Raw genomic sequence first — 144,179 nt, 5'->3', positions numbered from 1 at the left:
ATTGTTGTAAGCCTTTGTCCTCCCTACCTCAGTGTTTCAGATCATCCAGCATTCAGGACTGAACCATGTTCATTCTGAGAGTTGGCTTTGTTCCTCTCACTGTTAATAATGCTGTAACTGGGCTGGACTCATATATGTTGCTATCTGTTGAATGAAGGACACATACAATTTCCCCATGATATAAGATTAATTGATTTTTTAAAAAAAGAAAGATCACAAAGATAAATGGTATGCTAAAAAATAATTAAATCATCGTGTGGGTGGTGTTAGTGTTCTCCTGAGTTTGGGATCAAAAGAAGGAGCTTTAATTTACCTTTGATCCACACTATATTGCACCTGGGACTATGCAATTCCACCATTGAATATAAAACGTGAGGCAGAAGAAAGTTAAATTTTCCACTATTATTGTCTTTCACATTAATAAGCACAAGCAAATATTAAAAAATTACTAGATTAGTGCCCTGCTGGATGTTAATATTTAGTACAATTTCAATGATTTGCTTTCATTTCTCTGATCGACAATTTTCTGTTGCCTGTCGTTCTGAATTCATATAAATCGAATAAGTAATTGAATCACAAAATTGTTACAGTGCAGAAGGTGGCCATTTGCTGTCTGCATCAGTTCTTCAAATGAGCAAATCATTCTCCTACGTTCTCCCTATAACCCTGAATATTCTTCCTTTTCAGATAACCATCTAATTTCCTTTTTGAATGCTTCAATTGAACCTGCCTCAGGCAGCACATTCCTGACCACTCGCTGCTTGAAGGCATTTTCTCTTTATTTAAATTTTACTTCCTGTACTGGTTATTTTAAATCTGTTCCAGCTCGTTCTCAATTCTTTCATGGGTGGGGACAGTTTCTCCCTATCGACTCAAGTTTCTCATCCCTGGAACGATATTCGTGAATCTTTTCCACACCCTGTCTAATGCCTTCACATCTTTCCAACATGGATGCAGTAGTTTAGCTGAGGCCTAATTAATGACTTACATGAATTCAACATAACCTCCTTGCTGTTGTACTCTATGCCCTTATTGATAAAGTCCGGGATATTGGATGCTTTATTGTCAAAATTGTTATCTCAATCTGTCCTGCCACCTTTAACTTTTGCACATATACACCCAGATTTCTCTGCTCCTGTAACCATTTATTCTTGTAACTTTTATTTTACTTTGTCTCTCTATGTTCTTCCTACTTATCTTAATCACATCATATTTCTCTGCATTGAACTTCATCTACCACATGACTACCCATTCTACCAATTTACCTGCATTCTTTCAAAGTTCTCTATTATCCTCCACACAGATCATTATGCTTCCAAATTTCGTATCATCCACAAACATTCAACTTGTGCTCAGCCAATTCCGTATCCCTGTTGCTATTGCCCCTTTTTATTTCAAGAACTATAACTTCTCTCACAAGTCCTAATTACCCTGCTAATCCCGCTAACACTAAGAGGCAATCCAGCATAGCCAATCAACATAAGCTGCACATCTTTGGACTGTGGGAAGAAACCCAGACAGACACGGGGAGAATGTGCAAGCTCCACACAGGCAGTTATCCATGGCTGGAACGTAGGTCCCTGGCACTGTGAGGCAGCAGTGCTAAGCACCGTGCCACCGTGCCATCCAAAGATTAGCAAGATTATTCCCAGGGGCTAAACATGATCAGAAGTAAGAACATGCATTCCAAGAGTCACCTTATTTAGGAAAAAGCAGCAAGTGTGTTAGAATCAAACCAAAAGATGTTTCACAAAAAACTGGAATACTCTGGTTATGAACTTCACTTCTCTTCAAATAGTGCGAGGGAAGCTCTCAAATCCACCTCAAAAGGCAGCTTCAGCCTTAGTTTAATGTCCCACCTGAAAATTAGCACCTTCAACAGTGCAACACTCATTCAGTATTGCACCACAGTACCAATCTATAGCACCCACTCAAATCTCTGGAGTGAGACTTGAGTCCATAACCTTCTGACTCAGGGACAAGAGCGCTACCATTGAGCATTACCCTTTTGCAAGCCTTTCTATTGTTGTATGTATTTAGGATTTCTTTTAAGTTTCAATTTTAGAGTTGTGTGTTTATTCAACCAGAGCGTGTGAACATGCTGGGCTGAGCCAGCATTTATTGCTCATCTCTAGTTGCCCTTGAGAAGGTGGTAGTGAGCTGCCATCTTTAACCCCTGTAGCCAGTGTGGTTTAAGTACACCCATACTGCTGTTAGAAAGGCTGTCCCAGGATTTTGACCCAGTGACAGTGAAAGATCATCGATATATTTCCAAGTCAGGATGGTGACTGACTTGGGAGAGGAACCTCCAGGTGGAATGTTCCTATGTGTCTGCTACCCTTGTCTTTCTAGACGATAGTGATCATGGGTTTGGAAGGCGCTGTCTAAGGAGCCTTGGTGAGTTTCTGCACTGTGTCTTATAGATGGTACGCACTGCTGGCACTGTGCATCAGTGGTGGATTACCAATCTTTCAGTTATTACATCTAACTCCCCCATTTTATTCTCAATACTCAGTACACTGCTGTACAGGCGATTTAATTTGTCTTTGTTAGTCCCTCCTCTCACTTTATTTTTATACTTTTGTTCCATAACTGTTTTGCCCTGTGACCTTTTATGTTATCTTTATTCTTAACTTGTTCTGACCTTTACTCTCATCTCTCGTTTCTTTTCTACTTAGGCTTATGTCATTTCTACCAGTCCAGCTAACTGAAAGCAGATATACCTGCTGCAAGGATAGTTGTGACTACAAAGCAGCAGAATGCTGACATATAGCCATATAAATTAGAAGCAGGAGGAGGCCACTCAGCCCCTCAAATCTGCTCTGCCCTTCAGTAAGATCATGGCTGATCTGCTTGAAACTTCAACCTCAGATTTCTGCCAATCCCAGTCTCTGTTTAAATCACCCTCTTGTTAATTAAGAATCAATCCAGCTCTGACTTAAAAAACAGCCAAAGACTCTGCTGCCACTGCCTTTTGAGGAACAGAGTTCCGAGACTCAGCTCTCTGAGAGAAAAATAAATTCCTCATCTTTGTCTTAAATGAGCAATTCCTTATACTTAAACAGTGACCCCTAGTTCTAAATTCTCCAACAAGAGAAAATATCCTCCCCATGTCCATCGTCACTGCCCCTCAGGATCTTAAGGGTTTTGATCAAGACATATCTTATTCTTCTAACCTCCAGTAGATACAAAACTAACCTCTTCAATGTTTCTTTATAAGACAACCTGCTCATTCCTGGTATTTGTCTCATAAACCTTCTCTGAATTGCTTCCAATGCATTTACATCTTTCCTGAAGGAGACCAATACCGTACACAATACTCCAGATGTGGTCTCATAATGCCCTATATAACTGAAGCTTAACCTCCCTACTTCTGTAATCAATTCCCCTCACAATTAATGATAACATTCTATTAGCTTTCCTAATTACTTGCTGTACTTGGATACTAACCTCCTGTGATTCATGCTCTAGAACACTCAGTTCCCTGTGAACCTTAGGGCTCTGCAAACTCTCACCATTAAGATAATAAGCTTATTTTTCTTTCTTGCTGCCAAAGTAAACAAATTTGTCCACATTATACTCCATTTGCCAGATTTTTGCCATTCACTTAACCTATCTATTTTCTTATGTAGTCTCCTTGCATTCTTTTCACAATTTACTTTCCTATCCACCTTTGTGTCATCAGCAAATGTAGCAGCTGTACCTCCAGTCCCTTCATCCAAGTCATTTGTCTGAATTATGAAAACTTGAGGCCTCAGACCATTTTGGCACATCGCTCACCACGTCTTGCCAATCAGAAGAAGACCCATTTACGCCAATTCTGTTTCCTGTTAGCTAGTCAACCTTCAATGCATGCAAATATGTTACTCCCTGCACCATGAACTTTTATTTTCTGCAATATGTACCTTAACAAATGTTTTCTAGAAATCACCTGTAGGGACAGAAACAGTCAGTAATGCTGAGGCCCCATGTCATGATCTTGCAGCTCATTGAGCTGCAATAGAAGATTGGTTGCCAGAGAGTAAGCAAAGAATAGGGATCGATAGGATATGATCATGTTGGGAGGCTATAATTAGTGGAGTATCAGTGCTGAAGCCTTAGCTATTTATAGTCTATATTAATGATTTAAACAAAGAGACCAAGAAAAATATATCTGCATTTGCCGATGACAAAAAGTAAAGTAGGAATGTAAGCTGTGAGGAAGACACCAAGAGGCTATGAAGCAATATGGACAAGTTAAGTGAATGGGCAACAAGGTGGAGATCAGCATAGTGTGGAGAAATGAGAGGTTATTCACTTTGGTAGTCAGAGGCTTTCTTGTGTCTAGTTACACATAAGGTAGACTAAGCACATGCTAATATCTGTCTTGTCCTGGAGTGGGATTCAAACCCAGGGCTTCTAGTTCTGAGGCAGGAATGCTACCCACAGCATCATAAGATCTCCTCCTGATAAGAATACATAAGCAGAATATATGTTGAAAGGCATGATAGTTTATAAATAGTGATGTTCAGAGGGAATTGGGTCTAAGTATAGTTGGAACATAAAGTTAGCATTCAGGTACAGTAAGCAACTACAAAGCCAAATAGAATATTGGTCTTTTTTGCAAGGGGATTAGAGTAAAAGAATGAAAATTATTATAATTTTAGTTGCTTTGGTAAGACCACATCTGGAGAGCTATCTACAATTTTGTTTTCCTTATGAAGGGAGGAATATACTTAGAATAAAAACCCACAGTGAAGAAGGAGGCCATTCAGCCCATTGAGTCTACACCGGCAACAATCCCACCCAGGCTCTATACCCGCAACCTCACATATTTACCCTGCTAATCCCTCTAACATACACATCCTGTGACACTCAGGGGCAATTTAGCATGGCCAATCAACCCAACCTTCACATCTTTGGACTGTGGGAGGAAATTGGAGCACTGGAGGAAGCCCATGTAGACACGGAGAGAATGTACAAACTCCACACAGACAGTGACCCAAGCAAGGAATCAAACCCAGGTCCCTGGAGCTGTGAGGCAGCATTGCTAACCACTGTGCCACCATGCCGCCCCTTTGTAGGGTCGGTAGCCGTTCAGAGAAAGTTCACTCAGCTGATTGCTGGGATGAGGAAAGGTTAAGCAAGTTGTGCCTATGTGGAGTTTAGAAAACTGAGTGGAGTTTGAAAAGTGAAAAGTAGAGTTTAGAAAACTGAGAGGTGATCTTATTGAAACATTTAAGATTCTAAGCGGGGGGCTTGACAGAGTGGATGGTGGAGGATGTTGTCCCTCATGGGCGAATCTAGAACTTGGGGGGCACAGTTTCAAAATAAGGGGCCTTTCTCAAACGATCACTAACCTTAATATTTCTCCTCCCCAGAGAGTGGTGGGGGCTCAATCATTGAATATATTCAAGATTGTGAAAGACATGTTTTAAATTGACAAGAGAGTCAAGGTTCAACGAGAAACTGAACTTAAGTCAACATAATCAAATCAGCCATGATCTTATTGAATGGCAGAGGAGGTGTGAGGGGCCAAATGGTCTATTGGTGCTCCTGTATCTTATGATCTTCTGATTATGGCCTTCTCTATATCTGCTCATTCAAGATCCAGAAATACCTTCCAATGAAAAATTGGAAAGACTGAAAAGATTGCTTCCTAGCCATTGGCTCCATCACCCTTCCTGGTAACAGTCTTAGATTAAGCCAGTCTGTCCACACATTTGTGGGTGAATTTTACCATCCTACCCACTATGGGAATTGGAGTGGGCAAGGGATGGGCCGTGGAAAGGTCTGTTGACCTCTGGTGGGATTTTCCAGTTTCAGGGCGAGTGAGGCTGGAAAATCCTGTCCAGTGTGTCACATCTGAGCTGGGGAGGGGAGCTTGCAACACATATTATGTCATAACTAAGACCATCTATTTCCACATCTATAACTTTGCTTAACTTTAGCCCTGTCTCAACTCAACTTCTGCTGAAACTGTTATCTATGATCCTGTTTCCTCTAGGCTATTCTAATGCACTGCAATGGATTCCAAAGCAATCCAATGGATATTACAAAGGCTATGGGCCCTGGCTACATTCCTGGAGTGGTACTGAAGACATGCTCCAGAACTAACCGTGCCCTTAGCCAAGCTGCTCCAGTACAGCTATAACACTGGCATCTATCCAGCAATGTGAAAAATTGCCCAGGTATGTCTGTACACAAAAACAGACAAAACCTAGTCCCATCAGTCTATTCTATAATGAAATGTGTCATTGACAATTTCTCAATAATCTGCTCTCAAGCTCAGTTTGAATTCTGCCAAGGCCAAACCGTTCCTGACCTCATTGCAGCCTTGGTCTAAACACGGACAAAAGAGGTGAAGGGAGAGTCACTGCCCTTGATATCAAGCTAGCATTTGACTGAGTGTGGCAATTGTTGGAGTCATACCTGCCACAAAGGGTAGTGTCCCAGGCCCAACCATCTTCTGCTATTTCATCAATGATCTTCTTTCCATCACAAGGTCAGAAATAGGGACATTTGCTGATGACTGCACGATATTTAGTACTGTTCGTAACTCCTCAGATACTGAAGCAGTCCATGTCCATATGCTGCAAGGTCTGAACAAATTCAGGCTTGGGCTGATAAGTGGCAAGTAACATTTGCGCTCCAGAAGTCCCAGGCAATGACCATCTCCAAAAGTGACCATCTCCGTGTCCCCTTTGCATTCAATGGCATTACCATCACTGAATCCCCAACCATCAACATTCACAGCATAGCACTGATAAGAAAGTGAACTCCACTAGCCATATAAATATGGCTGGAAGAACAAGTCAGAGGAATTCAGTGGCTAATCTGTCCACCATCTACACGGCTTACTCAGGAGTATGATTTCCACTTACCTGGATGAGTGCAGTTCCAAAAACACTGAAGAATCTTGACACCATCCAGGTCAAAGTAGCCAATCAAAATCCCATTCACCATCATACACACTGGCAGCAGTGGATATCATATACAGAGTGCACAACATCAACTCACCAAGGCTCCTTGAACAGCATCTTCAAATGCACTAACTCTACCACCTTGAAGGACAAGGGGAACAGATGCATGTTCCCCTCCAAGTCACACAACCATCCTGACTTTGAACTATATCACCATTCCAGAGCAGCTGAAAGCATAGCTGCCAAGGATGCAGCAATTAAAATCAGGAATGCTCAAGAGGCCAGAATTGGAGGAGCATGTATATTCAAAAGAGTGGTAAGGCTGGAGGAGATTGCAGAGGTCAGGGGGGGGAAGAGGAGTGGTGGATTTAGAAATGAGATACAATTTTTTAAAGAGAGGCATTATTTAACAATGGACTAATAATGTCAGTTAGTGAGAGACAGTGAGCAAACAGGACTCGGTACGCTTTGGAGTGCAGACAGCAGAGTTTTGGGCGACCTAAGGTTAGATTGTGGGAGACTGAGTTCACGACTGTGCTGGAAAAAAAAGTTTATTAAGTTTATTTATTTGTGTCACAAGTTGGCTTACATTAACACTGCAATGAAGTTATTATGAAACTCCTCTTGTCGTCACACTCCAACACCTGCCCTACAAAACTTCAGCATTGGTTTCTGTGTGAAGCACACTCAGATGATTTTCTACATTAATTCCACAAACAAAATTGTAGTTGATTTGAAAAAAAAGCAAGTTTGACCCTGGCCTCTATTCCAACAGCCCCTGCTGAAAGGCAGCAGTGGTGAGAGACCCCACCTGTGGTTCTCCTGCGGCAACTCGATTGCCAACACTCGCTGGCAAGGATCACAGGATTGCTTTGGTAAGAAAGCAGAATGATGTCCCAAAGGAGAATGGAACAAAACATGTTGCAGAGGATTTTGAGCATCCACTTTTTATTGCACTCATTAGTTGTTTGTTACGCTTTTGGTCTCCCTTCGTAATCTCTCACTCTACACTGCATTTATGAAATGCTTTGTAACAATTCTTACGTTAATTATGCTAATACAGATAGACGCAGATAGTCAAAGTAATACAAGTTTATTAATATATGAGTGTTTTAACAGAATTTTAGGAACCTATTTAAGACAGACATAGATAGATTCTTGACTGACAAAGGGCTTAAAAATCATCGGGAGTGGCCAGAACGTGGAGGTGAGGTTACAATCAGATCAGCTATGATTTTACTGAATGGCAGAGCTGGTATGAGGAGTCGAGTGGCCTACTCCTGCTCCTGATTCATATGTTTGCAGTATCGTTGTTAATAGCAAAGCCTGTAGTTATAGGCTAGGATACATGTTATTTGTTTATTTTGCTCTTTGTGGTCAGATCAATCCTGAAGACCTTGCTGAATGTGACAAGTGTTTTTCTCCAGCATCAAAGGGCAGCTAAAGCTGGGATTTTGATTAAAATGACTGTCTTGAGTTTGCATTCCTTATGCTGCTATTACTAGATTGCCCTCTACTGATTGTTTGAGGAAAAGCCATTACAGCCTTTATATGTCCACTCCATCCTCAATTTGAAAGCCACATCACAGAAATATTAACTGTACAACATGGTTGACTTTTATCCTGCCCCTTAGAGGGCAATAAATGCTCGTCCCATGAACGAATAAAAAAAAATACTTCTTATTTTGAGTTAGATTACTAGATTTTACCAGCCTCCTGGAGATGGGCTAGGAACCAGGCAGCCTTGTAACATTGGTAGCTGTAGGCATTGGGAGAGGAGTTAGGCATCTTCCTGCCAACACAGGGGTGGGAACCTCAGCTGCTTGTCAACGGGAAAAGAATGGCCAGTTAAGCCAATTAATTAGCCAGTTAACTGCTGCTCCCTGCTGGCATTTCACTGGTGTCAGAATGGGGCAATGTCTCATGGTGAAACAGCCAGGTAAACCATGGCAGACATTCCACCAGCTTCCTAGGGTGTGGGGGGCTCTTCATTCTGGCCTCTCTATAGCCCTTATAGGTGACCTACCTCCCGACTCCCCAGTGGCTAATGTGGCTCCAATGCCATTACTGGAGGGTTCAATCCTCCCAGCAGTGTGGTCTGCTTGCCTGCTCCTGACTCAATACAATCGGGAACTGAACTGGCCTTTGAGAAACACCTCCTCTTCCCTGGAGGTGTGCTGGCAAAGGTTGCAAAGCCTGTGAAGGAACGTGCCTTTAAAACTGAGATGAAGAGGAATTTCTTCAGCCAGAGAGCGATGAAGCTGTGGAACTCATTGCCACAGAAGGCTGTGGAGGCCAGGTCATTGAGTGTCCTTAAGAGAGAGATAGATATGTTTTTCATCAATAAGGGGATCAAAGGTTGTGGGGAGAAGGAAGGGGAATGGGGAGAGATTCATATCAGTCACGTTTGAATGGCGGAGAAGACTCGATGGGCCAAATGGCTTAATTCGGTTCCTATATCTTATGATCTTATTGGTTCTCTGATTGGGCTGGCAGCTCTGTAAGGTGAGTTGCCACCTGTAATACGGTGGTCCCATTATTGGCCATTAATTGGCCCCTGCTGATAATATCCCGCCCAGCAGGATAACCATCTCTCAGAGAAAATTAAAGGAGAGTCTATCATGGGAGTTGAGCAGAGGCTGTGGGGAGGATCGGATGGGTGGTTTGAGCAGAGGCACAAGCGGTGGTTTGACAAGAGGCGGGGTGACGTTTGAACAGAGACAGGGGAGGTTTGTGCAGAGGTGGGGGGGGACATGGTTTGTGCAGAGGCGGGTGAGGTGGTTTGAGCAGAGGCGGGGGGGATGGTTTGAGCAGAGGCAGAGGCGAGGGTGGGTGGTTTGAGCAGAGGCAGAGGCGAGGGGGGATGGTTTGAGCAGAGGTAGAGGCGAGGGTGGGTAGTTTGAGCAGAGGCAGAGGCGAGGGTGGGTAGTTTGAGCAGAGGCAGAGGCGAGGGTGGGTAGTTTGAGCAGAGGCAGAGGCGAGGGTGGGTAGTTTGAGCAGAGGCAGAGGCGAGGGTGGGTAGTTTGAGCAGAGGCAGAGGCGAGGGTGGGTAGTTTGAGCAGAGGCAGAGGCGAGGGTGGGTAGTTTGAGCAGAGGCAGAGGCGAGGGTGGGTAGTTTGAGCAGAGGCAGGGGGTGGTTTGAGCAGAAGAGGAGAGGGTGGTTTGAGCAGAGGTGGGGGGAGAGTTTGAGCAGAGACAGAGGGTCTGAGGGTATTGAGCAGAGGCGAGGGGTGTGGTTTGAGCAGAGGCAAAGCATCTGGGGTGTTGAGCAGAGGGCAGTGGGTTTGAGCAGAGGTAGAGGGTCTGAGGGTGGAGACGGGGGGATGTTTCTGTCAGAACTGTGAGAGCAGGGGTGTTGCCAGTGCTGCTAAGGAGTGTAAACAAGGAGAGGATGGGTTTTAAGATTTAAAGTTTATTTATTAGTGTCACAGGTAGACTTACATTAACACTACAGTGAAGTTACTGTGAAAATCTGTAGTCGCCACTCTCCGGCAACTGTTTGGGTACACTGAGGGAGAATTTAGAATGGGCAATGCACCTAACCAGCATGCCTTTTGGACTGTGGGAAGAAACCGGAGCACTCAGAAGAAACCCACGTAGACATGGGGAGAATGTGCACGCAGACATGGGGAGAACGTGCAGACTCCACACTAGACAGTCACCCAAGCCGGGGTTGAACATGGGTCCCTGGCGCTGTGAAGCAGGGACCACTGTGCCACTCTGCGGCTTAGATGCAACATGTGTGACGCTTAAAGATCCAAATTACAGGACAAATATTATCCCAGCACCATGAAACCTGGGGCATGGGTCAGTGAACTCAGATACAGGACATTGACCACCCTGCAGCCTAAGATCCTGTCGTCACCCCACGTGGGTTCGGCAACCACTTTTGTTCCTGACAGCAGGACTTCCCTCTCCCTCATGGGGAAATTCCAGCCAGTGTCTTTGGATAACTCATTCCAGCTTTTACACAAGTAAATTCTTTTAAAACAAAAGATATTTTAACAGGAAGTAAGCTTTTGAAAGAATGGAAGAGATCAATAAATGTGAAGCAATAGCTTCTCAATTATTCACTCTGCAGTACTACCCAGTGCAGAACTCTGTTACGAAGGTCAGTCACCATTGAGCAATGTTTGCTGCAAAGTATTTGGACATGGTTTCATCATTTTAGTGTAGAGTATAAAATACCACATTCCTGCTTAAGGTACATACTGACCTTCCCCCATCGCACCAACATCCCCAATAATCAAAAAGACAGATTCAGGCCCAATCCCACCAGAATTTAAATTCTCAATTGATATTCAAGGTTCAAAGATGGCAGCTAGGGATAGTGGCCAGGCCACATGTAACTACATCCCAGCATAGCTTCCCTTTCCTGCAGCAAGTGGAAAAGGAAGGCACTAGGGTAGAGTTCCAAGTTGCCACCCAGGCTGACCCACTGTTATAGGAACTGCCCAATACTTGCCCTCCCTCCCTTGGAAAGACTTAGGAGATCAGTCACTGTGAAGAAACTTCAGCGAGGGAAGTGTGGGTGCGAGAAAAGTTGCGTGGACCACAAATACCAGGGATGGAGCTGTTGGGCCGAATGGCCTGTCTCCACACTGTGAAATGTGATGTCATTTTATGGATCGGCTGTCATAGATTCAGATCAGAAGTGCAAGGTCGATACTGTTGGTTTGTGCAGAGGGCAGGATCATGAGAGTTGGCTGGATGTCAGGATATATTTATTTGCTTAGTCATCCTCTGTGCTAAATAAGGGGTGTGTGAAGATTCAAGCAGCACATTGAAAATCGAACTGACTGAGTCACTGTTTAGCAATGAAAAAGGCAAAACAAAATGCTTTACAATCACCTCCAGTGCATTACAAAACCACCAACTGGCTTACATTGAGATGAAGCATTTGTCTGACCTGATCGTACCAGATGACCCATGGAGAGATAAGGATGATAGAAATATGATAAGCGTGTACCCTACACTGAGAGTGCCAACTACAAACTCATTGTTACCGCAGGTGGTGTAAGCGCAGGAGTACCAGGTACCCATTCAGTGTTGATGTGTGCCTGAACATGATGGCTTTTTGAACTAAATTCTGAAAAAAAAACAAGAGTCCAGCAATACCTTTAACAAGACCTGATTCGATGATTTATAGACCAATTATAGATCACACTGCCTCACTATTGTGCTTTATAAATGTTCTCATTGGCACTAAGTTAGCATAACCAAAACCAATTGTGATCAGTTGAACAATTGGACTTTATTTTATGAAAATTATGCCAAAAACACAATCACTTATTAAGCCATCCTCAGATGTAGGAAATGATGATGTTCTGTACTCACACAATCCTTTACAAAACCAGATAAAACAATAAATGTCATAGAGATAATTTAACGATTTGAAAGAACTGCACTGAATTCAGTAGCAATAAAACATCTGATATCATTAACTGCAGCAGAGTATAAATGTCACAAAGCAAAATACTGCGGATGCTGGAGATCTGAAACAAAAACACAAAAATGAAGGGAAACCTCCAGCAGGTCCGACAGCACCTGTGGAGACAGCAACAGAGCTAAGGCTTCAGCTCCAATATGGCTCTTCTTCGGAACTGAAGATTGGCGATAGCTTTTCTGCAGTTGAAAAAGTGAGAAGGGGCAGCTGGAGAAAAACAGGGAAGATCGGGGATAGTTTAGGGAGCAGGGGAGATTGAATTACAAAGATGTCACGGAGCAAAAAGCAAAGAGTATGGTAATGATAGTATTGAAGATACAAAGCATTGTCCAGAGTAGGTGTTAATGGCAGAGTATAAAATATTTCCTGACATTCAGAACATACATAAGGATTTTAAAAACTGCTATGCCCAATCCAACAACTGTCAGAATGAAGCGTACATTTTACTATCTGGTCTGGGGGAGTGGGATTCTGAAGGAGGATGAAGTTTGGGACAAACATTTGCTTTAGAGATGGGATAAGGATTAGTCCTGGCGTATTTATAGAGGTGGGGTGGGCATTGGGCTTTGAATATGTTAAAGAGAGAGATGGGACAGGGATCATACCTGGAGTATGTTAACTAATGGGTGCAAATTGAGGCTAGATTATTTATAGAGATGCAGTGAGCATTGGGCCTGGGGGTGATGTTAAAGAAGTAAAGGGGAAAAACAAAATCCTGGAGAAAATTGTCAACGGACAAGAATGCCAATAGCAATGCCCTGACAGTGGGGAATCTGAAAGGCCATGAAGATAGGAGGATGATAGATGAGTGGGCACATTATGGGATGTGTACTGGGCTACAAGAGGGAGCAAACTCCAAAAACTGCTGACAAGAGTTTCAGTAACATTGAGCCAGTCAGTCTAATAGTGTTATAATACAGATTGTGTAAGAAAGTGAGAGGAAGTTTTGGATTCTTGGTAATCTATAAAGTGCCCTACCATTAACTACCACACAAAGACTGGCCCTTTGAAAATAGAGTTCCAAGAAAGATAAAAGAGAATGATATTAAAATGCTGTGATGCTGAGATCTTGTTCTAGCTTTCTCCAGAGTCACTATATAGAAAGGTGGCTGCAAACTGGAGGTGGATCAGTAATTCTGCCAGCCTGAACCATTCCCCATATTTGAGTTGCATGTACAGTAAATGAGTCATGTGGGCAGTATTGCAACAGTGACTATATCTGCTGACCTTTTTAGTACACTTCCTAGTTTAAATGCTCAATGAGATTCCCTGGCCTCCTCTGTGTTTTTCTTGGTGGCTGGAGGCAGTGTGGCATTCACTGGTGGTGAGATGTTCTGATTCCACCGTTATCAATGGGAATTCTCATTGATTCCACCCCACGCCACTGAGAAATTCATGGCAGAGAATGCACCATCGGTGAGATCAGAGAATCCCGCCAGTGCGAATGGCTGGAAAATTCCAACTGGTGTATTCTGTATGAAATACTAAATCTATCTGTGCTGGCAGCTGTAAAAGATACCATGGCACTATTTGAAAGAAGAATAGGAGCGTTATCTGCAGTATCCTGATAAATGTTTATCCTTCAATGTCATTATCACATTGTGGATGCTTGCTGTGTGCAAATTGGCTGCCACATTTCCAACATTACAACAGTAAATACACTTGAAAAGTACTTTATTGTTTGTAAAGCATTTTGGGATGTTCCAGGATCTGGAAAGGTTTATAGATGCAAGTCCCCTTTTCTTCATGTGTGAACACATTTCTCATTCGTACCCATGTGTGTGCATTCCCAGGAAGCAGATTTGGATAGTAATCAGGAGTGGGGACCTATTTTCTCCTTCCTAACTAGAGACATTGGCAGGGGAGGGATTCTCCCATCCCACTGCGCTGATTATTTAGCGTAGCGGACCAGAAGATTTAGGCATCATTGGATCCACACTGGGAGTCCGGCCCTGAGCGCATTTTCCAGCACCACCAGAAATAGGTACAGAGCTGAATAATTTATGTAAGTGAAAATAGCTATCATTTAAATGCAATTAGCAGGCCTGAGCCCGCTAGTCTTTCCCCACCCTCCGACCAGGAGTATTTCACTCCAGCAGGGTTTACAGTAGCCCCCCATTTTCAGGGTCCTGGCAACCAGACCCCACTGGAGTGAAGGGGGGTCAATTGGGACCCCAGAGAGTTGGGCACTGGGGGGTGTCCCCTGGGCATAGGCACCTTGGCAATGCCAACCTGTGCCCCTGGCACTGCCCGAGGAGCAAAGTCCCAATGACCAGGAGCACCTTGACACTATCCATTCGGCATGGGGCAGTGCCAAATGGATTGTGCCTAATTGGGGTGGGGCCTCCATGGGTGATCTGTGGGGGTTGGGGGGGGTCCCATTGACACTTTGTACTTTGGAATGAGAGACAGAGGGAGAGAGGCCAGCAATGGGGCTGGCCATCAGGGTAGGGAGGTAGCTGGGGGGATTTGGGACTGCCTGTGGTGGGGGCTCGAGACTGAGCCTGGGCATGGCGTTTGAATTGGCCAGTGATCAAAAGGCTGGCAGACAGGGACCACTGCACATGTGCTAATCTGTCAGCGCCAGGCTCAGCACTATGCTGCCGGCCTCTTCAGTGGAAATAGGCCCCGCTCCCTAAATTTCAGCGTGATTCTTTCTGAGGCATTCTACAGTGTAGGAGATTCATTTTTAAACTCCCACTGAAAAAACCAGTGTGACCTATTCCAGTTTATGCGAATTCGACAGTTAGAATATTTTTGGGAGAATTATCTCAGTTGAAATCTGTGGTAGTCCTGTTAAAGTCCTGGACTAGGTTTTGTTTCGCCACTGTTTTCTGGGTAATTTTCCATTCACTCTCCTACTTGGTGTTAATTCCCTCCAGAGGCCGATTGTTTTTTTTCAGTCTAGTCATACAGTTACTGTGTGTCCGAACAAACAAGGTTTGGGTCCAGAAAACTACTTTGCATCCATTCATTTATTGCTACATCTGAGACAGCGCACTGTGCTGGATGGTGACCATCTGTACCAGACTCCGTCTGCACTGACATGTAGCTTTTTCAAACAAAGTACTGAGCATCACAAATAATACCTTTCCCAGAAAGAGCCAAAATTGTGTCACTAATTTAATTTAATTTCTCTCTATCTCGATCTCCTTCGACCCTACTCTATTTCTTCCTATCTCTCTTTCCCCGCACATTCTCTTGCTCTCCCTCTTTTTACCTCTCCCTCTCTTTTCCTCCCCCTCTCACTCTTATATAGTTGCTTTGTTTGACTGTTTACAGTTCTTTCTTTGTTTAGCTTTAGTTCCTATTCACCAGGGATGTGAAAAAAGGCTCTAGAACAGTGCGCAAACAGAGCTTTGACAAAACAAGCAGCATATTTCAAGCACCATTCAGTGAAACATTTCAGCTCCATTTATATTAAGTGCTATTACCATTAGTGACAGGGGGGGATAAATCAACTGGTGCAGATGCGAAGGGCTAAATGGCCTCTTTCTGCACTGTAATGTTTTACCAGCTCCAATTCCTGTTGCGGCATACTGAGCAGGTGGACATTCTTGCTCTCATTGTCCGAACCTGACCAAGCTAGTGATGACTAGCAGTATGATCCCTAATTCACAGCCTGTACAACCCTCCTTCTCTGTATAAGGGCTGCATTGTACAACGCTGAGAGTCAAGAAAAACAAAGCCGTTTCTAATTGAGATGCTATTGTTTTGAAATTCTTCAAAATGTTTACATAAACAGCTTTTCTATAAAGCTCTGTCACTACAATTGTGCTATAAAAACATTTAAGGAACAAACCACCATAATAGGACTCATAGAGACATGGACCCACTTATTGTCCTTTGCCTCCACCAACGTGACTTCTTCCTGAGGACATTATTTGAACTCTTTCACACTCTCTCCCATTTCTTTCTTTGGATCTCCCTGGGCTATGCCCCGTATATAGGTCTAACTGAATCTAATTCCAGGCCCCTTGTCAGTGCCCTCCTGTCAACAGCTGCCCACCTAGCCCATGGAGACCTGCCTGATGATTGCTCTAAACCTCTGTGATAGGAAATGCCAGTGTCTGCAGAATAGCGTAGCCCATCCCTCCCCGTCCACCACCCCCCATCCACAGCTGTTGTAAGTTGGCCAGCCACTCTCCAGTTGCATTTTTAGTCATTTTTCAAGGTTAAGATGAGGTAGTCAGGGCCAACAGTAACTTAACTATAGGATTATCCGATTCTGTCCTCACCCAACACCTGTCTATTCCAGTTGGTGCCATTGGGTCACAATTAGGAGCAGAAGCCAACTTGTGATTTGTTTCCATTCTTTTTTTTCAAATCATCATGGTGCAAGATATGAGGAACATTTCAGATCTGGGCAGCTGCAGAAGTAAACAGAAGGTAGCACAGACCCAGGTGTGGAGGCAAAGACATGCAAACATACACAAAGCTCAGGCATGCATCAAAATCCCTGGACGCAAATACACAAACTGGGTAAATGGACACAAAAGAAGAAATAACATCGGTGAAGGATTGATTTCTAGAAACTAGAAAAATGCTAAGCAAAGGCCTCAAAAAAAGCCAATTTGCCAATCCAGTTTGATCTGCTATTCAATAAGGCCATAGCTGATCTGTATTTTTAAGTCCATCAGCTGCCTTGGTTACTGGTCTTTTACTACTCCTGCACAACAAAAATCAATCCATCTCGGTTTTGTAAACTTTCAAATGACCCGAATCCCAGCAGTTTCTTAGGGGTTGGAGTCCCATGATTTCTACTCCCCTTTTTGTGAAGAAGTACTTCCTGACTCAGTGACATAACTTTATTTTGAATGTCGTGCCTCCGTGTTCTGGCCTCACCAACTAAAAGAAATAATTTCTCTCGACCCTATCAAATCCTCTATTCTTCATGAACAAGTCAATAGATAGAACAAAGAACAATACAGCATAGGAACAGACCTTCGGCCCACCAAGCCCGTGGCGACACATGACGTCTTTTGAAAGACCTTTTGTCTCTATGCGATCCATATCCTTCTATTCCTTGCCTATTCATGTATTTGTCAAGATGCTTCAAAAAGGTTGATATTGTATCTGTTTCTACCACCTCTATTGCAGCACATTACAAGCACCTTCTGTTTAAAAAATAAACTTGCCTCTCACATCTTCTTTAAACTTTCCCCCTTTTACCTTAAACTTATGTCCCCTAGTAATTGACATTTCTACCCTGGGGAAAAAACCCTGCGGAACTATCCATTCTATCCATGCCTCTCATAATTTTGTAAACTTCTATCAGGTCACTCCTCAGCCTCTAATGTTCAAGTGAAAACAAACCAGGTTTGTCCAATCTCTCCTTACAGTTAACCTTTTCATCTTCAGATTAACCTCTTAGGTCATCTCTTAGTCTTCAGCACTCAAGGGAATGCAAGCCTAGTCCTTGCAACCAGTCCTCATCATCTTTTTTAGACCAGCTCTATTCTGCTGAATCTGCTCTGCATCTTCTCCAAGGCCAATGTATCCTTCTTGAGATGCATTTTCCAGAACTAAGTGTAATTCTCTGAATTGGGTCTACCTAAAACTTTATATAACTGTAACATAACATTCATCCAATGTTATTCATCTAGATAAAGGTGAATATTCCATTTTTATTATCCTTTCTGTCTCTCCACTAGCTTTCAATGATTCTTGTATTTGGGGCTCGAATACCTCTGCTCATTCTTGAATACATTAGAAGCTACACTGATCTATCTTTCTTAGGCCCAACCTGAACATTCTCATACTTCCCACATTAAACTCCATCTGTCAAATATTTTTCCCCATTTACTTAATATCCTCTTGCAACTTTCTACTCCCAACTATGTTATTTACTTTGTTCCTAATATGGTGTTGGCTATGCAGATATATCCTGAATATTAAAGTCTACCAGGCATTACTTAACTTGTATTGAATGAAATCAATCTCAGTGATTTGATTCTCAGCTTCTCAAGTGCCAATTCCCACATCAAGGGGCACTCGGACCCAAAACTTTCCAAATAATTGATATATAGTTTGCAATGGCACACAGCCTTGAAGGCTCTCAGTCCCCAGACCATTAATCTGGGTCTCTAGACAACTAGTCTAGTGAAAATACTATTGTGTCACTGCCTACCAGAATGGCCTATCCTGCTCCCAAGTACTATGTTCTGATGTTAGGCAGATGGTGAATTTGAAGACTACAGTTCTCCACAAGATCATCATTGAAGGCTGCACTTGGAGACTCCGCCATCATCATGCACCAAGCTTGGTGCATGATGGTGGCTCCGGTTTTTATACAACATAACAGATGGCTCCGTATACACCAGAAGCACTCTCAACATCCACATAAAGCGGACTACACTGGAACACCTCTGACGGTCAGTCCTGAAAAGCTAACCATGTAGTACTGTTTTCTTATCAGATTTTTAGCTGATTTTTAGTCATCAATATTGTGGAAAAAAGGAAGTCAATGAAACTCAGTGGAGTCTTACTTCTGAAAGCTACATCATGTCTGTTATCCTGGTGTAATAACTAATAAGGTAGGAAAAATAAGAAGGCAGATTATTATTTGAATGGGTGTAAATTGAGAGAGGTGGGTACTCAGCAAGACCTTTGTGTCCTGAGTCGCTGAAAGTAAGCACACAGATACAGCAAGCACTAAACAGAGTAAATGGTATGTTGGCCTTCATAGCGAGAGGATTTGAGTTTACGAATAGGGAAGTTTTACTGCTATTGTACAGGGTGTTGGTGAGGCCACACGTAGAACATTATGTGAAGTTTTGATGTCCTTATCTGAGGAAAGATGGTCTTGCTCTAGAAGGAGTGCAACTAGGACCCCTAGACTGATTCCTGAGACGGCGGGACTGCCATATGAAGAGAGACTAAGTTAGTTAGGATTATATTTGTTGGAGTTTAAAAGTGTGAGAGGGGATCTCATCGAAACTTATAAATTCTAACAGGATTAGGACAGGGTGTATTCAGAAAGAATGTTCCCAATGGTCGGATGGTCCAGAACTAGGAGTCATAGTTTGAGGATGACGGGTAAACCTTTTCAGAACTGAGGTGAGGAGAAGTTTCTTCACCCAGAGAGTGGTGAATGTGTGGAATTCAGTGCCACAGAAAGTGGTTGAGGCCAAAACATTGTGTGATTTCAAGAAGGAATTATATATACCTCATGGGGCGAAAGGGATCCAGGGATTTGGGGAGAAAGGCAGGATCAGGGCATTGAATTTGATGGTCAGCCATGATCATAATGAATTGCGGCGCAGGCTTGGAAGGCTGAGTAGCCTACTCCTGCTTCTATTTCCTATGTATGTTCTATGAATATTCCTGTGGACTTAATTTCTGGAAGAGGAGAATGGAGGATCACAAGAAGCACAACAGGTCAATGGCTTTGTACCCCAGGGGATTAACAAAGACTTTATTGACCTGGCACTCATACCTGGACATGCAGACAGTCAATTGGAGTTAAGACTAGCTAATTATCTAATTGAATGGTGGAGCAGGTTTGATGGTTTTTGTTTAAATTAATTCATTATGACCAACATTTATTGTCCATCCCTGATTGCCCCTTTAGGTGTGAGCCACATTGCTGGGTCTGGAACCTCTTGTCGGCCAGACCAGGTAAGAATGGCAGATTTCCTTCCATAAAGGACATTAGTGAACTAGATTTTTTTTTATAACTATTAACAATGGTTTCATGACCATCATAGATTTTTAATTCCAGATTTTTATTGATTTCAAATTTTACCAATTGCTGTGGTGGAATTCAAACCCCAGTCCCTAGAGCATCACCATGGGTCTGTGGATTACTAGTCTAGTGAAAATACCACTGTGTCACTGGCTGCCTGTTGAATGACTTACTCCTACTCCCAAGTACTATGTTCTTGTGTTAGACAAATTGTGAATATAAAGTCTACAGTTCTCCAAAAAGGTCATCATTCAAATGTTGAAACCTACAAACTGGGGTGAACTGGATTGATAACGCTCACTGTGCTGCAACCTTGCAGACTAATGCAGCAAAGCTAGAGACAGCAAATAACTCACCCAGAGCTGTAGCGTGCATGTCAGAGATGCCAAGTTGACCTAACAGTCCATCAGCTTCCCTATCAGAATCCAATACACTGGAATCTTACATTTTTACCATGCAGCTGGATTGGCCAAAGTGCAGCACACAATTGTTACTGCACTTTTGGCCCCTGCCAATGCAAACCCTTTCATTAACAGAAAGTGCTTCAAATATTTTTTTTATTATTACTTCCTGGCAGGGCCATTGCCAATCCTTAATGCTGGTAAACTGAATGGCTTGCTGGGCAGTTAAGAGTCAACCAGATCTGGAGTCACATGTAGAGCAGACCTAAGTGACATTAGTGAACCAGATAGGTTTGTCCAGTGATCCGACAGTTTTATGAAACCAGTATTTATTTCAGGTTTATTAACATGCAAAAAATGTCACAGGCCATAACATTGCCCAACCTCAGAAGATGACTCTGATCAAGAGGAAGAAATCATGTTTACCAAAACCATCATCCAGTCAACCAAAATAATAAGGCAGACTCGCATAGAAGACGTTTTCACTTAACAACAAAAAGAGAAAATGCACAAATCTCTTTTTGACCTGAGCCTTAATTTCTATCAAATAAAGGTATGGCCCCGTTGCTGTTGATCCAACACCATTGCCTTTGCGTATAATAACATTTTTCATCAACCATGGAGTCAGGCCAGTTGATGCGGGAAAAGGTTTGGAGACTGTCACAGGGGCTGCTGACTGCTGAGGTCAGCTATTTAAAAAGCCAATCTCGGTTCAGTGGAACTGCATCTCAGTTAAAATAAATGCACAAAAGCCCTCACCCATCACACCCCTTTACCCGACATACTCTCCCCATCTAGCTCATGACATGGAGGCCTTGGTAGCTGGTGCATCAATTCCCATGGTTCTTGTCAGTATTGTGTCAGCATCTGACCTGACACAAAGAGGTTTAGGGTCACTGTATCTCTTGAGACAGCCATTATCATGCAACTTCACTTCTGCCTGTCTCTCATGAACAGTTTAGGTGAAGCACATAAAACAGAAGAGACACAAATCACATAAACCAGTGTCACGTCAGTAAGAAAACATTACACAACTGCATCACATATGGCCAAAGGGAGGGGGTTAGGTCTGAAAGGCAGAGCCTAAGGGGAGGCAGTCTGGCTGCACTGCACACTCTACAATTGGAAATTGGCTGGGGTGGTGATTGGCCAGATGAGGGGAGGGGATGCTGGTCAGGCCAGCAATGGGCCGAGGAGACCAGCAATTGGAGGGTGCGTGTGGGGGGGCAATATCTGTGGGGATGAGGGAGGTGGGAGTGTGATATCCAGGGGGAAGGAGGAAGTGACAGATCTCTCTCTCTGTTCTGTGTACACTTATTGGAGGAGAGCCATCAGGATCAGTGCTGAGGCCTCAAGTACTTATGATCAGTTTTAGTGACTGTGATAGAACATAGAACAGTAGCACAGTACAGGCCCTTCGGCCCTCGATGTTGTGCCGAGATATGTCCAAACCCAGTGATGATGAAGGCACCAAGAATATTGCAGCCAAATCTGTTCCGGTAACAAAGAAAGGTAGGATGCAAATTGTGAGGAGGACACCAAGAAAATGAATATGGAAGGACTAAGTGAGTGGACAAAAATTTGGCAGATGGAGTACGAGAGAACAAAGAACAATCCAGCACAGAAACAGGCCCTTCAGCCCTCCAAGCTTGCACCGATCATGTGTTCCTAACTAGACCACCCATTTGTATCCCTCTATTCCCAGTCTCTTCATGTGACTACCTGAAAAATCTTAAATGATCTTAGTGTGTCTGCCTCAACCACCTTGCTTGGTAGTGCATTCCAGGTCCCCACCACCTCTGTGTAAAAAACTGATCCACTTCAGATCAGCCATGATCTTATTGAATGGCGGGGCAGGCTCGAAGGGCTAGATGGCCTACTCCTGCTCCTATTTCTTATGTTCTTATGACTGGGTGATCGCTTTGCTGAGCACCTTTGGTCTGTATGCAACCAGGATCCTGATCTTCTTGTTGCTTGCCATTTTAACACACGATCCTGCTCCCATGCTCACACCAGTCCTCGGCCTGCTGCAATGTTCCAGTGAAGCTCAACGCAAACTGGAGGAACAGTATCTCATCTCCCGGCTAGGCTCTTTACAGCCTTTCAGTCTCAACATTGAATTTAACAACTTCAGATGATTTTATCTACCCCACCTCGACCCCTCTGTTTTCACTCTATTTTGTTTATTTTTTTAATGTTCTCTACCTTTTATTTCTTTAATGTCTTTCTTCATCTTTCTTCCCCCCACTCTTTCCCCCTATTTTAACCCCCTTCCTTTACCTTTTCTCCCTCATTGCTTCCCCTGTTCTAAATTTTACCTCAGTCCCTCTTTTCTCTCCTTACAGATGCTGCCAGACCTGCTGAGACTTTTCAGCATTTTCTCTTTTGGTTTCAATATATTCAGCTACCCAGCTACCACTGCTAGCTTGGCAAATGATCCTGAGAGAATAAATTCCTCCTCATTTCCATCTTAAATGGAAAGTCCCTTATTTTTAAATTGTTCCTTCACAAAGAGTAACATCCTCTCAGCATCTACCCTGTCAGGCTCCCTCATGTTTATGTTTCAGTCAGGTCACCTCTCATTCTTTCAAACTCCAATGAGCATAGGTCCAAATTGTTCAACCTTTCTTCATAAATCAACCCCTTCATCCTGGGAATCTGCCTGGTAAACCTTCTCAGAGTGGTTTCCAACTCTTCTTAAGTGATAGTAACAGGGAAAATGTGGGAGGATTATGCTTTGCCCGTAGAGGTTGGTGGGGTGAAATCTGAGAGCAAAGGGGGACTCTATCCTGGTTCTGGCACAGAATGGAGAGGTGAGGGTCGTGACATGGAAAATGGACTGCACGTTATTGAGGGCCCTGTCAACAACTGTAGAGGGGAATCCATGGTTGATGAAAAAGGAGCACATATTAGAAGCAACACTGAGGAAAGTGGCATCATCAGAGCAAATGTGACGGAGGTGAAGGAGCTGAGAGAAAGGGGTGGAGTCCTGACAGGATGTGGGGTGTAAAGAGCTGTAGCCCAGATGGCCATGCGAGTCAGTGGGCTTATAATGGATATTGGGAGATAGTCTATTGCCAGAAATGGAGACAGAAAGGTCTAGGGAGGGAAGGGAAGTGTCTGAGATGGACCAGGTGAAGACGATGGAGGGGTGGAAACTGGAAGCGAAGTTGAAGAATTTTTCGAGGTCTGGATGAGGGCATGAAGCGGCACCAAAATAATCATTGGTGTACTGGTAAAGAAGTTGTGGGAGGGAGCCTGGGTTGGCCTGGAACAAGGAATGTTCCACACACCCCATAAAAAGACAAGCATGGCTAGGACCCATGTGGGTACCCATTGCTACTCTTTTGATTTGGAGAAAGTGGGATGAGTTAATGGAGAAGTTGTTGAGAGAGAGAACGAGTTCAGTCAGGCGGAGGAGAGTGGTGGTGGATGGGAAGTGTTCAGGCCTCTTTTCAAGAAAGAAGTGAAGAGCTCTCAGGCCGTTCTGGTGTGGGATGCAGATGTAGAGAAATTACACATCCATGGTGAATAGGAGGCAGTCCCTAACCGGAACTGGAAGCTGTCATTATGACACAGGGCATCAGAGGAATCCCGGGTGTAGGTGGGGAGGGAATGGACCGGGGAGTGAGGGTGAAGCCAAGGTAAGAGGAAATAAGTTCAGTGGGGCAGGAACGTGCTGACAAAATGGGCCTGCCAGGACAGTCCTTTCTGTGGATTTTGGAAAGTAGATAGAAGTGGGCTGACCGGAGTTGGGAGACTGTGAGGTTGGAAGCTGTGGGGAGAAGGCATCTGTAGGAAATGAGGTCAGTGACAATGTTGGAGATAATGGCTTGATGTTCAGTGGTGTCATGGACCAGGAGGAGGTAGGAGGAAATATCCGAGAGTTGGCACTCAGCCTCTGCAAGGTGGAAGTCAGTAAGCCAGACGACAACAGCACCCCCTTTGTCAGCAGGTTTGATGACAATGTCAGGATTGGGCCTGAGGGAATGAAGGGCGGAAAATTCGGAATAGAGAGATTGGAATGGGTGAAGGGGGCAGAAGAACTGAGATGGCCAATGTCCCATCAACAGTTCCCAATGAAAATATCAAGGGCAGGTAATTGACCCGCTGGGGGTGTCCAACTGGGGGCAGAATGTTGGAGGCACATGAAAGGACCTGTGGAACGGGCGGAGGAGTCTTGCCCAAAGAAGTGAGCATGGAGACGAAGGCAACAGAAGAAGAGTTTAACATCATGTCACACCTGGAATTCATTAAGATATATTCCGTGGCCATTGAGATATATTCAAGGCTGGAGACAGATGCTTTGTGAAGGGAGTTGAGGGTAATGGCTGTAGGGTGGGGGAGGGGCAGGTAAGTGGACTCAAGTCTACAATCTGATCAGCCATGTTCTTATTGAATGGTAAAACAGACTTGAAGGGCTGAATGGCATGGTCCTGCTCCTCTTTCTGATGATCTAACCGCCGGCACTTATCACTCACGCCAATTCATTAAAGCAGATTTGGTCATTTATCTTATTGCTGTTTCTAATACATTTACAGTTGCTGTACTAATACAAGTCTTTCTTCTTCCTCAACCAGCTCGGCCACTGGGGAGTGGAATGCAACCTATAATTCAATGGTGCAGTGGATAATATGTTACTCCATCCAAAAACTGACCCTTTGGAACACTGAAGGAAGATCCCTCCCTTAGTCAATAAGTAAAATTAGTCAGGAGGAAAAGCCTGTTTGCAATGTTATCATGTATCCAACTCACTGTTGTTCCAACAAAGTAAAAAATAAGTTACATAGTTACACCCAAATATTGCTATAGCACTTTAAAACACCTCTGGTTAATGTTTCCAGTGAAACAATGTTATTTAATTTGCATTGTAGTGTGAGGTAGTATGACGAGAAAACTTTGAATCACAATGGTGATGTATTAAACAACAGCAATATCCATCTTATATCTACACAAGCTCAGCACGATGCACATCTAGTCCCACAAATTCCCGGGCTCTCATTGTGGGTTCCACCTACCCAGGCCTGGGCTCTAGCACTCAATAGGCTAAAGTTCACACGCTCTATTCCGATAGGTCCTGGGAAGGTCATGTGATCCACAAACCATTGCCCCTTAAAGAGGCCACACTATCACAACTTCTTTGCAACCCAAAAAACTTGAACAGCTTTTTGATTTCTTCACATTAAAGGTTGATATTGGCATCTTAGTTGTCCTGAATCTCCTTGGCCATAACAGTTTTCCCATCGCTATTTGCCTGAAAGTGGCACATGAGCTCCAACTTGTCAGTGCACATTGAGTGTTTGTTGAAGGGCTTCTGGAATCATTTGTGCCAAGTTGCCCTCTTTCATCTCATGGGCTCTGCCTTCATTTATATGTTGACACAAGTATGTTAATCGGATCGTACCTTTTCATGAGTACGTACATCTAATTCCTGTAAATGTGAGCAACCCCATTGTATAAGGAAGCTTTCATTCTCCTTAAGGAGACAATACAGGTTGTGCTGCAGCATAAATAATGTACATACCAGAGGCTTGCCAATATAATTATTTGTAATGAGAGATGTTGGATAATGCATTGTACTGTGAATTAACATTTCTGTGCGTTAGTTTCTTTAGTAAATAACATTTGTGGCACAGTGGACTCTTAAGAACTCAGTTCTGGTGTTAAGGCATTTATCTAAAGGCTATATATATCTCAGATTAATGTGAAAATCACATGTGGGCAAGATGTATGTGTACAAAACAGAATCACAGAATGGTTATAGTGCAGACAGAGGACATTGGGCCCATCGTGTCTTCACTGCTCTCTGAATAATGCTATTCTCATGCCCCCTCTCCATAACTGCACATTCTTCCTTTTTGCATAACAGTCTCATTTCATTTTGAATGCTTCAATTGAACCTGCCTCTACCACACTCTCAAGCATTGCATTGCAAACCCAAAAATCACTGCTTGGAAACATTTTTCCTCATGTCACTATTGCTTCTTTTACCAATTAGTACCCTTACGTTCTCAATTATTTCATTAGCGGGAAAAGTTTCTCCCTATCTACTGTGTCCAAGTCCCTCTCTTCTGTGTCTAAACCCCTCCAATGAAAACAATGATAACTTACCAATCCATCTTTATAAGTAATATTCTCCACCTGTGGAGCCATTCTCATTAATCTTTTCTGCACTCTCTCCAATACCTTCACATCTTTCTAAAGTGCGGTACCCAGGAATGGATGCCATACTCTGACTGTGGATGAACTAGTGTCCTATACAAGTTTCTCATAACCTCCTAGCTCTTGTATTGTGTGGCCCTATTAATAAAGCTTAGGATGCTGTATTCTTAATTAACCATGCTCTCAATCTGTCCTGCCATCTTCAATGAATCGTACACAAAAACACCCATGTTCCAATGCTCCAAAATCCCATTTAGAATTTTGTGCTTTATCTTGTCTCTCCATGTTCTTCCACTGAAACTAAGGACATCACACTTCTCCACATTAAACCTCAGCTGCCACTTGTACAATCATCCCACCAATTTGTCTATATACCTTTGAAGTTCCACACCATCCTTCTCACAATTCATGATAATTCCAAATTTTGTGTCATCCACAAATTTTGGAATTGTGCCCTAAACACCCTGGTCTAATCTCAGTCATTAATACATATCAGGAAAAGCATGGATCCCAACATTGAGTCCTAGGGAATTCCATTGCAAACCTCCCTCCAGTCCAAAATACGTCCATTAACCACTATATTCTGTCTCCTGTCATTTAGCTAATTCAATGTTCATGTTGTGACAGTCCCTTTTAATTCCAAGAGCTATAACTTTTCTCACATGTCAGTTGTGTGGCAATGCATTGAAGACTTTTTGGAAGTCCACATACACCGCATCAACAGCTTTGCCCTTATCAACCATCTCTGTTACTTCCAAAAGTCCTCCAGCAAGTTAGTTAAACATGATTTTTCCTTTCGAAATTTATGCTGGCTTTCTTTATTCAACCCACATTTGTGCATGCAAATATACATTCCCTGAAAACTGAGCTGCAAACAAATAAATGGAGGATCTTGGGGGCAGAGAGGAAGAACATTTTGTTTTGTTTGATTATTTGAGTGTATGATGGATTGGAAAGGATTACAGTGATGTCTTTGAATGCTTCAGATGGGAGATGGTGATGTAGTGCCAGTATTCCTGGGCTAATAATCCAAAAGCAAAAATACATGCGCTGGGGACAAGGGTTCAAATCCCACCACACAGCTGACGGAATTTAAATTCAGTATAAAATCTGAAATTATAAACTAGCTTGCATGAAACTATCATCGATTGTTGTGAAAAACTATTGGAAAGAAATCTGCTAATCTTGCCTGACCTACATGGAACTCCACACCCACAGCAATGTGGTTGACTCTCAAAAACACCCTCTGAAATGGCACTGGGAAGCAACTCAGTTCAAAGGAAATTAGGGATGAATAACAAATGCTGGCCTTGCCAGTGACACCTGTATCCTATGAAAGAATAAAGGAGAATATCACAAACAGCAACAGCTGAGAGAAGTAATCTTTAAAAAAAAGTCAAGTCCTTTCTTTTGAAAATCACTGAGGGAGAGCAACAACTTGTGCAATCTGTGCCCATGGTGCACAATTATATTCACACTGAGCCACAAAGAACATCATGTAATCAAGTTTATTGTGCAATCCACAGTCAATTACTTGCAATTAATTTATACAAACAAAACAATACAAGGCTCAAGCAATAGGTTTTCTTGATTTGATTTGATTTATTATTGTCACATGTATTAACATACAGTGAAAAGTATTGTTTCTTGTGCACTATACAGACAAAACATACTGTTCATAGAGAAGGAAACAAGAGTGTAGAATGTAGTGTTACAGTTATAGCTAGGGTGTAGAGAAAGATCAAGTTAATGCAAGGTAAGTCCATTCAAAAGTCTGACAGCAGCAGGGAAGAAGCTGTTCTTGAACCAGTTGGTACGTGATCTTAGACTTTTGTATCTTTTACCCAAAGGAAGAAGCTGGAAGAGAGAACGTCTGGGGTGCGTGGGGTCCTTAATTATGTCGCTGAGGCAGCGGAAGTGTAGACAGGGTCAATGGATGGGAGGCCAGTTCACGTGATAGATCGGGCTACATTCACAACCTTTTGTAGTTCCTTGTGGTTATAGGCAGAGCAGGAGCCATACCAAGTTGTGATACAACCAGAAAGAATGCTTTCTATGTGCATCTGTAAAAATTGGTGAGAGTTGTAGCTGACATGCCAAATTTCCTTAGTCTTTTGAGAAAGTAGAGGTTTGATGGGCTTTCTTAACTATAGTGTCAGCATGAAGGGACCCAAGACAGGTTGTTGCTGATCTGGACACCCAAAAACCTGAAGCTCTCAATCCTTTCTTATTTCATCCCCATTGATGTAGAAGGGGCATGTTCTCCTTTATGCTTCCTGAAGTCGATGACAATGTCCTTTGTTTTGTTGACATTGAAAGAAAGATTATTGTTGCCGCACCAGTTCACCAGATTCTCTATCTCATTCCTGTACTCTGTCTCATCATTGTTTGAGATCTGACCCACTACGGTGGTGTTAGCAGCAAGCTTGAAAATCAAATTGGAGGGGAATTTGGCCACACAGTCATAGGTGTATAAGGAGTATAGTAGGGGGTTGAGACACAGCCATGTGCGGCACCGGTGTTGAGGATGATCGTGGAGGAGGTGCTGTTGCCTACCCTTACTGATTGTGGTCTGTGAGTTGAGAAGATCAGGATCCAGTCACAGAGGAAAGTGCCAAGACCCGGGCCACAGAGTTTGGAGATGAGTTTCATGGGAATAATAGTGTTGAAGGCTGAGCTGTAGTCAATAGATAGGAGTCTGACATAGGTATCCTTGTTATCTAGGTGTGCTAGGGTTGAGTGCAGGGCCAGGGAAATGGCATCTACTGTGGACCTGTTGTGGCAGTAGGCAAACTGTAGTGGATCCAGGTAGTCCGGGAGGCTGGAATTGATTCATGCCATGACTAACCTTTTGAAGCATTCATAATGATGGGTGTCAGAACCACCGGCCGATAGTCATTAAGGCACGCTGCTTGATTTTTCTTAGATATCAGGATGATGGTTGTCTTCTTGAAGCAAATAGGCAATGAAAGAACGCTCAATTCATAGCAAGTGCTTCAACTAAAGAGCACTATTGCATGATAACATTTTAAAGTTTATTTATTAGTGTCATAAGCAGGCTCACACTAACACTGTAATGAAGTTACTGTGAAAATTCCCGACTCACCACACTACAGTGTCTGTTCGGGTACACTGGGAGAATTTAGCATGGCCAATGCACCTAACCATCACATTTTTCAGACTGTGGGAAGAAACCAGAGCACCTGGAGGAAACCCACGCAGATACAGTAAGAACGTGCAGATTCTGCACTGACAGTGACCCAAGCCAGGAACTGAACCCAGGTCCCTGGTGCTGTGAGGCAGCAGTGCCAACCAATGTAGTAAAACCTACAATGTTACAATATTCTCACTTCCACAAACTTTTGTATGTAATATTTATACAAAAATTACAAGTTGTACTTATTCCAAGGATATAACATAATGTCAATAAATATGAGTTTAATGTCACTCTTTTCATAAAGAAAACATCACTATTTAAATGACCCATATGAAAGGGGCATCATTGTCCCTCTTAAATAAAAACTTTCAAAGAAATGCATCAACTTAAATTGAAATGTCATTCTGGAGTTAACCTTGCACTCCAGCTTCCCTGTCACCCACCTCAAGCATACTGACAGACACTGCATGCCCCCTCTGCAATGGCATGGGTTTTATGCAATTCAAGTAATTCCAAATTACAAGTTGCGAATTTGTAGCCACCACCTAAAAATAAAGTGCTTGGCCACAATTCAAGCAGGAAATTTAAGCATGGCTTTATATGCCTTTAGGCACCCCACAAGAATCTCAAGCATTTAAACAAATGCTTATTGTTAGATTCATGAGTGACTCCTTACTGGTGATCAGTGGCATCTTAACTCCCAGTAATGAGCAACAAATTGCCTCATCCTGTGCTGTAATCTTCTATATTTCTTCAAGGTTGAGGATGGTTTTCCAATCTGTTGGACATTCCATAATGAATATCAAAGAACAATCAGCTGCCATTAAATAGCACCTGATTAGGCCAAAATTAAGAAGACAAAGGAGGTCTGGAAAAAGCTAATACTCCTAAATGGAAAAGAAAAGATAGAAAGAACTTGAATTCACATACAGCCTTTCATGTTCTGAAATCACTTTACAGACAATAATGTAGTGTAGAAAGCACAGCTGCTAATTTGTGCACAAGAGCCCACAAACAACAATGTGTTACTGACCTGTCTTCCTAATGTTGGCTGGGGAAAGAAACATTAGCCAGGGCACAGGAAGAACATATATATAGTATATTTAAGAGTACAAAATATCTCATAGCACTTAAATGGAGTGGAATCAATAAAAACATTGATTTTGTTTTGACCAGAAGTGTGATCAGACATAGATTTTTTTAAACAGCAATTTGCATTTAGATAGCACCTTTAATATAGTAAAATTTCCCAGATGCTTCACAGGAATATTATAAAAGACCTAGCCACAAAATGAGATAATAGGTCAGATGACCAAATGTTTGATTGCTGAGGTAGATTTTAAGGAATGCCTTAAAGGAGGAAAGCTTGTTATACAGGCAGAGGTGTGGGGAGGGAATTCCAAAGTTTAGACCCTAGGCAACTGAAAGCACAGCCAGAGGTCGAGTGATTAAAACTGGCAATTGAATCATTGAAGAGGCCGGTATTAGAGGAACACAGTTATTTTGGAGGGCTTTGGCACTGGAGGAGATTGCACAGAGGGGTTTGAAACAAATGGTAAATATTTTAAAATCAAGACATTGCTTGGCTGGGAGTATGTCATTTGGCCCTTAAGCCTGCTTCGCCATTCACTATTATCATGTATGATCCTCCATCCCAATGTCAAACTCCAGTGTCCTCCCCACACCCCTTGAGTCTTTAGAATCTAGAAATCTATTACCTTCTTAAATATATTCAATAACTTGGTCTTCATAGCCTTCTGTGGTAGAGAATTCCACAGGCTCACTACCCTCCTGAGTGAAGAAGTTTCTCCTCATCTCAGTTCTCAATGGCCTAACCTAAATCCTAAAACAGTGACCCCTTGTTCTAGACCCCCAGCCAGATGAAATATCATCCACGCATCCAGTCTGTTCAGCCTGTCAGAATTTTATACGTTTCAATTAGAACCCCTCTCATTCTTCTGAACTCTAGTGAATACAGGCCTAGTCAACCGAATCTCTCTTCATAACGACAATCCTGCCATCCAAGGAATCAGAATGGTGTATCTTTGTTGCACTCTTTATATGGCAACTACATCATTCCTTAGGTAAGACAACCAAAACTGCACACAATACTCCAAGTGTGGTCTCACCATGGCTCTGTACATTTGTAATAAGATGTCCTTGCTCTTATACTCACGTCCTCTTGCAATTAAGGCCAACATACCATTTGGCTTCCAAACTGCTTGCTGTATCAGCACGCTTTCTTTCAGTGACTGATGTATAAGGAAACCCAGGTCCCTATGTATGTTAACATTTCCAAATCTATCACCATTTATATAATATTCTGCCATTTGATTTCTCTGTCTGAAGTGGATAATCTCACATTTGTCCATCTGCGATATATTTCCCCAGCACTATTTTTTTGTAACACTAATTTCTTTTATTATCTCCTTCTCACATATGAAAACCAATGTTGTGCTTTCAAATGATGTCATCAAAGGACAGCATCTTTTGCATCTAGATGAGAAATAGGAGGAGGCTAAGTATAGATCCTTAGAAGACAGCAGACGTAACAGCACAGAAGCATTTTAAAAGCAGGTGAAGAAGTCGAGAATTGAAGAGATTTTGAGGGGAATTTATAGAGCTTAGGGGCAAGGCAGCTGAAAGCATGGTCACCAGTGGAGTGATTAAAAATCCAGTGCTCAAGAAACCAGAATTGGAGGAGTACAGATGCCTCAGAGATTTGTAGAGCTAGAAGAGATTACACAGGTAGGAAGGAGGCAAGACCATGTAGGAATTTGAAAACAAGGATGAAGATTTTAAAATTGAGGCATTGTCAGACAGGGAGCCAGTGACAGAGAGAAAGCACAGGGGTGATGGGTGAATGAGACATGGAATGAGTTGAAATATGGCCACAGAGTTTTGTAAGAGCACAAAGTTATGTGGCCAGTTAGGTATTGGAATAGTCAAAAATGGAAGTAACAAAAATATGGCTAAGCAGATGAGCTGAGGGAGGGTCGAAGTCGAATGATGTTACCGAGGTGGAAGTGAACAGCCTTGATGACTGTGGGCACAAGTGGTTGGAACACAATTTGGAGTCAAACACAGAAGTTGAGAATGGTCTTGCTCAGCTTAAAGTGGTTGCCAGGGATGGAAATGGTGAACAGGGGATAGATTTTTACTGGGAACAAAAGCAATGGTTTCAGTCTTCTCAATACTGAGTTGGAAGAAGTTTTTACTCATGTAATATTGGATGATGGACAGTCGGAATGACAAATCACAGGCAGTGTGCATTCCAAACTGTTGATGAGATCAAACTGAGCACTGTCAGTAAACTTGCCCAACCCGATATTGCATCTTTGAATGATATTGGCATGTAAATGAGAAATCAAAAGGAATTAGGAGTAAATCTTTGGGGAACTCCAGAGTTAACTTTGAGAGAGCAGGAAGAGAAGCCATTCTCTGGCAATGAATAAATTGAAAAGAATGGAGTACATTAGGGAACTCTTGCCGCAACTGTAAAACGTACAGGTGAGATCATTTCTGGAGTATTGTAGGATCAACCATGATCCTATTGAATGGTGCAGCAGGCTTGTGGGGCCAAATGACCCACTCGACCCTGTTCCTATTTCTTATGGCCTTATGGAACCAAGATAGGGCAGAGCCACCCAGCTGGACAACAGAGGAGAGGCACCTGCGGAGGATACTGTGATCAACTTTACCAAAAGCTCCAGGCTGGTCAAAAAGGGAAAGAAGGAATAGTTTATGATATTCACAATCACAAATAAGGTCATATGTGACTTTAACAAGGGTAATTTCAATTCTGCATCAGGCCTTGAAACCTGACTGTAGGCATATTCAAACATCAAATTGTGGGAATGAAGTGCACAGGTTTACTGAGCAACAACACGCTCAAGGACCTTGGGGAGGAAAGGAATAATGCCATAGGATCTTTTACACCCACTGAGAGGTAGATGCAGCCTTGGTTTAACATCTTACCTGAACAGAATTTCCAACAGTGCAGCAATCCGCCAGCACCAAGATCAGCCTGGATTATATGCTCAAACCTCAAGTGGGAATTGAAAGTCTAATTTAGAGGCAAAGAATAAAAGCTGACATTTATTAGTTTATTTATTAGTCACAGGCTTACATTAACACTGCAATGAAGTTACAGAGAAAATCCCCTAGTTGCCACACTCCGGCACCTGTTCTGGTACACTGAGGGAGAATTTAGCATGGCCAATGCACCTAACCAGCTCATCTTTCGGTCTGTGGGAGGAAACCGGAGCACCCGGAAGAAACCCATACAGACAAGGGGAGAACACGCAAACTCCACACAGACAGTGACCCAAGCCAGGAATCCAACCCGGGTCCCTGGCACTGAGGCAGCAGTGATAACCACTGTGCCACAGTACTGTCATAAATAGTACATGCATGATAGGTAGTACTGGATTTCATCTTCCTGTTTGCCTAAAGAGGAAATAGCTCGTCGCACAATTTCTTGTCACTTACTTACGTGGCAAAAAACTGCAGCAGGCGACGGTGCAGAGGGACCTCGGGGTCCTTGTGCATGAGTCACAAAAACCCAGCCTGCACGTGCAGCAGGTGGTCAGGAAGGCTAATGGGATGCTGGCCTTCATAGCGAGGGGGATTGAATATAAAAGTAGGGAGGTCTTGCTGCAGTTGTATAGGGCATTGGTGAGGCCGCAGCTGGAGTACTGTGTGCAGTTTTGGTCGCCGCACTTACGCAAGGATATTTTGGCCTTGGAGGGAGTGCAGAGGAGGTTTACTAGGCTGATACCGGAGTTGAGGGGGTTGAGCTATGAGGAGAGGCTGAATAAACTAGGCTTGTACTCGTTAGAGTTTAGAAGAATGAGGGGAGATCTCATTGAGACATATAAGATGATGAATGGGATGGATAGGATAGAGGTGGAGAGACTCTTCCTGCTCAGAAAGGACAGTAGGACTATGGGGCACAGCCTCAAGATAAAAGGGGGGCGGTTTAGAACGGAGTTGAGGAGGAACTTCTCCACTCAAAGGGTGGTGAATCTCTGGAATTCTCTGCCCGTTGAAGTGATGGAGACTGCCTCGCTAAATATTTTTAAGACGTGGGTTGATGGGTTTTTGATAAGCGAGGGGATTAAGGGTTATGGGGAGAGGGCGGGAATGTGGAACTGACAGATCAGCCATGATCGTATTGAATAGCGGGGCAGGCTCGAAGGGCTAGATGGCCTACTCCTGCTCCTATTTCTTACGTTCTTATGTTCTTACTCGTTGTAAAATGCCATACAAAATAAACAAGCTGCTTGTATGCTTTTATTTTGCTTATTTACATTGAATGAGATCAACACAGCCAAATCCAAATACATTTACAAAGCATAAAAAGAAACCAGAGAGAAAAAGGCTACAGAAACTTTCTGACAGTTGATGAGATTATAGGTTTGTAAGAATTATATGTTTGAATACTGAAAGGTCCACAGGTGAGGAACCTGGTTGGCTGAGGGCAAGTTCTACCATACTATAGAAGTGCATTAGGGCATTTCATTATTTTAAAAGGTGCTATATAAGGTTTATTTATTTGTGTCACAAATAGCCTTACATTAACACTGCAATGAAGTTATGGTGAAAATCCCCTGGTTGCCACACTCTAGCGCATGTTTAGGTACACCGAGGAAGAATTAAGCAGGACCAATGCACCTAATCTGTACATTTTTGGACTGTGGGAGGAAACCAGAGCACCCGGAGGAAACCCACGCAAATGAGAACATGCAAACTGCACACAGACAGTGGCCCAAGCCAGGGATCAAACCCACGTCCCTGGTGCTGTGAGGCAACAGTGCTAGTCACTGTGCCACTTACATATAAATGCAAGTTTATTGAAGAATAACTGATGTGGCATTTTAATCAACCTTGAAAGAGTAGAAAGGCTGAGGGGCAGTGGGGAGGAGGGGAATTCTAGAGCCATTCAAACGATCATTATCCCAGCAGTGATACAGTCAATGCCTCAGCGAATAACTTACTTACTAACTGAACAAGCTAAAAGTAGATGTGGAGGGGTGGTGAGCTGGGAGTGGGAGGCATCAGGAAGACACCATGAAATGCTACAAAAAGGCCACAGTAACCCGCTCAAAGTGCAGTAGCTCACTTTACACTGAGTGGGCCAGGTGGGTGGTAGACGGGGTGAATGAATGCAGGAATTCTCTCATTAATATTAATACTGGGCCACATTGTTGAGCAGGAGGGCGGGGTTGTGTCAGGTGTATGTTGGCGTCATGATTCATTATGTTAATGCTGGGCAGTGGAAGCTAGTCGCGAGTTGTACAGTAGTGGAATGTGAGTGTTGGGAGGTGAGGCGAGGCAAGGAGTAGTGAGAACAGAGACAGACAGACACACAGATAGGGAGAGATGGAGATGGAGAAGAAGCGCTCCTTCACCATTGATGAGGTGCAGCAGCACACCACAGTGGATTCCTGCTGGATCATCCACGAGCGGCGGGTGTACGACGTGTCAGCCTTCATCCAGCGCCACCCGGGCGGCGAGCAGATGATTGTCCAGCGGGCAGGCAGGGACGTGAGCCGGGACATGGCGGGACCGCCGCACCGACACAGCCTCAATGCACAGCGCTGGCTGCAGCAGTACTATATCGGCGAGCTGAGGCAGGAGGGCGACCAGGAGGAGTTGGAAGGATTCACCCAGAAAAAACAAGTGAGTTCACAGAGCTTTATTCACTTGGCAAGTTTTGAGGTAACTAATAAAAGTTGACCCCGGCCCCCCCCTTCCAGTGACATTTTGTGCAAAGTCATGTTTCAACTGGGAAGACAACGCGCAAACTTTCTGACAAAAAAGAAGCAAATTTGGACGATGTATTTTTTAAAAAAGCAGAACTTTATCCAGTAATAGGATTAGTCAATCCAGAATGAGGAGCCTGACTCGCACAGCAATGGAACCAAATTGAGGGGGAATTTTAGGCACAAGTTGATAATTAAAATCATCGTAAAGAGCACACCCGGAAGCTTTTCATGTTGTCGCTCTCTCTCTCATTACCGTGACTGACTTAGAGCTTGTTTTTGTTTTTGTTTGAAAAATGCACCTGCTCCATTACTGGGACTGAGAGGATCTAAGCCGTGTGTGTATGTGTGGAGAGACCTTTACAATCTTCTCGCAATCGATGCGAGAGCTGTTTTAGACCTTTTTTTCAAAAAATCAGAGCGAAAGTAAAAGAGGAAAAAAAAGCTTATGCCTGTGGTACGGTGGAAAAGGGGAAACGGCCTTAAAGAAAGTCTTCCCTGGCCATGATTTGAGTTACTGAGAGGAGATTTGTACCCAGGGGAGAGTGGATTCGTGCATTGATTCCTGTGGTGGAGAAACAGGTGCAGCAAGGGCGTTAACCGACAGGTTAACAACTAAACCGGTTTAGCAAGTGCAGTGGGGCCCACAGTTTGTACTTATTCCCCCCCCCCCCCCGGCAGTTTTATACGGGGGGGGGGGGTGGAGGCGGAGGGGAGAGAAAATTTCAAAAAGTGTATTTTTTAAAAAAAAAATTCAAATAAATCGACCTTGTTTCAACTGCAAACATAAACTCTGGTAGCTGGATACTGTGAGGAATTGGCCGTGTATTCTCTGCATTGCGGGGTCACACACTGACCTCTGAGTTTGACTACATCGATTCTGTTTCCGTGTAAAGTTGGTACTACAACAACACGGAAACTGTCGACAGTTTTATCTTGTATGTAGAGTTTATCGAGTTATCAAATGGCTTAGAAATGTGCGATGAACAAGGATCGTCAGATTCATTCAGGTTTACAGCATGGAAACGGGCCCTTCGGCCCAACTTGTCCATGCCGCCCTTTCTTTTAACCCACTCCCCAAAGCTAGTCCCAATTGGCCGCATTTGGCCCATATTCTTCTATACACATCTTAGCCATATAACTGTCTAAATGCTTTTTAAACGACAAAATTGTATCCGCCTCTACTACTACCTCTGGCAGCTTTTTCCAGACACTAACCACCCTGTGTGTTAAAACATTGCCCTTCTGGACACTTATGTACCTCTTCCCCTCTTACCTTAAACCTATGTCCTCTAGTTTTAGATTCCCCTACCTTTGAGCAAAGATATTGACTATCTAGCTGATTTATGCGCCTCATTATTTATAGTCCTCTACAAGATCACCTGTCAGCGTCCTACACTCCAGAGGAAAAAAGTCCAAATCTATCCAGCCTCTCCTTTTATAACTCAAACCATCAAGTCCCAGTAAATCTTTTCAGTACTCTTTCTAGTTTAATATCCTTTCTATAATAGGGTGAGCAGAACAGTACACAGTTCACATTCACAGTGACATCAAAGAATGATCTGTGCAGCATTCTTTGATCGTCATGTTTACCTATGCCAGCTCATTGGCAGCACTATCCAATTAGTACCACTCCCCTGCTCATTCCACATAACCCACTAATATGTTTTTCTTTTAAACATAGATCAATGCCAGTTTGAAAATCGCTGATGAATCAATTACCTTACAGCAGCCCCTTCAGGCATTTTCAATCAGCACATGTTGCTTCCTGACACCGCCCCCAACCCCCCCCAACCCCTCCCCCCCCAAAAAAAAATCCAGTTGCTTCTGATACTTTGCCAATCACAGCTTTGTATCCTCAATGTTACTGTCACTGGGAACAGTTTTTACTCTTTCCTCCCTCTAAACCATGTCTTTGAACCCACACCCACTCCAATCAAATCTGATTTATTATTATTGTCATATGTATTAGTATACAGTGATGCGTATTGTTTCTTGGATGCTATGCAGACAGCGTACTGTTCATAGAGAAGGAAACGAGAGAGTGCAGAATGTAGTGTTAGTCATACAGTGCAGAGAAAGATCAACTTAATGCGAGGTAGGTCCATTCAAAAGTCTGATGGCAGCAGGGAAGAAGCTATTCTTGAGTCAGTTGGTAGGTGACCTCAGGCTTTTGTATCTTTTTCCCAACGGAAGAGCAAATATCTTGGGTGCGTGGGGTCCTTAATTATGCTGGCTTCTCTGCCAAGGCAGAGAAAAGCTGACAGAGTCAATGGATGGGAAGCTAGTTTAAATCTCCCCTTCTCTGTTCTTAGAACCTTAGGTTTTCAGTCTCTGCCCATAACTGAGGTCACTCATCCTCAGTACCACTCTCATGAATCATTTCTGCACTCTTTCTAAGACCTTGTCTTCTTTCTTTAAGTGTAGTGCTCAGAAATGAATGCCTTCCCCAGTTAAGACCTAACCAGTGTTTCTAAAGGTTTGGCATGACTTGTTTGCTTTTATATCCTCTGCTTCTGTGATTGACACCAATGGTTCCTATATACAGCATATAAAATAATTTTCCCAGCTTGTTCTACTTTCTTTGACAAGTTGTGCAAATGTTTGCTGGTTTCTTTGCTCCTGCATTAATTTCAAATTGTACTGTTTAGCTGTGAATGCCTTGCACTTTGGTAGGAAGAACAAGGGAATCATTTCTCATTCTGAGTTAGATTTCATCTGTCCTGTTGCCCAATTCTCCAGTCTCTGCCTTCTTCAAATCTTATATCCTCTGCATTGTGTTTGCAACATTTCTGTGATTTGTACTGACTGCGAACTTAGAAATTTTGCCCCGAATGCCAAAGTCCAGGTCATTAACACGTGCACCAAATAATCTGGGACAGGCTTGTAAACCTGATTCTTGGCAATTAAAGGTTGCCATAAAGTATATGCACTTAGGTAGCATGAGGTAGCTTCAATATGCCTATACTTATATTTACTATTGTATAATGGTGGATTTATTTCTGAGAGAACTATTTAACCAAAAAGGGAATAAAAGCATCAGGCAAAGTTGCCACACCAAAGCTCATGTGATCATTCCTGGTGTAGGCATAAGTGGGGTAGTCTGGTGATATAAATGGTTTGTACACAGGGAGAAGTTTCTTGTGGTAAGTTAATAATATGTGGTTGGTGGCATGATGATATTTGTGAACAATTTTTTGTAGAGGGGCTCAGGTAAAAATTGCATCTTGACGGGTGGTCACAATGGTGCTTTGAGAAGGAAAGTTGGGAAGTGCACACTTTGCCTTCCTATTTAAACAGGAAGGCAAATGTGTGTGTGTGTGTATAAATAAAAGTTCTCACTTTATTCTTGTACCCTTATCACTGCATCTTTGTGGAGATATTTAGATCTTTCTGGGATAGTAGACTGGACACCTTCCCTCTTGTTGTCATATGGTCACTATTGTGTAACTGATCCTCATCATTCATTCTTGAGTTGGTTTATTCTTAGTATTGTTAGATCAGTTGTATTATTTCACTCAAAATAATGAAATGCAAGTCCGCTCTGTGTTAATATTTTTACATGTCTGAATCTTTAAATTGGTAGCAATATAGTGAGTTTTTATTTGAAGTTTGGACTCTTTATTTCAATTACTAGCCTTTTGAGAGCATATTCTATCTAATGGTGAGGATGCCATCATGGTTTAGGATGAAATTGGAATGAATGTTTCAGCAGTTGTGTTCAGTGAGCTTGTGTGGTCCATAAAGGTAAATTATTTGCATCTTTCAATGAGTCTAGTCTCATCCTGTTCATGCTAGATCAGAAGACATGATCTGTAATTGAGGACTTCAGTATTGTCAAAGAAGCTGCTCTTACTATTCCAAGAGCAGTCATAATTATTGCACTTGGCACATTGTCACTCTTTTTCTTCCTCCACCCCTAAGTCAACCAAGTCTCTCCATGTACTGCCAAGATATACTGCTGTTCCCTAGGACTGCTAAGATATTTGAACAAGACAAGTGCTTGTCCATTGAAGGTACATATTGGTTCTATGAAGTGTTATGCCACTGTACTTTAATTAAAAACATTTTTCATTTGTTTGTAGGATGGGGGCCAGCATTTATTGCCCATTTCTAATTCCCCTCATAAAGGTGGCGGTGAGCTGCTGCCTTGAACCGCTGCAGTCCATGTGTTGCAGGAACACAGGAGGAGAGTCCCAGTGACAGTGAAGGAGTGGCAGCATATTTCCAGATGATGTGTGGTTTGGAGGGGAACTTACAGGTGGTGCTCTTTCCATGTATCTGCTGCCATTGTCCTTCTAGATGGTAGATGTGAAGGGCTTGGAAAGTGCTGACCAGAGAGTCTTGGTGAGATACTGCAATGCATCTTGTAGCTGACAGACACACTGCACTGCTGCCTCTGTGGTGCTGAATGTTGGATGGGAAGCCAATCAAGAGAGCTTTTTTCATTGCATGCAAGTGTCACTGGCTGGGTCAGCATTTATGTCTATCCCTAATTGCTCTTAAATTTAGTGTCAACGTTGCTGTGAATCTGGAGTCACATGTAGGCCAGACCAAGTAAGGGATGAGAGATGTCCTTCCCTCAGATATTAGTGAACAAGATGCGTTTTTAAAACGAGTGCCAATAGTTTCATGGTCACTATTAGACTTTTAATTCCAGATTTTCTGTTTTCGTTGAACTCAAATTTCACAATCTACCATAGTGGGATTCAAACCTGGATTCCCAGAACATTACTCAGTGGCCATGGATTACTAATCCAGAGACAATACCACGATGACATTGCCTCCCTTTTGTACTGGATATTGTTGAGCTTCTTAAAAACTTGGAGTTGTACTCATCCATGGGTAGATTCCGTCACAAGTTTGATTTGTATCTTGCCAATAATGGATAGACTTTGGGGAGACATGAGATGAGTTACTCACAACAAAAGTCCTACTTTTGACCTGCTCCTGTAGCCATAATATTTATAAGGCTAATTCAGTTCAGTTTCCGGTCACTGGTAACCCACAAGATATTGATAATGGGGGATCAGTGAGGTAGTTATTGCCTGACTTTCAGGTGACAAGTAACATTTGCACCACACACCAATCCAATCCTGAAAATTGTCCAGGTCTTGCAGCATGCACACATGGACTGCTTCAGTACCTGAGGATTGATGCTCCTTACTTAGATGGTGCTGAACATTATGTGATCATCTCCACTTCCAGCTGTATGGTGGTGGGAGGTCATAGATGAAACAGCTAAAGATGGTTAGGTCTAGGATACTACTCTGAGGAACTCTTGCAGTATAGAATTGAGATGATTGACTTCCAACAACACAATCACCTTCCCTTGTGCCGGGTATGATTCCAACCAGTAAGGAGTTTTCTGGCTGATTCCCATTGACTCCAGTTTTGCCAGGGCTACTTGATGCCACACTTGGTCAAATGCTGCCTTGATATCCAGGGCAGTCACTCTCGCCTCACCTCTGGAATTCATCACTTTTGTCCATGTTTGAGCCAAGGCTATAATGAGGTCAGGAGCTCAATAGTCCTGGTGGATCCAGACTGAGCAGGTTATTGTTGAGTAAATACCACTTGATCACCTACTTTGACAGAGAGTGTATTGTTGGGGTGGCAACTAAATGGGTTGGATTTTACCTGCTTTTAGTAGACAAGCCGTACCTGAGCAATTTTCCACATTGTTGGAAAGATGCCAGTGTTGTGGCTGTACTAGAACTGCTTGGCTAAGGGCATGGCAAGTTCTGGAGTAGAAGTCTCCAGTACTTTTACCAGAATGTTGTTAGGGCCCAAATGCAGAATCCAGAGCCTTCAGCCATTTCTTGATATCATGTGGAGTGAATCAAACTATGATGCTGAGGCCTCGAGAGACTGAGATGGATCATCCACTGGGCACTTTTGGCTGAAGATGTTTGTAAGTGCTTCAGCCTTATCTTTTGCACTACTGATCTGCTGTTGAGGGTGGGGATATTTGTGGAACCTCCTCCTCCAGTGAATTGTTTCATTATCCACCACCATTCACAACTGGATGTGGCAGGATTGCAGAGCATAGCTCTGATCCATTGGGAGACCAATTCACTTTGTCTGTTGCATGCAGCGTCCGTTGGTCAGATAGTCCTGTGCTGTAGTTTCACCAGATTGACACCTCATTTTTAGATATGCCTCTTCTGTTGGGCTCCAGCATTCTAAGACATGGGCGATTCTAAAACATTTTTATGTCACCGATTGATTTGTAAGAAGTTCAGTATAATTTGAGATTATTTTGGACTTCCAAAGGTTGGGAGTCACTTGACAGGTTGAGTGTAGAAATCCATTTATTATATGGATGCAGAATACGTAACATATATCATGTGACCAGCATGGATCTGGCTGTAATGATTGTCCATCCACGTATTACCCAAGGACATGAAGAATTAGCCATGTAGGCCAGACAGGGTCGAAGCTGTAGATTCCATTCCCTGAATCATCGGGATTTTACACCAACTCGATTTTAATTTTCCAGTGCTAGCCTGCTAGTTACTGGATTTCTGAATGAAATTTGAAGTCCAAACCGCCAGTTTAGCCCAGTAAATATCTGCTTTTGCTTTTTTTTCTTATTAAGGGAAATAGAGGGAAGTTGAGAGTTGCAATCACAACAGTTCAATCTCAGAAGTATAAGTTGGCAAGTTATTGGTTCAAGTTTCACGCCAGGGATTTGAGTACATATTTCCACAATGATACGTCAGTGTAGTACTGAGGAAATACTGCACACGCTTTCAGTTGAGATGTGAAACCTCTCTGGGCCTAGGCAATCCCTTGATACTTCTAAAAACAACAAAGGAGCTCTCCATGTTCCACAGAATATCTGTCTGTCAGGAAACATTACAGACAGGCTACCTAGTTTATCGCATTCCAATAATAAGTATTCTACATCTTTACCTTATCTGTGATAAGTACTCCTGAAATGCAAACTTTTATGGATTGATTGAAATTGTGGCTGTTAACAAGTCTATTATCATCTTTCTCCTCTTTCCAACACGCATGCGCGCACACGTTGGTATTTGCTACATGCTCACACCATTGGTGACTTGTTGTTTAGAATTGTAATGAGCTTTGAAAACTAGGAACTATTAACCTCAAATGATAAAGTGCTCCTTAAAAGTCTTGCATTGGTCCACTTGTTTTCTCTGATATAGTTGAGTGGACCATCATTCGGATATTTCTTCAATAACCAAATATGTATGCTTCATATCTAGTAATCTTTTCTGCATGATACATATTTTTATTCTCTTCTAGTTCTGGAGAAATAGATTCATTTATAGAAATGGACTGAAATTATGCATTGGCTGTAGGAGGTTCAATGAACATGCATTTCCTTTTGAGTTCAGTATTCTTCTGGAAACTAGAGGTGCTCTTTTACTCCATCAGAACCATTGAATTGAGGGACCTCTCTATAATTCCAGTATTGTGGACTCCTGAAGAGATAGGCTGTTTAAATCTGAAACAGCTAACATTGTGGGCAGCTTGTTCACTGGGTACTACTGAGAGGTTTACAGAGAAGCAATTCAATAGGTGTAGTGCAGCAACATTACTCTCTTAAAACAGGGTGTGATGTTTAATAGTATTGTACAAAGTGCACTTATGACTGGAACTGCAGAATATCTCTTATCTGTGTTGCAAGAGTATGGCATGTGAATGGCTGCAAAAAAGGCTGGTAACAGGCTTCACTGGGTTTTCTTTTGGGTCATTAGTCAATTAAAATGACACATGAAAGGTATTGGTGGTTTGTTTCAGTACAATGAGTCTAAGGTGCTGTTATGTCGTGCGCACTTACATGTTGTCGTAGAGCTATGGGTAGTGATAGTAGAGACTCCAATGTTCTTTCCATCTGACTCCATTATTGACCAGAAGTTAATCCTGTTCTTACTGCCTGCCATTGGAATGTGTTGGAAGGATTTGATATTCAATCTGTTTGGCTGTGTTATGAACAACACTTCCGTGGTCATTAAGTCCTTGGATGGAACTCCAGCCCAGAACATCTGGCTGAGGCAGGGGCACTACCCACTGTGGCCCAAGGCCTCTCCATCACTGGGGGTCATCAGCAAATACTTTCCCTCCAGAATACCCAACACAAACATCCAACCAGTTACTTGCTCCTTACCTCTGGCTATCGTTTTCCTCTCCACTTCCCCATGTACTTGGCAGCAGTGTAGGGATTTCTGTATGATGTGGGAGCTGGTGGACCCCAGGGTCCTTCCCAGTGACCATGTCTGCAGTAAGTGCAGGTTGCTGGAGGAGCTCCATCTCAAGGTAGATGAGCTGGCCTCTGAGCTACAGACACTGAGGCTCATCAGGGGGAGGGACGGTGACGTGGATAATGGGGTGCAAGAGACATCCACACCCCCTAGACTGGCTAACTCTAAGGGTCAGGAACAGGAGGGGGTTGCTGAGAGGAGGAAGGAGGGTGGGGACCAAATGCCTCAGCCTCTCAATTTGCATAACAGGTTTGAGGTTCTTGCTTCCAGTGTGGACAAGAACGAGGGCTGTGAGGTTGGTGAGCAAACTGCACACGGTACAGTGATGCAGACACAGGTCATAGGCAAAGAGAAGGTGAAAAGGAACGTAGTGGTAATTGGGGATAGTGGGGTGAAGGGTATTGACACTGTCCTTTGTCACAATGACAAAGAGCACAGAAGGGTGTGTTGTCTGCCTGGTGCTCGGGTCCAGGATGTCGCATCTGAGCTGCAGAGGAACCTGGAGTGGGAGGGTGAGAACCTGGTCGTTGTGGTACATGTGGGTGCCAACGACGTAGGCAAAATGCGAACTGAGGATCTGGGGAGGGAGTATGAAACGCTGGGAACGGAATTAAAAAGTAGAACCGACAAGGTGATTATCTCTGGACTACTGCCTGAACCGTGTGCAGTCGGGCGTAAGGTTGGTAAGATTAAGGAAGGGATTGGTGTGGGAGGAATGGGTTTGAATTTATGGGGCATTGGCACCAGTATTGGGGTAGGTGGGACCTGTTCAGGTGGGATGGGGTTGGTCTGAACCGTGCTGGGACCAGAGTCCTGGCAAATCGTGTAGAAAGGGCTTTAAACTAATTGGGGGGGGAGGGTGCGAGGGTAGGTGAAATTACAGGGCCTAAAGTAAAGGAGAGGGTACAGGTACGGGAAGAGGCCAAGGATGTCCCAATAATAAAGGGAGTAGGGGGCGTGAGTAAGGTTGGTGGCGTTCCGGCAAATAGGGTACAGGTGAAGGCTGGAATGAAGGCACTTTATCTGAATGCACGAAGCATTCGGAATAAAGTGGATGAGCTGTGGCGCAGATCAGCACAAATGGATATGATCTGGTGGCCATTACAGAGACGTGGCTGCAAGGTGACAGGGACTGGGAGCTGAATGTACAGGGGTATCAAGTGTTTAGGAAGGATAGGCGGGAGGAAAAGGGGAGGGGGGGGTGCGCATAGCTCTGCTGATTAAGGATAGCATCAGGGTGGTAGTAAGGGATGATATAGGAGCCAAAAAGCAGAAAGTGGAATCGTTGTGGGTGGAGATTAGGAAGACGCTGGTGGGTGTCGTCTATAGGCCCCCAAATAATGATCTGGAGGTGGGGCGGGCTGTTAACACGCAAATAAATGCAGCGTGGAGGAATGGAACGGCGATAATTATGGGGGATTTCAATCTACGTATTGATTGGTCGATCCATGTTGGACGCAGTGGGCTCGAGGAGGAGTTCTTGGTATGCTGCCAAGATAGTTTCCTTGAACAGTGTGTGTTGGAGCCGACGAGGGAGCGAGCTATCTTGGATCTGGTGTTATGTAATGAGGCGGGTAGAATTAGGGATCTTGTGGTGAAGGATCCTCTTGGGAAGAGTGATCATTGTATGGTGGAGTTTCTGATGCAGATGGAGGAGGGGGAAGTGGGTTCCCAGACATGTGTCCTTTGTTTGAACAGAGAGGAGTATGATAGGATGAGAGAGGAATTGGCGAATGTTGATTGGGGGAGCACGTTGGAAGGTAGGTCTGCTGAGGAACAGTGGAGGATCTTTAAGGAGATCTTTCTTGGTGCTCAGCAGAAATTTATTCCGATGGTTAAAAAGGATCGTAGGAGGCGAGATAATCAGCCGTGGATAATGAAGGAGGTAATGGAAAGTGTTAAAAGTGGATGCATTTAGAGTAGCGGGCGAGAAGAGGATTGGGAGAGGTTTAAATATCAACAAAGAATGACGAAGAAGTTGATAAAGAAGGGTAGGATAAACTAGGAAGCTGGGCTAGCGCTTAATATAAAAAAGGATAGCAAGAGTTTTTATATATGAAAAGGAAGAGGCTGACTAGGGTGAACGTTGGACCCTTAGAGGATGAGAGGGGGGGACTTAGTGGTAGGGGATGGGGAAATGGCTGAGGCCTTGAATAACTTTTTTGTTTCGGTCTTCACGGAGGAGGTCATGAATAATTTGCCGGGTGTTAGCGGTGGAAAGATGGTAGGAGTGGAGGGCCTGAATGACATTATTGTTACTAGAGAGGCAGTGCTCGAAAGACTGGAGGGACTGATTGTGGACAAATCCCCAGGACCGGATGGAATGCATCCAAGGATTCTGAAAGAAATGGCGGAGGTGATAATGGATGCCTTGATGATTATTTTCCAAACATCGCTGGATTCCGGGGAAGTGCCGGAAGATTGGAAAATGGCTAATGTTACACCGTTATTTAAGAAGGGTGGCAGGCAAAAGGCAGGGAATTATAGGCCGGTTAGTTTAACGTCTGTTGTAGGTAAAATGTTAGAATCCATGATCAAGGAGAAAATAGCGAGGCATCTTGAGGAGAATTGTTAGAGCAGACGCAGCGCGGTTTCATTAGGGGGAAGTCGTGTCTGACGAATTTATTGGAGTTCTATGAGGACGTGTCTAGGACGGTGGATAGAGGAGAGCCGGTGGATGTGGTGTTTCTTGATTTTCAGAAGGCGTTTGATAAGGTGCCGCACAAGAGGTTATTTCAGAAGGTCAGGGGGCATGGAGTTGGGGGTAGGGTGTTAGCGTGGATAGGGGATTGGCTGTCAAATAGGACGCAGAGAGTGGGGGTCATTGGGTGCTATTCAGATTGGCGGTTGGTGACTAGTGGAGTGCCCCAGGGGTCGGTGCTGGGGTCTCAGCTATTTACCATTTATATAGATGATCTGGAGGAGGGAACCGAGTGAATGGTGTCGAAATTTGCTGATGACACCAAGATTGGTGGAACGACAAATTGTGCGGAGGGTGTGGAAAGTCTGCAGAAGGATCTAGATAGGCTGGGCGAATGGGCCAGGAACTGGCAAATGAAATTTAATGTTGGCAAGTTTTGAAGTTGTCCACTTTGGTAGGAATAATGGTAGGAAGGACTGTTACTTACATGGTGAAAAACTGCAGCATGCAACGGTGCAGAGGGACCTCGGGGTCCTTGTGCATGAGTTGCAAAAACCCAGCCTGCAGGTGCAGCAGGTGGTCAGGAAGGCGAATGGGATGCTGGCCTTCATAGCGAGGGGGATTGAATATAAAAGTAGGGAGGTCTTGCTGCAACTGTACAGGGCACTGGTGAGGCCGCAGCTGGAGTACTGTGTGCACTTTTAGTCGCCGCACTTACACAAGGATATTTTGGCCTTGGAGGGAGTGCAGAGGAGGTTTACTAGGCTGATACCGGAGTTGAGGGGGTTGAACTACGAGGAGAGGCTGAATAAACTAGGCTTGTACTCGTTAGAGTTTAGAAGAATGAGGGGAGATCTCATTGAGACATATAAGATGATGAATGGGATGGATAGGATAGAGGTGGAGAGGCTCTTCCCGCTCAGAAAGGACAGTGGGACTAGAGGGCACAGCCTCAGGATAAAGGGGGGTCGGTTTAGAACGGAGTTGAGGAGGAACTTCTTCACTCAAAGGGTGGTGAATCTCTGGAATTCTCTGCCAGTTGAAGTGGTGGAGGCTGCCTCGCTAAATATATTTAAGACGTGGGTTGATAGGTTTTTAATAGGCAAGGGGATTAAGGGTTATGGGGAGAGGGCGGGAAGGTGGAACTGAGCCACGACAGATCAGCCATGATCTTATTGAATGGCGGGGCAGGCTCGAGGGGCTAGATGGCCTACTCCTTATGTTCTCATGTTCTCATGTTCTCATGTTCTCATGTTCTCATGTTCTCATGTTCTCATGTTCTCATGTTCTCATGTTCTCATGTTCTCATGTTCTTATGTTCTATTGAAGTAGACACTCCTTTTTTTGAGGGGGTGATTGTGGATTTGAAGCTACAGAAAGGCATTATCTGCCAAAGCTGCTTAACCTGCATGCTTTGACAATATTGCATCTTGGCACTAATGTCATCAACAAGGAGGATTGCTCAGCATTCTGGGGGGGAGCCTCAGATTCAGATTCTAATATTGGCATCAAGATACGTGGTCTGAAAGTTTTGAACTAAAATATATGGATCTGTTAAAACAGCTGATGTTTCTTTTGTCGTCTGAGGCAATTTGAAAGGTGTGTGTGCGTTCTTTGGTGGATTGTTGTCAATGGTACAAAAGCATTTATAATTACCCTTGAAGTTTTTCTGGAGAATAACTGATGGGATGCTCTGCATCTTCAAGACAATGGGAGTCTGTTGCCATTGAGGCAGATGAACATCAGCACCATGTGTTTATCTAGTGCTTTTTAATATTAATGCCAAAGAGACGGGCATTGAAAAAATACATGGGGAGTGAGGGATTGGGAATGACAGTTTCACTGAAGGACTGTTTTAGGATTTTAGGATGTGACATCAAAGTAGGGCCAATTTAAAGGAGAAATGCAAAAACAGAAAATACTAGATGAAGAAAGATCAAGACTCACTGTTTGCCTTGTACCATGTTGGTGGTGGTAACATGATAAAGCCACAATTCCTCTGAATCAAGGAAACTCTAAAGGGTTATTTCTAACTGACATACCAGTGAGAGATAATATACATCATGGGAAGTGATAGTTATAGTCACCATTAGAGATGTTCCAATAAAGTTAACTTTTCCTTACCTGAGCAGACTTTGTTAATATCCTGTTAGCACAATGAGACGAAGAATATTATATAGTGGCAGCAAGTGAAAAACAAACATGGAGAAGTCTCTACCCTTGCCAGAAAACTTGAGCTGGCCCCAATCCAGCAGCGTTATATTATAATCGCAGTTATATGTGGTGAGTGGCTGTGCATGTCAATCTCCTAGTCAGGCAAGGGATTGACCAAAGAAACATACAAAAAGCACTTGATGCCTATTTCATTCTTAGAATGCCATTATCAAGTAGGCTAAAGTTAACAAAGCGTATCCAAAGATGAAGTGAAGTTTTGCTATATTTATTGACTATCTGTTTAGACTTATGCTGGAAGAAGCAGAGTATTATTTAAACTGCAGAATTCCAAGCTGCAGAGTGATGTAGGTGTTCTACAGTGCATGAGTCAGGTTGTTAGTGCAGGTATAGTAAGTAATTAAGGTTGACGGGATGCTATCCTTTGAGAGAAATTGAGCAAAAGTATTGATGCTTTGCACAATTATTCAAGGCACCGCTGAGCTCTATCTAAATTGCTTTGTGTAGTTTTGTTCTCCTTATTTAAGGAAGAATGTATGATTTATTGGTGGTATTTCAGAGCAAGTTTAAGAGAGTGGTTAGCAGTGTGCCAGGGACCTGGGTTCCATTCCAGCCTTGGGTGACTGTGTGGAATTTGCACATTTTCCGTGTCTGCATGAGTTTCCTCCAGATGAGCGTTCTCAATCCAAAGACGTACAGGTTAGGGGGATTGGTAATATTGCCACTTAGTGTTCAAACATGTGTAGGTTAAGTAGATTAGCCAAGGTAAATGTGTGAGGTTACAGGGATAGGGTGGAGGGGAGGGCCTTGGTGGGATGCTCTTTCAGAGACTCTGGGCCAGATGGCCACTTTCTGTACTGTAGGGATCCTATGGTTCTGTGTTTCATAGGAGAAGTTGGACAGGCTGGGCTTGATTCCACTGGAATTTTGAAGAGTGATGGGTGACTTGATTGAAAAATATACGATCCTGAATAGCCTTTTGACGTAGACATAAAAAGAATGCTGCCTCTTAAGGGTCAGCCCAAAAATAGGGGGCAATGCTTTTAAAATGAGGAGTCACCCTTTGTAGAGAAGAGATGAAGAAAAACAATTTCTGAGGATTGTGTGACTTTGGCGCTCTATGCTTCAGAAGATATTGGAGGTGGGATTATTGAATTTTTTAAGGCAGAGGTAGATGGATTCTTGTTTGGCAAGGGAATCCAAGATATTGGAGGTGGGTGGGAATGTGTATTTGAAACTCACAGATCAGCTATGATCTGATTATATGATGGAGCAGTCTTGAGGGCCAAATAGCCTACTTTTGATCTTATTTCTTATATCTTATCAAAGAGACTGAATGCAGGGTTTGCAGAAAGAAGGGTCACTTTCATGCTGTGTTGCAGCAAGAAGCTTCTAGAGAAGAAGTAAAATGACAAGCCTTTGACAATCGGCAAAATCCTTGAAGTAGAGTCATCACGTAGAAGCTATTGGAGTGCTGATATCCTCGTGGAGGGACACAAGCCAGACACGGGTGCAGTAGTTTCAATTTAACTGGTTTGGCATCAGAGAGAACCATCGTGCAAAAAAACCTACATGGGCCAGGGAGTATAGGACTCAGTCATAGGACAACTAAATGCAACCCTTCAGTATGAAGAAACTAACTTTGTATGTGATCCTGAACCAGAGTTGCTCACTTGAGCAAGAAAGTCCGTACTGACCTGTGTCTGATTCACCAAGTAAGGGAACTGGAGGTCTGAAAAGATCGGGCTAACTTCACAGGACTGGCAAACCAGCCTCCCAACCATTGACTCTGCCAAGGCAGCGGCAAGCGTAGACAAATTAGCCAGCATAATTAAAGACCCCACGCACCCCGGACATTCTCTCTTCCACCCTGAAGGAGTGACACTCTGAAAGCTTGTGCTACCAAATAAACCTGTTGGACTTTAACCTGGTGTTGTGAAACTTTTTACTGGACAAACCAACAAGCCAGTGCGTGGCATGGTCCTGGTGCCAAAACCCAATGGATCTATCAGAATCTGTGTAGATATTTTGCAGCTGAATAAAGCTGTTGAATATAAAGTTTATCCTATGTTATCTGGATGAGCTTTTAGCAAACTTCACAAGAATATTCAATCTTCATGCAGCTAGATGCAAATAGAGGTTCATGGCAGCTATTCCATGATGAGTCTGTGACTCAGAACCTTTACACTGTTGGAGAAGTCCTGATTCAGCAGGTCACCCTTCAGCATCGCAGTGCTAGAAATTTTCCAGAGGACAAGGCAGGTACTCCAGAAGGAGTAGCTGGAGTTGTATGTCACATGCCAATCATGGGTCCACTCAGAGCACTAAACTCCTACAAGAAGCAGTGTGAATTCTTGTCAAAATCAACTTTGCTGAGTATGTTACGGAGGTGCCTGGTGCCAGAGTTGATCTGCAGAAGATGTGCAATTAAGGACTTTCCAGTTCCTTGGAACATGAGCTTGAGATTCCTTGGTATGGTAAACTAAGTTAGAGCTCCTGCTCAACTTGGCTGTACCATTCTTCCAGCTGTTGTGACAAGGCAATGCATGATGCTGGAAACAAGTGAGCAGAGGTCTTTTGAGAAACCAAAGGAGCTAAGATCGCCTGATTTTATATGTATCTCACTGTGACACAGAGCAGTCTGTTTTCATTGTTGCATGTGCATCTTCTATAAGATTGGCAGCTGTGCTGTTTCAGGTGCAGACAGATGGGAAGTGTAGACCTGTTTACCACACTCCTCATTCATTGACAAGAGACTGAACAGATATGCAGTGAAAGAGAATGAAGGTTGCCCCATCCTAGGTGGACAGCAAAGTGTGAAAGGATTTGGCTATGAAAATGATTTAAAATTTGAGGTAATAAGGGAGAATAGGAGAACTGTAGGGGCCATCAGACCAAGAGTTTGTTATGAGCAGCCTGCTGCATTGCGAGGTTCCCATTGGGTAAGGCAGTGAGGTTGGGGAGTGTCACTGGGTAAGGGAATGGGGATCAGTGAAGATTGAGGAGGTTGGGAATTCTGTACCTCACAGGGCTATTGGTATATTTAGGCTAATAAAGGGAAAGATGTTCTCTCTCTATTTCTTATCGATCTCCAGTGACTTACTGAAAAGGCCATAGGAACCCAGAAGTGTTTGAGCAACATGGCTGCTGTTAGTTGTGAAGCTGAGTCATGAAGTGGGATTTTCCAGTCACACTTGTCCCAAGATTGTAAAGTCCCACCCTAGGTCAACGGACCATTGCATGATGCTGTCCCACCCACTACGATTTTCATGGTGGGCAGGACATGAAAATTCCATGATTCTCAGATGTCAGTGGAGCCTTTGAGGTTGTCCTTGAAGTGTTTCCCCTAGCCTCCTGGGGTTTGTTTGCCATATGGAAGCTCTAAGAAGAGCACTTGTTTCAAGAGTCTTGTCAGGCATGTGGACAATGTGCCCGCCCAGTGGAGCTGCTCAAGTGTGGTCAATGCTTTGATGTTGGCCTGAACGAGAACATTTGATGTTGGCGTGCCTGTTCTGCCAGTGGATTTGCAGGAACCTGCAGAGGCAGCACTGGTAGTACCAAGGGTTTTGAGATGCCTGTGCTGTACGTAGTCCAGCTCAGAGTGATGACTGCCCTCCTAATGTAACCATACAGCAAGAACAGATGGGTGGCATTTTGGGACATTTTTCTGATTTTTCTCTTTCCTGCCATCCTCCAAAGCTGGGAAAGCGTGTGCAGGCCCATGGCTTATGCATTGCATCAATCATGTACAGTGTTACGGTTGCTGATCATCGAGGCATTAAAGATTAATCTCTGGACATGGCTGTGAGCAACGCAAAGAAAAATCAGGAGTGATTTTAAAAATCACCTTCAATTTACTTTGAATATTTTTATTGGAGGTTGGGCAGATGACTATTTGGCTGGGTGATGGGGTTAGAGATGAAAGTGATGAAACCACCCTGAGTTGTGCAACTCATATTTTTTAGTCAGAAAATGGGTGTCAGCACAGCCTGTAGTAGCACTTAGTCTGCTGTGACGGCACCTTCTCTATAAGTGTCAATACCCCCGGACAGTTGTGTTGTCTAACTCTTCTTGCGTTGACTTTGGCTATATGGGTAACTAATGTAATTTATATACAGCTCAAGCATGGGCAAGATGCAACCACAGTCACAACTTCCTGTGGAGAAGAATTGTCTTGATGAGACAGAATGATAGTTACCCATCAGATCTTGAGGCTTTGTGGAGATTAAGGAGAATAAAAGAATTGAAATTCAGCCTGATAGGAAGGGAAGGATTTATTATTCTCAAAGGAATGTTGCTAACCCTAACCTCTTGGAATGAAGAATTCTCCACATGTCCAACAGTTAAGCCATTGCACATGGTGAACTAGGCAGTGCTTCATCGACTTTTGTTCTTGCAGAAGTGAAGCTGCAAGTGTATGACTAAACAGATATATTCAGAAAATATTTGTTATTGAATTTGAAGGTTTTAATGTTCAGGAACTTCTTTTGTTTGCCAGCAACAGTAGAGCAAATAATTTGGGAATATCCATTGATGCAGTTGTTTTAAAAACAAAATCCCAGTTGAAGATATCTTTAAATGATATGTTGGTGTATTGAGAACCTGAAGCATAGAATGAGAGGCCATTCCTGTCATCAAGCCTGCATCTTCACATATGACATCCTATTATGGACTTTTGCTCCATCTGTTTAATTCCCTTAAGGAGCATGCTGTGCACAATACTCCCTAATTCCCAAAAGTGGTTATGCAACCTATAGTTATCCACCCTCACGTCTCTACTGGCACCTCTGATGTAATGCTCCCACAACAACATCTCCATGCCCTGGCAGTGCAGCAGGCCGCCTTTGTGTGCTTCAGTTTATACAGCCTGCTGTAATCACCGACTCCTGTGGGTATTTTCTGCTGGAAATGTCTTTTTCTGTTGTGACTTCTCTTCCCTTCCATTCCTCAAACTATTAATTGCTTTGGTGGGTTTTGTGATATTCAGAACCCTGTGGGAGCTTTGTTCAAGTGACCATTGGTGAGTGAGCCTTGATATTCAATTATAAAGGGTAAAGTACTTAATTGCAGACTCATCAGTCAAGCTCAGTCATCAACTGCATTTCTGTGGTGCTTCTTTGACACACAAAGGTGTTTTTTGTGTCTTATAAAAGTTGAGCAGTTCTTCACATTTTCATATCTCTGAACTTTCTTGGCTGCCTTTTCAGGGTCAACAGTCTAGATCAGAGGCCCTGGTGCTGGTGGCATTTGGAGGGAATAGCTTCAGTTGGATTAGAGTGGAAATGTCCCATCGAAGTGGTTGTTAATATTGAACGGGCAGTTATTACTCCATGTGTGTCTATGTTTGCTGTCCAAAAGTGCCTCTGCTGATGTAGGTAACTCAATATCAGTTGTGGATCGCACCAAGACTTGGCTGATTTGCTTTGTTCAGCCATGGTCTACAAAAAATGAAAATACTTGGGAAAACTCAGATCTGACCATGTCTGTTTTTAAGCTCAAGGGAGAAGCGGAGCACCCTCAGACTTATGATGGGGGTTAGAGCTGTCGAGGGATTGGACACCTATGGTGAAGAGGAGATGGTTAGTGTGTGGGAAGTGGAAGACTTCTATGAAGTAGGGCATCAGAGGAATTATGAGTGTTCGTGGGAAGGGACTGGATAAGACATGAGAGAATAGAGTCTCGGTGGGAATAAATGAATTCTGTGGGGCAGGAACATGTTGACAACCGTTTGTCAACAAGGATAGTCCTGTTTGTCGATTTTGGAAAGAAGGTAGAAGCAGGCTATGCAGGGTTGGGGGATTGAGGTTGGAAGATGTTGGGGGTAGATCTCCAAAGGCAATGATGTCTATTTTTCCAGCATTTCTTTTTATTTTAGATTTGCAGTATTTTGCTTTTTGGATTTCCAGCATCCACAGTATTGTGCTATTTTTGGACTGCATAAACTAATTGTGCCATGTAAGAAAACAACAGAATATGTAGCCTCAATTCTTGGTTTGCCAATAGAGCACTTGCCTCTTGAGTCAGCTAACGTTGGACAGTGTCCAATCTGGTGATTTGAGAACATAGTCCAGGACTGATACTGGAGTGTAGTACTGAGGATGTGCTCCACTTTGAGGTGCAGCCTCCTCAGATGAGATGTTAAATCCCAAATGCATGTGCTCAGCTCTCAAGTGGACACAAGTGATCATCAGCAGAGGACCTCCCTCTCTTTCATGCTCTGGTCAATGTTTATCCGCCAACCAGCTGAAATGGTTTATGTGGTAATTTACCTTGCTATTGCTTGTAGACTTGGTGCCCGGATTGGCAGCCATGTTCCTTGCACTGTAACAGAAGAACTTGTCAGATCAGTAATTTCAGTCATCTGGAGATTATGAAAGATACTAAGTTTATTTCTGTTGGTTTTTGCGGGAGTCATTTCTACATGCCTTTCTGTTGGGGAAGGGGATGAAAAGTATACCCTTATTGTCCTGATGTTCAGACTCACCTGAAGTTTATGAATTTCAAAACTCTACCCTTTTAGGTCTGTGATTCTTTGACAATTGCTTGTTTACCTTTTTTGTGGTTCAAATGCTTCAGCAGAAACCTGGGGATATTTTGTCTATGCACCATCTTGATCAGTCTTGCCAGTGCTGGCAAATGGAGAAAACTATTGCAAAAAGATGGGCGAGGACAGTTCGTCCACAGGATGAATGAGGTTTGGTCTAATAAATTTCTGGAAGCACAGAGGTTGTGATTAAAGACAGGTTATAATACTCCCCGAGATGCTCTGAAGAAAGCTAAGAGTTCTTTCCGTATATAAACAAAATAAAGAGCATTTAGTCATTTTAAAATTGTGAACACTGAAGCCAATGGGCTTATTTTGTTCGTTAATCTGCAGTAAGCTAGCTTTATTTATTAATATCACAAATAAGCTTAAATTAACACTGCAATGAAGTTATTGTTAAGATCCCCTAGTCGTCACGCTCTGGAACCTGTTCTGGTACACTGAGGGAGTATTTAGTGTGGCCAGTGCACCTAACCAGTATGACCTTCGTTCGAACAGTGGGAGGAAACCAGAGTACCCAGACACAACCCATGCAAACATGGGGAGACACGCAGACTCTGCACAGACTGGCGCAAGCTGGGGATCAAACCCAGGTCACTTGCACTGTGAAGCAGCAATGCTAATCACTGGGCTGCCTCATGGGCTGGTTTGTTGCTCATTCTACTATTGCCAATAAGCAAGGAGATTGACCATTGTTCAAGGGGAGCGTAGGAGAGCAAGATAGGACCACAGCTGGCATGCCTAAAAATGAGAAGCCATCCTGATGAAACTACAATATAGCAGTGCATGCATGGTTTAGTTAGACAGAGCACTTCAGTATGGTAACCAACAGGTCAGACTAGTTCAACAGCCCTGACGTATCCAGTTATATGGTGGTGGACAATTGAAACAAGTACCCACAGGAGGAAGCTTCACAAACATCACCATCTTGAATGATGGTAGAGCCCATCAGAGTCCAGAACTCAGCACGTAGTTAAATTTACTCCATGATATTAAGGAACGGCTGAAGGCACTGGATATGCAAAACGTGATGGGATCTGACAAAATTCTGGCAGAAGTATTTGAAGACTTGTGCTTCAGGCTAGCTGTTTCCCTAGCCAACTACAACACTGGCATCCACCCAGCAATGTAGAAAATTCCCCACATATGTCCTGTCCACAACAATGGGCAACTCCAATCCAGCCAATTACCACCCCTCAATCTACTTTTTGAGCATCAGTAATATCAGGAAATGTGTTATTAAAAATGCTGTAAAGTGACCCTTAATTGGCAATAACCCGCTCACTGGTGGTTTGTATTCTGCCAGGGCCACTGATCTCTTTGGATCTCATTTACAGCCTTGGTCCAAATATGGATGAAAGAGATGAGTGACTACTCTTGAAATCAGGGCAGCATTTGACAAAGTTGACAATCTTGTTGAATGGTTCGAGAGTCAAATGGCCTACTTTTCCTCATTTGTGTGTTTGTAAATGTGGCAACAGTCAGCCCCAGCACATTGAAATTGTGAATGGGTGGGAGGAATTCTCCATTCTTCATCTAAAGCACAAAGGAAGATGGCTTTGGTTGCTGAAGGACTGTCATCTTGGTTTCAATAGCATCACAGCAGGATTAGCTTGAGGCAGCGTCCTAGGCCCAACCATCTTCAGTTGCTTGATCAATGACATTCCTTATGACAAGTAATCAAAAGTGGCGATCTTCACTGATAATTGCATAGTGTTCAACAGTATTCACAGCTCAGATCCTGAAGCAGTCCCTGTCCACATGCAGCAAGATCTGGGCAATACTCAGGAAGCAAAACATGTATGATCTACTCCATCGAACCACGTTCTTACCAATGCTAACAGCATATTATTTAACTGCATTAAAAAGCAATGAACCTGTAGTATTGATGTGTTTGGAGGGTTGTACTCGTGCTTTGCATTTATTGTCCAATTCCCAATTGGAGGTCCTTGTTGGGGTTGTAACTTTTATTTCTCTCCCCTGTTGGGGTCTGCTTTGTTACATTAACAAAGCAGATACATAAGTTGTTTACAGCACGCTTGCAAATTGGGTGTTCATATGTTAAAATATTCTTTATCACAAAGATCGTATGCATAAAAGAATCTATTGTATTTCACTTTTCACAAACTCCTTCTTTCATTCTTTGGAAGTCCCTAATATTTCCCCCCGCCAATGAATCAGTCTTGTTTTCTAACACTAACAATGCTCCAGTTGTTTTCCTTTCCTTTCACTGCCTTGCTGTGTAGCACAACACCATCCTACAGCAGCTCGGTACATTTGAAATGGAAAATGTATTGGCTCAAAAGTCACAGGATTTGCACTGTTCTATTTGGTATCAGTTATCCAATAATCACTTTGCTAATTCAGACTTGAGGGTTTTAATTTTGCATGTGCACCACTTCTCCAGTTGACCCCTCATGAATACTTAATTCCACATGTTTAATGTGTTAACATTACTGGAATGTCACCATTAAATCCAGACTTACCTTAATGCACCCTCGGGTACATAGTTTTTCCTTTGTAAGGTTGAAGTGTCAGTGTAAACAAGTACAGCTCAGTAAACAACTTCAACTTTACCCCTCCATTTTTAAAATAATACTTGCAATGGAAAATGAAGCAGCCTCTGCAATTATTTTATCAACTTTGATCTTACTGTGCAAGCTACTGGGGGGATAGTTCTTGTACTAAAGCCTGAAGCACTGATGACCAAATCCAACACTAAGAAAGGTAGTGGGTCTTTGTATGGGGTAAAAAGCTGCTTCTGGTCAGTTTTATGCCCTTGTCAGTGATTGACCCATGGTATTGAATCTTGTGAAGAATTCTGCTTCAGTTATGTTCTTCTAGTTTATTGAAAGTTGCAGCCTTTTTACATTAAATTCCTCTTCAAAGGCATGTGTTTTTTCATGTGCAGATAGCTGGGGAATTGGTGCCACAACCCAGATGGCCTCGGGTCCTTTCACCTGCTCACCTCTTATCAAGAGGGACATGCTTCCTGTTGCCTTGGAGGTAGTGTTACAAATTGCGCATAACCAAAATGATGACCTTTTGCTATAGAGAGTGAATTCCTCTCAAGTCTTTCTGCAGCCAAGATCACCAAGTTAGTTGGCACAGCTAACAGAGTTAAGAGCTACTATTTCTTAGTCTATTGAAATTGCAGGGGTATATTATAAATTTCAAAATTTACCTTGTAATTCAGAAAGAGTTTATTAACCTTTTATGTTCTGTCTCCCGTAAGAGGATTGGTTTCCTCTCTTGCTATGACTATTTCAATACAATTCAGACTGGTTTCCCAACTTCCAAGTGCTGATCCAAAACTCTATCTGTCCACTCCCCAACTACACTTCACCCTTCTGCAATCCACTCATCTGCCCAATGCTTGTTCACCGGCATACTTTGTTTCACGGGCCAGTAATGCCTTACTTTCATTTAAATTCTCAAATGCATCTTCAAATCACTCCATGGTTTCACTCTGCCATTTTTTTTGTGACATCCCTTAGTTCTACTACAATCCCAATCTCTTGTGAATTCCTAGTTTCCATTGTTCCGCAAACAACGGTTATCTGTCTAGACCATGAGCTCTGAATTCCCATCCTATACCCCATCATCTTCAGTTTCTTTTTTGATGCCTGCCTTATAACTGACCAGTTTAATCAAGCTTTTGATCCTAATTATGTGGTTTAATATCAAAAAATAATTTGGACTGCACTCTGGAATCTTGGAATGTTGTATAATATGTATTATATAATTGCAAATTGTTGTACACTGCAGCACACCCACTGTAGAAGACATTGTTCCAATCTTCAACAGCGTGTGTACTTCTCACGTGCATTTCCTGTAAACCAATACTTACACTCATTTATACAATTTGAGCTTTGCCCTCCGGTTTGTGAAGTCATATTTTCGAGTTGCTTCGTAGTTGTGGGAAATAGTGGTATTGTCACTGGGCTAGTAATTCAGAAATTTGGTAATGGTCAGGGGTCCCTGGTTCAAATCCCAGATGTGAAATTTGAATTGAATAAAAATTTGGAATTTAAAGTGTAGTGATGATCATGAAATCATTGTCAATTGTCATTAAAAACCCATCTGGCTCACTCCTTTTTAGGAGAGAGAATCTTGCCCAGCCAACAACGCCCATATCCTTTGAAAGATTAGAAAAAACAACTCATAAAGTTTTTATCCACTGCAAGTCAGTGAGATATACATTTTTTTAGGAGCTACCTCCAAGCACCCGAGCATCAGTTGCTCCATCTCCATAAACCAGTTTGATGGCCAACATCTTCACCTGATTGTCATGAATCAACACCTTTTAAATCTCCACCTCCAATTTCTGTATAAATGAAAAAATCTTCAAAGAAGGTAGTGGGTGGGGGTAGAAACCTACTTTTCGGTGCTCCGTGACTTCTCCTGAGCTGCCCTCAGCAATGTCTTTGCAATTAATCCTTAATTTCTGGAAACCCCGGGGCAATCCAGGAGGGTTGGCAACCCTACTTTGAAACAGGCCTGATAGATTTGGAAAGTTGAAAGAGAAAATGCTGGAAACACTCTGCATGCCAAATAGCAACTTGCAGAGATAAACTGTTAGCTTTACAGGTCATTGACTTGAAATGTTAACTTTGTTTATTTTCTCCCTCCCATGTGTTCTTTCCAGCATTCAGTACTTTTGCTTTTAGTATGGATTTGAATACACATTTCCCAAATGTTTTTGTACGCTCAAATGCTGTACATAGAACAAACCTAATGTTGGGGGGAAAAAAAATTCTACACCTCATTGTGTACTATATAAACATGGAAGTTAATTATTGACATCTTCGTCCAAGACCTACTGCATTCCTCATTTATTTCTCATTTTTATTGGCACTTGATTTGTTTTTTTGTAACTTAATTCTGCTAGGAAATCTAGTGCATATTATTTAGTTACTGTAATTAATATTCTAAATGAGTAGTATGAGAAATGATTGGATGGGGAGGAGTGATAGAGAAGATTCATATTTTGAAGGAAGGTACAGATCTCTTTAAAATTTGAGTTCTTCTGATGACTCAGTTGCTAAATTTGCCACTAAGTGTAAACTTTTACCCTTTTGTTCCCATGTACGTGCTTAATAGTGCTCGAATTTGCCACGTCCACACTGGCAAACTGGGACCAAATTTGTTGAGGTTTGTTTATATTCTTTCTTGGGATGCAAGCATTGCTGACAAGGCCAGTTTGTTGTCCATCCCACGGTTTGCCATTGAATGAATGGCTTGCTAGGACAAAAATGCAGTTAAGCGTCAACTACACAGCAGTGGATCTGAAGCATGTAGGCCAGACTAGGTAAAGACATCAGGTTTCCTTCTCTAAAGGACATTAGTGAACTAGATGGGTTTTTATGATGACCAGTGATTGGTCAACATGAAACCATTCATAGAATGATAGAGCCATACAGCACAGAAGAGGCCCTTTTGACCCGCGTCTGCACAGACACATTAGAAACACCAGAACTCCTCCCCCCACTGCCTCCCAGTCCCAACTGCCAGCAGTTGGCCAAAAGCCCTGAATGTTATGATGTGCTATGTGTTCATCCAGATACTTTTTTTAAAGGATGTGAGGCGACTTGCCTCTACTACCCTACTAGGCAGCACATTCCAGATCATCACCACCCTCTGGATAAAAATTGTTTTCCTCAAATTCCACCTGAAAAACCTATGTTCCCTCGTGACTGACCCTTCAACTAAGGGGAACGGCAGTTTCTTTTCCAATCTTATCCGTGTCCCTCGTAATCTTGTACATCTCGATCAAGTTGCCTCTTAGAGTTCTCTGCTGCAATTAAAACAACCCAAGCTTACGCAGTCTCTCTTCATAACTGCTTCGTTCCAGGCAGCAACCTGGTAAATCTGCTTTGCACCCCCTCCAGTGCAATCACATCCTTCTGATAAATTAAAAGTAGGTTAATTAGTCACAGGCTTACATTAACACTGCAATGAAGTTACTGTGAAAATCCCCTAGTCACCACACTCTGGCGCCTGTTCAGGTACACTGAGGGAGAATTGAGCGTGGCCAATCCACCTAACGTGCAATCTCTGGACTGTGGGAGGAAACCGGAGACCTGAAGGAAACCCACACAGACACCGGAAGAACATGCAAACTGCACACAGACAATGACCCAAGCCGGGAATTGAACCCAGTCCCGGGCGCTCTGAAGCAGCAGTGCTAACCACTGCCGCCGTGCTGCCCCAATAATGTGGCAACAAGAAGTGTGCACAATATTCCAACTGTGGCCTTGCCAATGTTCTATACACCTCCAAAGTGGCTTCCCTGCTTTTGTAATCTATGCCTCCTTTGATAAAGGCAAGTGCCCTGCTGCCCTTTTCACCACCCTACAAACTGTGGATAAATATGCCAAGGTCCCTTTGCTCCATAGAACTTCCTATTGTCCTACCATTCATTTGAGTACCTTCTTGTCAAATTACTCCTTCCAAAGTATAACATCTCACACTTTTCAGGGTTAAATTTTATCTGCCCATTTGGCCATTCCGTCTATATCTTGTAGCCCAAGACACTCCAGCTCATTGTTAACCACCCATCCAATCTTTGTCATTTTGCAAACTTACTAATTCTACCCCCCACATAGTCATCAATCTCATTTATATAAATGACGAATAACAGGTGGCCCAGCGCAGATCCTTGTGGTATGCCATTGGATTCTGGCTTCCAGTCACTAAAGCAGCCATCTATCATCACCCTCTGACTCCTAAAATTGAGCCAATTTTTGAATCCACTTTATCATTTTATATTGTATCCCCTGTGAATTTATCTTCTTTATAAATCTCCCATGTGGGACCTCGTCAAAGGCTTTGCTGAAATCCATATAAACTACTTCAATGGCATTACTCTCGTCTACATACCTGGTCACCCTCTCAAAAAATTCAGTCAGATTGTTAGGCATGACCTCCCTCTGATGAAGTCCATGCTGACTATCCCTAATCCAGCTTTGCCCCTCCAAGTGGAGTTGGATGCTTTCCTCCAGAGGTTTCCCTGATAGTTTTAGAACATTACAGCACAGTACAGACCCTTCGGCCCTCAATGTTGCGCTGACCAGTGGAACGAATCTAATGACCCTCTAACCTAAACTATTCCAATGTTATCCATATGCCTATCCACTGACCATTTGAAAGCCCTTAAAGTTGGTGAGTCCACAACTGCTGCAGGCAGGGCATTCCACGCCCTTTCTACCCTCCTGAGTAATGAACCTACCTCTGACATCTGTCCTATAATTATCACCCCTTAATTTGAAGCTACGTCCCCTCGTGTTAGCCGTCACCATCCGAGGAAAAAGGCTCTCGCTATCCACTCTGTCTAACCCTCTGATCATCTTGTATGCCTCAATTAGGTCACCTCTCAACCTACCACTTGCATGAGACTCAGTGGTCCATATTTCCCCGGTTTATTTCTACAACCGTTAAGTAGTGGAACAGTCATTGGGCATCTCCCCTGTAGCCAGAGAGGAATTGAAAATTTGGGTCAAAGCCCCTGCAATCTTCTCCCTTGCCTCCTACAACAGCCTAGGGCACAATTCATCTGGACCTGGAAGGTTGCCAACACCTCCAATACCTTGTCTTTCCCTATGTCAAGTTGCTCAAGAACTTCTCCATCTTTCTCCCTAAATGCCATACTATCATCCTGATTCTCTTAGGTGAAGATGGATGTGAAGTATTCATTCAACACTCTACCAATGTCCTTTGGTTCCACTCCTTGGTCCCTAATAGGCCCTACTGTCCCTGGTTATTCTTTTCCTGTTGATGTACTTATAGAATATCTTGGGATTTTCCCTACTTTTACCAACCAAAAGCTTCCTTTGCATTTCTAATTGCTTTAAGCTCCACCTCGTACTTTCTATATCTCGCTAATGCCTCCACTGATTTGCTCCCCTTGTACTTTGTATAAGCCTTTCTTTTCCTTATTGTATCCTGAATATCTCTGGTCATCCATGGTTCTCTAGGCTTGTTATTCTGACTATCACGCTAGAGGGAACATGCTGGGCTTGCACCCTCCCCATTTCCTTTTTGAATTCTCCCCATTTCCTTTTTGAATTCCCCCCACTGCTCTTCTGTAGATTTTCCCATTAGTAGCTGTTCCTTGTCTACCTTGGCTAATCCTCTCTTATTTTACTAAAATCCACTCTCTCACCCACATCCCCCAATTTCCTTGTGCATAACCAGCTTAAATTGTATTATGTCATGATGACTATTACTAAAATGCTCCCCCACCACCACCTCAACCAACCGTCTGGCTTCATTCCTTTTCCCCAGTATTGGGTCCAGCACAGCTTCTTCCCTTGTTGAACCCTCCACATTTTGATGCAAAAAGTTGTCCTGTCATATTTCAAGAAATCTACCCTATCCAATCCCTTAATACTATATATATCCCAGTTAACGTTGGGAAAGTTGAAATCGCCCATTACAATAACCCTACTGTTATTGTTTTTATATACTTCCACAAACTGAGCACATTTGCTCTTCAATATCCCCCTGACTCTCTGGGGGTCTATAATAAAATCTAACAATGTGGTTGACTTTTTTTTGTTCCTAAGCTCTACCCACAAGGCTTCACTTGATGTCCCCTCCAAGATCTCATCTCTCACTATGGTTATTAACTCCTCAACTGATAATGCAATACCTCCTCCTCTTTTACCTCCTCACCTGTCTCACCTAAAGATTCTGTATCCTGGAATGGTGAGTTGCCAATCATGTTCTTCCTTCGACCATGTCTCTAAGATAGCTAGAGTGTCACACTTCCACGTGTCATTCATTGCCCTCAACTCATCCATTTTACCTGCAATACTCCTGGTGTTAAGGTAGAGGGCATCCAGCCTGGCCTTACTCCCATAAAACTTGATGCAGCCGCACTTCCTCTGACTTGTTTGTTTTGCTGTATGATTCCATGCCCTTATTCTGCTAACAGTCTATGTCCCCTCACCCTGCCAAATTAGTTTAAACTCCTGCCAACAGCACTAGCAAAATATCCCACAAGGATGATGATGATCCTGTCCTGATTCAGATATAGACCATCTCGCTTGTGCAGATCCAACCTTCTCCAGAAATGGTCCCTATGATCCAGGAATCTAAAACCCTCCCTCCCTCCTGCCCCAACTGTTAAGCCATGCATTTATGTGCACTGTGCTCACTGGCACATGGCATTGGCATAATCCTGAGATTATTCAGTGTAATTGTGTTGGCAAGGTGGCTCTTTGGTTCGCACTGCTGCCTCACGGCGCCAGGGACACAGGTTTGATTCCCGGCTTGGGTCACTGTCTGTGCGGAATCTGCACATTCTCCTTTTGTGGGTTTCTTCTGTGTGCTGAGGTTTCCTCCCGCAGTTCAAAAGGTGTGCTGGTTATTCTTTCCATTACAACCTGAGAGGACTTGCTTTTTAGTCTACTGCCTAAGATCTCATCCCTCTTTCTATCTATGTCATTGGTGCCAACATGTACTATGACCTCTGCCTTATCACCCTTTTCCTTCAGGATGCCCTACAGCTGTATTCCCACCCCCTGTACAGAAAGGCTGCTTGTGGTGCCAGAATCTTGGCATTGCCTGCACTCCCTGGAAGAACCAGCGCCCTTATCAACTTCCAAATTGGAATACCAATTTGTGAGTGAGACCCAGGGGACTCCTTAACTATCTGCCTACATCTCTTAAACTGCCTGGTGGTCGCCCATTCCCTTCCTTCAAGTCCCATCAGCTGCAGTGTGACCACTTCCCTAAATGTGCTATCTACAATGCTCTCAGACTCGCAGATGCTTCAGTGTCCCCAGCTGCTGTTCCAACTCTCAAACTTGAGCTTCCAGGAGCTATAACAGGGTGCATGTCCTGCACAAATGCTAGAACCCGGCCCTGAAAATGTGCCCAGCCTCCCATGTGGAGCCCGAAGAGCAAACCACAGCTTCAAATTCTCTTGCCATGACATTGCTGACACATTTTCAGATTAAGTTAATTGAATTGAAATTTCCCCAGCTGCTGTGGTGGTATTTGAACCCATGTCCCCAAAGCATCATATAGGCCTCTGGATTAATTATAGTCCAGGTGAGGTTACTACAGCACCACTATCTGGCTTCTCTTCTCTTCATGATCAGTGAGTCTGGCTGAAGTGAAAAATGTGGTGAGAATGTGATCAATTTTGGATTGGGAGGTTCATGGAATTGAATTTTGTAGGATGACTATTACTGGCAGTTGATAAGTGAATATTGATTTGGTTGAGTTTAAGTTTATTCATTAGTGTCACAAATAGGCTTATGTTAACACTGCAGTGAAGTTACTGTGAAAATTCTCTAGTCGTCACACTTGGGTGCCTGTTGGGGTACACAGAAAGAATTTACCACGGCCAATGCAACTAACCAACACATCTTTCGGACTGTGGGAAGGAACCAGAGCTTATTGGAAAGTGGCAGCATGTGTTGAACTGCACCTACCATCAGCAGAGGACAGATTTAAAAAATTGATATTGACAGTGATAGAATAAAGGAGATGTTATGTTTTAAATTTCAAAATAAATAGTAGTAAATTGGTACAGTTTTCAAGGCCATTGTCAGGATGTAGCAGCAAATGATGATACAGTGGTTAGTACTGCTGGCTCACAGTACCAGGGACTCGGATTCAATTCCTGACTTGGGTCGTTGTTTGTGGGGAGTCTACACATTCTCTCCTTGTCAGCGTGGATTTACTCTGGGTGCTCTGCTTTCCTCCCATAGTCCAAAAGACATGCTGGTTAGGTGCATTGGCCATACCAAATTCTCCCTCTGTGTACCTGAACAGGCACCGGAAAATGGCAGCTAGGGGATTTCACAGTAACTTCATTTCAATGTTAATGTAAGCCTACTTGTGACTAATAAATAAACTTATAAACTTTATATATATTTCACAACCTGCTTTCACAATGGTGGTAAGTTGGATACTTAAACCCATTCAGTTTTCCCAATTTTGGAGTGAATCCTTGGTGTGAATGTGACCAGAGGGAATGTTTCAAAAACGATAGAATTTGCTTCTTTTAAGGAGTTAGAAACCTAGATTATTCCACAGAAGTGATATTTCAGGTTGGTCCAGAAGTTATGGTTGGTTTGTTTTTATTTATCTCCTGGGAAAAGAGAGCTTAGTGAACGCGATTAGCATTGCTGCCTCTCAGCTCCAAGGTGCCTGGCGTGGGTCACTGTCTGTGGGGAGTCTACAAATTCTCCTCGTGTCTACATGGGTTTACTCCACGTGCGCTGGTTTCCTCGCATAGTCTGGAAGAAGTGCAAGGTAGTTGCATTGACCATACTAAATTCTCCCTCAGTGTACCCAAATGGGGGTGGCAGAGTGTGGCTACTAGGGGATTTGCACAGTAACTTCATTGCAATGTTAATGTAAGCCTACTAAATCTCCTTTGAGTTTGCCATTGAATGTATTAGAGGTTGTTTCTTGAAACAGTATGTTGTAGAACCAACCAGGGAGCAAGCTACTTTGGATTTGGTATTGTGTAATGAGAAGGGATTATTTGATCTCGTAGTTAGGGATCCTCTAGGGAGTAATGAACATAGTATGATAGAATTCAAAATTCAGTTTGGGAGTGAGAAAATGGTACCCTGGACACTAGCATCCTGGAATTCAACAAAGGAAATTACGTAAACATGAGGACAGATTCGGCCTGAGTAGAGTGTGCAGGAAGGCTAAAAGATAGGACAGCAGATGATGAGTGGCAATTGTTTGAGGTACTCAATTCGTCACAAATAAAATCTATCCCAGTGAGGAAGAAAGGTGATATTTGGAGGGGGGGGGGGTTTAAAAAAACATCCATGGCTAAAGGAGTTGGTCAACGACAATATAAAGACAAAAAATACGGTATACCATATTGCAAAGGCTAGTGACAGGCTAGAAGATTGGGAAACTTTCAAATATAAATGAAGGGATACCAAAGTAATAAAAAGAGCTAAGATAAATTATGAAAGAAATATCAAAGGATAGCAAAAATTTCTATAAGTATATAAATAGGAAGAGAAGAGCTAAGGTGAATGTTGGTTCCTTGGAAGATGAAACCAGGGAGAAATGGCAAAGATGCTATATAATTGCCTCAGTTTTCTTGGTGGCGTTGACTAGTATCATTCCTATAGGATCGGGCGAGACAGAGGTAATAGGAAGGGTAAACTTGGAACAATCAGCACTGATAGGGAAAAGGTACCCGGCAAGCTATTGGGATTGAGGGCAGACAAGGCCCCTGGGCCTGATGGCCTATATCCTAGGATATTAAAGGGAGTGGCAGTGGAGATAGTGGATCTGTCGGTTATAATATTCCAAAGTTCCCTGGACATGGGAAAGGTTCCAATGGATTGGAAAAATGCTAATGTTAACACCTTTTATTCAAAAAGGAAGGGAGGCAAAATATGGGGAATTACAGATCAGTTAATTTAACATCTGTTGTTGGGAAAGTGTTAAAATCGATTATCAAGACATTTGGAAAGTTCACCTGCAAAGCGTCATGTCCATTATCTATTCGAGTCAGCGTGGTTTTATGAAGGGCAAATCACGTTTGACTAATTTAATGGAGTTCTTCAAAGCTATGACAAGCAACAGGGATCCTGCACCTGGACTTCTGGAAGGTGCTTGATAAGCTGCCGCACAAAGGTTAATTCACAAGGTTAGATCACATTGGGGGTAATTTATTAGCTTGGATAGGTGACAGAGTCAGGATAAATGTGCTTTTTTTCTGGATGGCAGGAAGTAACTTGGGGAGTTCCACATGGTTCAGTCTTTGGACCCCAACTATTTACAGTCTATATTAATGACTTCGATTTAGGGATAGAAGGCTCTACTGCCAAATTTGCAGATGACATGAAAAGTGGCAGAAGAGTAAGTTGCAATAAGGAAATAAGAACTTTACAAATGGACATAGGCAAGTTAGGAAAATCAGCCAAAATTTGACAGATGGAGTTTAACTTGGACAAGCGTGAGGTCGTGCATTTTGGTCGGGAAAATGGGAAGGCGACTTATTATCTAAATTAAGAGAAACTTTGGGCTGCTCCGGTGCAGAGGGATCTGGCTGTTGGTATTTATAGCTAAAGGAATAGAATATAAAGGTAAGAAAGTATTACAGCTATATAAGGCATTGGTGAGACCACACCTGGAGTATTGTGCACAGTTTTGGTCCCCTTTATTTGAGGAAAGCTGTAGTGGCGTTGGAGGCAGTTCAGAAGAGGTTCAGTAAATTGATTCCAAAAATGAGGAGTTTGCCATATGAAGAGAGATTGAACAATTTAGGCTTCTACTCTCTGGAATTTAGAAGAATGAGGAGAGATCAAATCGAGGTATATAAGATGATAAAAGGTATGGATAAAGTAGACGTAGAGAGGATGCTTCTACTGGTGGGGCATTCTAGGACAAGAGGTCATAATCTTAGTGGTAGATGCTGGGACAGTGAATAAATTTTAAGGAGGAGTTAGACTGATTTTTAATTGATGTGTTGAATGGTTATGAGGAGAAGGCAGGAAACTGTGGATGAGGAGCATATCAGTCATGATCAAATGGCAGAGTGGACTTGATGGGCCGAATGGCCTAGTTCTGCTCCTATATCTTATGAACTTGTAGTTTTGAATTATCCAAACCCAATTGATCCACACAGAGTGCAAAGACAAAAAAAAGTTTGCATCTATATTTTCATAACCACTCAAGCCAATGAAGTTTCTTTTCAAACTCCTGCAGTGGAATAATAAGTAGTTAGCTGCTGCAAATAGCAGTGTGCTAATAAGCAGGTAATCTGGCTTTTTGAGTAATGATTTGATAAATGTTAGCGAGGAGACCCGGAATAACTCCCCTGCTGCTCAAGAAGAGTGCCGTGGATCCTTCCCATCCACTAAAATAGCACCTGAAAGACAACATCCGTGACAATACTGCAATGGAGTCAATCTTCATTTTTGTCTCCACTCCCTGGAGTGGACCTGAACCTGAAATCTGACTCAAGGTGACAGTGCTAACCACTGAGCCACAAAAAAAAAGTTCAATATATTTCTCTGGCCAATAACATTGGTGTTTTGCCTCTTGCTGAAGATAAGGTAATATAATATTCTAAAACCAATAGCATTTTCCATTCATGTCCTCCTGTACCCCTGATTATTATACAAGATCTAAAATTAAGGGTCATAAAATGCAAAATAATCGCAAATGGTTCAGTAAGGAATCCCACCCAGACTTTTTTTCCCCAGAAAGTGGTTAGAATGCCAAGCTTACTAACACATTGAGTAGTTGAAGCAAATATTGTAGATACATTGAAGGGAAAACAAGATAAGTAGATGCTGGAGAAATGGCTTTCAGCCATAAGGTAGGAGAAGGATTGTGTGGAGCATTAAAGACAGGCAAGGGCATGTTGAGTCAAATGAGCTGTTTCTCAACTATTAATTATATAATTCCACGTAAACAAGAGCATATCGAGATTAGATGGGAACAGATGAGAGAAATCAGCTTTTCCACTTCCCCTCAGTCATTTCTGAGGCCAAAATGTAGGTAGGACATTAAACCACGTTTTCATCTGCTGGAAGAGGAGCCAAGTATCTCCCAGTGTCGCGGCCACAATTTGTCACCAATACCAACAAAAATGACCCAGTTGTTTGTTAGCTGTGGGATCTTCCTGTGTGCGAATAGTTTAGCTGCTTAACTGTACGTTTCTGCATTCAAAGTGAATTAATTTGTTCTGAAGCCTTTAATTTCATATCTGCTGTTAAAACTAAACTAAATGTCCGATGCTTCATTTTCTTTTTTGCAGAACGCTATTGTTGTTAAATTTAACAGCACTTGCCTGTCTCTATAAACTCTTACAGCCTTCCAGTCCCTTACATGAATTCTCTATTCCAGTGGTGTCACGTACATTCATTCCCATTCTTCACTCCACTATTAGTGGCTGTTCTTCCAATAGCCTAGGCCACACAATGGAATGCACTTGTTTAAAGCCCCCTACCTCACCCATGTTCTTTCAAAACCCAGGTCGTGGTTGGTCACTCATATCAATTGGGTTCATTTGCTCATCTGCGGAATGTTTATGATGCCATTAAAAACAATTGTTCAACACTATTCAACATTAAAGCATTTTAGTCCACTGTTATGTGTGTTCCTTAATGCAGAAACAAATAAACTTAGTATTTCAGCTTTGCACAACGCCTGAGGGGCAGAAATTTAAGCCCTTAACCATGTTGGGTGTTTCCCTGAATTAGATTTGCAGCTTAAGATCTCCCAATCACACCCTGTCTAGCTGGCCATTTTATTCATAAGCAAGTGCACTAGTTTTTATTATTAATATTTGGTTGTTATGCTGCATTCCAGCCCATAATTAATGAGGACTTTTTTTCATTAATCATTCGGGTGATGTGGGCTTCACTGGCTAGGAGAACATTTGTAACCCATTCTAATTGCCCCAAGAAGGTGGTAATGAACTGTTGCCTTAGACTGCTGCAGTCCATGTGGTTAATGTACACCCAGTCCTGTTGGGGAGGGAGCTCCAAGCTTTTTGTTCAGGTTAGGCACTTCTTGAAAACAATGGCCCATTTAATACTCAGACGTTTAAGTTCAACTTAGATGACAAACCATGATCAACATATATGCTCAAGTTTATACGAGCACAGGTGATCCCAAGTTCAAATCCTATGGCCTTGGGTATTTTCCAATTTGAAGAACATATGTGGAGGATGAGGACTGCCAAAATGGTAGTTTTGGACTCATTGGGCTGGCTTTAACCATGCCAAAATGATGCTTTCAGATTTGACCAATTGTGGTTTGCTTCTAATTAATTGAAGTTGAAGATGTGCACCAAGAGCATTAGTGCTATCTTGTTCACATGGCCACACAATCTAGCTGACCACTTTGGAATTAGCACTTATTTAAATAGAGTCAAAGTTTTAAAATTCCATTACTCAGAGGAATAAAATTAATTAGTAAAACTGTTGTACCTAGTTCTGTGCTATGTCTGGGAGTATTTGTTGGTTGTGTATAGAACATTTTGTGCTTAAAATGTGGCCATAAATGCTTTAAAGCAAATTGCATTGCCATCATTTTTATATTGGCACAATAAACTCCAGGCTTCCCAGTTATTTGGCTAACAATCTCATAAGTCTGTTTCTTGTTGGATGTGTTATGGAATTTTTAAAGCATGCATACAAACCATAAGTTGGAGGAGAATGCAGTGGGTGTGTTAAAACTCTGCTCCTGGAATGCATTTTTTCCCTGAGTCCTTTTACAATGTTCACTTAAAGCTCAACTGGCTTTTGTGCATGCATATGTGGACATGTGAGAGAGATTCTCTGGCTTGTGAGCGTCTAATGTGGATGGGTAGTAGTTTAAAATAGATATGATTCACTGCAACATAGTTTCACCAAACTATGCAAGCCAATACGGGATGGTGAATGCAACATCTCACCTCACAGAAAACTTTGTCTCAACTTTCCAAACTCCTTGTGATGCAAGTGAGAGCCTGGCTGCCAACGTAGGTTTAAATGTTTTGGTGCTGTTACTGCAATCCACTTACCACTGAGATGTAGTTGTTGCTTCTCATGCCCATTTTCAGGCCAAGAAATTGTTCATGTTTACTCCAAGGTATTTTTAGTGGAACTCATCCAATTCCCAGGGAACTGAAAATCGCCTGGCTTTCTACCCAGTTGTCCCAAATCTTGATTGGTAGCCCACTATCTTAAATAGTCACACTGTCTGCAAGATGCACTATAGCAATTTGTCAAGCCTCCTTTGGCAGCACCTTTAGATTCCAAACCCATGACTCTACCACCAAGAAGGACAAGGGCAGCAGCCCACATGGGAACGCATGTACCTTCAAGTTGTCCTCCAAGTTTCTCACCATCTTGACTTGGAAGTGTATTGCCATTCCTTCATTGTTACTGGGTCAAAACCCTCCGTGGGTGTTCCTGCACCACATGCACTGCAGTGGTTCAATAAGCTGGCTTACCTTCACGAAGAGGACAAATGCTATTTTAGGCACCCGCATCCGGTGAAAGAATAAAAATACCAAAACCCTCTATCATTGGCAACACAGAACTGTTTTTTTTTGTAAGAACAAGCTTCTGCCTGCATCCTACACTTGCCGAATCACAAAATGTACAAAAGAATGGTGGTAATATGAAACTTTGTTGGAAACTGATGCCATTTTGCTGATATTGGAGCGCTAACTGAACTGCAATAAAGCCGCAACATGAAAAGGTCAGAGTATGCCAAGTGTCTAGAATAGAAATTACTGTTAACTACAGCTTTAATATTCCTGAGAGCCACATGAGCTGCACTAATGCCAATGCAATGTGATATTGAAAAGGTAAAACGTACATTCTGTGCCCAAGCTTTTTGCATGCTGACTATGCTTGTGTGAATTGTGCTATTATTGACAGCTATTCTTTTGGTTGCCTTGCCCCAAAGTGAGGGAATCACATTTCTCTCAAATGCTTACTATTTTTCTTAACTCTTCAATACCTTCTTTAGAACTCGGGTCCTTGATTAAACTTTGAGTCACCCTGCTCCTAATTCAAATCCCTTTTGTTTTGGCTGATTGTGCCTCAGCAAGGCTTTGGAATTTTTTTCTCTTACAGGCACTATATAACTTAAGTTGTCAATTCTGCAGTTCTATTCCATAGATAACAATTCTAACATTTTGATCAAAATAATCCAACGTAACCAGTCTTGGCACCAGAACAAGATTTATGGGAGGGTGAAGTCTGTGTCCAAATTGTCCAGGTTTGTGTTTCCACAACTTGGTCCTCACTCAGCTGAGTCTGATTTTTGCATAGGGGCAAGGAGACTGTTTAGCTATTCAAATGTGGAGAGTCAGTTTGTAGCTGCTAAATTGAAAAGAAATCGGGATGTTGTAACTTGCGGTGCTATAGCAAAACCTTTCCATGCACAGAAGGTGATGAGTTTTTACCTTGAGTGACTCCTCCAACAAAAGTTCCAAGATCAGTAGGAACTGTAACGTACTTTGCAGGGGATATTCGATGATGCGAGTTACCTAGCTGATTTAATAACAGTGCATCCAATTATAATAAAGAACAGCTTATTTAAATTGGTTACAGGGAGCCGGCCAAACAAAACTGCTCATGAGATGCTATGTAAATTTAAATGAAAGACTGAAATTGGAATTTTTTAGCTCCTATGTCTGTTAAAATTTAAAACTCATAAAAAATCATACATTTACTATTTTAACACTAAAGGGTAACTTTAGGGTTTTTGGTGGATTTTGGGAATAGAGAACAATTTGAGTTGTTGAACTTTTAAATGTAATTATGCAACTTTAAGGATGTTGATAAAATGCTGGAATTGCCAATTGGTTGCTTTCCAAATGACTGACTTTGAGTAAGTGTTAAAGATGTTCTAGGTTCATGTCTCGGGCATCCATTTGTTGTGATGTTTTGAAACTTGGACATACGGTGACTGGTTATACGTTATTCATTCAGAATATCGTGCTTCAAGCGCATTTTACACTCAGAACTTGATACTGATTAGTGTAAAGAAATAGTTGTCAGTCTATCTCAACAATGGTGCCATTCTCTCAGACTTTTTAAATATAGTTTTTACGTAGAAGCTGCTGTTCAGTTAAAGCTGCCTTGTGCCCATGGATCATCATCGACAGCTGCTTTTATTTATATAGCACCTTTTAACATGTCCCAAAGCTTTTCACAACAGAATTAAAAGGCAAAATTAGACACCAAATACATAAGATATCATTAGGGCAAAAAGCCAAAAGCTTGATCAGCAAGGTAGGTTTTAAGGAGCAGAAATGATGAGGTGGTTTAGGAAGGGAATATTTCTGATAGTGATTGGAGCTGGAGATTAAAGATGGGAAGTAGGTGAGGCTACAGATGGATTTGAAAATCAATATGCTGCTTGACCATCAACCAAATGTAGGCCAATGAACACAAAGGCGATAGGTGAATGGGACTTGGTGCGAGTGAAGCAGCAAAGTTTTGGATGACCTCCAGTCTACAAAGGGCTGAAAATGGGAATCTGGCCAGGAATGTGCTGGAATAACCAAATCAAAAAGTAACAAAATGAGCACTCTGAGACAGAGTTAAAGGTAGGCATTCTACAATCAGTGTAATAGAATTAGAACATGGACAGTCTTGATGATGGTATCCAATTTAATGAATTGTCTGTCACTTATTAATGCAGTTTAAAATCACTGCTGTGGAGCTTAATGATGTTGAAGTCTGGGTCCCAGAATTTTCAGATCAGATTCCAATCTGATTCCAATATTTATGCGATCAATTTTCAAACACTTTTCAAACCATCGCTCACAGCAATCTGTTATCTCTTTGCTTTGCTGTCATCAACTGCAGTGGATTTAGAAGCAATTTTTAGCAATTGTTAAATTGTTCGTAATGTGAGGTCTCTTCTCAGGAATTGGGGAAAGGGGTGGCGGGGGTGGTGAAGAGAATGTAAAAGGAAAACTGGAAGCGCCCAACATGCACAAATGCTGATCTATGATAAGTTGTGCAGGGCGGAAGCAGCAGTATTGTAAGGGAATAATCTAACGACCCTTGCTCATACAGTATAGAGAGCTTTCATTTAACTTGCAGCAGAGGCAAGCACATGCCGTTTTTTTAAGAAAACGGAATATAATGCTATTCTCAGTAATGGTGATTGTTATGAATTGTTGTTAAAACAAAAACCATCTGGTTCTCTAATACCCTTTTTAGGGAAGGAAATTTGTCATCCTAACCTGGTCTGGCCTTCATGTGATTCCAGATTCTCAGCAATGTGAGACCTGGTGAACATTTCTGTTCAAGGAGAATTGAGGGGAGGGAAGAAGCGAGTGCCCTGGCCCTGCCAACAATACCTACTTCCTTCAAAGAATAGAGGCAAGCATTCATTGCTGGCAAATAAAAGCAGAGGTTGGAGTGGGTTAGGGAGAAGATTTCATTGTGGGGTCAAGCTGTTGTAAAAGCTCTGCCAGCAGTGGGAGTGGGGGAGTAGGCAAAGATGCACAGAGGGCCAGAGTTGCACAATTGGAGGGAAAATGCAAACTGAAGCTGGTTGCAGATGTGGAATGGTGTCAGCTCCTGAGGGATTTAATGAGGCATTTTAACTTTATTGTTTTGGGGGAAAATAGGGAGTTGGTTCAGATCAAAGGGAACTGAGAAAATTGGCAAAAAGGACTGTGGGGAAAGTAGCTGACCTCTCATCGGTATACAGTGATGTTCAGTCAATTTGGAATCCAATGATTTCTACTACCGCTGGAATTCTAGGAGTGTCTCTCCCAGAGCTTTATTCCTCCTTCATATTGGTTAAACATTAAGAGTTAGCCATTGCTCATCTCCTAGGACTGATTTAGGATGTTGAGCTGTACAAGGATTAGTTACAGATCTCCATCCTTAGCAAGTGATCATTGGACTCTAGTTTTGAAGGATTGCCACGAGAATTAGATAAACTTGTGTCAACAGGTGCCTGTGTATTGCAAGCTTTGTTTGTAAGTGAGTTAATATCATCATCCAGCTTTAATGCTGAATGAAAGCTGCTGCCTTGAAATTCAAAGTAGCGAAGTACTAGTGGGCAACCAATCTAGCTAATCTGCTGTGTGGAGAAGAAGGGACAGTGTTCCTTTTCAATTCCAATTGCATTCATTGAGCATAAAATGAAAGATGACGTGTAGCATTAGACTCAAATTTATTAAAAGGATATCACGTAAAATGTTCTCAAAATAACTTAAGGACCAAGAGCAATGCTGCACATCTGCCATGCTAAGTGTCTAATTGCAGTCCCTCTGCTTTCCAGTGTAATCCTCTTGACAAATCAATTTTTTAAATAAAGTCTGTGCAGCTGATCTCTGCTCGTTAGCATCTGTTACCAGGCAATCTCATAGCATGGTTCGATACGTTTAGTAAGTTTCTACTGGTGTTGCGTTTGCACTTCTGCTTGGAGTGACTCCAGCGAAACTTGTTTGTGCCACTGAAGCTGTAATCATCCAGATGTTCCACCCTAGATTTTTAGCTGTGTAGTTCTGAAGACAATATTTATGCAATCAATTTTCAAAAGCTTTGCAAACCATCACTCATGCAATCGGTTATCTCTCTCGGCTTTGCTGTCAAGGTGAAGGGTTTCTATATTGAAGAAATAGGTCACAATTTATTATTGGCAGTGTTTTGTATTAAGCACAAAAGTGGACCTATATTTTGAAAGGCCTCTCATTCTGTCCCCAATAACCTTGTTTCCTCTCCAGTTTTGTTAACTCCCCACTTTTGTTTATATCAACCATGCGTGCTCTCAAAGTGAGGTTATGAATTTAACACACTAAGTATTTAATGCTGTGCTATAGGTCAGGGTTGAAATCAGCCAAAATCATTTGACTTAAAGACTGTTATATTTGGCAGAGAGGATGCTGGTTAAATTTATGATCTAATGCATGTCATTTAAATCTTACAGCAACATTTTCCTCAGGGAACTTGGTAGGGTGGTTTTGTTCTCTGTTCCTTTTATCCCTTTTATTTGTAGCAGAAGCATTCCATTAAAACTAGTATTGTTTATATACATCTAACATTCTGAATGAAAATAGTAGAATATGACAACTTCAATGTTGTTTTACTTATCTGAAGAAACTTTCTTGAAAAAGAGAGAACCTGAACTGGAACTTTTTAACTTTCTGCTTAAATATAATATGTTTATTTTTCCAAAATTATCTTCAATCTAGAGATCTTTACCTACTGTACACTCCAATACAAATTCTTGTTAAGTTATGGTAAACAGAGCGTGATTCGAGTGGCATCAAATTCCTAGAGAACCTGATATGTGTTCCATCCTGCAATGTGCCTCAAAGGGCTTCTTGAAAACTGTATAGCTCTTCAGCCATTGAAATTTTATTTTCCTGTTTGATATTCGTCAAGAAAATTTCACTGTCTTGCAAATGGAAAGAATTTTTCTAAGTTCCAAAACGCATGGGGAGGTGGTGGTGTGGCTGTAATGTCACTGGGTTAGCGATTCAGATGCCTAGGCAAATGCTCAGTTCAAATTCCACCACAGCAGCTAGTTTCAGTAATAGCAATCGTGAAACTATCGTCGCTTTGTTGTAAAAACTCATCTGGTTCACTGACCTTTCAGGGAGGAGATGTGCCATCCTTATCTGGTCTTGCATGTGACTCCAGACCCGCACAATATGGTTGACTCTTAACTGCCATCTGAAATGGTCTAGCAAGCTGCTCAGTTCAAGGACAATTCGAGATGGGCAACAAATGCAGGCCTCGTCAGCAACACCCACATCCCAGGAAAGAATTGCTAAAAGTACTTTTCCAAACATTATATTTTATATTTATATCTTTTCCAAGTATTATATTTGCCAGTGTCTACTACCCAATTCCATGTTCCTTTGACTGTTAGTAGTCACTTTTTTTCTGTAGTGTCTTGTATAAACAGGAAAAAAACTTCAATCCTGCTCTTCAGGTTGCTCAGTTTAGGTATTGGAGTGCTAATTTTCCAAACTTCAACTCTCCACACAATCCTGTGACGAGAAGCTTGTAGTGCCATACATATGATCCAAGGTGTTTCTGCCAGACTCAGTTAACTATAGTGCTGGATTATGGGGCTGTGAGTTCTTGATGCCAGATCAAGATTCTGTTTTAAATCATTTTGTGTTTCATGAACCCGTTGCAAAATAAAGATTTTTTTATTCATTCATGGGACATGAGCATCATCGGCAGTAAATACTGGCCAGCCAATCCCTAAACGCCATGAACTCGGTAGCTTGCTGAGCCATTTCGGAGGCAGTTGAAAGTCAACCACGTTGCTGTATCTTTGGAGTTGCGTGTAGGCCGGACCAGGTAAGGATGACGGATTTCCTTCCCTAAAGAACAGTAATAAACTAGATGGGTTTTTCCAACATTCGACAGTGGTCTCATTGTCATTAGTACATTCTTAATTCCAGATTTTTTTTATCAAATTCAAATTTCACATCTGCCATGGTGCAATTCAAACCTTGTCTCCAGAACATTAGCTGAGTTCCTGGATTCATAGTCCAGTGATAACACTAGGCCATCACCTACCCTTGAATAGGATAGAATCATAGATAAGTTACAGTGTAGAAAGAGGCCATTCAGTCCATTGTGTCTGTGCTGGCTAAATAAGAGAAAAAAAAACTAATTGCTCATTTTAATTCTATTTTTCCAACATCTAGTCTAGTTTTGTAGGTTCCAGCATGTCCAGATCCAGGTACCAGAGCCAAACCAAAATTCATGTTTCATATGTTGACCATTGTTTTGGGTTTGGAGGTGGAATAAATAAAACCATTTTATTCACATAGGGTAGCACTGGTTCATGGTAGCACACACTCATCTCTTGTGCAAGGGCAGGCCATGTATTCTGGCCTGAGCCCAGGCTGTTACTTCATTGAGAGATTGTGACACGGTCAAAGGTGCTGTCATTTGGATGAGAAATAAATCTGAGCCTTAGGAGGTTGATGCCACAGATCCCAAAGCATTAGTTAAGGAAAAACAAACCTGGTGAGCATTTATCCATCGATCAACATCTCTGACCATCTATGTGGCCACTGCTGTTTGTGGGACCTTCTTTAACGCAATTGGATTTCCCCACATTATAAGAATCATTATATTTCACAGCCAGTTAAATGCGTTTCAAATACTTCAGACCTTCATGAAGTGTACAATATGAATGCAAATGAGCTCATTCCTTCTCAAATTCTGTTTCAGTTGTTCACTTTTGTATGGGAGGGAGTTGTCTGATCAATCAAAATTGCAATGGCTCCAAGTTAGCTTGAAGGAGAGTTACATTCCAAAGTGAAGTAGTAACTTTTTATTCCATTTCACAAATTCCTGCAGTTCTTGCTTGTTATCTTTGAAAGTAAGGATGCCCTTTGCAATGTCCATAAAGTTGCTGAAGTCCAAATCTAGTAAATTTATAATGGGATATAAACTGAAATACTGGAACAGGAAAACCGTGTTAATAGCTCAGGTCAATGACCTTTTCAGCAGTAATTCTGATGGAAAGTAGCACACTGGAAAAGGTAACTCTTTTTCTCTTCCCCAAAATTGCTGTTTAACCTGCTGAGTACTTCCAGCATTTTAGTTTTCATTCCTGTTTTCAACATCTACAGTATTTTTTTGCTGTTGTAACTCATTTTTGTCTTATTCTTTTATCTGACATTGATTTTATTCTGAATTGGCCTTTGTATTATTGTCTTTATTTGAGATTTATCCCATCATTCTTCTAGCCATGTACATATCCGTTTAGTTCCTAATTCTCCTCACTCTTCCTTGCATGTGCTCTTTCCTTGCCACACCCTGGGCTTGGAGCTCTCAATACTCTTGGTTCCCAAAGTATCCTTTTCTTAAAAATGGCTTCGTTGTTCCATCCATGGGCTTTTGGGATCCATGCATTTCACATACTTCAACTTTATGGATGGCACAGTGGTGAGCAGTGCTGTCTGACAGTGCCAGAAACCTGGGTTCAATTCCTGGCTTGGGTGACTGTTTAGCGTTTGCACATTCTCCCCATGTCTGCGTGGGTTTTCTTTGGGTGCTCTGGTTCCCTCCCACAGTCCAAAGATGTGCAGGTTAGGTGCTTTGGCCATACTAAATTGTCCCTTGGTGTCAGGGGACTAGCTAGGATAAATGCAGTTGTTTATGGGGCTGGAGCCTGGGTGGGATTGCGATTGGTATTGACCTGATGGGCCAAGTGGTCTCTTTCTGCACTGTAGGGATTTTATGATTCTAAATCTTCAGTCCTTCCCTGTACAAAGCTTTCTTTATTGTAATGACCTGTTCGATTAATTTTGACTTTTGGGTCAAATTGATTTGTAAGACTTCCATGAGACTTTGTTCCCAAATTTAAACTGGATTGAGGCTTGTCTGGCTTCCATGAACCAAATTCTGAAGTGACACTATCTCCTTAAATACCATTCAATTTCACTCAAGAGTCTTGATCAAAGTTGACTCTTCACGCTATGTATATATTTTGTAGCTCCCTTGCGATCAAACTACTTCATACAGATGCTACAGTCGCAAAAATGTGTTAAGAAGATATGTGAAAGTTGGCAATTGTTTCCCAATGTCAGTTGTAGTTGAATGGTAGTGCACACAGCTGAGAGAGAGCTGAGCAATTGATTTGTATTGAAATCTCAGCCTCAGTGTGGAAGGTGTGATGCACTGTTAGGGAAGTGATATATTTAAGGGTGAGGGGGGAGAGGTATAATTTGGAAGTGAGAGGAAGGTTCTTTAAGCAGAGAGTTGTGGGGGTATGGAACGCGCTACCGAGTAGGGTGGTGGAGGTAGGAATGTTGGACTCGTTTAAAGTTCAGTTAGATAGACACATGAGTGAAACGAGGATGGAGGGTTATGGTAGGGGCTATTAAATAAGGTTAGAACCTCGGGAGACACCGGAAAGGCAGGCTTGTAAGATTTAACATTTTTGTCTTTTTATTCCGCAGGTGGAGGTCCACCTCGTGTCAAACGAGGGGCATGCACACGGTGGGTCGTGCGTGGGCTGCTCTTGGAAGTTCCGGGAGTGGCCTAGTACTTCGTGTCGGTGTGTGTGCTTGATCCTGGACCTGTAGACGGGCGCCGCAACAGCTCGGTGACTAGCACTGCTAGCTGTGCAGATACATGGATTTGGGTCTGTGTCTGTGGGAGTTTGTGCATTCTCCCTGTGGTTGCGTGGGTTTCCTCTGGGCGCTCCGGTTTCCTCCCACACTCCAAAGATGTGCTCTTAGGCTGATTGGTTTTACCAAATTGACACTATTCTCCCCTGAATCTGGCTAAGTTAGGGGTTCCATTCGTAGACATGCAGGGTAGAATAGGTGTAGGGTGATGCGGCGGTGCGGGCTCGTTGGGCCGAAGGGCCTGTTTCCCGTGCTGGGTTGTTCTTTGTTCTTTGTTCTATTTCAGATGAAGTGCTAAATCAAGGTTCCATCTGTCCGGACATCCCATGATACAAAAGAGCTGGCAAATTCTCTGCTATCCTGGCCAATGTTTATTCCTCAAGCCAACATCCCTAAAACAGATCATGTGCTTATGTGTCTCATTGCTGTTTGTGTGACTTTACGGCATGCAGATTGACTGCTGTGCTTTCTGTATTGCGATAATTCATGTACTTAAATACTTCATTGGCTCTAAAACATTTTAGGATATCTCAAAGTGAAATATGCTACATAAATTGTAATCTTTAATTGCTCTCACTGCTGAGGTCTGGTATATGCTAAATGCCTTCTACAGTTTAGTACAGACTTTTTTTAAAGTGGAATGCAAGAAGAGCTTTACAAAGGGTTAATGAAATGCAAACTGCTAATGATGTTTGAAATACTCAGCAGGTAAGGCAGCGTCCTTGGAGAAAATCAGGGTTACTCTTCCAAGTTAGAGTTTCATTCTCTTCACAGATGATTTCTGATCTGTTGAGTATATCAACACTTTTTGTTCTTATATCTGTTTATAAATGACATGCCCCTAACAAACATTATGAGAAATTCTAATTGTCCATTCACTTCTTTTCTTTTCACTCATTCAATTGACTAGGCAAACTTTCAGATTCATGTTTAAGTTCCCTGGGCAAAGCTTTCTCTCTGTTGAAGACTAAACCTTTTTATTTTCCGTTTGGTTCATTTCTTATGTGGATTTAAGACCAACCATTAACGTTTTTGATAGCTTTCTTGTTGCACTGGTTTTCAAAACTAAATTTGATCAGCTTGAAAGTGATGTTACTGGTGCTACTGATCCAAATCTTGTGTGGTTAGTTTATGTTGCTCACTCATTATGTATCATTCTGACCTGTGCTAAGTTGCCTTATGCATTTGTGGCTGCTATCAAAGTATGGCAATATGTTGAGATTGGAAGGGGAAAACTTGGCAAAATTTCTGTTTGCTGTCCATCAAACCTTCAAGGAAAATACCCTCTGTGTGGACACTTGGGACTGGAAGAATCTTGATTATAATGCCCCTGCTGGGAAAGTCAGATGAACAGATTAATATTGGAGACTGGGGCAAGTTGTCTTTCACTACTTCATGTGTAAAGTCTGATCCCAGCAAGGAATCAACACCTTCAGGGAGGGGAAAATGGACGAAACAAAATGAAAGTGGATACAGAAATTGTCCCTGATTTCTGTTAGAGCATAGCTGATTCTTTACTATGACACTTTTTTTGTTTGTTTCCTGTTTTCTTCCCTGCTGCTGTCAGACTTTTGAATGGACTTGCCTTGCATTAAGTTGATCTTTCTCTACACCCCAGCTATGACTGTAATACTACATTCTGCACACTCTCATTTCCTTCTCTATGAACAGTATGTTTTGTCTGTATAGCGTGCAAGAAACAATACTTTTCACTGTTAACACGTGACAAATCAAATCCTTTTTAAAAACAAGGATCTGGATTCACTTAACAATTTTGGCTCCCGTTATAACAGCACAGACAACTGAAGACGAAATCTAGTCAATTTCATTCACAACAGATCATGGTTTGGTAATGTGAACACATAGGAAGCTGAAGCTATAGAGCTGGAAGTAGGCATTCATTTCAATGGAGTAGGTATGAGGTTAAATGAGATGCCGAGGTCGTCCATTGGTTCAACCCCAGGTGATAGCCAGGGAAGATGATTGAGTGAAATTGGTGGGAGCTGAAGAGTATTGATTTGTTTCCCAAGATTAAAGGAAGAAATATGAACATTATGAAGTTGCCCATATATCTGTCTTTTCTCACTTGGGTGTCACTAACTTAAAATGGATGTTTTGTTAGTCAGGATAAGCCACTTCCTGTCAGTTGCCAAGTTGTTAAGAACCTGTTTAACTACTTTTGTGTCAAGCTGCATGAAATGTTCTTTGCCTCTTAATGAAGCAATGCATTTCTCTCACTTATGTTAGATTGTGAAATCATTACTTCCTTGTTACTCATCTGAAGAAGGGCGAAACTGAATCCCTCGAGTGGGACGCTTTTTGCTGTAGATGAATGGGGCACATGATTTCGTGACAGCATAACTCATTTTTGAGTCACATCTAAGCAATTTATTTTGTTTACATTGTCTTCTACCAGGTTTTGGGAGTGTCATTGTGAAGATGGTGATTCATGCCATGCAGGAACATATTTCTTATCTTATGCTTTCAAATTTGTCCTGATATGACGATTGTACATTTGTGGACTGCTTATTAAGAATTACAATTTGTGTGGGAAAGTGAGCAATAAAGATTGGATAAGGAGCTAAGCATTGTGACATTTGCATGGGCCACTTGGCTTGTGAAGAAGTTTTGGGTGGAAAGGTCTAGCTATGTTTTAGGTCGTGGTCCCTTTTCATATCAGAAGGGAGTTTGCTATATAGAAAAATATATTTCCAGATTGTGACAGAGCCACATGGATGTCCAGTTTTGAGCTAGTAGACTGTTTTTGAATCTCATTTAACACAGTGATACTGACAACACCTTCTGTCATAATGCGTGACACTGTGAAGGACTGGGCTTCATCTTTGCAAGGATACTGTGGTGATCAATACTGCCATTGAAAAATGCAAGACAAGTATGTTGGTGAATGGAAGGCTAGGCCAAGTCAGTTTTTGCCTCAGTGGTTCTCTTACCATCTGCTGTAGGTCTAGCCTAATAGACATTCCTTCTGGACTTGATCAGCAGTGCTGCTACTGAGTCACTCTAGGTGATGGGCCTTGAAGTCGCCCACCTATAGTACATTCGGTCCCCTTGCCCACTTCAGTGCTGCATCAACTGAACAAACTTTAGTCAGTGCAGTTTACCTGGTTGCTCACGCATTTGATTTTGAAGTATTTGATGTTATGACCGAAAGTCAGTGATATTGTTCAATCATGGTCGACATTATGAAAAGCATAAAATCTCAGTGTTGTGATTGTTTTGAAAGATTGCAAATCTTTTATAGTAAAGATGCATGGAGATGTGGCAACCTTGAATCAGTGATGAGGGAATAAAAGGAGCATTTGAGAAAATTGTGGATTCAAATCCCCCTCTAAATCTTTTGGCACATATTTAGGCTGTCACTTTGTGGGGTTTGTTGGTATTGAGACTTCACGCCTTAATGTGTCATACCTAAAAAATAAGGTGCCAATCCTATGAGTTTTACTACACAGGATTTAATGTATGAGAAAGACATTGCCAGGCAGGCAGGCAGTCATAGGCTCTCCTTGACATTCAATGGCCATCATTATTAAATCCTCCACAACCAACATTCTGGAGGGTTACCACTGATCAAAAACTGAACTGAACCTGCCATTTAAATATCTGCCCTTATTTTCAAACCCTTGATTTCAGTATCATTGTGACGATTTGGCAATGCAACCCCACCAACACTGCAAACTCTTACTCTGAAACTGATTGCCATTGTAGAATGGGACAAACCCTGTCTGGAATGATTGCTTTGTAAGTCACTTCAGTTGTGTTACTGCTGTTGGTTCTCCCTGCAGGTCTTGTAGAATCAACAACTTTCTGTATAATAGAATAGCCAGGTTTGCCAAGGTTGGCTTTGTGGACCTTGTTTGCTGAACTACATCCCATTGTAAATATGTTGTATTCACCCTTCTGCTTTTTTAAATCCTGTTGTGATTTCAAAAGGGAGCTTGCTGAAGCACCTGAAGGATATAGAGGCATAGAACTAGCCGATGTGCTCTTGCAGAGAGCGCAGATTGACATGATGCTGCGGCTTATGCTGCCATGATTCACTGAATTGGTACCAGCTGGGTAAGATCCATGCACTGGAAGGCAGGGGGCACCCATAGCAGAAAATTAGTGTAAAGCAGCTTTACGTTGTTAATACAACACTCCGCTCATTTGATGCAATTTTTATCAATCACCCAAAGGCCCTGTGACATGGCAATGGCTGTTCTAGTGATTTGACTCATTGTAGTTGGCCTCCTCAAACTAAACACAAATTGTAACTACTTTTGGGATGTGGTTTTTGGGCCCATAGAAGGGATTATTGCGCATACAATTTTTTTTAAAAAAGTAAATATGCAATGCCTTTATTCAAATTTGCAAACTACTGGCACACAATATGATCTCTTGCCTGACCAGAATCTAGCGTGCTCAGCTCATCTAACTAGCCCCTCTTCAGCAAAGATAACTGTTAAGCATCAGCAGATTAGTTTGGTATGAAGGAGGGTACTGCAGCCCAAACTTGCTCTGTTCCCAATAACTGCTGTGATTTTCCTCCTAGCACAGGGAAATTGTCCTCTCTTTAATGTTTCTGCATCCGACTGATTAGCACAATTGAAATTGGGAACCGGCATGTGCTAATCAATATAATTTAATCAGATGAACCAGAGTTTAAAACTGGTATATGGACATATAATGAAAATATGATCATGCCAACTCCCTTGCATCACAATTTTGTGAAAGCAATTTTGTCAACTGGGGCTATCCCAGTCACTGTTCCCATCTGGTGTTTGGAGAATGCTGCCTTGAATGACTTTAGAATAATAAAGCAATATTGATTTAAATCCAGATTTGAATTTCATATTCTCCACTTTCAGGCTAAGTCCAAGACCAGGCACAGTGCCATTTCTTGTCAGCTTGGATCTTGTATGCCTCTTTCGAGGGGACCATGAATTGAATTCAATTTGAATTTGGCTTTTGGATTAAGGGCTTGTCCTGTCCGCTATGCACATTGGCTTTGTAACTTTAAGAATGGAGTAATAGTTTAAAAAAATCCCCAGTGCACAGCATTCCCATATCTAGGAATTGACCCATTGAACCAGCCATGAACTGTTTTGGATGTAGTGTTGGCCTGGGGTGTTAGAATTGCCTAGCCTGTATGCATTGGAAAAGTGTTTAGTTACCCTAGCAAATATTTAGAGCCATGTTCAACTGAGCACATCTTAAGCTGACTAATTAAATCTAATTGCAGATTGTGCACAGCACTTGTGGATTTTTTGCTTTGAACTAAGTGTGTTGGTGACAACATCTTGAAGCTATTTTCACATTTTATACCAGTTTGCTTCCTATCCCTTCCCACTATACTTGTTTTTTGAGAGATTATCAGAATCGTTGACTTTATTTTTTAAAAAAACTTGCAAGTTATTGTATTGAAGTTAACATGCCTTGAGGGTAGATGGCATAAGTTGAGTCCAATACATTCTTTGTCCTAAGTCCATATATCCTTTGTCCATGCACTGGTACATTTCACTTATGTAGCTACGCTAAGTTGACAGTGCCATATTTTTATCATGCTATCTTCTTCAATATGCATACATTTCTGTTCAGGCTGATGTGAGAAATGGCTACTTGGTTGAAGTTGGAGGAACAAGTGAAAGTGGGCCATGTAATTAAGGTACACCCTTTATCAAGACCAATCCTGTCCTTTTTCGCTGCCAAGTGTACACTACCAAAGAGAGAATCACTAAATAATGGCTGACAACAGGAATCTGAGTTGAGTGTGTGGCTCCAAGCTTTGGGATTTGAAGTCAGCTATAAAAACTGTATTGTCACCAAACTTAGCAAAGTCTGCAGTTTCTGAGACCACGGTCAGTTCGACCCAGTACCACAAACGTCCACCTGCCATATTAAAGTGTAGGTTTCCTGTTGACTTAGTCAGCTGTCCAGTTAAGTGCTCCAGAGAGATCAGAGTTTCAATCTCTGATCTGTGCCATGATGGCCTGCCTTGGTTCAGATGGCAGTAGCGAGTTTTGTATCACTGAGACATTGAGTGGAAAGAATTGGTCAATGGCATTTGATCACTTACCTGGTGATTGAGTAAAAGTGTTTGAGCAAGAGACTAGGCAAGGGAATGGTGTGTGTCTGTCCACCCTAGCCCTTGAAGGTAAAATAGTCTGCTGAGGCAAACTCAGGAATAATATCCACCTGGTTGAGATGCTGGAGAACACTTGCACAGTTATATCCTTGGTAAAAATCTAAACCTCGGGATTGGAGTGAAATTGATGGAGCAAAGAGAACCTGTAAATTATTGTCAAAGACAGGATGGCAGCCTGCAACAATTGCGCTCTTCCAAGGAGAAAGACTGAATTGCAAGTGTAACTGATTTAGATGGTGCCATCTGATAATGGGATACTGACTGCTATCAGAGGAACTATGCTTCGCAAGTTTAACTTTCATTGTGGTTTGAGAATTGGGCAAAGCCAGCTTCGTCCTGTCACCAAGAGCTTGTGTAGACTTTTTTTTGTAGCTAAGATACTAGCAAGCTTAATGGCTATCACGTCTCCTGCACTTGAATAGGTTTGCAGATACTGAACATCATTTAATAAAGCAGAATTTACAGGATTTGAAAAGCCGTGCTGCGGAGCGAAGTCTGAGTTTTTTGCCTGTGCTCAGTTGTAAGATTGCAGTTTACTGTCCTTAGCTTTGCAGATGTTCTGCCATGACACCCAGGTGATGTTACACTTCACCTTTTCCTAAACTTCTACTATTAATCTTCCTTCCTGCTTTTGCCATAAAAGTGAATAACCTCTCATTTATCCACATTATATTGCATTTGCCCATTCAGCCAGCCTGTCCAAGTCACCCTGCAACCTCTTGATATCCTCCTCACAGCATACACTGCTTTCCACCTTATGTCATCTACAAATTTGGAGATATTGCATTTAATTCCTTTGTCCAAATCATGAATGTAAGAATCTGTGTGTAAACCCCATACTTGTATTCAAAGGAAGAATTTAGTGTGCAAGTAAGTAATGGCCATGTAAACATTGTCATGCTGTTCAGTTCATAGTTGTTCAGTTCATAGCTCTCTTTAGAAGCAGCAATGATTTGGTGCACAACATCTTGCCATGTGGTTACTACTTGAAAAGCCCATTGAATAAATGGACGGTCATTAGGATGCCAGGCTTATCCAGCTAAATGCTCCCATCAAGAACCCACATAACTGCGAATGCCAGTATTGTGGTACAGGTGATTCCATGCACAGTCTTTAATAGCATTTTTTTGCATGAACTGTCCAAGTTAATTGCAGCAATGTATTGAATTCCAGTCAAAATGCATGAAATCTTCAATGTAGCATGCACTTGGCCATCAGGAGTGGGGTGACAACTTTGCCAATCGTGGATGGGAGTGCTGCGGGGGGAAGAAATGTGTGCAAGCATCAATCCTTTTATTACTCCCCCTCCCCCCCCCCCCCCCCCCAAAAAAAAACCCAGTCCAAAAGGAAGAGGTACACAGAGGGAGCTGGTAGGCAGGTGGAATGGAGCCAAATGCCGTTTCATTAATGACATCTTTCAGCTACTGTCCTCTGTGGTTGTTATAGCAGCAGCCCCATTGTAGCCCCCAGGAATGTGATGTGTACTAATCAGTTGACACTGCCTACCCTCTCTACCTCATGCCAGCATTTGCAACCTTGCCACAAGTGAAATCAACAAACTGTAGGATTCAAATTGTATGCTCAGCAAGACAGTTCATCCAATTTGCCAAAAGCACAGAGTACAGGAATGAGATAGAGAATCTGGTGAACTGGTGCAGTGACAACAATCTCTCCCTCAATATTGACGAAACAAAAGAGATTAGAAAGAGTCGAGAGCTTCAAGTTTTTAGGTGTCCCAATCGCCAACAACCTATCCTGGTCCTCCCATGCTGACACTATAGTTAAGAAAGCCCACCAACATCTCTACTTCCTCAGAAGGCTAAGGAAATTTGGCATGTCGGCTACAACTGTCACCACTTTACCCAAGACCACAAGAAACTACAAAAGGCCGTGAATGTCGCCCAATTATCTCACACACCTTTGACCCTGTCTACGCTTCCTGCTGCCTTGGCAAAGCAGCTAGCACAATTAAGAACCCCACGCGTCTGGACATTTTCTCTCTCACCTTCTGTCAGGGAAAAGATACTAAAGTCTGAGGTCACGTACCAGCTGACTCGAACAGCTTCCCTCCTGCTTGACAGACTTTTGAATTGACTTACCTTGCATTAAGTTGATCTTTCTCTACACCCTAGCTATGACTGTAACACTACATTCTGTATTCTCTCGTTTCCTTCTCTATGAACGGTATGTTTTGTCTGTATAGTGCACAAGAAACATTACTTTTCACTGATAGATGTGACAATAATAAATCAAAACATCTTTCTGGCCTTCGCTTCTATCCCAGCCGCTTCTTCACTCTGAATTCAAGCTTCACCTGGGTCATTGTAGGTTCCAATGTCTGTGTGCTGCTTGGGGCAGCAAGATCACCCACTTCTTGGGTTTGGGGATTTTGGGAAGAAAACGGGATACTTTTCAAAATGTATTCCTAAATAATAGATTTGTATGATTTCAATGCACCATGCAGCAATCAGTCAAAGGAAGCTATGCCAAAATTTGTCACATTGTAAAGGGTCAGAGGAAATGGTGTTCACAAAGTCTGGGATTGGAGCCATGACTCTAATTTTCCCGAAGTGGAGATGCCGCCATTGGACTGGGGTAAACACAGTAAGAAGTCTGACAACACCAGGTTTAAGTCCAACCGATTTTATTTGATAGTAAACTCGCAAGCTTTCGGGGTTTGCCCCTTCGCCTGTCGAAATTTGATAGTTACTATCAAATAAATCAGTTGGACTTAAACCTGGAATTTTCCCCACAGAGTTTGGGTGCCACTTCTCAACTGTTTTTAACAGCTTTTTCCCCCAAAATATACTTTACTCATAAATCTGAGAACATTACAAAAAATCCAAAACGACCATCACATAAAAGGCAGTAATGCTCAGGCTCTTCTGAGATGCTTCAATACGGTAAAGAAAACATTTCAGACACTTTTTACAGTGGTCTTACAAATGTTGTTAGCACCTTCTGCACGATCTGCCCATCTGTTCCTAAAGATTGCAGCCAACCTTGCCTACAAATGCAGCACATTTACAGCGAAATCAGTAAGTGATGGCACATAAATAGAACCATTCTTTGTTGCTTGGCTATTTCCAGTTTATGCAACCACCCGCTAAGTTGTCATACTTTTACTCCCACTGTTGTTTACCCAAGCCTGAGCTATGTCATGAAACTCTGCTGCCAACACGTGTCACCTTCTGCAAAATGGAAATTGCATTGTTTTCTTTATCAATGTTGTTTGGCGTTGGGGTGGTGCAATCCTGAGGGTGCAGCTCCCCACCCTGTATGAAGCAATTATAGAATACATGCAACAGTGATTTACCTTTGCCCTATCTGTTCATGTCACTGATTTTTCTGGGTCTGAGATTCCTGAATAGTTTTATATGCTGCAGTGTTACACGCAACAATTTAATTCTATTGTAAAATTGGTTGCCCCTTTAACTCTTGATTCAGTACATATAATGGCATTGTGTCTTTGTAAAAATGGTAGGTATTACGTTATATAGAATATGTTCAAATGTTTGCCAAAAAATAGTAAATTTCTAATCTAGCACACAGAGTAATAAGGGGCTCAGGTAATGGCTCACAATATATTTTAAAAGTACTGAAAATGCTGGAAAATGGAAATAAAAACAGAAAATGCTAAGAATTGTGCAGGTCTGGCAGCACCTAATAGTGGATCATTCTTCAGGAATGGAAGTTCAAGATATAACAAGTTTTAAGCAATACAAAGAAAATGAGCATGGAACAAAAGGGAAGGTCTGCAATGGGGTGGAAGGTAGGATTGATCCTACAAACTAAAAGGAGGTAGCAATAAGATGAAAAGAAACAAAAGAAATAGGTCAAGAGAAGGTGTATATAGGCAAAAGCAAAATCATCATTGACAAAATGGTGACGAGGTTAAGATCTAAAATGGTTACACTCAATATTGTTTCCGGATGGCCCTAAAAGGCCTAAATCAGAAGATGAAGGGCGGCATTTTCTGACTGCACTCCCCCAAGACTGGAAAATCCCACCAAAGTCAACAGACCTTTGAGTGGTCTATCCTACTCACTAAAATTCCTGTGACGGACTGGATTGGAAAATTCCATGCGAAGTGTTGCTCCTTAAACTTCAGTATAGGAAATCAAAGACCAAGAGGGACTGGGGAGGAGAATGAAAATTGCAAGCAGCCAGAAATTGGTGTATGCTTGCAGACTGAATGTAGATGTTCCGTAAAGCAATTATCCAGTTTGTGTTCCTTTCCCTCAAGGGGAGAAAACCGTATTTTGAGCTGCGAGTAAAGCACAGGCTGGTCGTTTGATGATTATGCCACGTTGGATATTTCAGGTGATGATCTGTGAAAGTTGATAGCAGGTGAGGACAAGGGAAAGCCCATTTATGGTCCTGGTGGAATGGGAAAGGGTATTGGTTGAAATGCAACTGAGAAACCAGAGAATGGAATGGAATCCTCCCAGGAAGCAAGTGAAATAATCTATATAATTCAGATAGTTTATCCCCAGAAGTGAAATTGAGGAAGGGAAGAGACAGAGTATGTAAAGAGGACAGAGGGTTGCAATTGGTATGATCCAGCTCAAGATTGAGGAAATTACAGATACAGACTTGGTGAGGGAGGTTACTCAATTCAGTTTACTCAATTCAGGTTACTCACTTCTTCTTTAGCTTAGGACTTGAAACAAGGAATATTCCATACGCATTCAGGCAAGCTAAGGCCCAAATGGGTTCCCATAGCAACACCTTTTATATGGTAGAGGTAAAGGTAATTTAATGCAAGAACAGATTCAGCTGGATGGATGGGAGGGGATGATGGGTGGTGACACAATGTTTCCTGTCAAATAGAGATTGCAGAATTAGTGGCTACATCATTGTAATAATATCCTGTAGAGACTAAAATAATGCATTTGGTGATTAACCAACAGAAGTTTTTGCTTTCATATTGGACATGTATTCCCTACTTGCCTCTGTTACTCAACTAAAAAAACTGTTTACAGATACAAAACATTAATACAATTCTGACCTTTATGGCCCCAGATTGGAGTGCAAAATCTGAGCAAGTTTTTGTTCCACTTGTACAGAGCCCCGCTCAGAACCTGACTGGAATATTTTGTTCAGTTTTGTACACTGAATGACAGGAGATGTATTGACTTTGAAGAAGATGTGACGTATAAAGGATTAAACATGAGGATAAATTGAAAAAACATGACTTCTTTCCCTTGAGTTTAGAAATTTGAGAGGTTATCTAATTGAATTAACTTGATTTATTATTGTCACATGTATTAGTGTAAAGTGAAAAGCATTGTTTCTTGCACATTATACAGACATAGCATACTGTTCATAGATAAGGAAAGGAGCGAGTGCAGAATGTAGTGTTATAGTCATAGCTAGGACGTAGAGAAAGATCAACTTAGTGCAAGGTAGATCCATTCAAAAGTGATGGCAGCAGGGAAGAAGCTGTTCTCGAGTCAGTTGGTACGTAACCTCAGTCTTTTTTTTGTGTTTAAAATGATAGAAATTTGATACGATCATTGAAAATATTGATCCCTACCTTAAAGGGGACATAGGCCAAACCAAAGAGCAGTTTTTCACAAAAATGGTGACATTCCGAAACTCTTCCTGACAAATCTAATGGCTGTGCTCCTGGATCAACTGATATTTTTATGGCTGAGATTAATAGGTTTGTGTTAATAGCATCAACTCCTAAGGAGCTGAGGTATGGTGCAGATTAGTCCTTTCCTGAACTTCCAATTTAAAGTTTACTCAATTCAGGTTACTCACTTCTTCTTTAGCAGCTTGTTCCCACTTTTGTCCTTTTATTTCTGAATTTGAATTATAAGAATTGAAATTTTTAGGTGAAACATTTTGAATTGTTCAGAGCAGACCAGTCAGTGGCTGCTAAACAAATGATCCTGTCTAAATTGACACTCGTTGCTACAGAATGTTGTGTTCAAACAAGGAAATTCCACAAGAGAAGACCAGTCCAACCTGTTCTGTCTTTTTTTTCATTCACTGTACCATATGCAGTTAATTTGGAATGTCCCCAGGATTAAGTGAGCCATAGGAATTGCAAGTATACGCTGCTCTGCGAATGGTTTATCTCCAAGCTGCAATTTTGAAAGCTTTAGCTATTGTTTGAAGTGGCATAGTGTGAAGGAACTCTGCTGGAGGTGCACTTACTGGAAGCTGCAATATTAGGTTTCAATAGTCTGGGTAATGTTACTGAACCTATACAACTTGACCATCTCTGTGCTTTATCGCGTCAGTGCTGGCGCTTTAAAAGAGCTGTTAGTTAGCTCCACTCTATCCTCTCCAAAGTTTCAACATCCTAAATGTGATGGCAGGAGTTCTAAAAAGTTTGCATAACTTCATTGCTTTTATATGTTACCTCAAAGCATCATCAACTTGCCGTTGTCAATGTATATCATGGCAGTTTGAGAGAGTGGTTGCAATGCCACCAATTAATTAAATGTTGTGATGCCAAATTAATTAACTAAGATTGGACAAACATGTTTTTGTTATTGCCTTTACTCGACAGTTTCTTTAAGGTAACTCACTGTCCTCATTGTTGCAGATTCAAATTCCTGAGGGATAGCTCTGACACTGGGAGCCTTTACTTTGAGTGACATCTATATTCCAGCACTGAGAGAATCTCCCCCTTTTTTATCTCCAGTATTCCATTAGCAGTCTTCTCTTAGTATTTGGGCAAGAGTTACTAAGTCCGTCATTATCTGAGTGTGCATGACGAGGTGGAACAAAAACAGAAAATGCTGGAAAACCTCAGCAGACATGACAGCAACTGTGGGGAGAGAATGGAGCTAGTGTTTTGAATCTGGATGACCCTTCATCAAGTCTGACGGAGGGTCATCTAGACTTGCAAAATTGGCTTTATTGTCTGCCCACAGATGCTGTCACATCTGTTGAGATTTCCAGCATTTTCTGTTTTTGTTTCAGATTACAGCATCTGCAGTATTTTGCTTTTACCATGAAGAGGTTGATGTGCTTTGACGTTGAGTGCATAATTTAACAAAATGACATTAACACTTTTCATTGCCACCTATCAAAAATGTGATACTAATCTCGTGATTTATTAATTCAATCAACTGATTAACGCTATCTGCCAGGTCGGGTGAATATCAATGTCACCAATACCACCAAAAACATTAACAGTTTATGCTTCTTTATGGGACCTTGGGTTTGTGTAAAACAGCAATTGTGTTTTCCTATTAAATGATTTATTGGCTGTGAATAGTACTACACAAAGGCAATTTTATTCCTTGTTTGTGTTCCTTGACTGTGAGGAGGTTCGTGCAAAGCAAACATGTAAAAGTCACTACTCTCTTGCATGTGTTAAAACTGGAGAAGAACCCTGTTGACCTTTTTTTTTGCAAGTGATGATTTTCAAGTTGTTACTGCATTGTGATTACAATATACCCGTTCCAAATCGTGGCTCAGGCACATCTTTGCTTGTTTGCATTGGTTATTCCCACCATGCGTGCGCACACAATTTTTTGAACACTTCAAATTTAAATCTCTTAAAACCCACTTCTGGCTTTGCCGTATCTTATCTCTGAAATTCCTTCCAGTCAGTTCTCTTCCAAATCTCCTGATTTGCCTTTTTTTATTGTGGATCCCACCTCTCTTCCTTTTACACTGCCAACATAGATACCAAAGCTATCTGTTACTTTGGCCCTATGCTATAGAATCCCAAGCTTTCACCCACCCGAACTAGCTTATAACCTCTCTACCTAGTCTTGTGGCAGTTTTCCATGTGTCTATCTGAAGTGCCTTGGGGTGCTCATTATACAAGCGTAAATTATTCATAAAATGTGACTTTTTAACTTGGATGTAGGTAGTTCAGCATAGCAGCTGTGGCGCAAAGTCCTAAAGACTTTTTGTAAATTGCTCAGTGTATGAATATACCTCCAGATACAATTTTGTTTACCTGGAAGAGAGAAAAGAAGTTACCAGTGCAATATTGTCCTTCTGAATTGCCAACATATTTTCATAGCTTCAATTAGCTTTTTGTTGGCTCACTCACTGCTTCTTTAATGTGTAGGTGCTCTCAGATATTTAAGGTGCTCTGTTTATTTCCTGAATGGTTTGCTGAGTTACCACCACAATGGATGTAACAATTGGATCAAGTTTGTCCCTTATGTAAGAACTTTGGACTTGATTGGCTTTTTTGATTAGGAATAAAGTACCAAAAGATGCGAAAAGAATTAGCACACCAAACAAGCAATTTTAATAAGGCAGCAATCCAGCTACAATTTGACTTGGAGCTACCACAACTTTTATTAGGCTAAAGGCACCATATAAATGTAATATCCCCAGGTGCTCCTCAGGCTTTTTTTTCAAATGGCCACTGAGGCATATATGCAAGTATTAGATCAGAAGATCAAAAACTGGTTAAAGTAATACGTTTAATTGGGTGCCTTAAAGTAGGAAAGTGAAATGGAGGATAAAAGTAAATTAGTGCAGATGCTGAAATCTGAAACCAAAAGAGAAAATGTTGGGAAGTTTCAGCAGGCATGGCAGCATCTGTAAGGGAAGAAAAGAGCTGACGTTTCGAGTCCAGGGGACCCTTTGCCAAAGCTAAAAGGCATAGACAATTTGTTGCCAGACCTGCTGAGACTTTTCAGCATTTTCTCTTTTGGCTCCAGACTCCAGATCTGCAGTAATTTGGTCTTATCCAATGTTCAACTTGCTGCCACTTCTCTCCCAGGAATGCCTGAAAAGATACTGCTGATGCCACTTTCCAAAGTGATGCTTCTAATATGTGCTCTTTTTTTTCCTCAACCGTAGTTTCCCGTCTACAGTTATCAACAGGGCCCTCAATAGCGTGCTGCCCATCTCCTGTGCCATGACCCTTACCCCTCTCCTTCCTCCCAGAACAAGGATAGAATGCCCCTTGTTCTCACATTTCACCCCACCAGCTTCCACATGCAAAGCATAATCCTCTGCATCAACTCCAGCCTGATGCCACCACCAAATACATCTTCCCTTCACTCCCTCTAGCAGCATTCTGCAGAGACTGTTCCCTCCGGGATAACCTAGTTCATTCCTCCACTATACCCAACACCTCTCCCATCACTCAAGTCACCTTCCCATGCAATCGCAGAAGGTGTAATACCTGTCCCTTACCTTTTCCATGCTTACTGTCCAAGATCCAAAACATTCATTCCAGATTAAGCAGTGTTTCATTTGCACCTCTTTCAATTTAGTCTATTGCATTTGCTGCTCCCAATGTGGTCTTCTGTATATAGGAAAGACCAAGCATAGACTGGGTGATTTACTTTGCTGAGCACTTCCGGCCTGTGTGCAGTCAGGACCCTGGCATTCCTATTGCTTGTATACGATCCTGCTCCCCTGCCCACATGTCTGTCCTTGGCCTGCTGCAATGTTCCTGTGAAGCTCAACACAAACTGGAAGAACAGCATCTCATCTTCCGGCGAGGCACTTTTTACAGCCTTCCGAACTCAACATCGAATTCAACAACTTCAGATAATTAACTCTACCCCACTTCAACCTCCTTGTTTTCATTTTATTTGGTTTTGAACTGTTCTCTATTGTTTGTCTTTATTTTTTCCCCCTATTTTATCCCCCCTATTTTATCCCCCCTCTCTTTACCTTTTCTCCCCCTTTCCCTCTCCCCATTTTACCCCCTCTCCCATCCATTCGCCCCTCCCCCCCACATCATTATCTGTCAGTTTATCCTCTGATTTCAGTTTCTCGGTCATTTGGCCATTCACATTATCCTGTCTATGGACTGTCATTAGCAACTTTTCCCCTTGTTTCTGTGGCTATGACTCATCTTTCATTCCCTCACCCTATAGTATAAATATTTCCCACTTTCTATGCCTTTTAGCTTTGACAAAGGATCATCTGGACTCAAAATGTCAGCTCTTTTTTTTTCTCCTTGCAGATGCTGCCAGACTTGCTGAGATTTTCCAGCATTTTCTCTTTTGGTTAAAATGAGATTGGGTGTTGGGGAAGATGGTGGAATAATTACAATTGGGATGTTTGAAGCTGAAATTCAGTGGCTGCAAATAGCTGAGGTGGGGCAGTACAGTAACACAGCGGTTAACACTGCTGCCTCACGGTGCCAGAGACCCAGGCTCAATTCCCAGTTTGAGTCACTGTCTTCAAAATTTGCATAGTCTCTCTGTCTGCTTGGATTTTCTCCGGGTGCTCCGCTTTCCTTCCACAGTCCAAAGATGTGCGGGCTAGGTTGATTGACCGTGCTAAATTGACCCTAGTGTTGGGAGGATTAGCAGGGTAAATGTGTGGTGTTACATGAATAGGCCTAGATGTGATTGTCGTTGATGCAGATCAATGAGTTGAATGGCCGCCTTCTGTACTGTAGGAGTTCTATGAAGTTGCAAAAATGGGAAGGGGTGAGGCCATGAGGGATTTGAAAACAAACCTGAGTATTTTAAAGTCAAGATATTGCTTGACTGGGAGCTGTTGTAGATCAGCAAGTGGTAATGGAGGAATGAGAGTTAGGACATAGAACTTTGAATGACCTCCCTTTTTAAGAGAATAGAATGTGGAATACTAACATGATTGTAGGCAAATCTATACGTAACACGGAGTCTTTAGATATGGAGGAATGTTGGGCAATGTTATGGAGGTTGAAATAGATGTCTGAGAAAATCTGTGATTGGAAACTCACCTTGGGATCAAAAATGTCCCCAAGTTTGCCTGGGTTAATTGCTGTTAGAGAAAGGGCTAGAGCCTGTAGTTGGGGAACAGAGTTTGGAGCAGGGTTTAAAACAGTCTCTTCCGTCTGCCCAGTATTTAGTCTGAGGAAGTTTCTGCTCACCCAGTGCTGGATGTGAGAAAAGCAATTTTGATGATTTGGCAATCATTTGAAGTGGTGTGATGTAGAACTGAACATCTTTGGTTTACGCATGGACATAAACTCATCTTTTAGATGACATCACCGAGAGGCAGCATGCAGGTGAGAAATGGGAAGGGTCTGAGGATAGATTTCCCCCTAGAATCCATGCGGGAACAGAAGGAGAAGCCACTGGGAGTGATTCTCTGAATACAGTTAGATAAAGAATAGTTACAGGTGAACGCACTTTTCTCCCAGTTGGTGATATTGGAGGAGGATGGTGTAGTCAACCATGTCAAAGACTGTAGGCAGGAGGAGGGGGGGAAAGCTTACCTTTGTCAAAGTCACAGGGGTCATCATGACTTTGAGATTTATTTCAGTAGGGTGACTGGCAAAAATCTGTGTGGGGAGATTCAAAGATAATGAATTTTGGAGACAACACATTCAAGGCCTTGGTGAGGAAAGGAAGATTGGAGGTGGGATGATAGCATGCAGAGGTGGGGGGAGGGTCAAGGATTGGTTTTGTTTTAAGTTTGGTGTGGGGCCGGGGGGTGGAGACGGCATGGTGATGGCAACAAATTTGAAGGAGAGCAGGAGGCTACCTGACAAGAGAATAGTTAATATACAAGTGCACAAACCCTAAATTCAGCTGAGGCCAGAATTCAGATTTTCCAGTCTGTGTTGGCTTCATGTCTAGCCAACATGGATTTGTTGTGGGTCATTGTATTTTAACTTTGAATTTTTTGAGAGGCAACAGAGGTTTGATGACTTAGAGAAGACATTTGATATAGTGCCCATGATGGACTTATGAACAAAGTTCTAGCTCAGGAATAGGAGAGCATCGACATGGATACAAATTGGCTGAGTGACATGAAACAGAATAATGGCTAATGGGTATTTTTTTGGGCTGGAAGAGAGTGCATAGTGAAACCTTGATTTTCCTCATGTTAATATGTACCTTGATATACAGGGCATAATTTCAAAATTGGCAGAAGCACTGAACTGTAAGAAAGGTAATGATGGTGTTGAACTTCAGGGGGACATGGACAGGCAGATAGCAGATAAGTTTGACAAGAAATGTCAAGGGATTAAATTTAGTAGGAAGAACATGGAGAGACCATAAAGGGTACAACTTGAGGGGGTGCGGGAGCAGAGCTACCTGGGCATATATGTGCATAAATCATTGAAGGTGGTGGGACAGGTTGAGAGAAGAGGCATGGAGTACAAGAGCAAGAAGGTTATGTTGAACTTGCATGGGACACTAGTTCTACCTCAACTGGAGTATTATGTCCAATTCTGGGCATCACTAATTAGGAAGGTTGTGAAGGCAGAAGAGGGCGTGCAGGAAAGATTCACACGAATAGTTCCAGGAATGACGAACTTCAGTTATGGAGATAAATTGGAGAAGTTAGGACTGCTTTCCTTGGACTTGAAATATGTTTCATGAGGATCCGTGGAGGCATTTAAGATGAGTTGCAGATTATTTTCCAAAAAGCAAGGTTGCAGGGAGAGGGTAGGGGAACAGCATCAAGTTGTTTGGAGAGCTGGCACAGACAGGGTGGGCTGAATGGCCACTTCTTATGCTGGAACAATTTTGTGATTCTGTAACCTGGTTACCACCCTCAATTCAGTGATGCTGATTGGAAGATAGGTCCAGGATCTTGTTTTGTGACCTTCCTAATTTGAAGAAAACATGGAAATCTGGAGCTGAAAATATTGGAGAAAAACTGCAGGTTATTCCACTTGTGGAAAGAGCAGTCAGGTTCATAATTCAGGAGTTCTGCTGAAGAATTACATTAAAACACTGTTTATCTTTTCCACATTCAGTGACGTGCCCCACCTAAGAGAAATTTAAGCACTCTCTCCATTCCTTTATGAAGTACGTGAAATTTTATCATTCAAACACCCCATCATTTAAGCAGAAGATTAATTCCATATTTCACAATCCTCACCAGTATTTGTTGCATACAAGGATTGTGAATTGTTTAAAAATGTCGTTGGATTACACAACTGTAGTTCAATTATACCGAGTGTCAGCAGCCAGAAATTAAGTATTGAAGTCTCTATGATTAGTTATGTACTTGCTCCTTTTGTGTGGGCATAGCTAACTGGCTTAGCTATTCCTACAAGGTCTGGGAGACTGTGGTATTATAGTAATGTCACTAAACTAGTAATCCAAAGATCTGGGTCATTGCTCTGAGGACATAGCATCAAATCCCACCATGGTTGATAGAATTTAAATTCAATTAATAAAATCTGGAATTTAAAAACTAGTTTCAGTACCAGAACCAAAAACAATCAAAGCCCTTCTGGTTAATGGGACATTAGGTCTGCAAGACCAGATCACTGCAATGTGGTTGACTCTTAACTACCCTTTGAAATGGCCTACTAACTAGGGATAAGAACATAACATAAGAACATAAGAAATAGGAGCAGGAGTAGGCCATCTAGCCCTTTGAGCCTGCCCCACTATTCAATAAGATCATGGCTGATCTGTCGTGGCTCAGTTCTACATTCCCGCCCTCTCCCCATAACCCTTAATCCCCTCGCTTATCAAAAACCCATCAACCCGCGTCTTAAAAATATTTAGCGAGGCAGCCTCCACCACTTCAACGGGCAGAGAATTCCAGAGATTCTCCACCCTTTGAGTGAAGAAGCTCCTCCTCAACTCCGTTCTAAACCCCCCCCCTTTATCTTGAGGCTGTGCCCCCTAGTCCTACTGTCCTTTCTGAGCGGGAAGAGTCTCTCCACCTCTACCCTATCCCTCCCATTCATCATCTTATATGTCTCAATGAGATCTCCTCTCATTCTTCTAAACTCTAACGAGTACAAGCCTAGTTTATTCAGCCTCTCCTCATAGCCCAACCCCCTCAACTCCGGTATCAGCCTAGTAAACCTCCTCTGCACTCCCTCCAAGGCCAAAATATCCTTGTGTAAGTGCGGCGACCAAAACTGCTCACAGTACTCCAGCTGCGGCCTCACCAATGCCCTGTACAGCTGCAGCAAGACCTCCCTACTTTTATATTCAATCCCCCTCGCTATGAAGGCCAGCATCCCATTAGACAAATAATAATATAAAAGCAAAATACTGCTGGAATCTAAAACAGAAAATACTGGAAGACCTCAGCAGGTCTGACAGGATCTATGGAGAGACAACAGCTAAGGTTTCAAGTCTGGATGACCCACCTTTCAGAAAGGATTATCCAATCTCTGTCGTTGGCTCTATTCTCTCTCCACAGATGCTGTCAGATCTGCTGAAATTTTCCAGCATTTTCTGTTTCTGTTGTGATGGGCAACAGATGCTGGCCATGACAGCAATGTCCACATCCCATGAAAGAATAAAGAAGAAACCCGAATGGATATAACTGCTGTTTGTTGGGTTCTGCTCTCATTAGCCAAAACTGCTCAGAAGAAACATGTGCATTTCCAAATTGCCTTTTAGTAGATCCCAAAGCACTTTAGCAGCCAGTGAAGTGTCGTGTTGAGTAAATGTGCAAGTTGGTTGCCATCTAGCAATACTTGACAATCAGCAATTTGACAACGATTGTGTCATGTGTTTTTAATGTGTGAGGGATAAATATTAAGTGTTCACCAATATTTTGTATGCACTTTGAATGGGTCTCCATTTAATGACTCAACCGACGCCCCAGGCGCCTTGACATTGTGACATTCCCTCAACTCCAATGAAGCATTAACAACCTAGGTTTGTGCTCAGGTCCAAGAAGTGGGAACTTTTTGATTTCTGAGGCAAGAGTAATTATGTGTTTTATTCATTCGTGGGACATGGGCGTCGCTGGCTGAGCCAGCATTTATTGCCCATCTCTAGTTACCCAAGGGCAGTTAAGAGTCAACCACATTGCTGTGGTTCTGGAGTCATATGTAGGCTTCAATGGGTAAGGACAGCAGATTTCCTTCCCTAAAGGACATTGGTGAACCAAATGGGTTTTTCCAACAATCGACAATGGTTTCACAGTCACCAGTAGATCCTTAGTTCCAAATTTTTTTTATTTTGAATTCCAACGTCACCATCTGCCATGGCAGGATTCAAACCTAGATCCCCAGAACATTAGTTGAGTTTCTGGATTAATAGTCTGGTGATTAATACCACTAGGCCATCACCCCCACTAGTGTGTGTATTTTTATATATTTTATATGTAACATTTTTTATTTGATATATTTTGCTTACCTGCCCTTCCATTCTGGGGCCATTAAAGATGTTTATTAGCATTTTATAATAGTTCAGAATTAAAGCTTTGTTTGCTTCAGTGTCACTGAACTGTTGCCTTTCTAAAGCTTGAGGCTTAAATCTAAGGACCCCCCCCCCCCCCCCCCTTTATTTTCCTACCCTCTCCCAACCAACTGAAATCCTCCCTGCTCAGGACACTACTGATGGCTTCCATAGACAGCCTTCCTCAGTGCAATGCTGGCAGCAGTTATTAATGATGTGGAGATGCTGGCGTTGGACTGTGGTAAGCACAGTAAGAAGTCTCACAACAGGTTAAAGTCCAACAGATTTATTTGGTAGCACGAGCCACTAGCTTTCGGAGCACTGCCCCTTCATCAGCTGCGTGAGGACTGATGTTCACAAACAGGGCATATGTAGACACAAACTGAATTTACAAGATAATGGTTGGAATGCGAGTCTTTACAGGTAATCAAGTCTCAAGGTACAGGCAATGTGAGTGGAGAGAGCGTTAAGCACAGGTTAAAGAGATGTGTATTGTCTTCAGCCAGGACTGTTAGTGAGATTTTGCAAGCCCAGGCAAGTTGTGGGGGTTACAGATAATGTGACATGAACCCAAGATCTCGGTTGAGGCCTCCAGCAGCAATTAATGCAGTCATAATACTACTGAGACTGGCATTGTCAATTAGATCGGGGACACAACCCTGCCTTCTAGAGCCAGTGAAGGGCACAAGTCCCACTTGGCCCTTGTTGAGCCTGCCCACAGCGCATTATGGCTTCAGGATGGGCTGCCATGGGTTAACTTGGTGTCAGCTTTTTATTTGGGGGGTTGGGGAGGACTCACACCAGCTCCTCCTCTCCCCGCCCCCTGCTTTGTTCAGCCATTAAATCTGTTTCTCTCTCTATAGTTGCTACCTGAACTGCTGTGTTTTCAGCACTTTGTTTTTATATCTGACTTCCAGCATCTGCAGTATTTGGTGCAGGTTTTAATTGACTTTATTTTCCTCTCTTGCAATGTGCAGGTTACTCAGTTTTTTGGGGTTAATGAAACTATGAGCTCATCTATTTAATTAAGTCAACCCAGTCAAATTGAATGGTGAACTAGGTGTGACCACATTTTCTTCATTCTGTTGTTGTCAGTTGCCTGACCAGTTTTTCGAGAGATTTGAAATTTGCTCTAAATTTTAATATAGCACATCTTGGATGAATGGTGTATTACCATAGTTACCAGTTGCAGCAACTGTTATGTGCATTCATAGAATGTCTTTAAATACGCCAAGGTACTTCAAACACAGTTTGACACCAAACCACACAAAATTTTGGTGTAGGAGATATAGGCTTTCAGATTGCCTCGGAATGGAAGGTTTCGTGAGAGTGGGATGGTGAGGGTGAAAGAGTTTCTGAGCTTAGCACCGAGGTAGCTTCAGACACTCCCGTCAGTAGTGAGGGAATGGCAATCGAGGATAGGTAAGACAAGATGACAGAACTTGTGTTTTGGGTCGTGGTGAGGCAGGCCTAATTTAATCCCTCAACCATTTTTGTTCAATTAAAACTAACTTAAAATGTCGAGATATTCTGCTGTTCAGCATTGGAAACTTGTATAGAAATTTTGTTTTTCGTCATTTAGAGTACTGCAATCTGAATTATTTCCATCATGGTTTTTAATTTCAGTAGGGTCAGGTTAATCTAACCATGTACATACAGATGTGCAAATTATCTTTGTTATAGTGTCATAGAGGTTTACAGCATGGAAACAGGCCCTTTAGCCCAACTTGTCCGTGCCACCCAGTTTTTACCACTAAGCTATTACCAATTGCTCGTGTTTGATCCATGTCCATCGATTCCCATTTTACCCATGAAATCCTTTTTAAAAGTCAAAATTGAACTGGCTTCTATTACTACTTCTGGCAGCTCTTTCTGTACACTCGTCACCGTCTTGAAAAAAATTGCCCCTCTGGACTCTTTTGTATCTCTGCACTCTCAACTTAATGGCCTCTAGTTTTAGATTCCCCTACCTTTGGGAAAAGATGTTGACTATCTACCTTATCTATGCCCCTCATTATTTTATAGACTGCTAAGATCACCCCTAAGCCTCCTACGGTCTAGTGAAAAAGGCTTCACTCCACCTCTCCTTTATAACTTGAACCATCAAGTCCTGATAGCATCCTAGTAACTCTTTTCGGCAGTCTTTCTAATTTAATAATATTCTTTCAAAAATAACGTACACAGTATTTTCAAGTGTGGTCTTCCCAATGTCTTGAACAATTTCAACAAGATGTCCCCAACACCTGTATTCCATGTTCTGACCAATGAAACCAAGCATGCCAAAATGCTGCCTTAACCACTCTGTCCATCTGTGACTCCACTTTCAAGGAGCTATGAACCTATCTCTTTTGTTCCATAATTCTCCCCAGTGCCCTACCATTTAACTGAGTAAGTCCTGCCTTGGTTCGATCTACCAAAATATATCTCCTTGCATTTATCTAAGTTAAGCTTCATCTGTCCACTGGCCCAATTGGTCAAGATCCTGTTGCAATCCTAGATAATCATCTTCACTCTCCACTATGTCACCAAGCTTGGTGTCATCTGCAAACTTACTAACCATGCCTCCTAAATTCTCATTCAAATTATTAGCATAAATGACAAATAACAACGGACCCAGCACTGATCCCTGAGGTATACCGTTGCTCACAGACCTCTAAATTTGAAAAGCAATCCCCTGCAACCACCCCCTGTCTTCTGTTGTCAAGCCAATTTTGTATCCAATTGGCTACCTCACCCTGGATCCGAGATTTAACCTTATGCAGCAACCTACCGTGCGATACCCTGTACCTTTCGTGTAGAGTAATGAGCCAGAGTTTGCAAATGAAATTTAAATTTCATGCATTGCAGTTAGAAGAGGTAGGTGTTGATTTAACTAGTATCTATTAAGCTTTAATTTGGTGATTTCCTAAATTGTAAACTGGTTCCTACCTTCAGTTGCAGTTGAATTAGTCAATAATATGGTTCAAGCAGCTGTTTTGCTGAATAGAGACATTATGCTGTGAAATGTTTGTTGCAAGGGGAAAATTGAGACTATTAAACTATAATAAGTACTAATTCCTTTAAATTGAGATTGAATTGCTTTTCAGGTACCAAAGATCATGTCTGATTGTAATAGTGTGCAATGTTCAAATTAAAAAGGAACAAAATCCACTTTTTACAAAAGGACAATCAAAGATCAACTCTGTGTTGTTGGAGACCATGGGCCAAAATAGACTCAGATTTTGACTTCAAGGGGCAGGACTTCTGTGGTCCCAGCGTGGTGGGCTAGGAGAAGGGACAAGAAAATAGTAGGGAACTGTAGTGATGATGCATTTGTGTTACTGAGAAGGTTTTCTGCAGGGTGGGATGTAGTTTTCTGGTTTATTAGAAGTTTTGTGGCCAACTTTCAAATCAAGGTTGAGGAGAGAGAACGAGCGAGTATTTAAGAGGTCTTGTTTATCTTCCTCCCACGATAAGAAAGCCAGAAAAACCAACTGGTCAGATCTATGCACTTCAATTATTTAAGGGAGGCACAGGCAAGTGTTTAACATTTTTTAAAATTCCAATTCAATCAAATCAAGTCCAATTCAGAGTCTCAACAAGTTGAGACATTCCCGATCCAAGCTGACAAGACCGGGCTCCCACCTCCTGTCTTGGGCTTGATCTACATGATTCAAGCTGATTGGAGTAGGTATTGCTCCTCCTCCAAGGCTTGATCTCATTTGCATCAAGCTGCTTTTAAAAATTACTTCAAATGAAGCTGAAATGTAACCTAATAACTTCAGCCAAGCACAGCATGTTGATACTACACTTGATCTTAGCCAAAAGGCTGAGAAGCCAAGAAAAACATTTTTAATATGCGGAATCACCCGAAGAGACCATCTGTGGAAAGTGACTGACAGATGATGCCTGACACAAAAGTAAAGTTTAAAAAAAATAGGCACCTTAGTTGAAGAATCAAAAAGCCCAGCCTCCAATTTCACCAGAGATTGGCATCATGTGGATTTGGTATTGGAAGATGCATTAAGCAAATATCCTAGATGTACTAAATGAAACTTATTGCAATATTCCCTTAATTTAAAATAAACTGTAACCCAAATTTGGAAAGTTAGCCTGGCAATTGTATGCCAGGGTAGGAGGAAATTAATGAAATATTTAACGGAACTCTACAGCACAGAAGGGGACCATTGGCCCATCACGTCTGCATCAAATCGCCTCCAACAGAGCATCTTACTTGGGGACCTATCTGTGTGACCCACGTGCTTACTTTGCTAATCACCCTCATTTACATACCTTGGGCCACTAAGGGGCAATTTAACATGGCCAATCCACCTAACTTGCATGTCTTTACACTGTGGGAGGAAACCAGAGCAACCAGAGGTCATGGGGAGAAAGTGCAAACTCCACGCAGAACAGTCACCCGAGGCTGGAATCAAACCCAGCTCCTTGGGGCTGTGAGGCAGCAGTGCTGATCACTGTATCACTGTGCTGCCTTTCAGATATAAGGATGTTACCTACTGTGCTGCAAGCACCCACTACCTCTGGTACAATCCAGTACCAAATCTACACCATGCTGACCTCACTTGGACTTGAATGAAGGCACATTCGTGACATGGCCATACAGGTTGATTTAACAATCTGCAAATCTTTCCAAAGATGATGTGGCAAGATGTAAGAGTGGCGAGTGTCCTGGTCAGCTCGAACCTGCAGAAGGCAATAGCAAATCACTGCAGTACCTTGCCAAACATAACCATGACCCAACACATGGATGTCCACGGGCACTAACTTGAAGAGAGCAAAAGAACCTGAGGCATCTAGGAACCTTGATATTTGCACAGTGTCTTTTGAGGACCTCTGCCTATTTTAGGGTTGGCAGCAAATTAATTACTTCTGTAATCACCAAAATTGTGTTCAATTGGTTAAATTTCTAAAATAAAATGTGAAGTTCTGGGAACAGTATAACTAACCCAACTCATGGCATTGGACCGATACCAATCTAGGAGAGATTGGAGCCTTGAAAGGAAGTTTCTGAGGAATTATCTTTTATGCATAAAGTTCCTAACATGGAATAATGCTTTAAATGAAATTGTTAGAGTGAGATGGTGGCTGAGTGTTAATATCAGGAAGTATCTCATTGGTCAGTACGTGGAACGTAAGAGTAGGTAGAAACCTTGTGATCGTCTAAGAAATGAATCTAAATCAGGCCAGGCAGAACGTTATCCTTCTGAATTTGGGCGAACCAAATGGCTTTTACCACCAGTAAGGTTTATTTTAAGAAATTATTTTACTTTTAAGAAGTGTTATTCTGGGAAGTTGTGATGTTGATCTGAGTCTAGCAAGAGCTGCTTGTGAGATGGAAAGTTGATCGCACCTGTAAACTGGAGCATTTTCCTCCTCCCAGGATCAATGAATAAGTTTTCTGGTACAGCGATTTGATACATGAGTAATCTGGGATTGTAATGTATTGCTATATTGTAATATATAATCCTATAATTACAAACCTGTCAACCTGGCTGAATATGGGACTGAGTTGAACAAGACTGGAGAATTGTATTTACCAGTGAATCCTGTTTTGTTGACCTCCACACAACTGTAAAAGACATAAGAAATAAGTCAGCCACCTTTGACATTGGAATTTTTGGGGGGGTACTATTACTAAGAGAAATCCAGTTGAGAATAACTTGGTGTATATATAATCTTTGACATGAATCAAATTCTTCAATTTGATCTGACACTTGATTAATCAAAGTTGGCTAGAATTTAATGTTGTTTAATCATGGATTATGTTTTTTGCTCCATTCAATTTTAAGTAAGCTTCTAGAAGTGGCAACACCCTAACATTAACCTTGATGTTCACTTTTTATTTAAAGTCTTGTGGTGTAATTTGTCAGATTTACAAAAATAGTATTGATTCTCTTAGACCGGAACCCTCTACAGATGTAGAATACAGGCAAAGATGACTTGGCTTTGTGTACAGAACTGATGAGATGGATACATAAAAAAGTAATTGATTTTTGAAAGTTACCTTAAAATTGAAATCTTTATCGAGTGCTTACCTCTTTTGTCATGGATGGCCAATATTATCTTGCCTCTTTACATGCTTTTGATATTAAAAAAAAATGCAGAATGTTCAGAATCTTCAGTGAAAGTTATCATTTCAATCTGAACACAATGGATTATTGGAGAGACTTGTGTTCCGTGGTGCCCCTATTTCACAGGAGAAATGTATGCCGACTCCTAACAACTTCAATGTGAGTTATCCAGTAATGGTTTGTATATGTAATCTCATATCTCTAATGTAAACAATTCTTTATCTTACTCATGCCCCTGCCAGGTGTTCCATTTGTAGTTTAGATTTTCTGATTCTCATTTTTGGATCAGAGTACCTACCAACCTCACTTCCCAAAACAATATCTCATTCCTAAAAATTGAGTGTGTTACGTGGCTGTTCAATGGTGATGTTAAATAGATGGTGAACCAAATCAGTTTCTTGCAACAAAAACAGAAAATGCTGGAATGTCTCAGCAACTCTGACAGCATCTGTGGGGAGAGAATAGAGCTGACGAAGGGTCATTTCCCTTCTGACCGAGGGGCATCCAGACTCAAAACATTGGCTCTGTTCTCTCTCCACAGATGCTGTCAGACCTGCTGAGATTTTCCAGCATTTTCTGTTTTTGTTTCAGATTCCAGCATCCACAGTATTTTGCTTTTATCAATTTTTTGTAATACTGCATGTTATACAATGCATTTATAATAGTTATATAGCCTACCCATATTAAAATATTCAGCCCAGGAGTTTTCAGTTTCCAGCCTCCGGATGCACAATGGCTGAAGAGACTTTGCCTACTGTGCATTTATGGCAACTGTCCCAAGCTTTAGTCTGTCTCTCACCAGCGTTTGTCTGAGAGCAAAAATGCTTGAAAGCTAAGCTCTGAATATTGCTCGGAGAGGTGTCTCTGAAAGCTATTAAAACTAAATAAATGCAAGCCTTTCAAAAGACAAGCTCCTAGCAATAAGACGTGTGTGGTTTTCTGCACAAAGCATATTAGCAGAGATTATAATGATGACAGTATACTGAATGTTCAAAATTTCATATACACAGAATGCATGTTTTAAATCACTATTGAAGTGAGAGCAATGATGCACTGTTCCCAGTTCTAGGGTGTACAGACTTCTGACATTGCAGTTTCGCCATTCTTCCTTGTTTGCAGAGGTTAACGGTTTAAGACCAGGTGTTGTCTTACAGCATTGAAAATATTACAGTGAAAGATTGGCATATTCAGAGTTCATAAAAGAAAAGAATCGCTACTTCCATGACGCTGTTCCCTAACTGAGCAAAGGAATTCATTCTTTGGAGATTGTTGATTTAAATTGCTTTTATTGCCTGCCATTTGAAGGTGGTGGGCACCACCTTGAATACCTGCAGTCTGTCCTATGAAGTTTTCTATAATGCTATTAGGTAGAAAGTTTCAGAATTTTGATCCACTGACAATGAAAGAATGATGAAAAATATCCAAGTCAGGATGGAGAAAGCTGGAGTTAATGGTGTCCCAATTCTCTCTATGCTCCTATTCCTTGGTGTTATGCTCTTATTCCTTGGTGTTAGTCATAGGAGTTGTTGTCCAAGAAGTCTTGCCAATTGCAGTGTCAGTGGTACACTGCAGTGGTGATGAGCCAGTGATGGAGGGAATAGATTTTTAAGCTATTGGATGGCCTGTCAATCATCAAGTAGACTCCTTTGCTCTAGGTGGTGTTGAGCTTTCTGTATTGGAGCTATATCCAGGTAAGTGGCGAGTATTCTGTCACACCACTGACTTGGGCCTTGTTCAAGGTGGAAAGTTTTAGGAAGGTGGGGCAGTTGTCACAGAATTTGCAACTTTTTGTCCTGTAAACATAACAGCATTTATGTGACAATTCAAGTTGAGTGCTTGTTTCTTAAGTCAAATAATTTTCTGATCATACAAAGAACAAAGCAAAATACAGCACAGGAACAGGCCCTTCGGCTCTCCAAGCACATGCCGATCGTGATGCCCCAACCTTAAAAAAGCCTTCTGCCCTTACTCAGTCTGTATCTCTCTATTCTTTCCCTATTCATTATAAGAACATAAGAACATAAGAAATAGGAGCAGGAGGAGGCCATCTAGCCCTTCGAGCCTGCCCCGCCATTCAATAAGATCATGGCTGATCTGTTGTGGCTCAGTTCCACTTTCCCGCCCTCTCCCCATAACCCTTAATCCCCTCTCTTATCAAGAACCCATCAACCCGCTTCTTAAAAATATTTAGCGAGGCAGCCTCCACCACTTCAACGGGCAGAGAATTCCAGAGATTCACCACCCTCTGAGTGAAGAAGTTCCTCCTCAACTCCGTTCTAAACCGACATTATCTAGTTTGCCCTGAGGTGGCCATATATCCTGATGAGCAGTTTCAACACTACTCAAATGTAATGAACACTATTTAATGTGAAGAGCTTCTTTAGTTTTGAATTTCTTTTTTATAAAGTATGCTTGCGTGCATTTTCATTACTGGTTACAGCTCTTGGTTCACTGAGCTGATAAGTGATTGCTATCCAACCTAAATCCATATATTTTTCAGTTAAACCTGATCAGTTTAATTATTGAAAAGTGTGGACTAAAATTGTAGTAGAATTGCAATATGTGCACACTTTCACAATTGAATCAAGATGATTTTTCCCATTACTGAGCCCAAATCCAATTGATTGCCGTCGCCCTTTTAAGCTTTCATGTGCATCTCCTATTCCATCTCCCTATGCCAAACAACTGTTGCATCATTTAGAAGTTGTCCCAGTATTGGAACCTTCCTTTACTGATTCTCAGTACAGTAGTTGGTTCAGAAATGTTGAACAATGAGCCCACATATCAGTGAACATCCTCGGGCTCCAAGCAGTAGTACAGGAAGTCTCCCCAAATGACACACCACCTATTGGGTGGGCGTGGGGAAGAGAAAATATTGCAAATTGCTTCCTTACAGTGAGAGCTTGGGTTTGGTGAAGGCCCAGGTTAACAGTGTGATGGAATACTCATCATTATCTGGATCTTTAAAGTAATAATTGAACTTGTAAAGCCTGCTTACTCATGCTCCAAACCTATTTCTAGCAGGGGCAATGTAGAAATATGGAACTTACTAAATCACCATTTTTAAGATGGGGAGCAGCTTTAGTATCAATTGATATCATAGGCCTTTTGTCAAGCTTGGTATGTTAATGAGATATTTCTATTTTCTAGACTTACAAATGTGAGCTAGTAAGCATCAGCTTGTGCCTGTTTCCAGTGTGGTAAACACTGGTGCTTGGTGACAGTCGGGATCATATCAAATGTCACAAAGCTTGATTTGTAGCAACAGGTTGAGTTGCCAAAACATAACTTCATATTTTGTTTCAGAACTGACCTGTTGTACAAACTACATTTGACCAGATGAATAAGCTCTTGTATTTGCTTTTATTTCTCATCCTTAATCTTTTGTTGCCAACTCAACTGGTGGAAGATCTATATCAAAGGTTTTGCAAGTGCTGCTAATTATCTGGCCCAGTGGTACCATGAGGAGATTGGGAACTATGGATGCAAGTTCATGTCTTATTACTCTGCACAATGTGGTTGTCCATTCTGCACCAGATTTAAGCCACTCTCAATCTCTTCAAATCTGCAGACAAGTGACTTGGCCTATCCTTGAATGTTGCCAAACAAAGCTGGTGTCAACCCTGGCCAACCAAATATTCCACCGACGTGTTGAAGGAGAGACTCTGGAATACGTTGAGCACTCCCCATCTTTCTCTCCTGTTAACTCCTGTTTTCTCAGCTCTTAAGTAGCCAGTGCTCCAGTGGGAGGGATGAAGAAATGATTACAAAGATGTGCTGAGCTCCTCTGGAAGAGTGGCAGGGAAACAGCATTAACATTGATCACTTGGAGGAGCTTACCACCAACCATCCAAAGTGGCAGCAACTTGTCTAAGTTGCTATGAGTCACCATGTGTTAATGATGAGGCAGAACAGCAGCAGAGAAGAAAGAAAGCAAATCCTGCATTCCGGATTCCACTACCTCATGGGACTTCCTGTCTGTGGCTGCTCAAAGACCTGTGATTGAGAAGCAGCCTGCCCAGTCAAGTGAAGACCCTTGGCAGAAACTCTCGGCCCTGAGCAGTCATGCTGGAGTCTATGGACAAACTTGTTAAAGTGTCTGTGTACTGTACCAAGATAAGACAACTCAGCCCCTTGAGCCTGTTCTGTTCAGTTGCGTCATGTTTGCTCTATAACTCCATCTTCTCTGCTTAATCCTATAACCCTTGCCATATTTTTCTAATTAAAAATATTATTTGATACATTGCCCAATAGAGGCAGTTTTTCCAAATGCCAGGGCTGGACAGTGGAACTCACTGAAACAAACACATTGGTGTTGCTTTGATTTATTTTCATACAGAGCAAAGGCTATCTTCCTGTTGAGAAGATTAGAGGGTAATGGGAAAAAAATTGGTAAATGTGTTGAATACAGAATTTTATAATCATGGTGTTGAGTCCTTGTCCAAGGTTCTAATTAAAATGCTGGGGTAGGATATTCTGATTGAACAGCAAGTTGAATTTCAGATAGAACTTCTTTATTTTGTTCATTCAGTAAAAAATCAATTTTTATCCATTTTGAGGATTGTTCCTTTTGGCTTCTCATAACTTTTAGCATGACCTTTTCAAATTTTTATGGTACAGAGCCAGTCTTGTACTTAAATGTATGCCTGAACTTAAACCCTGCTATCATTCAAAGATGGCATTCTCCCTCAAAGAAGAGATATTTGGTGTTTGGTTACCTCTTGCAGTGAATCAGAAGAACATTGCTAGCTCTTGTGCTTTATATTTGGTAGATCTGCCAGGTTTCATTCGAAATAGCTTTCTGCAGTATTCCTATATTGTCATGGCCATTTGCCAACAAAATCTTTTACTATCTTGACTGAAGTTTGGATTTTGCCTGTGAAGTATTGTTCCTAGCCATGTTATCTGCAGACTAATTCCTGTCGATACTTATTCTGCAACCTGGTCAGTTGGGATCCGTGGAATAATACAGGAGATCTGTGTGCGTTTCCTCCCACAATCCAAAGAGTAGCAGGTTTGGTGGATTGGCCATGCTAAATTGCCCCTTGGTGTTGGGGGGCTAGCTAAGGTAAATGTATGGGGTTTTGGGGGTAGGGTCTGTGGGAGGTTGTGCTCAGTATAGACTCAAGGGGCTGAATGACCTCCTGCACTGTTTGATTCTATGAAGGAAGCAGCTCATCTATCTATGATATAGAACATACTCAGTTAAGTAACATAACACACACATGCACCTGATGTAACTCCATTGACTATAGGTGATTTTAATGCTCTCTTGGACGAAAGCTTGCCAAACCTAGCATGTAGATACCAAGTTACCCGCCACATCACTTGAATGCCAATTTGAATGCTAAAAATCTGCACTGGGTTTTTTTAAGAGTCCGGCTCTATCAACAGAGCTGCTCGACATCAGAAGCAAAGGAAAAAAGTTACTTTGAGATTTCTGAGAATCGGAGTGGATCTGAGTCGGACAAGTTTGATCAAGGAAGCCTAGAAGTTGGCAGCTGAGGCAGTCCTGTATTTCAATGGTCATGTGATTCCACTCTTGCATCTAATCAAATGTACATTGTTGTAAGTAACTTGATTGTGTTTCTGGGTCTGAAGGGGGTCTTCTCACTGCTAATTAGACCTGTAAAATGTGTGTCCCTTTGAAGTAGAAAGAGGCTGGTATATCATTCTTTAATTCTAAGGAGTGTTCCCAATTGCATATTGTTGTAGCCTGAGCAGAATGGGATCTGGTATCCAGCTAATTGTCTAAGATCTGTGGCATTCCTTATCTCCCAATTTTCTAGAAGATAAAACTTGGTTCTATCACTGGTGTTCCGACCTTACAGAGTGTGATATTTTGCATGTGCGTGAGCAGAGTTTTTCTTTGGTTTTCCGTACCTCCCCAAATAAATAATGGAATGATTCTTAACAGATTACTGTGTTTTATAATCTGCTTGGCAGAAGCTGTACATAAAGGCTGGAGAGTGTAGTTGTGTTTCATTTTCTGAAGCTTCAGCTTGCTTAGTTGCTGATTTCAGCACTTTGTTAGGAATGGTGCCTTTTTTCCAAGGCATTTATGTACTGTAGTACAAAATTGTTTTGGTTTCTTGTTCCGCATTTAATAACTAAGACAGCTTAACAGCTTGCTCAGCAGTTAGACTTCAAGTATTGAAATTTATAATTATGTTTGCCAAATGGCATTTAATCTCTGTTTTGAAGGAAGTTGAGGCCTGTTTCATATTTGTGGCAGTTTGTCTGTTTTACTGATTTCTGTATTTATCTACTCTTGAAATCAGATTATTGCACAAAGCGTTCTTTTTATTTGACTTGCTGCTCTGAGAGCTGGAGTGCTGGAATTATGTAATCCTGCATTGACTCTGGCGTGGGATTTTGTGGCATTTGAATCTGAGGATGGCCGCACATTCTTCTAGCAGGAGGTGCAGGCATGCAACAGGAATAGAATAAATTTATATTTCTGCCTCTCCTCTGGAAAGTGACTGGTGCCAATAGAACTGCACCTCACCATGAAATCAATGTCTTAAGGAGGGGAGAAAATTGCATGCCGGAAGTGTAACATTATTCCAACTTAATCAGGCTGCTCCCAGTTCAAGGATGTTAGATGTTGCAGATTTTGTGTTCACTGGATTCACTAAAGGAAATGCATTCATTATTAAGGTCAGCGTTTTCACTTTTTGTTTCATGTTTAGAGATGCTGGTTCACCTTGAATGGTGTCTTTCTCCACTGGCATTTGAAACAATCCCATCAAAACACTTCAAACAGTATTACTTTGTCCAGGCTTCATTCAGTAGTAATAGCATCAAGTTGCAATGTGTTGCAGGACTCTGAGCTCTATGGGCTAGCCATTCCCAGGGGAGGTGATGTGTAATGGCATTATCGCTAGTCTTATTAATCCAGAAACTCAGCTAATGTTTTGGGGTCTTGGGTTTGAATCCCGCCACAGCAGATGGTGGAATTTGAATTTGACAAAAAAAATGTAAGAATCTACTGATGACCATGAAACCATTGTCAGAAAAAACCATCTGGTTCAGGATTGTACTTTTAAGGGAAGGAAATCTGCCGTCCTTCCCCATTCTGGCCTACATGTGACTCCAGAGCCCCAGCAAATGTAGTTGACTTTCAACTGTCCATTCAAGGGCAACAAGAGATTGGTGATGAATGCTGGCCAGCCAGCAATGCCCATGTCCCGCAAATGAATAACAATAAAACACCAAGATAAACCCAGTAAAAGACATGCTTTGGTCTCTCCAAACCTTGCTGGTCTTCCAGGACCAAGATCTGAATCATAGAATCCTTACAGTGTAGAAGGAAGCCATTCATCCCATTGACCCTGCACTGACAACAATCCCACCCAGGCCCTATCCCCTTAACCCTGTTTATTTGCCCTGCTAACCCTCCTGACAATGGGCAATTTATCATAGCCAATCAAACTAACCTGTACATCTTTGGACTGTGGGAGGGAACGGAGCACCCGGAGGAAACCCATGGAGTCACAGGGAGAACATGCAAACTCCACAATTCAGTCCGGAATTGAGTCTGGGTCTCTGGCACTATGAAGCAGCAGTGCTAACCACTGTGCCACCTGTCTGATTCTATGATCTGAGTATTGCAAAGTGTCACACTGCAGAGGCCATACTAAGGCTTGGAACAACCACAGCAAAGGCCTTTTGGGGAAAGGCCACGGGCCAATCTAATACACTCTCACCATTGTATATGAAGAGGCTGGGGACTGCGTCAAAACCCTTGGGGCTGTATGTTTTGCACAAAATGAATGTTATTGATGTAACCAAGTAGTGCGCACTTAACCCACCCCCGAGTGCCACATACTGTATTGAAAGAAACTGATCTGTTCTCTACTTTATACAAGTTAAAATTTAAAATTGCCACAATGTACCTTTTACAAATTTTGTGAATAAAGTATATTTGGAGAAAAAATGTAATGTCTCAGAATGCTCAGGTACAATTTGAGCACTTTATGCAAGTACTCATTCATTTAGGTCAAAGTAACTTAATAGACCATTGGTTCTGTTAGGCTAACATTTCTTCTCATTTTCCCCCTCCTGTGCTGACCTTGGAATGAAAATAATTAAATTGCAAAACATGAGTGAGGTTGAGTTTTTATTACTGTACAAACGTGTGATTCACTGTACTGCATGGTTTTTTTTAAAAATCTGCTTTGATGCTGAATTATGACTGACTGGCTTTTTCTAAATTCCACAGGCTGTTCGGGATCGGAGTACAGCCAATCGGGGATCAAGTTCGGTGATGGATGCCAGATGCAAATCGGTGGATCCAGATAATGTAAGGAGCTTGTTAAAGCTGGAGTCAGTCAACTCTTTGAGCAAAGTTACTCTGCACTTCTGTGGAGTGATTTACTTTAAAACTTCTAATCATTCAGCTGATAGGTGTACGGAGGAATCTAAATTTAATGGGGATGGGTGAGTAATTGGAGATGTGAAATCTTTAAAACCCAGTGTATTATAGCATGTTGTTTGGAACCGATCTGATGGTTTTTCCCATTTACTGCATATTAATTTTTGAATGATATTAAGGAGGAATGGTAAATATAAGATCAGGTCAATATTAACCTCAGTTATGTATTTTTTTCCATCTATTTTAAAAAAGACTTGAGCCCCAAAGTATTACTAATTCTGGGAAAATAATGCTTTGACTCTTTTTTTTCCTGGAGCTCACTTGCTGACACGCCACACCTTTTGCTCTGTGCTTTCACTCTCTTGTCTTCTAGAATTCGTATCCTAAAAGGAAATCAAGATTTTTTTGTGGTTATTTGCATATGTTTGAAGAAGACACATTTTCTCTTGACTAGATTTGAAAGTTTCTATAATTGGAAAATGCATCTTCTTAACAAGCAGAATTTCCAAATTTGGAGAATTCTGCCTATCTCATTATCTCTGCAAAATAAATTATACTTTTGAAGTTTCTCTAACTCTGTGATTGAAATCCTAGTGGCCCAGTGGTTAGCACTACTCCCTCATAGCACCAGGAACCCGGATTCAACTCCAGCCTTGGTTGACTCTATGGAGTTTGCACATTCTCCTCTGGATGTTCTGGTTTCCTCCCGCTCCATAGATGTGGGTTAGATGGATTGGCCATGGTAAATGCGCAGGGCTGTGGGCATGGAGTGGAGGGTCTGGGTGTGATGCTCTTTCAGGGATTCTGTGCAGGTTGAATGGTCTCTTTTTTTGCACTGAAGGGTTTCTATGGATTCTACTAGAATTCCTCTACACCTGTGGTTGGAATATTACATTAACCTCTAAGTTCCATGTTACCGCTGAGGATTAATGAAGATGTATTCTTATGCAGGTAGATTTTTCTGTAGGACTGGAAATCTATATGTAATGTCCCAAGCTCGCAATAAATATTTATGGTTTTCACAGTCTTGTAACTTTAGTTGCAGTTTGATCTGTTTTTTAATTATCTCTCTTTCTGCATGTTTTTAGTCTTTCTAATTTATTAGTTTCCTTAATTACTAATACCCTTAATCTTGAGCTTTTTTCAACTTGAGTGAAGAAATTTGATTTACTATTGCCACGTGTATTAGTATACATTGAAAAATATTTTTTGTGTTTGTTATACAGATAAAGCATACTGTACATAGAGAAGGAAAGGGAAGAATGCAGAATAAAGTGTTACAATCGTAGCTAGGGTGTAGAGAAAAAAATGAATTAAAGCATTATTAGAGATTTTAAAAAGGTGAGAATGAAGTTTTAGAAGCATAGAATGAGAGTAAAAGATAGAATTAGAAGGTATGCTGGGCACAGCTTGCAAGAAGTCGCCATGCTCCGGTGCCATCATGCAAAAATGTGATCTTATGGTCGAGGAATGAAGTTTTTAATCTTGGATATTTGTTTAATTGCACTACTGATCAATTTCAGAGTGATCTATTGAAATATTGGTGACACTTTTTTTGTAGCGCCCAAGTATTTTTATTTGCACTACATATTTCACCTTTCAACTTCGTGTTGAATGTTCACCTGCACGATACTACCTTTTGTTTGTGTTTCTACGTAATAGTGAGGCTGAAACTCTTGAGTTTAAACCATTCATTCGGGTTTGCCGATTTTTCACAGCTACCAGAGGACCAAATCTTGGTGCTCCTGGTTTAGGAAGGAGAAAGCTAGCCAGAGCTTGTAATGCCTGATCAGTGTGGCCCTGATGGTATGGATGTCTGATCAGGACAGAATCCAACCTGCTTGTGATGCTTAGATACATTACATCTGAATAATGGTTAGGCTGGTTAAGGAGTTTTGTAATTCCTGGAGAACAAAAGCCAAAAGAGCAAAATTGAGATTGGAGTAGAGAGAATAGTATACAGATATTGCACATGTGTTTTTAAAACTAAATAAGAGGGGAAAGTTGATTTTTAAAATGCTACATATGATTTTTTTTTTAAAATAACCTACATTTCTGTTGCAGTCTTTGACATCTTTTACATAGAAAAATAAACCGAAATAGCTGAAAATTCGACATTGCCTAGTGTTTTACTTGGGACTAGTGTTATACCTGTCTCTAAGTAATTTAAAATTTGCAGCTCCATGTCAGTCTCTTCTTTCTTAACACCCTTGTGTTTCTTTTTCTCTTGGGGGGAGAGAGAGAAAACCATCTGGTTTCTCAGTAGCCATCAGGGTGGGTTTTGCTGAAGTGTTGGAATGTGTGCCATGGGATAATTTGCCATTCAATGTGAAAATTCCAACCTTTTCCCTGAAGGCAGGACTAAGGTCTTGTGTTGCATTCTGGAATGTTAACACTTGCCAAATTATTTAGTGTGCTAACCATGCACTAGCTGTGTTTTCCAGGATTATCTTGATTATTCTGGATAGGTAAACCTGTATTGTTAGCTGTCAGGTGTTACTTGTGCCCCTTTTAAATCAGCTAATGGTAACTCAGAATTTCACTTGTTCACTTGCCATGTTGTGTGATTTTGCTACTGTGGTCTGCAACTCCTGTGATCGCCTTCTGATGTGTTGAGTTCACTGACAGAACAAATTTGCAGAAATACATTTGGTTTGTGGTGCACACAGAGTAACTTGCTGTACTCAGCCAGATGTCTCCTGGAATTTTTTTTTGCTTCAGCAGATCTCTTTCCGGAAGTGTTCATTTTGATACCCATGTTTATAAGAAAAGGCTAGAGTTAAACATCAGTAAGAAGTGTAATCTTTGTAAAGGCAAGTGAGCTTTATCATTCCAGTATATGTTAGCTTTTTAGAATGCTCTCAATCCTTCATTTCAACGCAGATTCACTGACCAGAAATTTTAGAGATGTCTCATTAATACATTTTAATGAATAAATCCATTTTAGGCAATTTATTACGTGCCAGTCTTATCTCCAGTGTTCAGAAAGGCTGCTATATTTGTTCAGCCAATTATAAATTGATGGAACCAATAGGATTCAGTGAGTTCATTCAGTCAGTTTTGGTTCCTTATTGCTGAGTATCCCAATTAGATTGTCTGATGACTGATATTTGCACATAGATGTACTGGTCTCCTTATTCAGCATACCAAAATCAAGAACACCAGCTACATTCGATACTGGCATTCTGCGCAGCAATTTGAATAAAACCCTCTAATTCTATTTTATGTTTTATCAATATATGCTCAGACCCAAAGTCTGCCACATGCCTAGTCGCGGGTTTCCTAGATATATATTGGCCGGCAGCTGTATTTGTGAAGGCAAAAAGGTTCGATGAAACTGAAATTGTCAATGGGTTAACCTATTGATGGCACGCTTAAAACAAAGGTGATCTAAGATCATCAGCTTCACCTTCATTTGTGACAATGAATCTCTGGCACATGACAATCGCACAAACTTTCTTGTCAAAAATAGGAAGCAGAAATTGTTTTTTATTGCTTAACAGGATTGACTTTAAAATTGACTTATGCAGCTGCTAATTTTTCATTTACAATGCTCAACAGAGTGTTAAAACAATTCATCTCTCTGACTCTAATCCTCTAGGACTTGGTAGACTGGAAAAAACCATTGCTGTGGCAAGTTGGGCATTTACGTGAGAAGTATGATGAATGGGTACATCAACCAGTAGATCGGCCTATCCGCCTCTTCTATTCCGATTTTGTTGAGGCCTGCTCAAAAACAGCCTGGTAAGCAATGAAGTAGTGATATACCTATATTTCATGAAATACAATGTAATTTAACTGAAAAAAAAGTTTTGGATATCATTTTTGGATGAAATATTTTATTCCAGGAAACTCAATCAACTTAGAAAACTGGGAATTACATGTTCTGCTTTCTAGGATTTGGGCATCACTGGCAAATGGCATTTATTGTCCATTCTAATTGCCCTTGAAGGTGGTTGTAAGCTGCCTCCTCAAGTTATTGCTGTCCATGTCCTTTAAACCCATAAATTTGACAAAGTTCCTAGATTTTGACCCATGATGGTGAAGGGACAGTCGGGATGGTGTGTGTGGGATGGAGGGGAGCCCACAGGTGGTACTGTTCCATATGTCTGCTGCCCTTGACCTTCTGGGTGGCAGAGGATACAGGTTTGGAAGGTATTACCAAAGGATGTTTAGTGAGTAGCTGCGTCTCGTGCATGGTGCTCGTTGCTGCCATTGTGTGCTTGTGGTGGAGGAAGTGAATGTTGGCCTGCTGGTCAAGGAGGCGGGATGGTGTCATTTTTCGTGAGTGTTTGCTCTTTGTTCATCCAGGCATGTGAGTATTCCATCACACTCCCGACCTGTCCAATATAAATGATGGAGAGGCTTTGGGAGGAGTCGGGAGGTGGTGGTGCATAATTCTCAGCCTCTGACTTGCAGTTATAGCCACAGTATTTGTATGGTTAGTTCAGATCTGTTTCTGATCAATGGCAACTTCCAGGATGTTGCTAAAGAATAATTCAGTAATGGTAATACTATTGAATGTTATGGGGAAATAGTTAGATTATCTCTCCTTGGAATTGGTCATTATCTGGCACCTGTGTGATGTGAATGTTACTTGCCACTTATCAGCACAAGCCTGAATGTTGTCTAGGTCTTGCTATATATGGGCATGGACTTCTTCAGCATCTGATGAATGCACAGTGCTCGTACCACTTGTGATTCGTCAGCGAACATCCCCCACTCCTGACCTTGTGGAGAAAAAGTCATTGATGAAACAGCAGAAGATAATTGGGACTCTACATATTACCAAGCGACTCTTTACTGATAATTTTCTCATATGATCCACTTCTGAGTAAAGAATATTCCCCCTGTTTCCATTAATTCCCCATATGTAAAATCACACAAGTTTATAGTTCTTTATGAAGCTATTCAGTCTTTGCTGTGTTAATTTGTGGTCAATCCAAAAATGATCATCTTGACTCTGATCTCTCTGGATAGCCCTGTATCTCCCACCACATCAGATGTATACCTAATACAGTAATCTTCCCATTAAAGATGTAGTCAGCTCTGCTGGAGCCATTGTGACTGTTGTGGTTCCGCAGAAACCCAAATGGGAAATTGTTACAGTGTGAGCTTTTGATTACTGAGTGCCCTGACTTGTGGTGAACTCTTAAACGACAATTTTCTTATGATTAGTCTTCAATGGTGACATTTCTGGCTCATCTCTGAGTACTAAGAAATGAATTTGAGATTTTTGAAATTGACTTTTCACACAGAAATCAGATTGTTATGGAAGGTATTATAGCAACCGAATATTTTCTCTTATTCTCTTATAACCTGTTGTCCTGTCGATTGGCCTATGGGTAATTAAACAATGATGGATGTATAAGTAATTTGTAATCAAAATCAGGAATGGTGAAGTCATTGAAAAATTTCTCGTCCTGTTGTTACATCTGAAGTGATTATGGGATTCTTCATAATAATTCTCCTCTAATTATTATTCACACATCCACAAGTTCCAATTATATAATGCCATACGTTAATAGTACTGTGAAACTATTATGGAAAGTGCCTGAGCACACAGTCTGAACAGGATAATGGGAGGCTATGGATGAGCTCACAAAAGCCAGATCTATTGGATCATCATGTAGAAAGACTTGTAAAAGTTTGCATTACTGTTGCTATACCTATTGATAATCCCAGAAATAGTCATCATAGAATAGAATCTAGAAGGGTGGCACAGTGGCCTCATAGTGCCAGGGACTTGGGTTCAATTCTGACCTCGGATCACTGTCTGTGTGGAGTTTGGACATTCTCCCCCATGTCTACATGGGTTTCCTCCCACAATCCAAAGATGTGGGGGTTAGGTTGATTGGCCATGTTAAATTGACCCTAGTGTCAGGGGATTAGCAGGGTAAATATGGGCGGTTACAGGAATAGGGCCTGTGTGGAATTGTGGTCAGTGCAGACTCAAGGGACTGAATGGTCGTCTTTTGCACTGTAGTGGTTCATTCTAAAGCATTATGCTCTTAATTTTCTGCTGATCTTTGAACACATTGCTTTTTTTTTGCATTGTAATATGTATGTGGGCACCTTACTAAAGGTCTCAGGCATTTTAAAAATTGCAGTTCTTTAAAAAAAATAAAATTTCAATTTTGGGCTACTGTGCACTGCGATGAAAGGTAGTATCTAGTAACTAATAGATAAGTTATTAAAGTATAAAGTCTGATTGCAAAGCTCATAGAAACTGTGCAGATGAGTCATAAGAACATAAGAAGAAATAGGAGCAGGAGTAGGCCATCTAGCCCTTCGAGCCTGCCCCACCATTCAATAAGATCATGGCTGATCTGTTGTGGCTCAGTTCCACATTCCCGCCCTCTCCCCATAACCCTTAATCCCCTCGCTTATCAAAAACCCATCAACCCGCGTCTTAAAAATATTTAGCGAGGCAGCCTCCACCACCTCAACGGGCAGGGAATTCCAGAGATTCACCACCCTTTGAGTGAAGAAGTTCCTCCTCAACTCCGTTCTAAACCCACCCCCCCCACCACTTTATCTTGAGGCTGTGCCCCCTAGTCCTACTGTCCTTTCTGAGTGGGAGGAGTCTCTCCACCTCTATCCTATCATAGAACATTACAGCGCAGAACAGGCCCTTCGGTCCACGATGTTGCGCTGACCAGTTAAAAAACAATGACCCACTAATCTAAACCAATCCCTTTTCGTCCATAAACCTATCCACGGATCTCTTAAACGCCCCCAAACTAGGTGCATTTACAACTGCAGCAGGCAGGGCATTCCAATCCCTCACCACCCTCTGGGTAAAGAACCTACCCCTGACATCCGTCCTATAACTACCCCCCCCCCCCCCTTAATTTAAAGCCATGCCCCCTCGTGCTAGCTTTCTCCATCCGAGGAAAAAGGCTATCACTATCCACCCTATCTAAACCTCTAATCATCTTATATGTTTCAATAAGATCCCCTCTTAGCCGCCGCCTTTCTAGCGAAAACAACACCAAATCCCTCAGTCTCTCCTCATAGGACCTCCCCTCCATACCAGGCAACATCCTGGTAAACCTCCTCTGCACCCTCTCCAAAGCCTCCACATCCTTCCTGTAATGTGGGGACCAGAACTGCACACAGTACTCCAAGTGCGGCCGCACCAGAGTTATGTACAGTTGCAACATGACGCTGCGACTCCTAAATTCAATCCCCCTACCAATAAACGCCAAGACACCGTATGCCTTCTTAACAACCTTATCTACTTGATTCCCAACTTTCAGGGATCTATGTACACATACACCTAGATCCCTCTGTTCATCCACACTATTCAAAGTCCTCCCGTTAGCCCTATACTCAACACATCTGTTATTCCTACCAAAGTGAATTACCTCACACTTCTCCGCATTAAACTCCATCCGCCACCTCTCGGCCCAGCTCTGCAACCTGTCTAAGTCTCCCTGCAAACTATGACACCCTTCCTCACAATCTACCACACCTCCGACTTTGTCATCAGCAAATTTACTAATCCACCCGACTATACCCTCATCCAGATCATTAATAAAAATCACAAACAGCAGTGGCCCCAAAACAGATCCCTGAGGCACACCACTCGTAACCGAACTCCATGACGAATATTTACCATCAACCACCACCCTCTGTCTCCTATCTGCTAGCCAATTCCTGATCCAATTTCCTAGACTACCCTCAATCCCATACATCTGCATTTTCTGCAGAAGCCTACCATGGTGAACCTTATCAAACGCCTTACTAAAATCCATATATACCACATCAACTGCCTTACCCCCATCCACCTCTTCGGTCACTTTCTCAAAAAACTCAATAAGGTTAGTAAGGCACGACCTACCCGCTACAAAACCATGCTATCTCCAATCAATTCATTACTCTCCAAGTAACTATAAATCCTATCCCTAATAATTTTTTCTAAAACCTTGCCCACAACAGAAATAAGACTCACCGGTCTATAATTCCCGGGGAAGTCTCTGTTCCCCTTCCTAAACAATGGGACAACATTCGCTATCCTCCAATCTCCTGGCACTATACCTGTGACCAATGACGACCTGAAGATCAGAGGCTCTGCAATCACCTCTCTTGCCTCCCAGAGAATCCTAGGGTAAATCCCATCCGGACCAGGGGACTATCCATCCCATTCATCACCTTATATGTCTCAATGAGATCTCCCCTCATTCTTCTAAACTCTAACAAGTACAAGCCTAGTTTATTCAGCCTCTCCTCATAGCTCAACCCCCTCAACATAGAACATAGAACATTACAGCGCAGAACAGGCCCTTCGGCCCACGATGTTGCGCCGACCAGTTTTTTTAAAAAGAAACACTGACCCACAAATCTAAACCAATCCCTTTTCGTCCATAAACCTATCCATAGATCTCTTAAATGCCCCCAAACTAGGTGCATTTACAACCGCAGCAGGCAGGGCATTCCAATCCCTCACCACCCTCTGGGTAAAGAACCTACCCCTGACATCCGTCCTATAACTACCACCCCTTAATTTAAAGCCATGCCCCCTCGTGCTAGCATTCTCCATCCGAGGAAAAAGGCTATCACTATCAACTCCGGTATCAGCCTAGTAAACCTCCTCTGCACTCCTTCCAAGGCCAAAATATCCTTGCGTAAGTACGGCGACCAAAACTGCACACAGTACTCCAGCTGCAGCCTCACCAATGCCCTATACAGCCGCAGCAAGACCTCCCTACTTTTATATTCAACCCCCCTCGCTATGAAGGCCAGCATTCCATTCGCCTTCCTGACCACCTGCTGCACCTGGGTTTTTGCGACCCATGCACAAGGACCCCAAGGTCCCTCTGCACCGTCGCCTGCTGCAGTTTTTCGCCACGTAAGAAATAGTCCTTCCTACCATTATTCTATTTAGTGTAGGCCTCATTGTCCAGTGTCATTAAAGTTGGGTAAGTGGCCTTTTACACTCCTGTCCTTAATTGTCTTTTTTAACCCAGGAACTTGTGAACATACACATGAGTTAGGAGCAGGAGTAGGCCATTGGCTTGCCCAGCAATTCAATAAGATCGTAGTTGATCTGATGTGGCTTCAATGCCACATTCCGCGTTCACCCAATAAACAGTGACTCCCTTGTCAATTTCTGCATCTGTCTTAAAATATTAGTTTACTCTGCCTCCACTGCTCTCTGGGGAAGAGTTTAAAGATTCACGTTCCTCAGAGAAAACATTTCCTCTCATCTATCTTAAATGGAAAACCACTTATTTTAAACTGTTCCCTAGTTCTAGTCCCTCCCAAGAAGGAAAGCAACTTTTCAACATCTCTCCAGTCAAGTCTCCTCATGATCTTGTGTTTCAATCTTCTGAACTCCAATGGGTACAGGCCTATAGCATGTCCAATCTTATAAGATAACCCCCAATCCCAGGTATCATTCAAGTGAACCTCCTTTGAATTAATTCTAAGGCATTTATATCATTTCTTGAATAAGACTGATGTAAACAGTACTCCAGATGTGGTGTCACCAATCCCCTGTACAACTGTAGCAAAACGTTTTTAGATTCTATTCCCTTGCAATTAACATCACCATTCCATTTGCCCACCTAATCACTTGCTGCACCTACACTCTATCTTTTCCTGATTCATGTACCAGCACACCCAGATCCCTCTGTACCTCCAAGTACTCTCTCTCCATTTAAATAATATGCTACTTTTCTATTCTTCCTGCCAAAGTGGACAAGTTCACGTTTTCCTATGTTATACTCCATCTGCCAAAATTTTGTCCACTCTCAACCCATGTCACTTTGCAGATTCCTTATGATCTATCTTTGTGTCACCAGCAAATTTAGCAACCATCTATTCGATCCCTTCATCCACATCATTGATACAAATTGTAATTAGTTGTGATACCAGCACTGATTTAGTGATCAGATTGGGTCTTTTTCAGATTGGCACATTAACCCAAAAAACAAATTCTCCTGACCAAAACACTTCATATTAATGTTGTGAATGTCAACAATGTAGTTCTTACCTCCCACCCCAATCCTTCCCATTTTCAGATCTAATTTATCTGCTGAATCCTCAGAGTAATAAATCTGGTAATGGACTTAATTATCGTGAAAAATAACTCAAAATGTGAATAAAACAGATGATCAATATTATTAGTTGATGACATTTACTTGTCATCTGAAGTGAATTCAGTTTGGGATCCAAAGGAAAGCAACACTTATTGTTGTCAGAAGAGCTTCTCTGTGTTTTATGCAATGCTGTTCCCCAGTGGTTAGGGCACCATAAACATTTTTTAAAAAACTTGTAACAACAATTAATCACTATTGAAATTGACTTGAGTAAGGCAAGAGTACAATAAATGAAATGAATGGAAGTTCTATCATCCAAAAATGAGAAGTATCAACAGTCATTGCTCCTTGAATATTGCAATCTTGATCAGATGGTGTCATTGTTATCTTGAGTTACATATTTGTTCATTTACATTCCTGTTGCTTGCATGTATGAGCAATCACTTTCCACAACCCCCACCCTGATGGAGATTTTACACTTCAGTTGGATAATTTGAGGGCTTTTTTTCCAAAATATAAATTGTTTTTTTTTTTCAAAGCTGTTATTGCAGCCTTTGTTGAGGAATGGTTTACTTTTGTTTTCTAACCATCAGCCATATATTCTAGAAGGCCATTTGAGTGTTCTTGCCAGTTTGTGACATTTGGTATTGGTTAACCTACTGAAGCATCCAACATTCATTTGCACCTTTATGATTTTCAGAAGCTTGGCCCAATCTGCATTGATGGGACACCATTACAGTGGGTTTGGTGCCTCCAGATGGGATTGGCTTTGTACTGTTCCTAAAAAACTTGCCTCCAAATTTGGGTCAGGAAAATTAGGGCCAATTTCAGATTGTTATATTTTTTAAAAAGTGGTTCTAAGTCATAATGCACAGAAGCTCAAGGTTTGAAGAGATTTCAATCATTAGAATGGTAAAATCCTATCAGTTTATTCAAGACACCTAGGAGAAAAACTGTCAATCTTCCTTTTAATTCCCTTCCCACACATACAGGGCTATACTGGCATTTATGTTATCCTGGTTTCACAGATATTCATTTTCATCATGGTTTGACCTACGTTTGCCCATAAGATAACGTCTCAATTTTTTTCAGAATTCATTTTGATTTGAGATAAATAATTGGCCAAGAATTTGTTTCCCATAAGCTGTTTTCTAAAACAGTCCCCTTCCTGCACACAACTTTTAGCACTTACAAAATGTTATGCATTTATTTGTGCAAGCAAGAAAGCTTTTGACTAAACAGATTGCAATTGTTAGCTTGATGCTGGTTTATGGAGGGTTAATTTGCTCAGTTGGCTGGTCAGCTAGTTTGGGATGCAACAGCATGGGTTCAATTCCCATACCAGTTGAGATTATTCATGAAGGCCCCGCCTTCTCAACCTTGCCCCTTACCTGAGATATAGTGATCCTCGGGTTAAATCACCACCAATCAACTTTTTTCCCTTTTAAAGGGGAGAGCAGCCTCTGGTCAACAGGGTCTTTGGCAACTTTACCAGAAACTATCCTTTGAATCCAATGATTTTTGTGCCCAAAATGGAGAACGTATGACTCGGTGCTTTCTGTACTGCAGTAGTTGAGGGTAATTTGTGATATTAGGCAGCCTGAATTTGGAAAGAGCAGTTATTTTCTCAATTACCAATTCTTGAACGCACTCATGACAGAAGTGAAACCATTCTTATCTAGGATTTATCAAATTATTGGCCTCTTCAGTTATATTACATAAAGGTTCAAAAATGCCCTTCAATCAATCACATGATACAGTTTAGAATTTAGTTTCACTCAGTGCCTTGTATGGTAGGAATAACATCCAATTCAAATACAATTAGACAGATATATACAGACATAATTCAACATGAGAAATGAATCGGATGGAGGTGTGAAGAACTGTACAGAATCCTGGTCTGAAGAGACAGGACAGGTATTTCCTGTCCTGTCCTGTTTCTAGACCTAAAGATCCCTAAGGGTATTTCCTGTCCTGTCTTTTCAGACAAGGGACAGGTATTTCAGAAAACTGCCAGCATTAATTAAAAAACAATAGCATCTCAGTGAACTTAAGAGATCTGCTTATGATGTTACAGTGTCTCATGCATCATCAACAGCTAACATAATACTGAACACTGATAAAGTGGAAGTGAAGGTATCTGGCTGCATTAATGGGAGCTGAGCTCAAAACAAATGAGGTCGTAATGTTTCCACATGAAACATTGGTCAGATACTTGGAGCAATATCTACAATTCCGGCAATATAACAAACAGAATAATATTTATTGCCTTGTGGGCACAAGGATGAGCAGCAACCATGATTCTAGTTATCCAGTATGTAAACTCTGATAGTAGGTCAAAAAAGCTGAGTTAACTTTCTTTAAGAGATTTCAAAAAGCTATTAATGTTATGATGTGGATTGACTGGTAATGATCAGAACTTTATAGAAACTGATTCCAGTGTGAATGTTGGGCTAGAAAGTTAGTAGCAAGGTGGTGAATTGGGCGTAAACTTCCAAATAAACTGACAGTTGTAAATACTTAATGGCGTCCTTAGGCTCTGAAGACAGCTGGATCTGAAGAGGGAGAAAGGATTGCAAGTTAATAGTAGTACAGATATATAATCTTACAAAGGACGGACAATTTCTAGACCTAAAGATCCCTAAGGGTAATTTTGAACCCATGCTTTCTGTCTGTAGAAATGGCAGCGTGTGCTCAAAATCTGGAGAAACTCAGTGCAATTCGTGCCAGTGAGTTTGAGTTCTGATCTTCCAGCTCCTTTGCTGGCATGGTAATGTGAAATACACCGTGGATCAGGAAGCTTGTTTTAATACTTTAACATCTCATGAGCGTAGCGGCTCCGGTTGTGCGGGTAGAGGTGGGTGATGAGGGAGAAGTGCTGACTCCAATCAGGGTTGGGGAGGGGAGCCCCTGAGACCTCTGTGATGGACTAAGAGGTGTGGAGGGGGAAATGGGAATTGTTCCTGTTACGATTGGGGTGCCCTTTAAAGATGGTACCCTGATCTCACTGCAGCCATGTTTTTCCAGCCTAATGAGAGCCCCTCAGCACTGCTACCTGCATGGCAATATGAAATACAGCCCCTTGATTTTTTTTTAGGCAGTGTGTCATGAGGCTTGGAGAGAAAACTGGCCTGTTTCTCTTTCTCACTAGAAACAACACACTGCCACTTTTTTGTTTAAAGTTCCCACCTCTTTGCGGTCTTTAAGAAATATGTTCTAAATCAATTGAATCAAGTATCTTTCGACTGTCATTGAAATTCCAAAAACCCAATTGCACTTGCATATGGTAGTTGCATGAAGAAATAAAAGTTCCATTACTTAAGACACATGTTTATTCTTTGTGGAGATGGAACAATATTCAAAGTTTTTGGATTATCAGAAAGTTTCAGGTTGCAACATGAGAAGTATCTGTGTACATTGCAGTGTCCCTGCCTTGCATTCCAGCCTTCGGTCAAAGAATTATGATATGACTCACGAAGGCCTTCATACATTATTAATGACAAAAGCCACTCCTCCAGAGTCTGTTAAATATGTCCTCGGATATTTGTGTGTGAATGTTGAAATACACCCAATAAAATGAAGAACATGTGTCATGGGTAATCCCGCGTGCTCCATACACGATTGCATCTGCATTTAATATTCAACTAATTGCTTGCTAAAGATTGTTCTCATTCTGTACTCTCTCTCTGGCTCTCTCTGCAGGTACGTGGTACCTTTGGTTTGGACTCCTATTGTAATCTTCCTTAGTTGGTACAGCTACACTGAGCTGGCCCAAGGCAACGCTCGAGTTTTCACATCTTTTGCAGCAGGTATTTCACCAATCTCGGAACAGCAAGTATCCAAAATTACGTAATAGAGTTTTCTTAATGACGTTTGGTCCACTATTGATGTCTTCTCACCGTTTTGTCCCTCCAAGGCTGTTACTCATGAAGTGGCATTTTGATTTTAAAATTATATCTGGTAGGCTGTGGGCATTTAGAAGTCTCTCCGGTGGAAAGATAGCGATGCATAGTTTAGAAGCTGAGATTGGTGCTGTAGATGATTCGGCAAGCAGGGGACAGTCCAAAGAATGAATTAATTGATACATATCTATTTGTGTGTCTTATCCAATTATCAAAATACAAGGCAATGTTGGCAGCAGCCAGGCAAGCATATTGACCAAGAATTGCCATTTCAGGGGTATGAAGAGGAAAAGGGGAAAGTAAAAATGTTCTCATGTAGTTTTTCATTATCAGCTTAGGGATATAAGGAAACAGAGCAGGATCTGATGACATTCAAAAACTTTAATGGAACATCAACTATTGAGTAATCTAATCTTTTTTAATGTGGGTGATTCTGAATGTGGAGAGGTGCAAAGTGATTGCTCCTTGTCTTACAGATGTCAGTGATTTATTAATGGTTTCTCTCTTTCTGTAGAATATTCCATCCCCGTCCACAAGTACTGCTTTCCCTTTTTATTCTTGCTCGGGATGTTTCTCTGGTCCCTGGTTGAGTATCTGATCCATCGGTATCTTTTCCATATGAAACCGCCGGCCAGCAATTACTACCTCATCACGCTTCACTTCATGCTTCATGGGCAACACCACAAGGTGATTGGATAGATTCCTACGTGATCTGAAATTATAAGTGGGGATGCTACAATTTGATTTTCGTAATGAAATTCTTTTTCAAATTCTTTTAAAACTAATTGTTATTGAATTTTAAATTTGATGTTGCATCTTGAATCTTTAGCATAAGCAGGTTTATAAATTTCATTTCTTTCGTTGTTGAAACACCTGATATTTGTTCACTTTGCTGTTATCAGGCATTTTTATAGGGCCCTTCATTCATCTTTTTCATAGCAGTGCAGTTTTTTTTAATAACTTAAAACACCACAAATCCGTAACTAGTTTTGTCTTTCAGATCACTCAGTGATGGACATGACGAGTCCATCCCTGCAACTTCTACACCTAGCATTCCCTGACATTGACAGCCGCATAAACTGGTTGTCAAAATACAGAACTTGGGAGGAAGCAACCATTTTATTGCATTACCATTGTGAAAGTTCACAGGAAAGTGCATGTTTCACATTGCTAGCAGCATCCCAACTTTTCTATTGTAAATGGTGTCAAATTAAAATGTACAGTATCTTCATTTTATATGAAGCCACAAATTAAGTAGACTTCCAAATTATTCCCATAAATAGAGGTACACAGAATCGTCAAGATGCTTCTGCCCTTCCTGCTCTGAGTTGTATCTCCATGCCTTTAAAGTATTCCATGTAGAGTCACTGGAATAGGTTTGCCAAATCTGAAGAAATGTGAAGCATTTCGAGAGTGCAGCCCTACTTATAAGCTTAATTGTAGCCTTGTGATATAGTGCCAACCTTGCAGTGGCAAGGTTAATTGTAGTATTGCACACTTTATTAAACTTGTGGTGGAAAGTTTTTTTTGTAAAGTAGGAACTTTTTAATGTTTTGACTAATGGTTGACTCTTAACTGATAAAAGAATATTGAGCAAATAAAAGCAAACTTCGATTTATATTTGACATTCTAGGTAACTCCCTTTTAAATGTCTTTGCATTGCCATTTTGGTTTCTACCATTGTATTTGGACATTATTTTGAACAACATTCTCCAACTTCTGCTTTCCTGTCAGAGGTATTCCTGGCTACCTGACATGCAGGGATATTGACTTCTCAAAATCAGCAAGTCGTTAAAAGCTTCATATCGTTCTGAGCTGATACTGAAAGCTTTATGGTTCGCTTCTGAACTTTGACTGCTTAATTCAATGCTGTCACAGGCAGACTTACTCCGCTCCATACTCTCTGCTGGCCTTGATATCTGTATAAATGGCATTTCCTTCATATAGGATTTTACTGATCATGCTATTTTTGGGAGTAGGATCATGATCAAAAGTGTCATCTGTTACTTTTAGTCCACCACCCTCCCGTTGCCATTTATTCTCCCACATACTTTTAAGCTATCAGATCATTGTGACTACAAACAATAGCCAAGGGTCTGGTTCATATTTCTGAAACCCTAAGAGTCTAGGTAATCTCACTCTGAGGATGCATTTTCTTCTGCAACTAATTAAATTTCTGGTTCATTTTCCAGAGTGTTGGGTTCATATTTTAATAAGGAATTCTTCCTCACCAAGTCTTTTGGCACATGTTTTGCTATCATGTCCAAGAACAGTTTTATCTTTAGGTGATTGTATACAATTTGTGATTTCAGGTCTGATGGCCATTTATACACTCATCCCATTTTCTCTTTCAATAGAAATCTATGGATACAAAAACTTTGACTCCAATTGTGAAAAGCTATAAACTGCATCAGACATAATGTAACGAAAGCAAAATTTCTGCAATGCTGGAGATCTGAAATAGAGAGATTGATATTAAACACCTCAGCAGGCCTGGTAGCACGTGTGGAGAGAGACACAGAGTTAATGTTTACAGTGTCAAAGAATATACAGGGAGGGGAGTGTATGAATCAGGTTGTTGAATTGGCTGATCAGCCATAATCATAATAAAAGGTGGAGTAGGCTCAAAGGGCCAAATGGCCTACTCCTATTTTCTTTGTTTATCTCCAATAGTCATTTAAAGCATTTTGTTATACTTAATATCACGTAATCAATTCCAGCATTATTGCATGTGGTGCATCACTCCCCATAGTGCTTTGAAAATAGCATTCATTCTGCTTGGGTTTAGTTATCAATCATGTTGGTGAGTTTTTAACACCTTTTATGGTGGAACCATCATTAGCGAGAGTTACAACTGGGCTTGTGAAATTGGGTGATAACAAGAAGTTTCCATGGCAACATATTTGAGATTTCCTCAGCAATTCGGTGCATGGATGTGATGCTCCTTAATAGAATAAGCATGGCAGCTATCTACTTTATTTGATAAAAGTTCAGGTGAACATATAGGCAAAGCGTTGCTACGTGTACACCAGAATAGCTAGTTTCACAAGATTGTGCACGTTCATTCTACTCGAGTAGATTCCTTTATGTTCCATTGGAATGGTTGCTATGTGACATGAAACCTTGAGGTTGATGGTCACATATCATCAGAATTAACCTGCAATTTCCCTACCCGCTCATAGTATTGATCATATTTTGAAATAGTGCTAAAGCTCTCTGGAGGATGTTTTTTAATTAGATCTTCATTCTGTCTGTACTATTTTGAGAATGCTATCATAAATTGTAACAACTTATTTCTTTGATGTTTAACCAGAACTTGTGCAGTTCACAAGCTGTGAACAAAGCACCTGCAATGTGGGAAGATGCTGAAATAGGCTTTTACTCAGTGATCTCTACCCTACCAAATTAAGTTGATCCAATACTGAACTCAATAAAGGGGAAATTCCTCGCTGTTTAAAAGATTGTAGCGTAAAAACTGTAGATAATTTTAGTGTCACTACCAATTACATATTTTTAAAAATTCATTGGAAGTTGGAAGCAGAAATCACTAAATTAGCAATTCACTCTTAGACTTGCACTTAAATCATGATCTGTTATTACTATGTACAATATATCACAAAGCACTTCTGCAGCTACGATGCTGATCCTGCAAAATTTCAGATGGCTGATATCCAGATTGAGTAGCAACTTAAAAAAAAATGAGGGTACGTTTGTGCAATAGATTTTCTCTCTCATAACCTTCTTTCTGCAGTCTCTCATTGGTGGTTGCAAAGCTATTGGAGAGACTGCTAGGGATAGGATTTACGCACATTTGGAAAAGCGTGGCCCATTTGGGAAAAGTCAGCGTGGCTTTGTATGGGACAGATCATGTCTTTTTTGTTTCGAGGACATGACAAAGGTGATCGATGAGGGTAGAGCAGTGGATGTTGTCTACATGGATTTTAGTAAAGCTTTTGGCAAGATCCCTCATGGTAGGCTCAGAAGATTAAGATGCATGGGATCTATGGTTACTTGGCATCTTGAATACAGAATTGACTTGCCCATAGAACTCAGTAGTACTGGAAGGATGTTCCTCTGGCTGGAGATCCATGACTTGTGGTGTTCTGCAGGGATCTGTGCTGGGACCTTTACTGTTTGTGATTATGTATGATGTGGAAATGCCACCGTTGGACTGGGGTCGGCACATTAAGAAGCCTGAATATAGGTTAAAGTCCAGCAGGTTTATTTGGAATCTCGAGCTTTCAAAGCACTGTTCCCTCATCAGGTGAGTGATGAAGACTCACCTGATGAAGGAGCAGCGCTCTGAAAGCATGTGATTCCAAATAAACCTGTTAAACTTTAATCTGGTGTTATGAGACTTCCTATTGCAATATATGACTTAAATGAAAAAGTAGATTGGTGGGTTATTCAGTTTGCAGATGACACACACATAGGTGGAGTTGTGGAAAGGTAGGTAGGTTGCCAAAATATACAACAGGATATAGATCAGCAACAGATATGGGCGGAGAAATGACAAATAGAATTTTTTGGAGAATCCCAGCTTTGATCTCAAAGTGCAGAAGACTTGCGTGGATTAAACTCCAAGTTCCCAATTTGTGGGAAAACGGGAATAAATCCTACTAGTTATTTTAGCGTTATTTCCAGAACGAATCTCTAACAATCTGTGCGTTAGAGTGCCCTAGCATGATTCACTCTGAAAATCAGGGGGCGGGGTCTATATTTGTCTGAGAGGCTGGCAGATAGCGCAGAGCGGGTCATTTGCACCAATCTCTCAGAACACAGATTAGTGCATGTGTTGCTGCCCCGCATTGCTGGCCTGCCGATCACTGGCCAGCTCAATAGCTGGACGGCCCCAGCTCCCTCGCTCTGCCTGCGATCCCTGCGCAGAGTGGCAGCAGGAAACCCCTTCCCCCACTTGCACTATTCGCACTCCCCATGGCCCTGCCTTGGAAAGTGCCGTGGTGTCAGGCTGGCAGTGCCCAACAGGACACTCCGCTTATCCCTGACCTCCGGGGTGGGGGGGTCCCAATTGCCTCTGTTCACTCCCGTGGGGTTGGCTGCCTATTCCCTGTTAGTGGGGAGCAGGAGTAAACCTGGGGGTGTCAAGGGAGTGGTGGGGGGAACACTAGCAGGCCCAGAGATTTCAGTCCTGTGCCACCTATTGAAATGGAAGCTAAGATTTCCAGGTACTAAACAGCTCTGCACCAATTTTCAGTGCAAAGCTGATACACTGGAAATCTTTGACTGGGAGACCATGTAGACTGTGGCACTCCCCGCGGGAAGCCAGCAAAATGGTCTTTGCTGATGTGTCCCGGCCTGCTTTATTGCTTGAGCAGCGCAGTGAGCTAGGAGAATCATCCCCACCACCACCGCCCCTCCCCGCCATATGTTCAGGGTAAATAAACAAATAATGGCCGGATCCTGAATAGCAGATGTACAGCAGGATCTTGGGGTTCAAGTCTATAGCTCCCTGAAAGTGGCCACGTAAGTAGATAAGATGGTAAAGAAGATCTATGGCATTCTTACCTTTATTGGTCAGGGCATTGAGTTTAGAGTCAGGATGTCATTTTGCAGCTTTATAAAACTTCGGTTAGGCTGCATTTTAAGAGTATTATGTTCAATTCTGCCACGTTACAGGAAGGATGTGGAGGCTTTGGAGAGGATGCCAAAGAGATTTACCAGGATGCTATCTGAATTATCCAGTATAAGCTATAAGGAGAGGCTGGACAAACTAGGGTTGTTATCTCTCACTGTGGGCACTTGAGGGGAGACCTGATGGTCTATAAAATTGAGAGGCATAGATAGGGTTGACAGTTGAACCTTTTTCCCAGATTTGAAATGTCTAATAGTAGGGGGATTGCATTTAAGGTAGAGGGGGAAAATGCAAAGGAGATTTGAAGGCAAGTCTTTTGTGCAAAGAGCAGTAGGTGTCTGCCAGGGTAGTGGTGCAGGCAGATATGATGGGGGTGTTTTGGGGACCTTTTTAGATATCTCATGAATGTACAAGGATTAGAGAGATATGGACCAAGGCCAGGTAGGAGGGATTAGCTTAATTTGGTATCAGGTCCAGAACAACATTGTGGGTCAAAGGGCCTATTCCTGTGCTGTTATGCTCTATGTTCTTTATGCAATGCAAATAAGCTTTTATTTACATGATCAAAAATTTCCACTCTCCCAGCTAGTTTAGAGAGTGAGGCACCATTCTTGAAAAATAAAATCCTTTGTCCGTCAAGGCTTTCACTATTTAGCAAATTTCTTTCTATTTTCTATACTCCGCACCCCTGCATGTGCACCCACTGTCCCCAAAAATAAAACCCCAATTATAGCAGAAAGTAAATATTAAAACCCAAGCTTTGAACACAAATCCTTCCTCCTGCCCTTTTTAAAGATGTGAAACCTGCATGTTCAGCTAGGTCTCGATGCTGAGAACTAGCTGTGCAGTAGATCTGTTACAGCACTCATTTGTATGTTTCTAAATTAAAAGCATGTAGAAGGCTGTATTTGGTGAATATTGTGCACCTAAGCAAACCTGTAATGTTAAGATTAAGTATTCTCTCTCCTCTCTGCAGTCTCCATTTGATGGTTCACGTTTGGTCTTCCCGCCTGTTCCAGCATCATTCGTTGTAGCATTATTTCTCGCTGCTTTCCACTTGTTTGCTCCAGGAGCTGTCGGCATGTCTATCTTTGTTGGAGGTCTATGTGGCTATGTTGTCTATGATATGATACATTATTATCTACATTATGGATCTCCGAAGAAGGGCAGCTACCTCTATGGACTTAAAGCATATCATGTTAAACATCATTTTGAACACCAAAGATTAGGTATATACAACTACTTTTTAACATGTTCGTAATTAATAAAGAAATTGGTGAATTATTGCACTTTTTTCTCCCTTCCAGCTGTGCCCAACTAATTAAGTGTTTCCTGTGCTAGCAGGAGTGTGAGAAAAGCCAGGCTGAGTAGCTTATTCACCCTTAAAAGTGCAAAATTTATTATCTGTGCACAGCTAGGTGGAAGCTATCCTTTGGAATTTGAGCCCAGAATTTATGCTAACGTTTCCATGTTTTACTTGGAGTGCTATATTCTGAAGAGACAGTGGCCTTTCCTGATTGTTCAAATAGACATTGAAGGTACGATCGGCATAAGGTGAAGAGCTGGGAGTTCATCCTGGATGTTCTGGACAATAATCCTCCATCCAGCACCCCTCAAAGGTTGATGTCAGTTTCAGTGAAGTACCGGTGAATGTTGACTGTACTGGGCCCACTGTGTGAAATATAGTGTGAGGCTAATATCTGACAGATGTCAGTCCTAGAAAATGCTGCCAGTTTGTACTTTAGGAATCCAAAGTTCATATCCGATATTAGAGGAAAGCAGGCTTCAGAGTATGTGCTCTGTTGTGGCAATGTGTCTTATTCCCAATTTTAGATGTTCATTAACCACAAATGTGAAAGAGATGTATTTTGGATACTCAAGACATCCACATACTTTTTTTGGTCCTATCCAGCTTGTTAATATAACTCTTTCAACAAGCTTTGTGAGCCTGGAAGTGTATTTTTGTGGATTTCTTTGAATTCAATGTTGTCATTGAGAATCCTATGGTGGGTGTCATTTGTGGGCAGCTCCACTCAATCAAATTCTCAATCATAGAACCCTACAGTGCAGAAAGAGGCCATTCGGCCCATCAAGTCTGCACCAACCACAGTCCCACACAAGCCCTACCTCCACATCCCTATACACTTACCCACCAGTCCCTCAAACCGATGCATCCCAGGACACTAAGGGGCAATTTTAGCATGGCCAATCAACCTAACCCGCACATCTTTGGAGTGTGGGAGGAAACCCATGCAGACACGAGAATGTGCAAACTCCACACGGTGACCTGAGCCAGGAATCGAACCCAGGTCCCTGGAACTGTGAAGCAGCAGTGCTAACCACTGTGCTACCGTGCTGCCCCTGTTTATAAACGTGACATTCCAGACTTGCTTTAGGTTTCAAGTTAATTCCGAGGGTTTTATTTTCAACTGAGTAGCCGATTTGAATTCTCACCTTTGCTGACACTATGGGGATTGGGTGCAAGAAGAAAATGATGTTTGCTTGACCTTTTGTGGGAGTAAATTTAGAAGTAAGAGGGGCTCTGCCCAAACGTATGCAAAAGATTCAAACTGTTTATCCTCCAGTAGGTTACAAATACAAACTGCTTGTCCTTAGTACAGAGTCCAATAAATCTGAAAATATCCAAAGATGAACCACTGAGTAGATTTCCCATTAGAAAGGGAGACTGAGGATTTTCTTCCCCAGAGGAAGTGCAAGTGTCCCTGTTGTGATCTTGTGCATTTGCTTTCACAAAGGCATGAATAAGGCTTTCAACAGTGGGTGAGTTGCGGCAGGAGAGGAGTGAATGGTATTAAGTAGGATGGCCCAGTGGTTAGCTCTGCTGCCTCACAGAGCCAGGGACCCAGGTTCAATTTTGGCCTCGGGTGACTGTCTGCGTGGAGTTCGACATTCTCCCTGTGTCTGCGTGGGTTTCCTCTGGGTGCTCCGGTTTCCTCTGACAGTCCAAAGATGTACAGGTTAGGTGGATTGGCCATACTAGGGGACACTAGGGTAAATACATGGGGTTGCATGGATAAGATCTGGATGGGATTGTGGTCGATGCAGACTTGATGGGCTAAATGGCCTCTTTCTGCACTACAGGATTTTATGGTACATTTTCAAACAAATAGTTTTCCCCAGAGAATAATGGTTTATTCTGGGAAGCATTGCCAAGATGCTAAGAACAGGTGCTATGATTTTTCAAATCTTTCTGCCTACAAGTGGCCCCTCTCCATGTCTCAACCTGGACATTGGATGGTTGCAAGTTATTTGAGTTGAGGGCAGAAGTAGGGAAGAGATGTGTACCATGACCAAACATGATCACGTCATGAAAGGCATGTGTACTTTTTGTTTTGAATGGTGGTCATAGGAAATGTAATCAAGGGTAGGAATCTCAGCTTTTTCCTTCTCATAAAGTCCAGAGAAATGGTCTAATTGATGTTCTCAGCTAAAATGAATATAGATCTGGAAATTAGCCTGGAACATTGCAGTCAGTAAGACTCAATGAAGTTCTTCATTTTGCATAGTCACAAATTTCATTAAAGTTTATTTTGGTATCATCAAGTATAATGCAACTTCTAACCTGCAGCATTTATTTCCCCTCCCCCATTTAGGATTTGGAATTACGAGTCGGTTTTGGGACTACCCATTTGATACAGTAATTCCAGAAGAAACTTTCGAGAAGCATCACTGATGTCTAATGATTGGTCTCCAAATCCACACTATTAATGCCTTGTCAATCAGCCAGCCACTTGAGAATCTCTATCTGGATACATCTTATGTATGGCCAAGCCCAAGTCTTATCATCTTCAGCTACATGTAGGATTTCTTCTGTACTATGAGAAGGCAAAAAAAAAGCTTCACTGTTATCTGAATTGTCCAAATATAATATCCCAATGTTTTCTAACAAAAGTGCCTGATCTCGGGGAGCTGTTGCCTGTTGATCAATATTTATTAATTGTTAAATGTATATTTTTTTGGACCTTGATATCTATAATAAATCTTATCAAAGTGGTTATGTATTGTAGGAAGTATTAACACTAAAGTTTGGGTTTTTGAACTTCATGCAGTTTATGGGTTAGTTACTTGGAAAAAAGGGAAATCAAGCTGCACAATTTAATTTATCATTCAGATTTTACTTGTTTTGTTATAATTCCATGTTTGTAGTTGTGAGGAACAATGAAACTCTCATTCCAAAATTCTGACTTTCTTTCCTTAATATTTTAACTGCTTAAATTTACCAGACAAATATCTATACTTACCAATCTCCAATTAAAGCTTTATCAGTACAAAAACCTTTTCCTTAATGTTAGATACCATTTGGGATTTGTTAATGTCGGTGTCATGCTATTCCTTTCCAAGTAGTGTGATATCCAAATTTGTTGTAGATTTTTGGAGTTTGGGTTATAATGTGATGTTGCTGTACCAACTTTCAGTTGGTCATCAAATTCCTCCAGCATTTTGCGTACGTCTGCCCATTACTGTGCATTTAATCCTTATCTTTAAATGTCAGACACTTGTGCACCCCGCCATGCTTGTTGAAAGAGCAGGCTGCTTTAAATTCACCAGTATTTAACATAAATATGGGCTGTAAAGAAAACTTGCCCCTTTCTCCACCTTTCAAAGGGAATTAAAAACACATTTTCCCTGTTAACATAACCTTAAAACAAAAATGGAAAGAAACTTTTTAGAAGAGCTGGCATTGTGATTTTTGACTCTACTTATCTCTGGGTTAAGGGGCTTGTGTTGCACTTTATAAGGTTGGTGGTTTTGTCAGTCTGTTTGTGGAACAGTATAGACCAATATACACAGGTGGATGTTTGTAACCAGCAGAAGAAAATAAGGAAAGTTTTTGACAAATGGAAGTTGGAGAGAAAATGGTGGATGCTGGAAGCATAATTAGTTTGATATTTAGCCTGTTGCTATTGTGCACTAAAAGAATTTTATATTTTTTTGGTGTAGGATGTTGTTGAGCATTCCCCCTGCCCCAATCTCAGGCTTTAATCAAACTTGATCCTCATAACATTTGAATCTTGTATGCTTTGGGCATTGACTATATTATGAATGTAACCTTGGGCTGACTAGTTCCTCTACTTTCTGGAACAGTATGCTGGCTTAACTATGCAGTTAAAGAAATTTCATTTTTACTGTTTTACTGCAAATATTGACGCATTTATGAATGCTTGAGTCTATATAAGGTGAAATGTAATTGTAAATAAAGTATGTATATTTTGAAAGTAGTTTTTTTGTCCAAATTCTCTTCCCAAGCAATGTTGTTAATTTCTTACTAGCATTCTAATAATGTCACAGGTTTTTTGACTTAATTCCAGATTCAGAAATGATGCAGCTATTTTCAAGCCTGACCCAGCTTGTGAATAAACCTTGGTCAGTCATCACAATTGTTGGGATATGCCTGGCGATCAAAATGCAGTAGGAGTTTTTGCATATGTATATAGGCCAAAGCTTTAAAGTATATAAGGCATTACTTTTATACTGCGTCTTACGTCGATTTTTTTGTGCACTAATGACTTTTAGTTTAGAAACTAAATTCATGTGCTAATTCTTAGAACCATCAGTACCTACAGATAATAAAATAAGAAAAACTAAATGATCTGTTCAAACTCTAATCAGGCCCCTGGGTCTGGCAGTTACCTAATTTCCTTTGCAAAATAGGTGTCAGCTATGGTGGACCAGTGCCTGCTGTTAATTGCTTGCTGTAACATTGCTATAGGTTGATCACCACCACTGACAAAGCTGGAAAATGAAACACAATTGCCAGTTTTCTTGAAGGGAAAAACTAAACTGAAGGACTAACAAATCCAATTCCTCTCTTCCTTTTACATGATGCTCTTTCTTATCTCCATTCTGATCTTGGGAATAAAATTGTTCCTCACATGTAAAATGTCATGTAAAACAGAATCTAAAATGTAGAGGTGAAATTGGGCATTACTGAAATGTGTACTAGACCTGGTATGTTGTGGACATATGTGAGCATTTTTTTTACAAACAATTATGAACTCAGTAACTGAGTGATATGGTAAAACTATCTCACTTGGGGTTCTGTGAAACTACGTTGAAATTGCAGAGTGGATTGTACCCCATGTACAGCATTGCTCCAGTAATTCCAAATGTAGAATCTTGTGTAATGTTAATGAATTTATATTGGCAATATTGTATCAAATTGCTTTTTATGATTGACTTAAGTGTTAATAAATTTCTAGTTTATAAAATGAGCTAAGTTGAGGCCTATAAAGAGTTTTGTTGCAGATTGCTAACTTGTGACTATAAAATTAATCTACCAAGCACTGAGTTGTCAGACTGCAATTCATTTACAATTAATTGTTTAATAAATTTGTCTTTTGGAACAATATTAACAATAAGAAAGTTATTATTGACTTCAGTTTTGATCTATTTTTTTCAGTTTCCAATTTGAAAGGCAAAACTATACTCCTGGAGATTAAATTTGTTGTGCTTTAATCTCCAGGTGAGTTTTGAATGATGTCTCTTCTCCAGGAGCATTCCCACAAAAAGTGGAATGGGGAAATTTGGTGAAAATTATGCTTAAATTGTATGTGGAAAGCTAATTGCATGATGGGAGTTTAATATCATCATGTGGCCTCAGGCACTCTGCTTTATGTCACAATACTCTGGGAGGAGAGCTGGGAGTTGTATTTTTCCCTGTGTCAGTTAGCAGATTTGATACTTGTTGGGCATCATGCTGAAAACCATCTGAGATGGCTATTGAGTATTTGAGTAGGTAAGAGAAAAATTCTTAAAGGAGAAAGCAATGAATAGAATGCTCAGAGAGTGAACAATGATAAAATCTGGCAAAAGACCAATTTTCCATTTCCACTTCCACAAATCTTAGCTATGAAAAAAAACAAATTGATGCTGCTATTAGCTATTATACAACTCCTGAAAAGTAGTTTGTTTACTAAAATGGGTTTTTGAAAACTTTTAAACTTATTTACAACACTGCTGCCCTGTTCATGTGTTTGAGCTTTGCTTGTGCTCCCTGGGACACCGTCACATCCTGACCAGGAACAGAGGAAACTGATGTATAATAGTGACTACTAAATGGTGGAGACTACTCCTAAAATTTGGCCTCTGACCATGGGGCTAAAAGGTGCGTTTCTTACTAGAGAGAGAGAGAGAGAGAGAGACTGGGTGATGAAAAGTGAACTGTCCTAGAGACGCTCAGGTGCGTCAATTCTAAAGGAAGTCCGTTGATATGAAACATGACTCTGACTCTGTTTCTCTCTCTGTATATACCATCTGACCTGAGTATTTCCAG

The 144,179-nt window shown here is 41.7% G+C and overlaps 1 protein-coding gene and 1 pseudogene across 1 annotated transcript; one reads left to right on the top strand and one right to left on the bottom strand.

Annotated features, from left to right (window-relative positions):
- The first annotated feature begins 36,036 nt into the window (after positions 1-36,036).
- Positions 36,037-143,190, top strand: fa2h (fatty acid 2-hydroxylase). Its single transcript, XM_080187131.1, has 7 exons — positions 36,037-36,439; positions 117,192-117,272; positions 120,946-121,088; positions 131,093-131,199; positions 131,807-131,979; positions 137,862-138,114; positions 140,500-143,190. Exons 1-7 carry the CDS (start codon positions 36,140-36,142, stop codon positions 140,577-140,579), a joined length of 1,137 nt encoding a protein of 378 aa, XP_080043257.1. The 5' UTR covers positions 36,037-36,139; the 3' UTR covers positions 140,580-143,190.
- LOC145342785 (U2 spliceosomal RNA) lies at positions 106,544-106,716 on the bottom strand (annotated as a pseudogene).
- Positions 143,191-144,179: the final 989 nt, after the last annotated feature.

The sequence above is a fragment of the Carcharhinus amblyrhynchos genome, chromosome 4, assembly GCF_965287045.1.
Source record: "Carcharhinus amblyrhynchos chromosome 4, sCarAmb.v2.hapA, whole genome shotgun sequence".
Classification (NCBI taxonomy): domain Eukaryota; kingdom Metazoa; phylum Chordata; class Chondrichthyes; order Carcharhiniformes; family Carcharhinidae; genus Carcharhinus; species Carcharhinus amblyrhynchos.
This window is presented reverse-complemented; position numbering and strand designations above follow the sequence as displayed.

Bases quoted from the DNA above. Each gene is read 5' to 3' on its own strand.
- fa2h (XM_080187131.1), top strand. From the start codon at position 36,140: ATGGAGATGGAGAAGAAGCGCTCCTTCACCATTGATGAGGTGCAGCAG. The intron at 117,273-120,945 runs GTAAGGAGCTTG...CTAATCCTCTAG, and splicing joins AATCGGTGGATCCAGATAAT to GACTTGGTAGACTGGAAAAA. The intron at 138,115-140,499 runs GTATATACAACT...TCCCCCATTTAG, and splicing joins TTTTGAACACCAAAGATTAG to GATTTGGAATTACGAGTCGG.